At 34.0% G+C, this 122,529-nt stretch overlaps 8 protein-coding genes, 1 long non-coding RNA gene and 1 other non-coding gene across 11 annotated transcripts in view; 7 read left to right on the top strand and 3 right to left on the bottom strand.

The window, feature by feature from the left end:
• Window positions 1-17,495: 17,495 nt before the first annotated feature.
• Window positions 17,496-37,214, top strand: LOC133172223 (E3 ubiquitin-protein ligase MIB2-like). Of its 2 annotated transcripts, XM_061307071.1 has the most exons (20): window positions 17,496-17,720; window positions 17,838-18,009; window positions 19,215-19,321; window positions 19,408-19,608; window positions 19,686-19,846; window positions 19,923-20,027; window positions 20,659-20,763; window positions 20,918-21,092; window positions 21,181-21,362; window positions 21,465-21,613; window positions 21,766-21,922; window positions 22,337-22,491; window positions 22,563-22,689; window positions 23,383-23,485; window positions 29,684-29,775; window positions 29,919-30,103; window positions 30,338-30,361; window positions 34,896-35,107; window positions 35,283-36,345; window positions 37,186-37,214. In XM_061307071.1, exons 1-19 carry the CDS (start codon window positions 17,519-17,521, stop codon window positions 35,318-35,320), a joined length of 2,652 nt encoding a protein of 883 aa, XP_061163055.1. In that variant the 5' UTR covers window positions 17,496-17,518; the 3' UTR covers window positions 35,321-36,345; window positions 37,186-37,214. The 2 variants fall into 2 exon arrangements, with proteins under 2 accessions (XP_061163055.1, XP_061163056.1); XM_061307072.1 differs by lacking the exon at window positions 30,338-30,361.
• A 6,361-nt stretch (window positions 37,215-43,575) lies between these two features.
• On the top strand, window positions 43,576-46,756 carry LOC133172224 (G-protein coupled receptor 157-like). Its single transcript, XM_061307073.1, has 3 exons — window positions 43,576-44,053; window positions 45,870-46,078; window positions 46,230-46,756. Exons 1-3 carry the CDS (start codon window positions 43,582-43,584, stop codon window positions 46,578-46,580), a joined length of 1,032 nt encoding a protein of 343 aa, XP_061163057.1. The 5' UTR covers window positions 43,576-43,581; the 3' UTR covers window positions 46,581-46,756.
• Window positions 46,757-47,317: 561 nt separating this feature from the next.
• On the top strand, window positions 47,318-51,651 carry LOC133206168 (G-protein coupled receptor 157-like). Its single transcript, XM_061342095.1, has 3 exons — window positions 47,318-47,966; window positions 49,253-49,458; window positions 50,776-51,651. Exons 1-3 carry the CDS (start codon window positions 47,489-47,491, stop codon window positions 51,124-51,126), a joined length of 1,035 nt encoding a protein of 344 aa, XP_061198079.1. The 5' UTR covers window positions 47,318-47,488; the 3' UTR covers window positions 51,127-51,651.
• Window positions 51,652-55,534: 3,883 nt separating this feature from the next.
• On the bottom strand, window positions 55,535-61,410 carry LOC133205181 (G-protein coupled receptor 157-like). The gene is made up of 3 exons (XM_061340939.1): window positions 60,898-61,410; window positions 57,227-57,432; window positions 55,535-56,819 (listed from the first exon to the last, which is right to left on the bottom strand). Exons 1-3 carry the CDS (start codon window positions 61,385-61,387, stop codon window positions 56,469-56,471), a joined length of 1,047 nt encoding a protein of 348 aa, XP_061196923.1. The 5' UTR covers window positions 61,388-61,410; the 3' UTR covers window positions 55,535-56,468.
• Window positions 61,411-66,537: 5,127 nt separating this feature from the next.
• LOC133205050 (G-protein coupled receptor 157-like) lies at window positions 66,538-68,184 on the top strand. The gene is made up of 3 exons (XM_061340792.1): window positions 66,538-67,003; window positions 67,414-67,637; window positions 67,825-68,184. Exons 1-3 carry the CDS (start codon window positions 66,538-66,540, stop codon window positions 68,182-68,184), a joined length of 1,050 nt encoding a protein of 349 aa, XP_061196776.1.
• A 7,469-nt stretch (window positions 68,185-75,653) lies between these two features.
• LOC133172151 (uncharacterized) lies at window positions 75,654-77,612 on the top strand. Its single transcript, XR_009718907.1, has 3 exons — window positions 75,654-75,714; window positions 75,828-76,048; window positions 77,500-77,612. It is a non-coding gene; the product is annotated as an uncharacterized LOC133172151 (long non-coding RNA).
• A 2,550-nt stretch (window positions 77,613-80,162) lies between these two features.
• Window positions 80,163-84,764, bottom strand: LOC133172447 (zinc finger TRAF-type-containing protein 1-B-like). Its single transcript, XM_061307329.1, has 4 exons — window positions 84,475-84,764; window positions 82,928-83,166; window positions 80,858-81,069; window positions 80,163-80,670 (listed from the first exon to the last, which is right to left on the bottom strand). Exons 1-4 carry the CDS (start codon window positions 84,682-84,684, stop codon window positions 80,288-80,290), a joined length of 1,044 nt encoding a protein of 347 aa, XP_061163313.1. The 5' UTR covers window positions 84,685-84,764; the 3' UTR covers window positions 80,163-80,287.
• Window positions 84,765-90,383: 5,619 nt separating this feature from the next.
• LOC133171762 (uncharacterized) lies at window positions 90,384-97,238 on the bottom strand. The gene is made up of 2 exons (XM_061306561.1): window positions 97,220-97,238; window positions 90,384-91,005 (listed from the first exon to the last, which is right to left on the bottom strand). Exon 2 carries the CDS (start codon window positions 91,001-91,003, stop codon window positions 90,440-90,442), a length of 564 nt encoding a protein of 187 aa, XP_061162545.1. The 5' UTR covers window positions 91,004-91,005; window positions 97,220-97,238; the 3' UTR covers window positions 90,384-90,439.
• A 349-nt stretch (window positions 97,239-97,587) lies between these two features.
• LOC133171758 (piezo-type mechanosensitive ion channel component 2-like) overlaps window positions 97,588-122,529 on the top strand; it is a 75,999-nt gene continuing 51,057 nt past the window's right edge. The window contains exons 1-20 of the mRNA XM_061306557.1: window positions 97,588-97,660; window positions 98,314-98,389; window positions 98,522-98,617; window positions 104,590-104,712; window positions 106,293-106,335; window positions 107,923-108,381; window positions 108,616-108,775; window positions 109,311-109,388; window positions 110,930-111,157; window positions 111,995-112,252; window positions 112,494-112,629; window positions 114,840-114,911; window positions 115,714-115,770; window positions 117,326-117,465; window positions 118,688-118,836; window positions 119,994-120,140; window positions 120,962-121,053; window positions 121,256-121,407; window positions 121,598-121,771; window positions 121,951-122,118. Coding sequence (XP_061162541.1) covers window positions 98,317-98,389; window positions 98,522-98,617; window positions 104,590-104,712; window positions 106,293-106,335; window positions 107,923-108,381; window positions 108,616-108,775; window positions 109,311-109,388; window positions 110,930-111,157; window positions 111,995-112,252; window positions 112,494-112,629; window positions 114,840-114,911; window positions 115,714-115,770; window positions 117,326-117,465; window positions 118,688-118,836; window positions 119,994-120,140; window positions 120,962-121,053; window positions 121,256-121,407; window positions 121,598-121,771; window positions 121,951-122,118 — 2,805 coding nt within the window. The 5' untranslated portion in view covers window positions 97,588-97,660; window positions 98,314-98,316. The remainder of the gene's footprint in view (window positions 97,661-98,313; window positions 98,390-98,521; window positions 98,618-104,589; window positions 104,713-106,292; window positions 106,336-107,922; window positions 108,382-108,615; window positions 108,776-109,310; window positions 109,389-110,929; window positions 111,158-111,994; window positions 112,253-112,493; window positions 112,630-114,839; window positions 114,912-115,713; window positions 115,771-117,325; window positions 117,466-118,687; window positions 118,837-119,993; window positions 120,141-120,961; window positions 121,054-121,255; window positions 121,408-121,597; window positions 121,772-121,950; window positions 122,119-122,529) is intronic.
• On the top strand, window positions 105,999-106,162 carry LOC133172725 (U1 spliceosomal RNA). The gene has a single exon (XR_009718961.1). It is a non-coding gene; the product is annotated as a U1 spliceosomal RNA (small nuclear RNA).

Here is a 122,529-nt window from a genome sequence, read left to right on the forward strand (position 1 = left end):
TTTCTACTTACCGTTGGATCCATCAAACTTGTACTGTCTCCACAAATTGTCCACTTTCGTAGTGTTCGATGTGTGTCTCTCACTGCAGTTCGATTGTAATAACGTGTAAGTTATTAGTGTGTGTCAAAACATTATTTACTCAATCCTGATTTTATTTATTTTTTTACTAATTATTATTTTTACTCATTTCTGATTTACGATTAGTGTTACATTTTGTATTACTTGAATGAAATAGAAATCCCCATAGACAGTACAGGTTTGACATACCTATCAATGTATACACTAGGCCTTTTAGGTCAGTGTGCATCAGCCCGTGACGATGACCAAACGTCTTATATATGGAATTGAGATATTAGTAGAGAAGAGAAATAGTGCCGACACCGTATCGCATGTAATACGCATAACGCTTTATATTCTTGCGCGATAGCTTTAAGTATTTTAAAACCAATTTTATTGTAAAAATATAACCGCAAAAACCAAAATACACGTTAAACTGAACTTTTTGAAGCAACTTCCAATAATATTTTTTATTTTTTTCACAATCACTGTCGAAAAATTAAATAAAATCACTACAAAATATTTACGATGTAAGTTTCACTTAAGATTTTCGTATGACCTACTTTTACGTCAGACTGGTGTCTGTGACGTCAGATTTCAAACTTACTTGCTTCACAAACGATTGCATTCGATATTTGTTGTTAATAATGTTTGTTATGCTGACAAATGTTGAAAACTAAGTTTTATTTTTATTTTCACCCACTTAGTTAAGGATTATAAAGCATGTTTAAGTCGTTGCTAGGGATGAAGTCTGTCGTAAGTAAAATCTTAAGTTCAATCTGCTACGAATGCGTTCATGAAACGCACTTAAGATTTGTCGTAAGAGATTCTTAAGTTAAAATCTTACGCAAAAACTTAAGATTTTTTGTGAAAAGGGCTACAGTAGTGTATGCCATATTGTATAACAAACTTTCAAATCGGAATCATCACTTGTAATTATTTAAGACTTCTGAAGATACAACAACCAAAATGAGGATTTTGGTAATATAATATTATAATTTTGAGAATGGAGTAAGATACACTACTGTTCCATATTATGGAAAAACCATTTCACTCGACACTATACCTTACTGGACTATAATCAAAGATAAAATTCCTCAAAAGGTTTTGGATCCCCTGTATGGTTTTTCGAGAGAACAAAAAGTTCATGTAACACAAGAAAAAGAATACATGTTCTCATACCATGAATTGAAAGTATCAAACCCTTTACTTTGGACTGTCACATAAAATCAGAGACAGCACTCTTTTACAACCAAATTTTTAAGATGAACCCGAAGCGGATGAGTGGACAGTTTTTATTGTCTCCTGTATCATTGAAATGACATATAAATATTCCACAGTACAATGATGCAATTGTGACATTTCTATCATATTCATTTTTTTTTTTCAGATTGATTATGTTCTTTATGTACTTTCCTTCAATGTTAATGTATGCTAAAGTTTGAAATGTACATTGTATTTTTACATTTACAAATTTCCGATCGTATTTCACTCAAATAAAATGGGAATCTCAAAATGGTTTGAATTATTATTTCTAGTGTTTTAGGGTAATTACCTTTTGGTATCTCTACTTTTAATAAAAATTTCTATATAAATGCCTGTTTTAATAAGATGTTCAAAACGTCGGAAGTGCCACTTACGACCTACAACTAGTTGTTTTATTGCGTAATCTTTCAACAATAAGGTCGTAAGTGGCAGTTACGACAATTCATATCTGTATTGATATAAAATACTAAAAGGTCGTATCTGTAAAATATTTGCTTGTATTAACTATTTTCATGCATGAATTGGATTAAAAATGTGTTTTCTTGCATTATAAAAAGAAAATAAAACACCCTTCAACTTAAGGTCCACAGTCATGTAATATATTCTTTGAAAAACAATTTTTATTGCCTCCTGTAAAGTACCAAAATTCCACATAAGACCTTTCATTTCCACGGCGTCGTTGTATGCGAAACATTCACTATATACAAGTGAAAAATAGCACAATATTGATGGCATATTAAAGCCTTCTTTGTGCAGATTAGAAATGCAATAAAATAATGTGATTTTTGCCATAAGTCTTTAGAAAATTCGAGACCTTCCTTTCTAAAGTGCTTAAAATGAAAATATACTAGTATTCAGTGAACAGCTCAGTAGAAAGAAAAATCAGTTTTAGTTTTTGTTTGTTTTTTGGGGGGAGAGTGGGGGTTGGGGTGGGGACAATTGAACAAAAGTTCATTGACAAGCAAAAAGACCAAAGAAAGGTCAACAGAGTGACGTTCTTTAGCTTTGTTTCCGATTGTATACTATTTGATCGCATGTATTTAAGGAAACAGTCACCCCGTACCCCCTCCCCTCGCATGGTGAAATATAAATATATACATATGTTATAAATGTCATGACCCCTGGAGGTCAAATACAATGTACCTCAAAACAATTGAGTTTCAAATATAAATAATATAAAAGTAAATAAAAAAAATTATGTCAGGTTAATATTTTATGATTCTTTCCCATTCTGTACATATTACGCAAACGTACAAACACCTAAATCCGGATGAATAAAACGAAATAAAAATTATGACCAGTATCTGTTGAAAAAATTCTTTCGACCGCACCGATTTATGCGAGTCGGCCGGCAACGCCAAACAAAGCTAATTTTATTTTTGGCCTCATAAGCTTACATGTATATGATTGAATTGATTTCATCAAACATTTTTTGACTTTGATAAACTTGATGATGTTTTAATCCCTATCTTATTTTTGCATGATATTAAATTACATAATATATGTTTCCTATAATCTAATTGATTTATATATATATATATATATATAAAATAAAAATATTCAAAGGTTAAAAACTTATAAAGTTTGACAAACTCAAAATATTTTTGCTGAAATCAATTGCTTAAATAGATGTTCTGTGCTTCCTGATATACTTTATTTTAGCAAATAAAATATACATCAAGATAGTCATGTTGTGTATTTTATTTGCTATAATAAAGTATATCAGGAAGGACAGTTCTCTAAAACGCAGAGAGAGAGAGAGAGTTCGAAGAAAAGAAAGAAAAATAAATTCACTAAAATAAATTGTGATTTATTATTTCCATTTATATATTTAAAAAAGTAAGCATTGAGGAAGATATATTAATATATCAGAAGTTTATTTTAGTTTATTTATTTATTTATTTATTTATTTTAGAAATAAATTTTGGATACAGTTAATAAAAGTAAAATAAAACAAAACAAAACAAAACCACATTTTACAATTTGAGAGGAATCTATTTTCCCACCTTGACAACAGTCTCCCATATAGTGTGGATCACATTCGCACGACAAAGATGCAGGATGTAGTGTGCCACCATTTTCACATATTCGGCATGGTTGAGAAATGGTCATTGGAAGTTTTATACTTTTGTTACAGCTTGCTAGACACGTTTCTAGAGTGGCCGGGTTTAATGAGCAGCACATTCTACGGTTTTTGTACTGCGACTGTGAGCCACAAGTACCAGAGCACGGACTCCATGATAGCCAGTTAAATATATGACATTCCATGTCCAATGTACATTGTGCTCGATTTGCATAGATACATAGGGCACAGATATTTAGTAAAACATATACCACATTCATATTTCCAGCTGCAAAATTGTCCAGTAAATTATTTGTATTACCATGTGCATTATATATAAGCTGAATCCGTCAATAAACATTTACAGATAATGCTTATCTATTGATTAGAAAAAGGGGAAAATTTTTACTTTTGTAGCAAGGATAAGTCGATTTTGTTATTTTCCTTTGATGTTAAAATGACTATGGTAATACGTAAAATATTGTTTATCTCATTATAGGCCTAAAGATTTCAGTACATATATTTTATCATACTCATAGTAGATCAAGGTTCATGACTTTGTTCACTCACGTGAATACAGGAAATTCTTGATTCTATAGAAACATTAAAAAGACCTAATATTTCAATTATCGAGAACCTAAAATGTATGAGCATTTATCAAAACTCTAACTCTCCTAATTCAAATAATGAATTATCAAAACACTACCTCCCATAATTCAAAAGATATCAATTCATGGTTCAGAGTATCTAAAAATTGTTATGAAATGTGACAAACATTAGAAATTACTATAGCAAAATACTATACCCCAAAAGGGGGGACTGCCCCCTCCCCCCGCGTTCTACGGGCCTGTTTCACATGTTTATTCCTTGTGACAAGTCCTTTCTTTGGGTACCAATACATTTGAACTCTTGACCTTGGAGTTTGACCCATTTTTGCAAAGTTTTACAAAAATTTAACATTGGTCATAACTTCTGAACGATTGGTGCTAGGGCCTTCATACTTCACATGTACATTCCTTGTGAAAGGACCTTCCCTTGGATACCAACAATTCTGATCTTTTAACCTTGATCTTTCACCAAATTTTGATTTTTTTTTTTTTTACCTTGGCCTTAACTTTTGAACACATGGTGATAAGGCCTTCATATTTAACACGTGTATATTCCTTATGACAAGATCTTTCTTTCGGTACTAACATTTTTGACCCATGACCTTAATTAAAGGTTACCTACTTTTGAAAGACTGTCATACGGGGGCATTAATGTTTCTCAAACACATCTTGTTTTAACTGGCTTAAATAGCCTCTGCTCACAGAGGAGGGCAGGAGAGCCATTAGTATGGTGCAAAATGGTTGCAGCATAAAGGAGTTCGGTTTCGCAATATTCTCTGCTTTTATCGCTATTTCTATTACCATGAGAAATTTTAATTTTTGATTCCAAGTATTTTTGCATTAACTCACACACTTAAAAAAATTCCAGGTTGCTAGGCAATTGCATAGTCACCATTAGGGTTACATTAGGGTGTCAATGTGTTGTACCGGAAGTTTCAAGTGACTGGAAGTGATGCTGACTTGAATCGTCAACAGTTGGGTATCCACTGCTTTTCAAGATCGTTACATGATGATTTCGCATATGAGAAATCTCGATTTACAGCTGTCAAAAATTTATTTGCGGAATAAGGCTCTTCCATTAATATCATCATTAATTCAACCAAAATCAATTAACGATGTTAAAAATGAAATAAATCATAATAATGATAAAATGAAAATTACATGTTTTCAAACAATCTTTAGATGTGACTGCTAGTAACATAATGCAAGACTACATTGCTACATGTACATCTATATTGCTACATGTACATATAATGTGTGTGTGTGTGTGTGTGTATGTGTGTCCATGGTAAGCTTATAAAGTGAAAAAAATCCAAAGTTGACAAATAAGTTCACATTTAAGGGGAAGAAGGACATTGAGGTGAAACTTTTGTCATTCAATTTTTTTCTTCATATTTTGTTTATTTCTAATTTAGTATGTCCCATATATTTTCAAGCAGTTATATCATTAGGTTTAATTTCTTACCTTATTTTAGAGATAATGATTAACAAATACTCTGTCCTCCAGTGTCAGAGTTTTGATTCTCCACGTTTGCGGGCTCAGTATCTGTCCATAATGGGAGTTTTTAAAGCTTAGATAAAAAAAATATGTACGTGGACATGTATCTTTTAAAATATTTCGGGATATGAATAGGGTTTAAACTTTTAAAAAGCAAGTTTCTTTCACCACACATCTATAAAGGGGAAATTGCTTACTTTTTAAAGACAACATGAACAACAGAAAACTAAATTTGAAATAAATTCTATCATTCAATATTTGAAAATTTACATTAAAATCGAAGTCCTCCATTTTATTGGTAACTGTATTTTATTGATTAACTATAAAAATATCGAAAGGTGAAGCTTTCCTCCATATTGCACGGGACATCGTTAAACAAGACATAAGCATGATAAAACGAGTCATGTTAACATTTCTCGAGTACAGGAAAACTTACTACGACGTCACACGTAAGCTAAATTAGCAATATAAGATATACCTACATTGATTTAGATTTCTGGCATCAATCATGCAAAAATTAATTTTTGTCTTACAAATCATATACGGCGTCACCGACTTCTTGGACACATAGTGTAGGGTGTTAATGTTTACAAGAATGTTAAAACTTAAAAAAAAAAATTTATAAAATAAAACAAACATACTGTCAAAAAGTAATAATTTAATTCTGATTGTAACGCTGTATTTGATTGGATAAAAATTTTACTTTATATGGTATAAAATGGGTTGCCTACGGCACAATGACTTGCATTAACAAGAGGCCCAGGGGCCACATCGCTCACCTGAGCACTATGGCTAGGAAAAAGCAGAAATCACTTCAATCTTGAAAGGTTGAAAAGTTTAAATATAAAAGTGGTTGGGGGGGGGGTGTCATGAATTGAACAAATTTGAATCTACATTATCTGAGGATGCTTCCATTTAAATATGACCAATCATGACTTTGCTGTTCTTGAGTAGAAGATTTTTAAAGATTTAACCTATGTATTCCTATGTAAAACTTTGATCACCCATTGTGGCCCCACCAGACCCCCAGGGGTCATGTTTGAACAAACTTGAATGTACACTATCTAAGAATGCTTCCATATAAATATGACCAATCATGGCTTTGCTATTCTTAACAAATAGGTTTTTTTTTATAAAGATTTTTACTATGTGTTCCAATGTAAAACTTTGATCGCCCATTGTGGCCCCACCCGACCCCCGGGGGTCATGATTCAAACAAATTTGTATGTACACTATCTGAGGATGCTACCATATAAATATGACCAATCATGGCTTTGCTATTCTTAACAAATTGTTTTTTTTTTGTTTTTTTTTTAGAATTTTTACTATGTGTTCCTATGTAAAACTTTGATCGCCCATTGTGGCCCCACCCGACCCCCAGGGGTCATGATTTGAACAAATTTGAATGTACACTATCTGAGGATGCTACCATATAAATATGACCAATCATGGCTTTGCTGTTCTTGAGAAGAAGATTTTTACTATGTGTTCCTATGTAAAACTTTGATCGCCCATTGTGGCCCCATCCGACCCCCGGGGGTCATGAGTTGAATAAATTTGAATGTACACTATCTGAGGATGCTTCCATGTAAATATGACCAATCATGGCATTGCTGTTCTTGAGAAGAAGATTTTTAAAGATTTTTCCTATATATTCCTATGCAAAACTTTGATCGCCCATTGTGGCCCCACCCAACCCCCAGGGGTCATGATTTGAACAAACTTGAATCTACACTACCTGAGGATGCTTCCAGGTAAATATGACCAATTATGGCTTTGCTGTTCTTGAGAAGAAGATTTTTAAAGATTTTCCTATATATTCCTATGTAAAACTTTGATCGCCCATTGTGGCCCCACCCGACCCCCAGGGGTCATGATTTGAACAAATTTGAATCTACACTATCTGAGGATGCTACCATATAAATATGACCAATTATGGCTTTGCTGTTCTTGAGAAGAAGATTTTTTAAGATTTTTCCTGTATATTTCCTATGTAAATTGATCGCCCATTGCGGCCCCTTCCTACCCCCCGGGGTCATGATTTGAACAAACTACCTGAGGATGCTTCCACATACGTTTCATGTTTTCAAGCACAGTGGTTCTTGAGAAGAAGATTTTTTAATGCTGCCATTAATTTTTCACGAATTCTTAATTATCTCCCCTTGGAAGAAGGTGTGGCCCTTCATTTGAACAAACTTGAATCCCCTTTACCCAAGGATACTTTGTGGCAAGTTTGGTTGAAATTGGCCCAGTGGTTCTTGAGAAGAAGTCGAAAATGTGAAAAGTTTACAGACGGACAGACGGACTACAGACAAAATGTGATCAGAAAAGCTCACTTGAGCCTTCGGCTCAGGTGAGCTAAAAACGTATCGATCCGCCTGATGTTACATTCAAATTTTGTAGAAATTGAAGTCATTTTCTTAAGGACAGTCATCTTTTTTCTTACACCAAAAGAATGAAAATTAAATTATAAGGAATGAATTTAATAGCTACCCATTTTATACGATATAAACTGAGTTGGAACAGTTTACGCTTTTTTATAAACCGCTTCGCGGTTTATAAAGCGTAAACTACCCCAACCACTTGGAGCCTTCAGACCCTTGGAGCCAATGAGAAAACTGCTTTCATGTCGCTTAACGTCACTTCTTAATTTATCGGACGAAAAATCGTCTATAAATGTTTTGTTACTCCGTTTCCTTGTACACACGTATACATTATATTCTCACTTTATACCCATCTTCGTCCGCTGATAAATTTTACTTTCCTCATGTAGTTCTTCAGTCTCTGCTTTACCTGTTACGGTTGCCTAGTGGTAGGGCGTTCGCTTTGTAAACAGGAGACCCATGTTCGATTCTCCTTCGCTGCGTCGCGTCAAACATAAGACGTAAACTTAGGTAGTGACTGTTTCTTCGAGAAGCGCCCGGCATGAGTAGTGAAATTCTCAAGTCTTTCTGATGAGACATTAAAAACCGAGGCCCCGTGTCACGGTAAGTGTTTGCACGATAAAGATCCCTCACTGCTCAGTGGCCCTGAGTGCCGAGTATAGGTCAAAATTTACAGCTCTTCACAGACATACGGCATATGAGTGAAAATTCTCGAATGGAACATTAAACAACAACCAATCAATCTCTACTTTCGTGTACACTTTCATTTCTTGTTAACAGTGAATACCAAACTACAATTTGAAAACTGTTTGTTACCTGGTTGGCTGGAATCCAGAGTTAAAACATTGCGTCCAGAGGATGCCGCTTATGTCGGCCACAGATTTAGTGTTGTAATCTGCCAAGGGTTTGTGGGGAGCAAAGCGGATCGAAAACCCTTTGCGTCCGAGGATGGTTTTGGAGTCGTTATTAAAGTCTTTCGTCTCCAACGGACGACCTTATTGTTTTCATTCTGTTTTTTGCCCTAGTGTTCTTTTTCTTCTTACGTGCAAGTTCTTCGAAACGGTTCGGTCGATTTTTATAAAAATGTCAGATCTTATAGACATTAGTCCGAATCTTTTCGGAAATCAACGTCGTCAGTGACGTCACTTCCGATCGCATGATTTTCTGATTTTAAATGAAATTTTTCAGGCGCGTTTTCAAAAAAGGGCTAAAATTGACTCTTAAATTTTTTTTAGTTCTGATAGATTGTGAATTGTATAGATCAAATATGGAGATAACAAACAGCAATCAAGCTCAAAAGTCCATTGAAATACAAATCGGGAGCAGAGCAAACACGGACCTCTAAAAATCTCAGAGGTTGAATCAGGTACCATGGAGGAGTAAGTATCCCATGTCGACAAGTCACATCCACCGTGTGCTCCTTGATCGGGGAAAAGAAGAATCCGTAGACAATTCAGCGTGTAAATAATGGCCTAACAATTAGTATGAAAAAGGTCAGTCCGTTTTCGACTTAATGATAAATTGCATTTGCTGACAAGTCATTGTATCGACCATAAAACTTGCAAAATGATAACTTTAAACGAGATATCTTCGTTGATATCCCTGATTCATCAACTTGTTTGTCAATAGCTTGCCTCGCTTTAGAAATTGGTTGTACGTAGAGCATACTCTTGCATATCGAATCAACTGGGAGACATAAACCCAAAATTTAGGCGATAGGGTATATTGCTACTTAAGTAAGGGAAGTTGACGATAAAAAAGTTGAAGTCATCATAATTATTATCATTATTAGCATAAAGTTTTGTTCTTAGATTACCATTAACGCATTTTTTCTGGCAAAATATCCAAATATGAAACAGATGTATAGATGTGAAATAATGTTTCATTTTTGTTGCCATCTCTTCTGTTGTCCATCAAATGTATTTCAAAAAATGTGCATTTTCGATTTTATATATATTATATATATATATATATATATATATATATATATATATATATATATATATATATATATATATATATATATATATATATATATATATATATAATTTTGTTTGTATTCTAGCCTCTGATTGGTTAATATCCAAAAAGGAACACAAATTATTTCTGTATAACCTGGTTTGGTATGGGGACACCCCCCCCCCCTGACAACCAGCTGAATCGTCTGTATCCATGCAATCCTCTCATTTCCAGTCCTCGGGATTCATGGAAAATTCCAGATTTAATAAATGTACCTTTAACTTCAAACAGTAACTTGGATCTTACCACATGTAAACAAAACAACATGGCTGCTAGGACTATGTATCAGTTTTTACCTCCCCTCGCTTCCCATCACTTCCGTTACTAGGGTTGTATTATTGAGCGGCAAATTTGAACTAATAAAAAGCAACGAAATTTTACACCCACAGTTGTTTAATGATTTTAGAATTAAATTGTAAGGAATGACTCTAATTCTTGGCCAAATTATTCGAGTATAACCTGGTTTGGGTCAGTTTACGCTGTTTTATATATATATATATATATATACAAGTAGAACGTAAAGAGAATCGAGTGTAAAAACAATGTCTTTCGTCGTAGAAGTGAGTCATTATTCTAAATTAAATGTCATAGAATATTCGCAAAATGAAGTGTTGGGAGCCAAGTTGGATAGAAGATGCAAAGTTCTCTAGAGTGAATGAGCAATCATTTTGTTATTGAAGTGAGGTCGAAACGACATACAGATAAAGGTCTCAAGACACCAGAAATGTAAATAAATATTGGTATTAATGAGATGAAAGGAGCGTTGTTAGAGTTTTATACACTCATTGAAAAATTAATCCATCACATATGTAGAAAATACAGCGCTAGTAATATAACAATTGATAGTAATAAATCAATGCAATGTTTGAATCTTTGCATTCAATTATGTCAGGCTTTTTAAGCTTATGTTCCACAGAAGAAGAGAAGTTTTGGAGATATAACTGGCACCTCAATCATCAAATTCACATCTTTTCTTTTTACATTACACGCTGGTAATTATGAATTTAATCTTCATGCATTCTACATTAGCACACACTTTTCTTTACGAGATCATTTTTTTAATACAGGCCAGCCAAAAAAGTTGAAGATATTAATTTAGTTCTCATACGTTAGTGCGAAGACAAGGTCCATAAACCTTATTTAAAAAAACTGAAATTAATGACTTGATTCAATACATTGAAAAGTTTGAAAGAACGTTTTAAGTGCATATTCTGACATTTTAAGAAAAACATGAAGATTGTTTACGGCTGCGTTGTTTACCTAAGGTAGAAAGTGTCCTTATGAGAAACAGAGCAATGAAAACACAAACATTGTAAATATACTACATGTATTTGTATTACACAAAGAATAAATCGTAAACGTTTAATGTGAAGGAAGGATGCCATTTTGTTAAGATCTTTTTCTTTAACTTTTTCTTCCTAGTTTAAATCGTTTTAAATGTAAATAAACGAAAAACCATTTCTTTTCAACCTTTGAATCTTAAGTCAATTTACATCCACTGGATTAAATCACAAGAATTGCTGACTGGTTTATTGAGAGCATGAAGGAGCATTAATGGAACAACTGTAAATGACCTGTTTCCTTGCTGTCTTTATCACGCTGTTCCAATGTGATTGTGATGGTAAAATATCGACGCACATTCCATTTGAGATTTAAAGTGACCAGATTTAAAAATTTTAATGATAAATTTTCGTTATAGTGCTGACAGAATTTATCATTCATAATCATATTTACCTATTTCGATTCTGCTCACCTAATGAGTCCAAATAAAGACAAACATGTGATGTCTGTGCAGAATTTTTCTTAAACCTCTCTTTCACTTCATTCTAGGGATAACAACTATGGTTTCCATGTTTAAAACTGTAAACTGTAAAATGGCAACATGTTTATTTTGTAATACATCTGGATTAAAGATGCCATAAACATGAACTCAAAGCTCAAAGATCCTATTTGGGGTTTCTTTGATGAATGAGAAGAAGGTTTCAAGAAAATTGTGAAATGTAAAGAGTGTGGAGAGAATGACAGTGGAAAAAGTGATCGAATGAAAAATCACAAAGAAAAATGTGATAAATTAAATCCTACATGTAAGACTAACCAGCTTTGTGGACAATTGAGAGTGACAGTGAATCAATACCTGTGACTGTGTCACTTATCCCTGCGTGCAACACACCTAAGAAGAGGCCATTTAGCTACTCAAGGTCAAAATCTCCCCAAAACATGAGCACATAACTGTCAATAGTTAATTTGTTAAAACAACGCGTTTGATTTTTTGTTGTAATACCAACAGTGTTTATAGTTATATTTTGTGCTTTGAATAATTGAAAATCTGTAAAATCTTACAAAGTAAAAAAAAATTCAATTCTATTTGACAGATGAGAAAGAACTGACCAGCATCAATCTAGGTGTATGTTGTAGGTTTTGTTTTATCAACTTGTTGTAGGTCAGAATTATTTCAGGAAACATTTTTGCAAATACCAGCTAGCACTGCATCTATAAAGAAACAAAGTTGAGGTGGAAAAGCCTGGGAAACTTGTATTCTGCTGTAGGATGCTAAGGGGAAAAGAGCACATGGAATCACTGTGGTGAATTGGTGATGTAAACACATACAAAAGTCTATCTCGAGATAGGTGATTTATTCATGTGGCGAAACATTAAAAGCTGAAATAAGGGCATTTGTCACAGTAATGAAGGACAATAATACTAGACCAAGAAACTGTAACTGTTTCCGCTTCCAAGAGTCCTGGTGTTTAAGATAATCCGCCCGAAGCATGACCACTCTGGTCACCACCTGCAGGGTCATTGATACAATTATCAGACACACTAATGGCCAGTAGAATTCATATTTGGGATGCAGTAGAGCTGTCCGAAGCTGAGCAGCATTAGAGGTCAGAAGAGAGACGTCCATCATGCCTTGGGATACTGTCTTCATGGAAACTCTGGGCTTTTTACACTCGTTTGGAGTAACAACTGGGGCTTTATCCTACAATGAAATATGTGGAGATAACGAACAGTATTCGAGCTCAGAAGTCCATAAACATTAGAAAATAGGAGCAGAGCAAACACAGACCTCTAAGACATCAGAGGTGGGATCAGGAGCCATGGAGGAGTGAGCATCCCCTGCCGACCGGTCACACCCGCCGTATCTCAAGCTCACCGGGATATATCGTGTCGACATAAGAATGAAAATAACCATTGTTAATTGACAATACGTCGTCGATGTATCTAAATGTCGAGTTGAAGGCCACAGCAAGTGTTTTCTTCTTTTCACGTAAAAGATTTTAAACAAATTCTGCTTCATATGAATACAAAAATAGGTCTGCTAATAACGGGGTGCAATATTGGTATCGATGGGAATTACAATAGATTGTTGGAAGACCTGATCTCCAAAAACCACATAGATATAATTGTCAATCAGAAACTCGAGCATCTTTTTGATGTCAACTTCAGAGTACTTGTGTGTACAATCAGATTGTTTTTTAACAAAGTAATTTTGCAAATGACCAATGACAAGGTAAGTAAATTTACGAGTTCCATTTTTATTGAAAAAGCAGCTGTCAACGATGTCAGAAAGTATACAAAAATATTGAATTTTGACAACAATAGTAATTATATGGGTAATTAGTATGGCAGCTTTGTTTACTGATGAAGATACGATATGGAAAAACATTTTACTCATATCTCATTCCTTACCTCCACAATTTAGAAAAAAAAAATAAAGCAAAAAGATTATGATATACCTATTCCAAGTGATTATTATATGGAACGGGCCTTTAATATCTTGATCATGACAAAACTTCCTACTTTAGTTATGTGTATTGTCGTTGTGGCAGGGCACTTAATTATCAAATGCTCAAATTCAAAGCTTTTTAGAAAAAGTTTTTGCTTGAAAATATACATGTATTAAGGATACAAAACATTGAAGTTACATGTATCTCAAAGTAATTTTCTTGTTTATACTGAAAAAGTATTAATCAGCTTGTCCCCTTTATTTCATTGACAAGTATATTTCGTAGAGGGGAGAACGTAGGGAAAAAATCAAGAGGATTTTAATCTTCTTTTACGGTTAAATGCCCCGATAAACACGGAGGTTAAAGTTGAAACTTAAATTCGACTTACCTGTTCTGAATATGTAATGGCATGAAGAGTTCTATCACTGTCACTGTCAGAGATGTTTTCAGTGTTAACATTACTCTGTCGTGTTTTTCGTCGAAAAGCCATGTCGAAACTGTAATGTAGATGTAGTTGAACTTTCACGTTAGGATTCGATTATGTAAATTCATGATTTCTGCATATGTACTTGATACTGTATTTGATCACACTAGGACGTATACGGATAATTGTAATCTGGCTCGAGTATAAACAGCAGGGAAATGACTGTTCCGGAAATGTTTCCCGCTTTATCTTTCGAGTAGTTTAAATATGTCTTTATGAATAACAATTAATTATAGGCTGCCATGAGACAATGCTTTGACAAAAAAAGTTTTAATTGAATTTTTGTTTCTGAAGAGTTCTATGTGCGCAAACCAAATGGTTAAGTTGTACATGGGGGAAATGTTAAAGATCAAGAAAATGTGTCTATGTTCGATAAAAAAAGAAAAGAAATTTCAGGTAATTCATGATGTTTTGCAATTGTAAATGAAATTTTCCTACAAACATTGAAATGAAGAATACTCTTGACTTGTGAAAGAGTTTCTGGTTTGTTGTAAAAATTGAATCAGTTTATCTGTTCTCAATTTTATCAAATATACATACAATTATATGTTTAATTACATAAATTAATACTTAAAATGAATACAAACAACATGAATTATTTAAGGAATTTTTTTTAGCCAAGCTTAATTTTCAAAACGATTGGTAACAATAAGATAAACATATCATGTTGAAAATAATATTCATGATTTCTTGTACAAGTGGTGATTTTTTTTTTTTTTTTTTTTTTTTTTTTTTTTTTGAAAGTGATGATTCCTTGTTTTTGACAAATAAGAAACAAACTTTTTCTCATAGAGATTGAAAATATCATAAATTCAAAATTAGGCACACGAATATTATTAAACTAAAAAATGTCGCAATTGAGATTTAAAAATACTTTTAATTCAAATGACAAAAACTAATGTTATTTATAAAACTTAATAAGTAGAAATAGCCAAGTGAAATATATGCAATGCCCACTGTCAATATGAAGTTTTTGGAGAAAATATCATTCCACATAAGAATAAAAAATGCAAAGAAAAATCCCCCAAGCATCATAATATCTATGTACATACATGTAAAAAGTGCAATGATTCAAAATAGATATGTTACCTTGCAATTATATATATATTATATATTTTTTAGATTTCCCAATTCTGAGGTAAATTTCCTACATATTGCATTCAAAACTTGCAATAAAAACTTTTCCTGAAAAAAGAAAATTGACTAATATTACGTACAAAAGGAGAAATCTTCAAACTCTAAATTTTATTTTTTGGTGGGAGGGGGTGGTGGGTCCATTAACGTACATATAGGAGGGACATGACTAAGCTGCATCGCAAACAGCTAGTGGGGAGGGGGTCTGGTGCCAGCCTTTCGATGATCATTTTCATACCTAATTAACAGCAAAAATTTACCTTCAGAGAAAAGTGTGGGGAAGGGGAGGGGGGTGGGGGGAGGAGGAGTAGCCCCCTACCGATCCTATTTGATTAAATGTTATGTTCACCTTAGTAGAAGTCGGGTGCTTGTTAGCTTTTCAGAACTTATTGTATCCATAATTTGGAAGTTATCAATCTATATTTAGTCCGATGTAGAAAATTAAATCTTTATGTTCACTTGGAGGGTCACGTACTGGTGAACATAACATACATATACATGTAGTATTTTTTTCTACACTATTGGATCTCAGCCAATCAGAACTAGGAATATGATTCAATCATATAATAAAATGGAATATCGTCTAGAGTTTTGGAAATTGCGGTAAACATTCCCTTCAGAGTCCTGAAAAGATAAGATAAAAACTAAAATATTACGTGATAGTTAATTTATAGAGATTTTATGAATGCGTGATAACACTGAAGAAAGTTGTTGTAAATAAATTTTAAATGCATAATTTTCCTTAGGGAGTATGTGTTCACTCAAACCAAAGTAACATTTTTAAAAACAATCAGTAAATTACCAAACTTTAAGGAACATGTTTTTATTATCAAGCTGATATTGCATGAATAATAAGCAATTCACTTGTAACTTTTTTTCTAAACGCATATATAGTGCTTCTTGCTTCCTTCAACTAATTAAACTATTTTGAAAAATTAAACATTAATTTTCTAATTATATACAAGCAAAACGATACACCTTTTATTTTCCTTAACCGGAAGAAAATTTTTATCACCGACAACAATCTACATCCGTCTAAAAATAAACAAACGGTGGAAATTTTCAAAGTAAACAATCTAAAACGAAAGTAGATCAGATGGATCATTATTTAATACTTACCTAAATTTCCGCAGCGACAACTGGTAAGCGAATTAAATATGCACGAAATACTTTTCATGTATTTTTAAAAGCATTACATATTGGAAATACTTGAAAAATGTCATTTTCATTATTGATTTAAAATATATGTTTGAAAGAAGTTTACTAAAATCTGTCATAATTTCATAATTAGTTATAACATAGTATTCAAAACAATGATGTTTCATCAAAAGTATTTTTAAAAAAAATAGAGGCAATAAAAATCTCAGAGGCCATGCACATTTAATTCGAAAGTAAATTGATATGGTGAAGTACCATATGGCAGTGTGCCAGTGGGTAAATGCTAAATGTCAGCAGATTTTACAAAATATCTCCTGTTAACATGCACAGGATTTTACTACTATTAAGTACTGAACTGGTCCCGGTTTTAAAACTACTAAACATTCCATTTATAAAAAATTCCAAGTGTCGATACTAAAACGCTATTAGAAAGAGATGCTTATTATGGTGACCAAAATTGTTTAGTCCTATATTGGTAGTAGACACATATAATTCTGTCAAACACCATGTTTATCATTTATGAGGAAACCAATTGTTTGATGGATAGCCAATATCATTCACCAATAATACATGTATAATTAAAGTATGTTTGTCCACCTGTGATTCAAAAAATGATAAAAATATCCACTTTTAGTAATATTTCATTTTATGTGCATGCTGAAAATCAAATCAATATTGATGTAAACAAAGCATCTATTTTGTTTTCTTAATTATTTTAAAAGAAATCAATATCTTAATTTGATTTTAATCTTATGTTAAATGGTTCAGATTTGACCCTTACTTAATTTGGCCGACTTAACCATTACATGTATTTGTATTGATACAGGAGGTAACACTGCTCCCCCCCCCCCCCAAAAAAAAAAAGGAAGAAAAAGAAACAAGTTTGCTAAGGATTACTTTATAATGTAGATACATGTGCTTAATTTTACCTGATTACTTCAGGAAATTATACTTTGTTCATTAAAATATGTAATGTAAATAGCCTACATATAACAATATTTTCATAACAAATTTAAATATTGTGAAATATCCTAAAATCCCAACAAAATATCAATATTCTAAAAAGAATCGACACTATTATATAAATTGGAAATCGATTTATCAATTTAAATTGAGAGTTATGGCTGAGGGATTACGAGTAGTCCGTGGTCCAGATTGGAATCTCGGGAATGAAGATAAAGGAGAGGGTCACGTTGGCACTGTTGTCAAGGACAACGGAGATCAATCATATGACGTTGTTTGGGACATGGGAGGCAAATCTACCTGCAGAGTTGGTATAGGCGGGAAATTCGATCTCCGCATTTTGGACAATGCGCCTATAGGTAAATAATTTCAATCCATGTCTAAAATGTATACCTTTGATAATTTTTTAAAACCGTGTTATACCAATTACGTAATCTGCATTTTTTGTTCAAATACGTATTGAAATGCATTTAAAGGAGTGAAACATCTGTCTCGGAAGTGTGCGGGTTGTCAGAAAAATACCATCATAGGTGTATTGTGGAAGTGTGCCTCGTGTGATGATATCAACTTATGTACGCCATGCTACTACATGGACAAGCATGATCTGAATCATCCATTTCAGAGGATTGATAAAAGGGACGCCACAAGGTCAAATCTCTTATGCATAAGAACTAATTGTACTAAGCTTTGTTCCAGCCTAAGAAATGATTAATTTTGTCCTCCCATTTAGCTCTTCATACATAAGGATAAATACAGATTGTGCAAGAACAAATTAAGTTGTTTGAAAGGGTTCAGCCCAAGAAGGGGGGCAATGTATAGTTTTTGTTAAAAATAAACAACTAGGGTGAAAAGCAAATTTTAAGGAAATAGATATTTTATTACCATACTAATAAGATTTTAAAGTTTTAAAATGACACAAGGTTATCTAAATCAACAAGTTTATCGCAAAGAATTTAATATTGTTCCATGCATCATGTAATGTAAAATTAATATAAAATTATATGAAGTTTTAAAAAATCATCACAAAGAAGCCCACCTGTTTTCTCTCAGTTTTTGCTTATACATGTAGCGCATTACGACAGAATATGAAATAATGCATACCCAGATCTATATAATTGTTCATCTCACAAACTACTGGGCTTTTTTTTAGAGTTAAACTAACTATACATTCTTACCCATTTTAAATACCTATAGAAATTCATGACAGATGTGGGATTTTATTCCAGGAGTTAAGCAATCTACAACAACTATAACAACCAAAACTTTAAATGGTTATCAATTGTCTTTTATATAAATCTTGAGGTCCCCTATGCCATGTTGTATGAATGGGGTGTAAATGATAATTCATCATCAGAATCAGTTAATCTGTTTCAAAAATGTCTGTAAAGAGGCGCTGCGACTCGGAAGTGTAAAATTTTGATTAATAGGATGGTCCCTAAAACCCATGTCCGGGGAATATCCAACAAATAATGACACAAATTCCTGGATAGTATGTCATTAAAGTAAAATTTGCTTATTATTCAATGAACTATTATCTAATTATAAGTTCACTCATGATCTTCATGCTTTATGCTGAAACTATATGGAAAAAATATCAACAAATACTACTTCTCCTTGATAAAATCACTCCTATCGTCTTAATAATACGTTCCTTCCAACAGCGAAAATCAAACAATGGTCATGGACATTCAACTATAATATTATATATTGTTGATTATATCCTTGCCATTTTGTTGGCTGTGCATAAATTGTTCATCATCATCATTCAACGATGAAAATATTACATTTTTTAATTACTTGTGTTGTTGTAACGGATTGAATAGAAACCACATTCTTTATTTCATTCGTTTCAGTATCGATATTCCAAAAAGAGCTAACAGCGTTAAAATGAAAGCACTTGGAATATTTCCTGGGGCCAAAGTTATCAGAGGCCCTAACTGGGAATTTGGGACTCAAGACGGTATGTTACTCTGCAGCTCATTTAAATCAGAACCTGCATATTTAAGACAGAGGCAATGATTTTTTTTTATCAAAACATGATAACAGGTGGGACTGGAAAAAAAGGAAAAGTGGAAGATATCCGTGGATATGGATCTGATGCAGGTGGAAGGAACGCTGTGCGCGTGCGCTGGGAAACGTCAGGGGAGGCCAATGTGTACCGTGTCGGATGTCGGGGGAAGGTTGATCTTCAGTGTGTGGAGGAGGCTCCTGGGGGTTACTACTACAGGGAACACCTTCCAGTGGCCGGTGAGTGGAGAACTAATTTAATCTGTATTGATTCCATATAAAATTATTTATTTTCAATTTATCAGAAATGTATTTAGGAAAAATTGCATCGACACAACAGAAGAATGATAAAAATTCTTCCGGCCAATCGTCTGAATCTGTTTTGAAAAAGGGAGACAAATGTGTCATTGACATGCCGGAACAACCTTTGAAAGAACTACAAAGAGGACATGGAGGGTGGTCTGTTAGAATGTCAGAGGTGAGTGAAATACTCATTAGATTGAATCAATTTTGATTGTCATTGTAATGACTTATCAACTCAAACTCTTTCTCAGTGCATTGGTGAAGTAGCTGTAGTGAAAGACTTTCCAAGTGATACTACAGTGGAAGTGGAGTACAAAGATAGAACCTATCAGTTCCACGCAGGCGCAGTAAGAAAGGTTAGCATGCTATTCTTTCTAGCTCGTCTGAGTCATAGGTTTAAATGAGCTTTTCTGATCAAAATATATTTCGCATGTAACATGAGCCTGCATGTTGTTCTCTGTTTATATTTCAACCTCTCCCAGATTCAAGGTATTAATCAAAATCAAACGCGCAAGCCAAAATGTATTCTGGAGTAAAAGATGATTCAAGTTTATTCAAATAGAGGGCAACATCTCATATCAAGGGAAGTTTATTGAGAAATTATGAAATTAAGATGGGTTTATGTCCCCAGTCATACATGTACATGGGTTTATTGAAAGGAAAACAGTATTTTATTTTTTCCATTTTCACGGAGAACTAATGTGGTCCCACATAGTGTTCAAAATTCTACAAAGTAATACAAGTGCTCAAGAACAACAACGGACTGATCTCTGAAAATACAAGCTTTTCACTGGCAAAAACGGGACCTTAACTTAGATTGGCGTTAAAATAGACTTAGAGTTTATTAACCTACATACTCCTATGTCATATATATGAATATTAACACGGTGATTGTTGTGGGCCATGAGCCTTAAGTATTTATGTATAATACATGCTAAAAATTAGTTAATAGAAATTAGAAACACCTTGTCGATATCATTACACCAGGTTTACGACATTAAAGTTGGAGACATCGTCCAAGTTCTGAAGGATGAAACAAAAGCAATTTTGCTTCAACGAAACCATGGCGGCTGGAATGACGACATGAAAAAGGTTTTTTTTAAATTTACGGAAACAGGCATCTTATTATCTTATACATTATGGTTTTCATGAGTTTAATGTGTAAACATATACAGTTTTACCTTTAGGTTTGAAATGTATTAAGGTTTTAAAGTAATTTATATTAATCCCATTATTTTCCTTAAAGTCGCTTGGACTGGTAGGTAAGGTGGTGAAGATAGATTCTGATGGGGATGTGGCTGTTGCTTTTGGAAACCAGGCGTGGGTATATAACCCTGGCTTACTGGTTCCAGTCAGTGGAAGGAAAGTTGACGTTCTTGAGGATGAGGGAAACGATATGGACGAGCCGTCTCAATCCAGAGGTAATTTTATTTTCATAAACAGAGGCCAGACATTCTTGATCTTGTGTAATGTCAACGCTGATATAAATTTAATAAATACCTACTTCAGATTCCCCTGAATCTGATCAGAGATATGAGTTAGGAGGAAGTCTTGCGCAGCTGATGGCGCATCTGGTTCTACTAGAAGCTCTAGGAGCACGACAGACAATTGGCCCACAAGAAATGTTTAACGCATGCGCTAAAGGAAATATCAGTGCAGTACACCAAATGATTCAAAGAAGGAAAGATCTGGTATTCATTTCACTCATCAAATGGCAACATTGTAGGAATAGAAATATATTGATTGTTATTAGTTCTTCACATCTGCAAACGATGCAATTAAAATTACTGTAGGTTAATAGTTGGTTCAAATCCCTGACCCCTTTGATGGTTGCTGGACATGAGGGACACGTCGACATCATGAAGCTGTTGCTGCAGAATGGGGCCAATATCAACGCATCTAATGACGATGGCATGACACCTTTACTAGTATCCATCATAGGGTAAAGTATTTTACGGGAACTTATTGGATGAAAATGTAAATAAAGAATTCAAACACTTTTTAATATGTACTTAAATATTCATTTTTATACTTAGTCAAGTCAAGAAAATTACGATATCTGTATAAAATATGACGAAATGTTTTCTATATTAGGAAAGAGGAGGACACTTCGATTTGTTTGATCAGAAATAAGGCCGATGTTAACGTCTGCAACAAACACGGACGATGTGCAGCACATCTGGCCGTTGAGAAAGAACTATATTCTGTCCTGAAGGCCGTACTGGAAGCCGGAGCAAGCCCAAACAAACAGGTCATAATGATATTTAGGGTCTATAATAACCCCTTCCCCCATATTTTATATTGGAACATTTATTTATCTGGTAATAGTTTTTTTTTTTTTAACTTTATGGAAGTACATTTAAAAAGAGACATTTGTTGTGTGTCTTGAATTTCTTTGCCGCACACATGATCTTACAACTTAACTCTTTTAAAACATAGGGGGTTGATTTTATAATTCATTTTTGTTATTAACTGTAAATTTGAGGTATATGTCCCAGAACGTAAATTTGAAGTTTAATTCATAACACTTGACATCAAATGTAAATCAAATTTTTGTTGTACTAACTTTAAGGAGTCTGACAGCTTATTTCCTGTATTGCATTAATATACTTTTATGATATTTACTTTAACATTTAGCATAAGATTTATTTGTTTGCATTCTCAGGACGTGGAGGGAGACACTCCATTACATGATGCAATTGGCAAAAGAAGTGATAGGGCAGTCGCCATTTTGTTGAGTCACCCACAAATAAATCTGAAAATTCTCAATAAAAAAGGTCACATACCTCTGATGTGGGCTGCTTTTAAAGACCATGATTTGTGAGTATTTCCTCCTGAATTAAATCTTTTCCTGACTGAAAGTCATTTTACAAGTTGTCACACCATTTCAGCGCGGTTGAGCGGTTGGTTGCAAAGGATCCGAGTCTGGTGAATGCTAGAAAAAATGACGGATACACAGCTCTTCACATTGCCGCCATTAACGACCATTCAGACTCAGCCAATGTCTTAATACTGAAGGTAATTATGGCAACAAGATAAAGAAGTATAAATGTTAATAAAGTAGTTAAGGTAATATTATCAGAAATGCAGTTAAATTATTTATATCAGCAAAGAAGTAAGTGTGATTGTGTCAGCAAAGTAGCACGGGTAATATCAGCAAGAAAGTGAAGAATCGTTGACAGCAAGGAAACAAAGGTAAAATTGAAAAGAAAAATGTAATGGCAAAAATAACGTCAACAAAGTATTTTGTGTAGGCAAAAATCTAATACAATATATATAAAGCAAGGCAATAAATAAAACATTGTTAGTATGTACTAAATAAATAGTGAGGCATTAGGTGTAATGAAACTACATGTAACAAAATAAAACAAGGCAAGATATAAAACAGGTATTTATGTAATTAAACAGGCAAAATAAAAGATAAAGCGATTTCAGTGAACTACGAATCAAAATGAGCAAGTTTTTAAAACTTAACATTTTTGGGAAGTTCTAGAGCGCTTTATTGTCAATGAAATAATCAAAACCATCTAATAAACTTCTTGTAAAAAAAAAAAACCGTTACCTTTAATTTGCAGTTTTATTGCTTTTATTTTTCCAGAATTTTTAATTCGTTTTAGCTTCAGTACATGCAGTTTATAGCAGTAGTACTTCATTCGTCGATTCATTTTTTTCTTTAATAAAATTGAAAATCAAATGTAATTTCATTTACAGGGTAAAGCACAAGTTAATGCAAAGAATTCACAAGGCCTGACACCACTACATTTAGCTGCACACGAGGGATATGATGGCATGGCAAAAGTTTTGATAATGAATGGTATTAAACCCTTAATACATCTTTATGAATACATGTACTTGGTATTTTTCCCTTTTAAATGGAATATGTTCGTTTGGATACGTTTCTTTGGTGTAATTTCAAGCTTTCAAAGTTTTTTTTCTTATTTACAATGGACCATTCCCAACAATGAAACTACCTTACTTCCAGCAAGTAAAATATTTATTCTATTAAGATATGAATGCCAAATTCCTTAGATTTTTAGAGCTGATTTGAATCAATGACTTGAAAGAGATGTGATCAAGAAAAGCTAATTGTAGTATGGTACATGTGTAATGAAATTGAATAATCATAGTAGATTGAAAGGCATCTGGAATCATCCAATCAAATCATTTTATATTTAGCCAATCAATGTTTACATTTCAGCCAATCAGAGTTTTCAAATCATTAACCAATCAGTAGTATTTAGGCATAGGATAAAAGGTATAAATACAGAGACCCATCTAATTTCGTTTACTTGGTTGTTGCTCATTGCTGTAGTAACACCTATAGGGCTAGGTTCTTGGGCTGTGTCGCTCTGTGAGTTGTCTAATTGTTAGTTAGACAACTCAGCTCAGGGATCTAGTTTCTTAGTGTCTTGGTGACTTTAGATTGTGTCTTGGTGACTTTAGTTTGTGTCGTCTTGGTGACTTTAAATAATAGAGGTGTCTCAGTGACTCTCTAGGGTGTGTTTTAGGGTAGTTGCAGACTGTGTCGGGAAACAACAGAATTGTTGGTTAAACCACTCAGTCTGCAGCTACAAGGAAAACGTTATAGATTTGATTGTAGGTGATTCTCTTGTTATAGTTCGTTTTTGTTTAGTTACCAATCATTATCCAGATAGGACCAAGGAAAAAGTATATATAGTGGATTTCAGTCAGTTGTTCTTATAGTGTCATTAATATTATTGAAGTTTGTTTTGATTTTACATTGTAAGCGTGATTCTTAGGAAGGAATCCTAAGCGGACCCAATTATTAATCATTTGTATATAGTAAAAACCTTACAAATTTGGTGGCAGCAGTTTTAGGAATTTTTCACGTTTATAATTTGTATTATCTCTATTGTTTGTTTTCTTTGTGGGCATATTGTAAAACATGGATAAGACTGACATTCACGACATTGACAAAGAAATCACGTTTATAGAGCAAAAATTACAAGAATTGAAGAATGACAGTTTAAACATTCACAATACTAGTTTAGCATCAAGTAAGGATATTAGTGCTAATAAAACAAGTACTCCAGATGTTCGATCAGATACGAAATCAAGAGATTCGGGTTTTGCGTCATGGAGACTTTCAGATATAGACTTTCACGGTGATGTTAAGATGAAAAAGCATCCAATAGAAAAAGTTTCTTGGGAAGATGAAATGTTGTTTGGTACAGGTAAAGTTCCGCTCGATGAAAACAAGACCTGGTTATTTAATGTCAACACCAGTCTCTGGATGTGCAACAGATTCAAACATTACTCATCGCCGAAATTATCGTCGCTTTGGTAGACTGGATGAGGGGACCAATAACAAAACGACAGCCGAGAAGAAACCACAGATCCATATAAAATCTGCAACATTTGATGGTACCGGGTCCTGGTTAGATTATCGTTCCCATTTTGATGCATGTGCCATGTTAAATAAGTGGACAGAACAAGAAAAAGGTCTTTATTTAGCAGTTTTCTTAAGAGGACAGACTCAAGGTGTATTGGGGAATTTGCCTAACACACACAAGCATGACTATGCCTTGCTTGTAAATGCCTTAGAGGAGAGATTTGCACCCTCAAATCAAAATGACCTATAGAGAACTCAGTTGCGACAACGCCGACAACGAGCAATGGAAACTTTGCCAGAACTAGGAAATCCATACGAAGATTAACAAATTTGGCATCCCCTACGGCACCAAGGGATGTACAAGAAACACTGGCAAAAGAACAGTTTATCGATGCTCTATTAGATTCTGACATGAGATTGAGAATAAAACAATCGTAAAATCGTAAAATGTTAGAAACTCAAACCTATTTACGATCAGTGGGGTCAGAGAAAACTGAGGGAAACAAAAAAGTCATTTCAGAACCAATCAGCACAAGTATGTTAGTAGAGCTGAAGGATGAAATAAGAAAACTTCGAACTTCGTAAAGAAGTTAATGACATGAAAGCAAAGACCTCGCATGATACTCTCTACAAGAAGAAATCCGGGGCTAACAGCAATAGACGATGTTATTTGTGTGGATCCCCAAACCATTTTGGACAGGGTTTTAAAAGATCTTCACAAACCCCATCATCACGTATTCATCTAGTACAAAGAAGTATCCTGTACAAAACACACGTCCTACAAAGCTCAAGTTGGCGTAAACCAGAACGATCCAGAAGCTGGAATGTACGTGAAAGCTACCATTCAGGGGATTGAAGCAAATTTGCTTGTTGACACTGGAGCAACCTTGTCAGTACTGTCCAGTAGACTTTATGAAGCTATACAAAACAAACCAGTTTTGTACAAAACTGATCAAACAGTCTCTTCCGTGGGACCGACCTAACTGTAAAAGGAAAAACTTGTCTTTGTATTAATCTGGGTGATAGTTTTTATAGCCAAGACGTAATTGTAGCAGATTTCTCTCTTGGTGGCGTCATTGGACTTGACTTTATGAAGAGATATAATTGTACAATAGAGGTAGTGAACGGGTATTTTAAAGTAAATGACAAAGTTTACAAAGTTGATTTCTTTGGCAAAATCGGGTGTTTTAGGAATAACTCAAAAGATATGATTGTTCTTCCTGCCAGAAGTGAAATAGTGACTTATTGTAAAGTCTCAATGCCGTCAAAACCCCCACGATATAAAAGAAGTTTTGGGTATGATAGAACCATCAGAGAAGTTTCTCAAATCAGGAAAAGCTTTCGTAGCAAGATCACTTGGCTATATAAAAAATGGAGAAATACCAGTCCGAATGATGAATCCATCCCATGAACATCAAACATTGTATCCAGGAACATTTATTGCGAATTTGAGTTCAGTCGACAATGTCTATGAACCAACATCTACTGTAAATAAGCCATGCAAAGATCTGCCGCCTCATCTGCAGGATCTGTTTGAGAGATCTAACGTTAATCTAAATGCTGGTAAAATACCTAAATTACAGAATTCTTGACCAGGTATGCAGATATATTTGCAAGGTCAGAGAAAGATCTGGGCCGCACTTCACTAATCAAACACACGATTGATACCAAGGATGCTCGCCCACTAAAAGAACCTCCTAGAAGAATTCCACACCATTTACAGGACGAGATGAACAAGCAATTAGATGACATGCTTGACAGGAATATCATAGAGAAATCAAATAACCCATGGGCATCAGGAGTAGTTTTGGCCAAAAAGAAAGATGGTTCTTTGCGGTTCTGCGTGGACTGCAGGCGTTTAAATGCAGCTACAGTCAAAAACGCCTACCCGCTTCCACGCATCGACGACTCGTTAGACAGTCTTGCCGAAGCAAAATAGTTCTCAACCCTTGACTTGTGCTCCGGGTATTGGCAAGTTAGTATGGACGACTCAGACAAATTAAAAACAGCATTTGCAACGAAACATGGTTTATACCATTTTAATGTAATGCCGTTTGGCCTTTGTAATGCCCCGGCAACCTTCGAAAGGCTAATGGAAACTATACTGAGTGGCTTGCAATGGCAAATATGTTTGGTGTACCTAGACGACATCATTGTTATCGGAACGTCGTTTACCAACATGTTAGAAAACCTCACACAGGTATTTGATAGACTATCTTCTGCCAACCTGAAGCTGAAAGCAAGAAAGTGTCACCTGTTTCATAAGACTGTTGAATTTCTCGGAACATGTAGTATCAGAAGAAGGAGTAAGCACTGATCCTTCAAAAATTTCTGCAGTTCAAAATTGGTCCGTATTTACAAATCTAACAGAGGTAAAAAGTTTTTTAGGTCTTTGCAGCTACTACAGACGTTGCATACATAACTTCGCAGCAAAGGCAAAGCCACTGAACAAATTGACTGAGAAAGGAGCAAATTTCAAATGGACAGATAATTGTCAAGCATCTTTTGACTCGCTTAGTCATGTACTTATCTCTGCACAAATTCTGGCCCATCCTGATTTTACCCAGTCATTTATTTTGGATACAGATGCTAGCGACGTAGCTACAGGGGCAGTTCTTTCACAGATACAAAATGGAGTAGAGAGAGTTATTGCTTTTGGAAGCAGAACCTTATCTAAAGCCGAACTTAAATATTGCGTAACAAGAAAGGAGCTGTTAGCTGTTGTCTACTTTACAAAGTATTACAAACACTACTTGTATGGCAAACAGTTTTTAGTCAGAACAGATCACAGCTCTTTGAAATGGCTACTGAACATCAAAAATCCAGAAGGCCAGCTCGCTCGATGGTTTGAATCATTGAGCAATTTTCAAATGACCATTGAAGATAGACCAGGGAATAAACATGCAAATGCTGATGCCCTCAGCCGATTACCTTGCAGAAAACCATGTTGTACATCTGGAAGTATATTTAATACTACAAGTAATGTGGCATCTCAAGATAAGTTGTCTCTAAAAGCCAAAGAAAACGATGACAAAGACATAAATCAACTAATAAAATGGGTTGAAAAAGATGTAAAGCCAGAATCCTCAGAGATTTCTGGTCATGGCAACTTCATAAAGTCTCTATGTTCTCAGTGGGATACTCTGGTATTAGAAAATGGAATGCTCTTCCGAAAGAAAAAGCACGAAAATGGCAAAGTCCACGAATCAGCTGGTGCAACCCCAAACAAAATGATGTTAGGTAGAGAGGTCGCTACACATCTGGATATGAGGTCCATTCTGATATTAAGAGAATACCACAGAATAGATGGGTTTGGGATTTACAAGGAAAATTAGAAGAAGCCCATGCACTTGTCAGGGAAATGACAAAGGCTAGTATAGAACGACAGAAGTGGTACCATGATAGAAAATTAAACTGGCAGTCATTTAAGCCAGGTGATAAAGTTTCGGTTTACTTCGGTAAGACTGGTAATCTCCCAAATTCTCATCATATTGGCAAGGACCATTTGAAATTATTGAGAAATTTTCAAATGTTACCTATAAAGCAAATTGTGGACCAAGGGGAGCATATCAAGTCATTCATACTGACAGAGTAAGGCCAGTGAAAGACCAAATCCTAGCATCAGAACCATTGCAAGGGAAAGATATTGCAGAAAAAACAATATCTGATTCTTATGATTACGATGCTGAAGACACTGAAGCTGCAAATAAGAAAGATTGTTTCCAGGCAGAGAGCAAACGACACAGGAACCGACCAGCTTATCTAAGTGATTACGAATCTTTCTAAATATGTAAATAAGAAATTTTAAATCCTGGTTTGGTAGGAAATACCTTCCGCAGTTTATGAATGTCAGTGTCTTTAACCTTATAGTATTATTATTTACCTATGCGAGGACGCATATTTTTTTCGAAGGCGTGGGTAGTGTAATGAAATTGAATAATAATAGTGGATTGAAAGGCGCCTGGAATCATCCATTCAAATCATTTTCTATTTAGCCAATCAGTTTACATTTCAGCCAATCAGAGTTTTCAAATTATTAACCAATTAGTAGTAATTAGGTATAGGATAAAAGGTATAAATACGGAGACCCATCTAGTTTTCGTTTACTTGGTTGTTGCTCATTGCTGGAGTAACACCTCTAGGGCTAGGTTCTTGGGCTGTGTCGGGAAACAACAGAATTGTTAGTTAGACCACTCAGCTCAGGGATCTAGTTTCTTAGTGTCTTGGTGACTTTAGATTGTGTCTTGGTGACTTTAGTTTGTGTCGTCTTGGTGACTTTAAATAATAGAGGTGTCTCAGTGATCTTTTAGGGTGTGTTTTAGGGTAGTTGCAGACTGTGTCAGTATATATAGTGGATTTCAGTCAGTTGTTCTCTTAGTGTCATTGATATTATTTAAATTTTGTTTTGATTTTACATGATTGTAAGCGTGATTCTTAGGAAGGAAATCTAAGCGGACCCAATTATTAATCATTTGTATATAGTAAAAACGTTACAGGTACATGTATCAAAATTTATAAAAATTTTGGAAGTTAATATCAGGTGTTGATTACTTTCTAGACCTATAGGGCCTAATCATTTGTTTTTTAAGATTTCTTCAAAAACAAATATATGTGAATTGCACTCCATGTGATTAAAAGTTTCATATATTGACTGTTTAGGGGCAGATGTAAACATAAAAGACGGTGATGGTGACACACCTTTACACCTGGCGTTAGGAGGACAACGGCAAACGGCAGGAGGAAACGATCCGGTACATATAAAATATAAAGGCCTGAAATCCTACATAATACATTGTTATACCTTCTGGAACCATACATATTATTTTATTTTAAATAGTTTATTTTTTATAAAAATATGTACTGTTTGTTGGAATGATGTAGTTTTTGTCTTTAGTTTCTTCGGCTGCTTGGTCTCACTGTAAACCCAAACGCTCAAAATCAGGAAAGATACAATATGGCGGTATTGATGATTCAGAAAGGAGCGGATTACGAAGCTATGAACAACAGAGGCAACGCACCGCTAGAAGTTTGCAAGAACGCAGAACTCCGGAGAGCGGTTAACAACTTCATACAAAAAACGTGAGATTTCAGTTGTTAGACCCACTGCATCACTGAAATAGATTGATTTAATTGCAGTATTTTTTTTACTTCTGATATTCAATGAAATTATTTCCCATGGTGTTTCCTTTGATGTTCCCATAGTCATTTCATTGTTTAACTAAGGCGACAATTTATAGATGAATCTGGCATTGGCTGTTGTTATATTTGTTTGACTTTCTGCCATTTAATGTCTTACTTGATTCAATTTAACAGGCGAGCTAGCAGACCATCAACAGGGTAATTACACTATATCATTTTGACGGAAGTTGTTCATTTTGCACTCATTTTCAATCTGTTCACTCTGAATTGCTGTTGGTAATCTTGCTTTAAAATAATTATACATGGACTTTTTAGCACATTAGGGGTTAAATCAAACTTCTACTATGCCTTTATTTGACCTGCGAAAATATGCACTGATCATATTCATGTATTCTGACGTAAATAATTTATCCTGGTACATTGTACGCACCCCATCGATTGCACAAACTTGTACTATATATAGAATTATTCTCTTTAGAGAAGTGAACAGGCTTTCGCCTACATCCACTTCTCTTCGCAAGCCTTCATGTTTTGATTCTGGAAAACGTGTAAATCTCGAACCGGTGACGGTCTACACTTCAACCGACATTTTGTCTAAAATACGTCTGAATGTACGTAATAGATGTGTTATATTAACAATTTTAACATAAACACACACAAGTGTCACAAGAAAACTGACCTTTAAGTATTGTTAATCCATTTTCACAAGTTCTCCATCCCGGATTTAAATTATGTGCAAGTAACTTTTGAAGTATTCAAAAATCTCTAATTCGGATAAAAATGGAAACTATTTTTACAAAATAATAATGAAACGAGAGAAATCGTCTACTCTGTTTAAACTAACGAGACGGTATTTCCTCAAGTTTCGTTCAAATTCTTTTGATCTCTGTTTTAAATCTTTTTTCATTTCTCGGGAAAGGTAGAGTTAATATCGTTTAAAAATAAAAGAAAATATTTTTTAGTATTGTCAGTGAGGAAGTAATGAAGTATTTTTAAAGCTCAAATTTACATTTAAATTGTATTAAAATAGTAAAATTAAGTATAGGTAATAAAATTTATTTTGAATAATATGCTAAATCAAAAGTGAATTGTCAAAAACTTTTTTTGAACATTAAAATACGTCTTCGCCAATTTTTCCAAATTATCCGACTTAAAATTTTCAATTTTTTCTTATAAGCTGTGGTAAATAAACATTAGTTTAAATCCGGGATGGAGAACTTGTGAAAATGGAATAACAATACTTAAAGATCAGTTTTCTTGTGACAATTGTGTGTATTTATGTTAAAATTGTTAATATAACACGTCTATTACGTACATTCAGACGTATTTTAGACGAAATGTCAGTTGAAGTGTAGACCGTCACCGGTTCGAGATTTACACGTTTTCCAGAATCAAAACATGAAGGCTTGCGAAGAGAAGTGGATATAGGCGAAAGCCTGTCCACTTCTCTAAAGAGAATATATATAGAATATAATTTGATATCACATGGATTTGATGTAGCCACTAATTTAGTACGTTGCGGTTTGCAACAAAGTAAAGTTTCCAACGTATCATTTCTTCAAGCAGTATTTCCTTTCCTAAAATAATTTTACTTTGAATATTAAGCTACTACATTTTCAGGTCTATGTTAATTAATGTCTTTATAAAGCATCCTATTTTAAGGCGCCGTTGAAGGGCCAGATAAAAAAAAATATCTATTTGTTCGGACAAATTAGTTATTTGTTCAGACAAATAAGTTATTTGTTCGGACAAATAAGATATTTTTCCCTATTTGCATGCCTGAATTCTGTTTAGAGTATAAGAAAGGTGTACGTTTGAAAATTCTTGGAACATTGTATTTCTTATTTTTATTTGTTTGTCGATTTATCAGTTTCAAGTATATCATTTCTTTTTAATCGGAATATTTATAACTTCATGAGATTAAATTTGAATTTTGGTGTTAATTATGACTGACACTTGGACATTTTCGAGGAAGCACAGCTGGACGAGCAACTACAGCTGCTGACTTTCATTATTTATTTATTTATTTTGGCAGGTTCCGACAGTCATGTTATATATTTCATTGAATGAGGCAATGTTCTAAATGAAGTTTTTGGAACTGATATGTTGTTGCCGTTTTTTGTTTGTTTTTCGTGGGTTTTTAATTAATTTCTTACATGATTCAATTTAACAGGAGAGCTAGTAGATCATCACCAGCTGGGTAAACTAATGTTTGAATGAGAGTCTTGATTCTTATTCATATTGCACTCGTTGTCAATCCTGTTCACTGTGAATGCTTCTGGGAACCTTGTTTGAAAATAACCTACAAATATCGTGTTCTCTCAAACTCTGAGAGTCATATAGCATATAAATGGCTGAATAAACCCTCTATAATGTCTTTTTAGCTCACCTGAGCCGAAGGATCAAGTGAGCTTTTCTGATCAAAATTTGTCCGTTGTCTGTCGTTGTTGTTGTCGTCATTGTTGTAAACTTTTTACAATTTCATCTTCTTCTCCAGAACCAATTTCAACCAAACTTGTCACAAACTATCCTTGGCTTAAACGGATTCAAGTTTGTACAAATGAAGGGCCATGCCTTCTTCCAAGGGGAGATAATTACGAATTAGTGAAAGTTTAATGACATTGTTTAAAAATCTTCTTCTTAAAAACCAGTGGGCCAGAAAATATAAGATTTGTGAGGAAGCATCCTCAGGTAGTGTAGATTCAAATTTGTTCAAATCATGATCCCCTGGGGTAAGGCTGGGCTACAATGGGCAATCAAAGTTTTATAAAGGAATACAGTGGAAAAAATCTTTAAAAATCTTCTTCTCAAGAACATCATAGCCATGGTTGGTCATGTTAATATTGAAGCATAGTCAGGTAGTGTATATTCAAGTTTGTTCAAATCTGAATCCCTGGAGGCAGGGAGAGACCACAATGAGGAATCAAATTTTTACGTAGGAATATATAGGAAAGATCATTAAAATCTTTTTCTCGAGAACAGCCAAGCCATGATTAGTCATATTAATATAAATAGAAGCATCCTCAGATAGTGTAGTTTCAAGATTGTTCAAATCAATCAATAACCCCAAAGGGGGGGGGGGAGGGGGTAGGAGATAAAACTTACAGGAAAATAATTTTTAAAATTCTTTTAAAGCCATTAATAGTAAAAAATACTGAAGTACCCTCAGTTAGTGTAAATTTAAGTTTGTTCACATCATGCTCCGATTAATAGTTAATAGGTTGGGACCACTCAGATATTTTTAACTTTTTTATACTGAACTGATTTCTCCTCTTTCCTAGCCAAAGTGCTCAGGTGAGCGATGTGGCCAATGGGCCCCTCTTGTTTAAAAAATGATTTAAATTTAAGAGGGATTCTTGTCTGGTTTCTGACTAGATGAAATATTCAAAGTCTATTTGCTTATATGTTTTATATATTTAGATGTAAGTAGTTTAAAAGATCATATTTTTCTTTCCTCATCACAATTGTACAACGTTAAATAGAAATGGTAAACTGAGTTTGAAGTCTAGCAGGGACTATATTTTTGGCGGAATGGCGGCGTATGAAAATATCTTCTTTTCTGCCTCTCAAAATTATTGTAGAACAATGAATTTAGTTATAATTTTTACACAATCAAAGACTTGAAGAAATTTTTAAATGTAAGTTAAATTAATAGTAAGGGACTAAAGTTTTAAAATATGTCAAATAAATATGATTTTACAAAAAACTACAATTATGTTAGCTTTTAAAAGCTTCCAATCTAAGTACAGATTTAAGCAAAATCTACGTAAAAAGTATTTTTTCTCTCTTTTCTCTCTTTTTTCTCTCTTAGTAAACGATCGAAAGTTTTTGTTTTTATATATTTCTGCATCTTAATGTGACAACTTTACCATATGTGAAAATAAGAAAAATTTAAATATAGGAAGCATATAAAATAACTAAAAATTTTAGAAAAATAGAGAAAATTCGGATTAGCAAATATCCATTTTAGTAAAATTATTCATGTCAATTTGGTAATATCATCTTATAGACCCTATATGGTAATATTTCTTTATGCAAAAAGAAAAACATTTCATCTTTTGAAATAGAAGTAGGCATCGCATGATTGGCAACAGTATTTTTTTTTTATTCTTAATGTCCAGGGAAAAGGTAATGACCTTGACCTGACCTTGCCTCTAATATAAAACGGTCAAATTTAATCTTACTGATACCATCACTTAGTGATATTGTCTTCTTGATTCTGTGAAATTTCATTGATTTTTAAATACTAGAAATATGAGAAAAATTCTTCCTTAAACAATCTATCCAGGTATATTTTGCTCCTTTAAATACATAAAAAATATGTATTTATTTTAATTCATTCATTCACGTATCATTTCTTCAGGCAATAATAACTTCTTTGTTGTAACTAAAATGTATTTTGTATAATCGGTTTCAAATTTAGATTTATGTATTTAGATCCGTTTTGTAAATATACACTCTTGTGTCAATGTATTTATGAATTTTGATGTTCTCTTCATAAGAGAGCTTTGCGTTTGTAATTTTTCTTACTTCTTCATATCTAACATACATTGGTCTTTCAGTCTATCAGTTTACCATGTTTATATATACTTTCTTTCTTTAATCTATGTGTATTATATTGCATTTGATTTAATGAAAAAAATAAATTTTTGCTACTAAAATTTTCGGGATTTTTTTTGTTGTTTGTTTTTTTTATTGATTCAGATTATAATTTACACTTTAACATTTTCAGTCGAGGTGGTGCAGCCGGACGAGCACCCACGCCTGCAGAAGTTTTACAGGGACTGTTCGCGGAGCTGCCCATCCCCTGTGTCCGATGTAAGGACTCCACAGCCAACACACGGCTCCTCCCATGTAAACACAAGGTCCTCTGTACCGACTGCTGCTTCAGGGTCCAGCAGTGCCCCATGTGTCGTCAACCTGTCTCTAACAGATGTGACCTCCGTGAGTTAAAGTTTCCATGTCCTATACATTAAAAAATCACCATCCGTGGAATTCTGAATAAATGTGTTTATAAAAAATAATTATGTTCATCGAGTAACACTTTACTTAAAAATGTTTCTAAAAAGTTATTCCCCTACTGGAAATCTTATGTAATGCTTACCTATCTTTATTTCAGAGGGTCGTATCCTGGTAGACCCGTGCCGTTTACAGTAAGATAGGGAGGGATTACTGTGATATGACGTTTTATGTGAATATTGTCTCATTAAATAGTTGCCATTACCACTATATTCAATTATTGAGCATTAACGTTTTGAGTGGCTTAAAACTAATAACATCTTCGGACAAATATTTCAGCCAATTTGTTCAATCTTAGCTCTATATATTATAGACATTGTTTTATATAATTATGTGCATTGTTTATACATATAATTATGCAAATATTTGCAAGGAGACAAAATTTATTCAACATTTTAAGGTTACCTGAGTCACTTAGGTGACCTATCCTATCTGTTTATTGTCCGTTGTCGTAAGTCATCCGTAAACATTTGAACGTTTTCAGCTTCTTTTCTGGAACCGCTGAATCTATTTCAACCAATATTGATAATCTAGTCTCTATGGGCAAAGGGGAACAGAAGTTGTGGATTTCATGGTTTCTAGTTTCCCATGGGCTTGAAGGTTGGGAATGAGGGAATCGTCAAAATGAATGAAATCTTAAAAAATCTCTTATACATCTGGACGTCATACAGTCAAACTGTTCACATTATTATAATAAGCCAAAATTGTGAAATTCGTGTCAGGGTCAGGGATTCTGTCAGCGCGGGGCATTATTGATCATATAGTGAAAATTTAATTTGATTCTTTGAAAATCTTTCCTCCGGGTATTTAGCAGACAAACTAAGTGCATGGTTTTGATGAGCAAGGGTTTCTCTTCCAAGTTTACGAAATTCATAGTTCCTGGGTCAGGGGTTCTGGAGTTAGGATGGGACTCTTGATAATCATGTACGGATTTTTTTTCCTTTGCTCTAAGAGGTTATTCCCCCTTGTTATTCACCTAGGATTATGATTAATCATTGTAAATAATGTAATTTACAGGTAAATCGGATAAAAGGATTATACATAAACTTTTGATGATCGAATAGTCAAGTACTTATATAATTTTTGATGGTCAGGTAGACTTGTAAATAATATATGTAGTTGAATAAAAATGAGATAAAAATACCTTATATCTACGAGGGGTGGTCAAAAAGTTCGTGAACTATCTCAATATCTACAAAACCACAATTCAGATCAGAATGAAATTTGGCATACTTATAATTTTTCCAGATTATAGTGCCATCAAATGTTCGTAGACAAAAAATCAGCATGCATTACCAAGGGTTTTGAAAAGAATATCAATTGATGAAAATTCTTGTATATTTCAAAGAAAAATATACAAAAATTACTAAACATACATTCTAGATGTCTTGTTTATCCAAACTTGTTTTAGAGGAAGTGTACAATAGCATACATAGGCATTAAAATGTCTACACAGTTCCTTAAGTATTGGAACTCTTCATCTCCAGAGAAAAAGACAATAAAGTTCAAACTACGTTGCGTATGTCCTTAACTATATTATAATTATTAAATCCCTTAAATATCATTTACTTTAGACTTTAAACATATTAGATATGATAAAAAGAAGGTGCCCATTCTTTATCTTAAACGGCGCTCCAAAGACAGAGGACTCGGGTTGTGATGGTCACCATGCTAAATCTGGGAAAGGATATCCTTATCCATCCATCCTATTGCCGAGATTTCACCATTTCCGACAAATGGACTGTTCTTATTATAAAAAAAAAACTTGCATGGTAAGAAATATAAGACTCTGAAAAATCTTTTAGCTCCTTGAACAGAACACTACGGAGCATGTCACTTGACCGCCAATATCACATGATTCGCGCATGGGCAGAACAGTGACATGTGCATTTAAATCGGATGAACACTGAAACCTAATGCCATTTCTTTTATGGAAGTAATTCAATTAGTTCGCGAACTTTTTGATCACCCCTCGTAATATTAAATGTTATTCAAAGACCAAGTGTTATTCAAAGACCAAGAGAGTGTACAATGTATGTTAAGATGTATTTCAATTTTGGTTTTAGCTGTTACATTTTATTAAAGTATTTGAAAAAATATACGTTCTTTGTTTTTAATTTGGTAGGAAAGAGAAATCGTGCATCATTCATCCCAAATTTGATATGAATGAAACATAATAAACAATGAAGAGTCCTTTTAATGGAGGCAATTATTGTGACAGACTGTGGGGAAAACACAAAAAGGGGGGGGGGGCTGATAATGTGGTGGTATGAAATTTAGTAGATCGGAATATACATTATTAGAATTATTTTATATGAAACTTGTTTACTTATTGATATTTGAATAATAGAACCTTGTGATTCTTTTTTTCTTCTTTTTTCATTCACCTGACCAATAATAAATGGAAAATTATAGAATGTAAATGGAAAATTATGCAATACAAATGGAAAACCATACAATACAAATGGAAAATTATAGAATGCAAATGGAAAATTATACAATTCAAATGAAAAATTATGGAATACAATAGGAAAATTAATTATAGAATACAAATTGAAAATTATAAAATACAAAGGGAAAATTATAGAATACAAATGGAAATAATAAAATACAAAGGGAAAATTATAGAATACAAATGGAAATAATAAAATACAAAGGGAAAATTATAGAATACAAATGGAATATAATTATAGAATTTAAATAGAAAAGTATAAAGTGCAAATGTAAAATCATACAATATAAATAGAAAATTATGCAATACAAATGGAAAATCATACAATATATATATATTGAAAAATATATGTAAAGGGGAAAATTTTACAATACAAATGGAAAATTATAGAATTTAAATAGTAAATTATAGAATGAAAATGGAAAATCATACAATATAAATTGAAAATTATACAATTCAAATGGAAAATTGTGGAATACAAAGGAAAAATAATAGAAAACAAATAGAAAATTAAAAAATACAAATGAAAAATCATACAATAGAAATTGATACATGTAGATACGAGAATACATATGAAAAATTATTATAAATTATATGGAAAATTATAGAATGCAAAGGGGAAAATCATACAATGCAAACTGAAATTTATATGATTTTAATGGAGAAATATGGAATATAAATAAAAAGTATAGAATACAAAAAATATAAATACAAGTAGAAAACTATAGAATACAAATAGAAAATTATAGAATAAAAATGGAAAATTATTCAATACAAATAAAAATTATACAATACAAAAGGAAGAGATCGAATATAGCAATGTTTAACATGCCATACAATCTACGCTTACATTGCAAATTCAATTCAATTTCCGCCAATTATCATATACTCTAAGAATAATACATGAAAGTAAATTTTCTCCAATTTTGACCAAAGTCACGAGAATTGAATACAAATTCCAAGGTTTACGTTTTATAGTTTTTACATCTGCAGATGTAAGTTTCTCTCTCTCTCTCTCTCTCTCTCTCTCTCATCCGTTTTCTTGCAACACTCGCAACGAACAAACATTAATTTTCTTGCAGTCCAGTGTATACTGTATTTTTGCTGTGCATTTATTTCAGGAGTTGCCTTGTCATCTTCTGCCACTTGAACATATCGCTGGATTTCATTATCTTGTCTTTATTAGGATTTATCCGGATTTATGTGCAATTCTAATATATTGAACAACTGCACTAATTAATACATGGATGGCTTATTCAAGCTTTTAAAAAAAAAAAAATAATTCTTCTACCATAATCTGCATTTACATACAGGACATACTAACATAAAACAACGTTGACATTAAAATTAATTCCTGTGGACTTTGATGGTTTTGTTGTACCTTCCAGTTTCAATGCTTAAAACGTGTGAAGATAATTTAGATTTACATTTTTGAAACTTAGCAGGAATTGATATTCTTAGATAATACTGTATATAAAATTCATCAATTAGATATGAAAAGAAGAATTCTACTTTGAACTTTCAAGTTTAGCAAATATTTCTTGTTTAGCCTGATATGAAATCCTTTATCAATGACTTTCAAAGAATTGAATTGACTTTCAAGGTAGCTGCATTAATTGTTGTTCATTCCAAACTTCATTAAACGAAATTCACTTAAGGTCAAGATCTAGTAAATGACTTTAGACTAACATTTTGGTGCTAGATCCATTATGACATCATAATCCATTTCATCTTTCTTTTTCCCGTACTTTACGGCTCTAATAGAATTATGAGGAAAATAAAGTATTTCATGGAATTCAATTTGAAATCATATGAAAAGTAATCCCGATACCTATATTAAATTTGATATTATTTCAAAGAAGAGGCCAAGAACAAACAAATTACCGTTTTCTGAGAGACTGTAGGCAATATGAATACATTTCCTTTGTCTGATAATCAAAAAACTTCCATATTCATGACTGGTTTTCTTAATTTCATATTGAAAATGACAGTTTAAAATATGATTTTTCATCTTGTTTACCTACAAATTATGTCCCGAAACACACTATTTGACAAAGCTTAAGTTATAAAACATCAATAAAGGAATTTATTGCTCAAATTTGAGAAATCTGTAGGCACCTTTCATTTTCTAGATCTTGACCTTAAGCATTTCTTCTCTGATAAGCCAATTTCTTCTGTTAATGACCTTGAAATTATTTATGCATGAATAATGTTAACAATTGTAATTGCAAGCTTGTTGTTTGCTCTCCAATTTTCATTAATTTCATTTATTCTGATGCATCGAAAATAGACCGTTGTGTGGTCAAGATAAATATTCACTTTTAGGGGATTTGCACTAATTTTCCATACGCCGCGCGTGAAATTCAAATGATCAAGGGGGAAAATGCAGTTTAATTTCCTTTTTAGTGTAGATACGCAAGAAAACCTTTAGACTTCATTTTTTAACGTAAATTTTGATTTCTACTTCACGTTGCATAAAAGTATCATTTTTCTCTATATATTCTACCTGAACATGTACAACTTTCGGCAAGAGTAAACTGTAATTGATTCAAAACAAAACTTGGAAAAGGGGTACGGGGGCTTTTCGATTTTGCACCGTGACGGTCATTGATAGTCTATAGAAAAACAGAATAAAAATACATTATGCTTGAGAGCCTCATAGTAAAATAATCCAAATTCTTTCAATCAGGTATAATTATTCAAACTATTTTCCTATCGTTGTGTTCCTTTTCATTTCCTGAATTAGTAACATTCAATGTTTTCTATGTATGTATTGTTTTCCTGTCCTTCTTGGACTAATTTTTAGACGGTGGCTATTTATAGGCACGGGCTATTGCTGCTGCTTTTGGCCTATAAATAACAACAGTGTAAAATCACGGGGACCCTAGCGGCGATTTTTGCAGAGTCAAAATAATGAAAATAGGGTTGATTCAGTGTTTGAAAATAAAATGCACATAGTTAACAAATACTCTCAAGTTATTTCAATGACATTTTGTTGATGGGCACAAAGCTTAATTCCTGACATTTGCCGTTATCGATATTTCTCGCTTCATGACTATTCATTAAATTACGCCGACCTACACAGACTGACTCGTGCATTCGTATGCAAACTACAGAAGTCACATGCCTCTTTTTAACGTTGTGTTAATGTAAAATTTAAATAATATTAATTAATAATCAGAATGTGTAAGGGAAAAATATTTGAGAATAATGGTTTCACAATTTGAGAATAATGGTTTCACATTTTAACTTTGAAATCAAATAATTATAATTGCTAAACAAACGTACGGTGGTTTCTTAGTTACATGTTTGCGACAAACGGTAATTACGAGACGTTCCCAATTTGATACTCCCTTATTATGAGATACTCCATGCTAGGAAAGCGTCGATCTTCAAATTCCTCCAATTCCAAAAGTACAATATGATTCGAGGACTGCACATTCCTTGTTCCGGAATTGCGTTTTTATAAATGTTTTATTTGAGACGTTTTGTATAATTTTTAAACAATAAAACTTTTAAAGTTAACAGTAATTTTACGATGTCTTTTAATTGTTTGAATTTCTAATATCTGTTGACGATAATATATTAGAAATATATATATTTTTCGGAAAGAGAAAAAAGATCACGACATCTTATCGATAATCAGTTAATAAAAGAGTTGTTAGAGGCAGATACGATGCCATAAAATTTGCAAAGTTTATTACGGTTCTATCTAAAAAATAATAATAATAATAAGCCATTGCCTAATTATCTCGGACACAAAAACTACTGAACGAATGCTAATTTATCAAAGTTATAATTAAAAAGACTGTGACAGACAAAAGTTAACAATATATTTCATTTGTATTTGAAAATTCTATCGTGCCTCGAATAAAATTTACCCTTTAAAAAGTGTAAGAAAAAAGGTACTAAAATGCACGTGCATTAAATATTAGGATTTTCTTGCAAATTCAGTGGGCTTAATTTAGGTCGGTCTTCTCCTGCGTGTGTTCACAAATTAAATTTCGCATTGCGCAATGACTAGCAGCAATAAGCAGGGTCAGTGCATATTAAGATTCCGTATGAGAAATAGCATCGTCATAAACCACGGCCAAAATATACGATCTTCTCCCCATTCTGAAGAGAGCTATATGCGGACTCCCGCACCGTGGCTTGAGACGATGGAGAAATAGAGGCTGACAAATATTTTGTTTTTCTGTTCTTCTTTTTTTTTTCTTTTCGAACAGTATATATCAGACAAAGAAGTACGACTTCTGTACAATTCCTGAAGTCTTTCAAACTTTTAGAAATAAGTTAATTACAGCCAGGGAATTTGGCAAAGATGGGAATCCAAGGATAAAGTCTATTTCATTATCTTTCTGCATATGATTTATGTCGCACAATCTACAGTACATGGCCGAAAGTGATTTATCATTTCCCTTTTTACCATATACTTTATGAAAAGTAAGTTTTTATTTAAAAATATTGTGGGTTCAATTCTACTCAAAATTTCAAAAACTTCTCCAATAAGTTGCGAAAAAATTTTCATATTTTCTTTTTTTGGGCGGGGGGGGGGGTGCAAAATTTGATTATTGATCACTGAGTAAAGATTTGAAATTATAAAGTCAAAATTTCTAACTTCAAAACATCACGATTTCATTAAACATTTTTGTAAAACATGCATCTTAGAATAAAAATGTTCGGTCACTACATGAGTATATTAGGAACCTTGATTCCCTTATGATTTAACATTTAGGGTAAACTGGTTTTGACAATTTAAGCATTAATTTATGGGAAAAAATACTAAAACATCCCAAAATCCATTATTTGAATATATAATTTCAATCTGTCCATCATCCAAAAATATGTTTTCGTTTTTAAATTTGCCGTTATGACTGTACACCACAATAGTACATATAGGAAAAAAACCCTGAAATGATCGAAGTTTCGTTTCTGGCATTTCAGGATAGTTTTTTTTTTTATTCAATTCTTATTTTATATTAGATATAATGTAGAAAATTTCATGCAATACATTTACAACTTCAATTAATACATGCCCTCATTATACTACGGAAATATAAATTTACTTATTAAATTTGCTTATTAAAAAAACATGTATCGTGAAAAATTGCAATAAACTTTTTATAATTTCCCTCATATCATTTTACAGATTCTTATAATATTTTATCTCATTCAATGCCAGTCGCCGTGTGGCGCAGTGGTTAGCATTTGCTCTAGAGGAGTCGATCCTTACGTAGCGGGTTCGAATCCCACTGCGGGACGTGGAGACAGTTAAACCGAGGTGCCGTGTCGCAGTAAGTGCTGGTCAGATAAAGATCCCTCACTACTCAATGGCCCGGAGTGCTGAATATAGACCTAAATTCGTAGCCCACCAACGGCAATAGTGATGTCTCAATATGAGTGAAAAATTCTCGAGAGGGACGTTAAACAAAACAAAACAAAATCATTCATTCCACCGTCTATCAGTGTTTACAGTACTTTGATTAGTTACCAATATTGCAACAAAGTACAGTTAAACTTTGGTATCTCGATCACCAATATCTCAAATACCATGGATATGTAAAAGTGATTTTGAAGTCCCAACCACTTATTCTTTAAATGTTTTACACTCAATACCTCGAATTCTCGGATATCTCCGGTCCTATCGAGTTCGAGATAACGAGGTTTGACTAGCGAGGTTTAAAAGACTTCGCGCATTTATAATATAAGACACCAGCATTGATATCACATGTACACTCTTGCTGTCTATACAATAGGTTTTCGGTGAATACAAAAGGGTTTGTTTTCCTTATTATGGATATTTCCTTCTCAATACGCGTCTTTTGTAAAGCACTGATACCTTAACCACCTTGAAACGCGAAAGGGTTATCATACAAGCAATTACTTAAAACGAAAGTAGGACTTTTCAAAACAATATTTAGTTGAGAACTTTTCATATACTATAAGAATGTCGACCGACAGCCCTTACGTGATAAGCAATATCACAGCACCGGACAGTCTTCCTTCAGCTGTGGTTGTTTTAACGATGGTCAGCTGCCTCTTCTCTGTGGCTGGAGCGGTGGTGATTTTCGTGGCGTATTACGCGGTGGAGGAAGCAAGAAATCAGACCCGGCGACTACTGGTGTACATAACCATAGCTGACCTGTTAACGTGTCTTGGGAATCTAATCGGCTCCATCCGATATTTTCATCGAGACGAGGATGATTACGTGAACAGAGCAGAGAATATGGCGCTGGACTGTAGTAACACGGATAGTGTTTGTGTGATACAGAGTTTTGTTACCACATTCTCTACATTGGCATCTTTCTTTTGGACATGCATTATCATGCTGCATATTCTAATGACACTCTACACAAGAACGGAGTGGACAGGGTTCTACAAACGAGTCATTTTCCACATAATATCGTGGGGTGTACCTAGTAAGTTTATACTTATTTTAATTAATCACAGAAGTGGTAGTCAGGAAATATATTTATTTAAAAAAATCAAATTAGCTTTAGATAAAAAAAATTTCAAATAAAATATTAATTCATGCAAAATTTACTTTGTAATAAAAAGAATATGTTTATATAGTAAAAAGAATCCAAAGACAAAATAATGTTTTTTTTGTTTTGAAAAAGAAGATATATGCAACATCTAATTGATTTCAAAAAATGTAAAATTTAATTTTGAATGTGGTATGCTTTCTTTTCAGTCAACAATAGAAAAGTATTGTTATTGGGTTTTTTTTTTTAATGTAATCGGTAAACACACTTCTTGAATAGTTTTATTTCCTTCATTGCTTTGAAAATATATAAAGTTAACATAAAATGTTTCGTAGACTTAAAATTTTTGAATAAATTAAGTATAACAAATCAAAACATGTTAAACAATGCACCTTCTTTTGAGGTAAAGTTATAAAACACAGCACATGTAAATTAAATGCAAAAAAATATTGAAAAATTGTTTTGAACATATTTTATTGAGTACATCAAAAGGATTGGAAACAAGTTTTATACAACTTACTAAGTTCCTCTCTTTATATATTACAATATGTCATGCAAATTAAAAGAAAAATACATTTATAACAATTAATACAAGTGAAAAAAAGCAATTAAATAACATATCAACTAGAGAATCTACATGTTTCCTCAATAAATTTATGAACAGCAGCAAAAATACTGCTATTTATCTATAAAGGCAAATTAACATCACCACATAATAATAGATTTGTATCAATATTAACCAGTTCAAGAGAGAACAAGCGATTAAAAAGAGTACTTCTTGCATTAGAATAATTTTTGCATTTGAAAAATTCAAATGGCTACTATAATTTCTTAGGTATATTCTTGTACATTTATATAAAGTACTTTTAAAGCAACACTGTGACGCACAAACGGGAAAATTGACAAACATAGAATTTTTGTTTAACCCATGCAAATTTTGTTCAATTACTGAAAGTATAAGGTTTCAGAAAATTACAGATTTCGAAACCTAAAAAAAATCTACTTTTATGGAGAAAAAAATAAATTTTTGTAGGCCCAATACGAAAATGTTGTCTTACTTCTTCCTCCTTATTGTACGCGTGCGCAGAAAAGTTGAAGAAGTTACCAAAGTCTCAAGTACCAAAAAAATTAATGTAGGTAGACCAAGAATTTTGATACAGTCTTTAAAAAAAGATTATTAGAACAAATTTCTCACCTTTGCATCCTCCAATTGAATGCTGTCTACAAGTTTACGCTAAAAAGAAAAGTGGCGTGACCTTGACATGTAGGACAACAGCGGTAGATACAACCTTTGTTTTCCTGGCACTTACATGTATATCGTACAGTCGTTTCTTGCTTTACAGTACAGTTTATTTGTCATATCTTCGCTATACTCATAATTTTCATAAATCTCTCGTTTTATGATACAGCTATCTTAAAAGAAACACATGGTTTTGACTCATTATGTAGCTGTAATATTATTTGTACTGTTTGTATTGTATACCAGAAGTAAAATTTAAAAAAAGAAATACACATATAAAAGGCCTTTAGCAATTGGTCATTCTTATATCTATTAAATGAAATAAATTGGACAAGAAAATAAAATAATCAATAAAATCCTTGTTTAATCAATGAGTTATTTCTTATTAATTGTACTGCAATTAAGGTGATTCCATCTTGTAATTATATTTTAGGGTAAATTTGGAAAAGGTCTCTAGACGAGGACTAGGTTTGTTACTAGCCTATTTAATTTTTAAATCTTATTTTCCAGTGATAATAACATTAACGGCAGCTTTCTGCGGTGCTCTGGGAGAAGATTTTTCTATTAGTACAGGACCCTGGTGCTGGATCAAAGGTTGTCTCCCCCCATCAGAAGTGGTCACATGGATGTTTGTGACTGCCAAATTCTGGGAACTCTCTACTTACATTCTGACAACAGCATTCTATCTGTTGATTAAATTTGTACTTTGGCGGAGACAGGTAAAGCTCATATAGAGATTTTTTTCTGTGCTTAGGATGTTTTTGAAACAAACTTTTCAACCAACATTTCCTTTAAGTTTACAACTAATGTAGTGCTTATAGAGTAACAATAGAAATGGGTGGAATGTTTTGAATATATGTTTTGTTTCAGATTCTTTCCTTCAGACAGAGAAGCAATGACAATCTTCGTGAGGAGGATCAGCTATACACCATGATTTTCCTCGTCCTTATTCCTCTAAGGATCTTCGGAACTGGTCGCTTCTTCATCGCTTACCACAAAACTCTAACCAACAACTCACTTGTCACATTTAGCACTATCGACAAAGTTTTGCTTTACCTTCAGAGTATCGGCGATAGTGGACAAGCTTTCTGTAACTGTATCCTCTTTTGTGTCAGAGACGGAGTTGTTCGCAGTGGTCTAGTTAACAGTATCAGACATGCATGTCAATGTCGACAGAATGATGAGACTGAAAGACTACTGCCAACTTCGCCCCTTAATTAGACACCTATATTTGTCAATGTCGACAGAATGGCGAAACTGTAAGACTACTATTAACTTCACCACTTTAATAGACACCTACATGTCGACAGAATGTTAGTACTGCAAGACTACTGCCAAATACATCCCTTAATTTTCACCTACATTAATCAAAGTCATGACTTGAAAAAGTTCATAGTTGTATATATATATATATACATATGTACTTGTATTAAATATACTGATCCTATACAAAGTTTGATAATGCTATATGAATGCGATTACCCTTATATATTGTATTACCAACAGTGATCCCAAGAAGTTTAGGACATGAATTCCAGCTAAATTTGCATAATCTTTTAACGAAGATGATCTGTGGCATATTTGTTTGAAATTTAAAGCTAAGGCTCTGGAGAGAAGGATGAACATGTTAAAATGTGACAAACAAAAAGACAGACATACATCGTACAAAGTCTATTTGGCTAAGTATTTGTAGAAAAAGTCGTAGTGAGTTTTGCCAAGGTTAAGGACCTTTACATATGAAAGATATATATATATAGAGGCTTCTATACATCCGGGCTTTTATAAATAATATCAAATATCAAAGTCTACCTTAAGTACCTAGAAGACCACATGGAAATGTAATATTATGTTATTCTTCGTCAAGGACAAACAGTTTTAAAAGCTAGACCTGGAGCCTGACCTAAATTCTAATTTAACTTGAGTGTTCAGATTTAGTCAATGAAATCCAAACATATCAGTATGTCGGCATTTCTTTCCAAAAAAATCATGCGGCTCGGTTTACAAATTATCTCCATAAATTACAAGTGCTTTGAGTGACAGGAGTATAAACCCTTAAAGCGTCAGTGCGTGACTAAACTTACATGTAACTGTCGTTTTTAAATCGAAAGTACGTTTTACATCTCGGAAGTATGTCTGCAAACAACAGTTCCCAATGGAGTAACGAGACGAACCCCGATCCGGTCAGTCTCCCGGCTTCTGTCTTGGTCTGTACTATTGTGAGTAGTTCCTTGTCCATATTCGGAGCAGTGGTCATCTTTGTGACTTATTGTATAGTTACCGTGGCCAAAAACCAGACGCGGCGGCTCCTTGTGTATCTTACAATAGCTGACCTACTGACGGCCGTGGGGAATCTCATGGGGGCCGTCAGGTACACCTTAAGAGATGAATCGGAATACATCAACAAACGTGATCAAATGGCTGTGAACTGCACCCATACGGACCAGATCTGTGTCATACAGAGTTCCATCACTACTTTCTCGTCGCTGGCCTCTTTCTTCTGGACCAATATCATTATGGTTCATATTCTCATGACTTTAATTTCACAAAGAGAATGGTCAAGATTTTTCATTAAAGTTATATATCATCTTGTGTCGTGGGGAGTACCATGTAAGTATTTATATCTATCAATAGTAAACTGTATTTTGGTGTGTAATGGACCACGCCTCTTCATATTCAAGGTCAAAAGTGAGGTTAAAAATTTCACACAGATTTCTTTTCATCGAATCAGTCGTTTAAATATTTGCTCTCTATCTGAGCAAACAGGAATAAAACTGACGTCAGGGAAACATCTGTTTATAAATCAAATAAAAATAAACTTCACAAAATGTACTAAAACTCGTGCATAAAATGTAAAGCTTTATCTGTAATAATGCTAATAAAAATGCACAAAGGTTTTAAAATAAAAAAAGATGACCTGCAACTTCTTCTCGATGAAAAAAAGCCTCTCTTATTTCTAAAAATACCACTGTTGACAGGTATGATCATCATCAGGCGAGGATCCAGGATTTGAAGTTGGGGGGGGGGCGCCAAAAGTAGGCAGGGGGCCGCCCTGAGGCCCCCAGTGGGTCCAGGGCGAAACCCTGGTGGGGGTACTGGGAGCGAAGCCCCCGGAAGCTCCTGGATTCTAGAGATTTTTTAGGGTAAAAATGAGGTCTACCAAGTAGAAATTTTTACATTTTCTCGACGAAACTATGATTTACGCTAACTTTGACAATTTTAGGGGGGCGCGCGCCGGGGGCGCCCCCCCCCCTTAAATCCGCCACTGATCATGTATCAATTGATCAGTTTGTTTATCAGGCATATCGATGTCTTCCTCGTTGTGTCCTGTTTAGCTTTGATAAAAACAATTTTAAATTAAAATGAAAACGATAAAGACAATTTTAAATTAAGGCCATTCCAAGTTTTTTCTATGTTTAGCGTCCGCGTGCGCTTTGGTTTTCACACTCCATATCAGAAAAAAAAAACAAACAAAAATCAGGAGTCCTGAAATTGATTTTTCTTGTCGAAATCTTTGAATTGTCCCAATTTCTCTAAATATTTGTCTACAATATGTCATATTAGGTATATTTTAAGCATTTAATACATTGATTTTGCTGAAGAATAGATCTTCCTACAAGAAAAATAAATTAATGAAATCAAATCCCTTGAATGACGTCATTTTTATGACTACTAAGTCTGTGTTTTATTTTTTGTCTCGTGCGTTTTTAGCGAATAGGTAGGTAGGTTTTTGAAAAATGGGTGGATGCTAAACAGAGAAAAAACTTGGAATGGCCCAATATGAAAACGATAAAGACAATTTTAAAATTAATATGAAAACGGCATTAATTACTCAAATAAAATTATAATATTCATTAAACACCAAAATAATGATACCAATTTTGATATTCTTTCAGTGGTTATAACTTTCCTGGCTGCCTCTATGCAGGCTCTGGGTGAAGACTTCTCCATCAGCAGCGGACCGTGGTGTTGGATCAAGGGATGTCTAAAACCCGGAGAGGTCATCTTCTGGATGACATTTACCGGAAAAGGCTGGGAAATCCTCACTTACTTTCTCACCATGGCTTTCTACATCCTTATGAAGTTCTACATGATTAAAAGGGTAGATTTAATGTACTTTGGCAATTATGATAACATTCATAAATCATATCATATATAAAATGTTAAAGATATATATATATATATATATATATATGCAACATAACTCATTATCAAGAAGATATCAGTACTAGGTGACTGGATAATATCATTATATGAATGAAAAAGTTGAAGATAAGGAACAGTGATCTATCTTGGAAAAAAACCTACATAATTACAAACTATACGAATCTGTGAAATACTGCATGAAACGCGAACCCCTGGAAATTCCAGAGGTGGGATCGGGGCCTAGGAGGAGTAAGCATCCATGGTCGACCGGTCACCATCGCCATGAACCAATGCATAGCTGCAGATCTGTAGCTCGCTGGTCTTAAAAAAATAGGACATGGACTTCCAGAGAGCTACAGTGCCACCTAGCTGCAGAACTGTAGCTCTCTGCTTGAGAAAATTCGGACAAACAAAGCATCTCTGCTTTGTCTGTCCGAATTTTCTCAAGCAGAGAGCTACAGTTTTGCAGCTACAGTGCCACCCATAGAAAAAAATGTATATTTATTGCGCACAAAAAAAAATGCGCTACATCTCGATTATCGTAGACAATTAGGCCTTTGCCAAAATTGTAAAACTCAGGGCCCCCGGTGCATGGCTCAGGCCTTGCATCGGCGCTAAAATGGTCATATTGAAAAACTATTGTGTCTTTGTAATTATTTATAGTCTTTGTGGACATCCAACAGGAAAACGTTTACAATGAGCATTTACCCCTCTACCAGACTTCTAAAATCCAAAGGTCCCTAGCTCGGGTACCACGTTAAGCCAAAGTCGGACATACATGTACATTGCAAAATTGATTTAGTCTTATGACGAAACTACATGTACTTACGATCTTTGAAAATCTCAGTATTTTCTAATGAGCATTTGGTAGGCAAACTTTAGCATCTTTTAATGAACAACTAACCCTCTATTAAAATGATGAAATTCAAGTCCCCTCAACCTAGAGCTCATGCCCATTAAAACTACCTCAAATGTAAAACGTTAAGACAACGAATATTGTTTAACGATCCCTTAAATCCAGTAAAGAATGGAATCGTAAACAGGACAAAAACACGAATAATAGAACAGTGCTATATTAGTAAGGGCCGCGGTACACACGGTAAGGCTTGCCTTGTAAGTCTTGAAGCTTAACACTGTATTGACTTTTGTCAAGTCACAGATTTGTTGCACATTACCTTAACGCCAGTGACATTTCGTTTAGTCTTGTTTATCAAGTTCTATACACTCAATCAATAAATCACTTGAATGAAAAAATGCCTTTTTCTAACTGCAGAAAATGCGATTCAAAGACCGCAGTCTAAACCATTTACGAGAAGAGGACGAGCTCTACATCATGATATTCTTTGTCATTGTCATTCTCCGAGTGGTAGGAACTGCCCGTTATTTCATGGCCGTCACGAAGGCGATTGACCATGACTTGCTTCACAGCTTTGGTCAGACAGACATGGTTCTTCTACACATCCAGAGTGTTGGTGATAGTGCGCAGGCCTTTTGTAACTGCATCTTGTTCTGTATTAGGGACACTGACGTCAGGCGGGAATTATGGAAGCGAATCCGCGCCTGTTGTCAGTCACGTGATGAAAGAAAACCTTTGATTACCGAGATTAATACAGAAGTTAATTAAAATATGATAATCTTTTATAAGAGCTTACAGAATTCAACGTGGGAAAAGCACACTCTGGAGATAATAAGATTATGTTCTCCCAAAGGTTCAGGTTTCATTGTTTTTTTTTTTTTAACAGACAAGGTAAATTAGTCCTGTAAGACCAATGCGAGTAAAGCATAGTCGGAAAATGAACTCTGACGCAACCTTTCAATACCCAGTGGAAGTTTACGTAACATCTTTTGTTTATTGTTGATTTCAATTATGATGGGAACATTTATTTTCAATGGTTTAACATGATGTCACACCATAGAGGCGTAATTATTCAAGATTACGATACTTTATGTGATCTAGCAGCCACAGGTAGGAGGGAACTAATTTACATGTATTCGCGGACTCCGGACCGTGGCTTGAGACTGTGATTCCAAACCGTACATTTAACATTTACATAAGTACTAAACACAACGAAGTACGCTTTATTTTAAATGTAGATTGCAGCTTTTTTTTCAGAGTTTGTTCAAATAAAAAGCTGAACATAAAATTGTATACAGTGTTTGGTTTTTTTTTCTCCATTTTTGGCTCTCATGCTCTGAGAATGTGTTCCCTTTTCAATGGAGGCTGTAGATTATATGCTGCAAAATCATGACATATATTGTCTTTCCTTAGTATCTGTGTCTTGTGCCCCACAGTAGTAGCAAACTGGAGGAAATTCACCTGAACTGTAATACAGTATCTCAAAAGGAGAACCACAGGAAAAATTTGATTTAACATACTTTTTCCAACAGAGCACTGATTCGAGAAGCTCTATCACGGTCCTCTGGCTTAAATTCTTGAAGCTTAGCATCACAAGAAAATTGACAGAGTCCAATAATCCTTGTCAGAATTGCAATTTCCTATCCATTGAGTGTATTACCACAGTGACTATATGACTAGGTTTCTTACAATCTATGCAAGTTATTTTCTTCACCGTTTTGGAAGCTTGTGCAGATGGAGTAAATGGAATTCCATGACTACTAGCAACAGTTTGCCTTCGCTTTGCTAACAAAGAAGGTTAGTGATCATTTGTTGTATCTATTCCACAAACCTTACTGAACTTATAGTGCCCTCCTCATGAAATAAAAATCATATGACATGAGATAATGATAGAACAAAGAGAACATTACCTCACAGTAAAAAAAATATGTCCTGGATACACAGCATTGTTCAATAAAATCCACAAGCTAAAATTGCATTTATTTGAATTAATTTAGATTGAATACACACAGATATGACCATCATTCTCAATATGTTTTAGTCATTCTAGATGGTGCATGTTGAAGAAGAGATAAAGAAAATGCAAAACAGCAGTGCAGGTTTCAATAAACATGTACAGTATATACAATTTTATAATTATACCTGTTAATATGGTAATCCAGCATGTCAGTTTCAATGACATTTTAATTAAATGGGATTAGAACTAGACAGATTTAATAAACAAGAGATCAAGATTGACGAAATTTTATAATGTTCACTGTCCTGATGCAAACGCTCTACTTATATATAAAGTTACACAGAGTGCATGGAATAAATAACACGCAAAAGCAATGACTACAATGTACACACATCCATAACTTATAGCACTGGTGTCCTATTTTAAATAAAAAAGGGAAAACATTGTATACAGGACATTTCCACTTGAGGGAAGATCTCGTATAATAATACTCTTTTTTTTTCTTGGACCTGTTGAAAGGTGAATAATGCCTGAACATACCAATTCTTCAAACTATTTTTAATGTCACGTTTTCGTTTTCCTACAAGTGGGTTTCCAAATTAGACAATTCTTCCTAAAGGTTATCAAGAGCTGATTTAAACAACCTGAATTGGTTTTTTTCCCTTCAGTTTAAGACAACCAAAGAGCCCGGAAATAGGACCCTATATATAAAACACAATCCATTCATCAAAATTTAACATCCACCTTTTTAAACACGTAATCAAGAAGATTTTTAATAACCTATGTACGTTGTATCTGTTAGTTACCTTCACTGGTTCAATTGAGTCCACCATCTACTGGCGATGTGTGGGATCCTTTCCTTAGCTGAAACAGTCCATTTGCTGATTTAAGCCTCTGCTCACTTTCTGCTGAGGTTTCCTTTCTCATCAATCCAACTGCTTGTAGAGCCAAATGAAGAATTGACATAATCCGCTCTGGTGGGTTTTTCCAGGATGCCATTGGAGGAGTCCTCACTGCTCCAATTATATCATAATTTCCACTGAGAAATATGCATATAGTGGAGAGCTGAACAGAAAGAAATGTGAGTCTATGATCAGGACCACCGTCTGTACAGATACACAGAAAAGGCTTTGCAAATACTTTTCAGTTCTGTAATGTGACGCAATGGACTAGATGGTTCCAAAGCTAAATCCCTCACACCAACATAGACTACTTGGCCTTACGTATAAAAACTCTGTGAGGAGATAAGAGTTCCAGCAGCAGTTGGAGGCTGAGTAACGAATATCTAACGTCTAGACAGGTTATTTTCCTAGTGTCGTTTACAGTAATAAAAAAGTCGGAAAATGTAAACTCGCCTTCTGACCATGACATTCTATATATTTACGAAGATATTCATGATTAAAAAATAGTTATATTTGGTTTACCTTGAAAAAACGTGCTTTTAAATCTTTTGGTTTTCGGTTGGCAGTATTTTATTTGAAAACCTATTAGACTCAAATAATTATCCTTCAAGATAATAATAACATATTACTTGTACCAGTGGCATAAATTTGACCATTAATATTTAGTAGCATATAGTAAGAGTAAGCATATGCTGTATAAATGTGTAATGAACAAAGAGCTTATGGATTTCATCGAATGATATTTGAAAATGTACTTGTCCATGAGATTCAAAAATGAAGAAGTCACAGCTAACTCCTTGAGGAGGATGAAATCAAATCATGATCTTTATTATATTGATTGGTGCGTCCGTCTATACCCGTTACACTTAAGGGTACCCATCTCTTATATGCAACTCCTCCTGTACCACCGAATAAAATTTAATGAAACTATCAAAAAATCTTTATTACATAGTGCCATTGTGCCCCTCTTATTTTTAATTTCGATTGGACTGTTACTTGGGATTCCAATAGCAAAACATTGATATTGCCATTCTTTCTATAGTTTTGGGGGTACCCATCTCTTATCCGCAACACATCCTATACCGCTGAACAAAAATTAATGAGACTTTCGAAGAATCGTCATATAAAGTGCCATTGTGCACCACCTATTTTACGTTTTGTTCGGACAGATATTTGGGGTTTCTCAAAGCAAAATATATACTTTGCCATTATATTCATTTGGGAGAAGGAGGTATCTTTTTGTGAACTCAGTGTTTACAGTACCTGTAGTTTTTATTCTCCGAATAGCAGGAAAGTGTATGGCCATAATCTAAGGAATGATTCAATTTGTTATTAAAAAGTTATGATTTTATTAATAGGACTTTTGTTCATGTTGGACAGTGCACAAGATATCTTGCTTTGCATCCTTGACACCGATGTTAGCTGGGAATTGTACAAGTGGCAGCAAATTTGCTCGAGTCAAAGATCACTTGCTGATAGACCGTTATTGATTGCTGAGGTTTAGAAATTTAAGCTGGAGTTGATAGCCTGCAACAGTGCTTAAATAGTGAGGAAAGAAAATAAATCATTAATAAAACATAAAATATTTTCTGTGTAAAAAAAAGGCACAATTCCTGACTCTTATAGTTCTATTTAAAACATCTCCAAAAAAGCTTTGTCTACACTCTCATGACTCAGGATAGAAATAAATTGGGTGGGTAGGGTGGGGGGAAATTCCGGCTATTTTTCAACATCATTGCTTAATTTTCAAAATTTATTGAAACTGAAGGTGTTTATAAAATTAAAATAAATATAGTTGTTGACGGGATGAGAAAAAATAATCATTTCACTGATATTAAAAAGTTTTGAGTCGGGCCATGTTATAGTCAGTCTGTCGAAAGAGGACAAACAGGCAATTTTTAAGGTAGATGATTTATAATTGGGGTTTGCTACCAAAAAAAAGTATTCTATAGTGTTGAAATTTTCTTTTGTCAGATTAAAGTACCTCTTTACAGTCAATTGTTCATGTTCAAAGAGATGATATGCCACGTGTACCAGCCTTTCTTTTGCCATAAAAAATGTACAAAAAAATGTAAATGGTGTGTCGAAAATTATTATTGCTCTTTGTCATGAAAAATAAATTATATATAGAAAACAAGACAAAATGGCAAATCTATATTTTTTTTATATTTATTTTAGTAACTTTTCATACTTAAAAAACACATTATAAATTAGAACATTTAAAATTTTCGAGATGAAATCAATTTTATGGAACATCTTTTCAAAGACATTGAGTGATGATGAATATAAATTTAGTCCATTGTTGATCTTGAGTATAATGTATAACAGAGATAAAAATACTGAAAGGTATTTCAAAGAAAAAAAACCCACGAACAAAACATAATGACACAAAATTGCTTACAATGAAAAGGGTGACGAAAATGAACAATGATGAATCTAATAAATCCGATATACAATACAAATCAAGAACAGGGCCTAATCACCACTGAAAACATCAGAGCTATAGGTGGGATGAGATGCCTAGGAGAAAGCATCCCCTCTACACGTCACATCCGCCATGAGCCCTCTAAAAATAATCCAGGAATTCCAGTACAAACACTTCTCACTCTCTTTCAACCTGAATTCCCATGAATCATTGCTGTACATAAGTCAGCATCATTAAATAATTCTAATATGTAGTACGCTTCAGGTAACTTTATGCTAAGACAAGTAAATTCATTCAAGCCAGACTTTGCATCAGCTCATGAAGCGTAATTTTTATCTCTTAATTGTGTATACATAAAAAAATATTTCGAAGTAACTATGTTTTAAATAGGATCACAGTCATGTAAAACGTAATCGTTAGAAGATTGATAAACAGAAGTGGACAGTAGGCACTATCACTTCCTTAACAACCTGTTTCTTTAATATTTTTTTAATAAGAAAATACACAAAATATGAATACACATGAATGACACAATGGATGCTTCTGACAATAATACAATGCAAAGCAGTGCTCTGTATCTTCCATTTATACTTTGAAATCACTTTCTTGCCGGTGGAGGAATTTTCGTTGTTTTTCGTGGAATGAAGAGAACTACGAATTCATGTCTTCTACTAAATGTAGAAAATTCAAACTGCACTATTATGTTCACTTCACCCCGCGAATCAATATTTTTTCCTCAATCCACGAACATTTGACAGAACAAAAAGAAAAGATTTCAGTTTTTTCCTTGTATAACTTTTTTCTTACTTTCATAAAATGTCACGTGCTATAGCCGGGTATAATCATTAAGTTGTCGGTCCTCATCTCTCCGACAGAGCATCCTTAAAAGTCCATGTCTGACGGCAGTATCTTTGACACAAAACAGCAGACAATTGAAAAACGCCTGCGCACTGTCTCCCACACTCTGAATGTGCATCAACACATAATCCACGTTGTTTAAATGGTACACCGTCTTCACGCCCGTTTCGACCCTGTACACAAGTATACCGTATCTGACGGTTCCCCAAATCCTAAGAATATACAGAACGAGCCAAAGCAGCACGTAGTTTTCGTCGTCATCACGGAGGCTGACTGAGATTTGACTGTAGCGAAGGTTAGGCCTGCGCTCTTGTCGACGCTGTAAATATTAGAAGAGTTCAATTCGTATGTGGAAAAAAGCCCAAACTTGTAAAATAAAATCAATAGAAAGTGTTTTTTTCTCCTGTAAAATGCAACAAAAATGAAGAAATTTCTATTTATGTCATTCAATTTTACATCGAGATCCTTGTAACGTATCTAATTCATTATAAAATGATGTGACAAGTTTATGTTTAAAGAAAGATTTCACAACTCAGGCCTTTAAATTATATTTATAATTTTATAAGAAACTTTTCCTTTTTTTAAATGATGAATAAATAGATGGTACGAATTCCAGAACGTTTCTCTTCAAGGAAACTGGTACAACAGTGAAGTACAAATTTTTCCTATAAATCATGGTAGATACAAGACATAGTCGGTAATCTGGAAATTCAGTCTTCCACCTACCTTTCTTATCATGTAATACTTGAGATAAATGTAGAGGAATGCTGTGACTATGTAGGTCATGACCTCCCACCCCTTTCCAGTTAATGTCATCCACAAGACGAGGTCCCTGTTATGCATACAGCCCTTTATCCAGCACCAAGGTCCACTACCAATGTACTGATCTTCCCCAAGGACATTCTTAAAGGCCGCAACCAATGTAATCACCACTAAAATATCGTACAGTATCAAATGATTGGTTGTTGAAAATGTAATCACTACTGAAATATCGTAAAGCATCAAATGATTGGTAGATGTAAATGTAATCACCACTGAACTATCGTAAAGTATCAAATGATTGGTCGACGGAAATGTAATCACCATTGAAATATCGTAAAGAATCAAATGGTTGGTTAATGAAAAAATAATCACCACTGAAATCTCGTACAGTATCAAATGATTAGTCGATGTAAATGTAATAACCACTGAAACATCGTAAGAATCAAATGGTTGGTTAATGAAAATATAATCACCACTGAACTATCGTAAAGTATCAAATGATTAGTCGATGTAAATGTAATCACCACTGAAATATCGTAAAGAATCAAATGGTTGGTTAATGAAAATATAATCACCACTGAAATCTCGTACAGTATCAAATGATTAGTCGATGTAAATGTAATCACCACTGAAATATCGTAAAGAATCAAATGGTTGGTTAATGAAAATATAATCACCACTGAATTCTCGTTCAGTATCAAATGATTAGTCGATGTAAATGTATTGATTGATTGATTGTATATTGTTTTACGTCCCATTCGAGAATTTTTCACTCATATAGAGACGTCACCATATACCGGTGAAGGGCTTCAAATTTTGACCTTTACTCGGCACTCAGGGCCATTGAGCAGTGAGGGATCTTTATCGTGCCAACGCCTGCCGTGACACGGGGCCTCGGTTCTTAAGGTCTCATCTGAAGGACCCGCAACTTTCACTTCAAAGTGCCGAGCGCATGGCGAAGGAACAGTTGCTACCTATTTTTTATCGACTTAGGTCTGTCGCGGCCGAGATTCGAACTCACGACCTCCCGATCACGGAGCGAGCGCTCTACCGACGGTCGATGTAAATGTAATCACCACTGAAATATCGTAAAGAATCAAATGGTTGGTTAAGGAAAATATAATCACCACTGAAATATCGTACAGTATCAAATGATTTGTCGACGGAAATGTAATTACCACTTAAATATCGTCGTACAGTATCAAATGATTGGTCGACGGAAATGTGATCAACTGAGATATCGTAAAATATCAATCTATTGGTCGATGTAAATGTGATCAACACTGATATTGAAAAGTATTGTAACGTGTATCTGAGGGTTATTTTTTAAGGAATAAAGGTTCTCATAAACGCATATAAATGTTATTTTCTTTTGGTTCTACTTAAGTTAATCATAAATGGGAATCAATATTATTTAATGCGACTGAATTTCTGGAGTTACTGTACTTTTCTCAGATTTTATTATTTTTGTTCAGGACACAAGCCGAGGTTTTTTTCCCTAATTAAAAACATTTTAAAAAGCAATTAAAGCGTAATGCCATCAATGAACCAGAAGTCTCTGACGAGACTGTAGCTCTACTGGTTTGTACTTAAAAGTAGCACTTGGACTTGAAACTTTGCAACAGCAATACATAGAATAATGATCCTTGGTGTAGTCTCTTTTTGTTTTATTGAGATTTTTGTATAATTAAGATTTATTGTAATCAGACTAAATCTGTAGGAGGAGTAGCCTTTTAAAAGAATTCTACAGAAATCTCAATTTTAGTAACAATGACAACATCATTCAACAAAATCATAAAACAATAAAGACAATTTTCTAACTGAGTGTAGTCTACTTGTGTGCCAGGTTATACTGAAATCATATCAAAACTGTAGGAGGAGTAGCATTTTGAAAGTATTTCAAGGAAATTTCTATTTTTAGTAACCATGGCAACACCGTTCATCGAAATCAAAAATCGATATACAGAATTATGTATCATAGTCTAGTCTACTTGTGTGCTAAGTTATATTGAAATTAGACCAAAACTGTAGGAGGAGTAGCGTTTTGAAAGTACTTCCCAGAAATCTTTATTTCTAGTAACCATGGCAACACCGTTCATCAAAATTAAAACTGATACACAGAATTACATCGAACGGAGATCAAAGTATGACCAGAAATCAAGGTACAAGCCCTAGTGATGATTTAAATGGTTGATCATCTTATCCACACTTCACTCAAAATCTGCGTGGTTTAATAACTATATCCTCCTTCCTTATTATCATTAAGCAAATTTGTAGGCATAGCAGACTCTGTATGTCATTTCATGCATTCTGCCTAGCAAAACTCTGTTTAGTAACTTTGGTTTTCTTTGCCTTTCAAAACTAAATTATCAGGGTTCAAATATGAATTCCTCTTTTCGTTATTGTACATATATTATTTTTCTCTTGTTATAAACCTAACCACTAGTTTCCATGTTCATCTTTTATTTGCATTGTTGTCTTCTTTTTTGTTATATATTATTTCTATTTTTTAGTTATAAAAACTAAATGTGATTGTCAACCTATTATTACAGGGAAAGGATTCTCTAAGTTGAAAGAACTTGTAACCAAGCCCTTGTATTTATTATACAATAAAATATATTCAAAACAAAACAATAATTAAATTCTTAAACGGACATGAATATTATAACTTTAGATGCTCATCATAATAATGCATATAATTTGCAGCTAAATCATAAATGCCCATGAATAATGAAAATAAAAAAAAGGTATATGTTTAAATGAATTGCCAATGTATATGTCCAACTTAGCTCTACCCTGGGGCATAACGTTAGGCTTGGGACAGTGAATTTACAATTTTGGTAGAAGGCTTATTGTTTATTATAATCAAGCGAACTTTTTGTGCTAAATAACAACGGCTAGAGAGAAAAAAATTCAAAGATGTAGTAATATAAGATTTTACAATGCACTCAAATTATTGAAGCCCGGCTTTCAGTACTTTCAGTACTTTGATATTACTTATTTATCATTACAGATGTACATTCACTGGTCGATGTAAATGTGATCACCACTGAAATATCGTAATCAAGGAACTAGTATCATTTTCAAAAATGTGAAATGAATAGAATCTGGTCGTCTGGATGAAATGTGTGTCTACCGATTCCTAAAAATACTTTATTTTTACAAAGAAATGCCATTTTCTTCTGCTACCGATACTTCGATCCTTGAAATAAAACAATCTCAATGTGGCTGGAATTTCAATTAAAAAGTAAAAACAAATTTAAAAAACATATTTCAAAAACAGGGGAAAAATTCGTAAGATGTGCTCTCCACTACTTAGAAACAAATTCATTACTGCGTATGTAAAACTGGAGTTAAAATTAAATAATGTTTTGTTTTAATGAGTAACAAGTCCCATTAATAACTTCCTTATCCTTCCTAACAAATCAGACAAAAACTCAATGTTGAATTAACAGGAAAAAAATGTTCAAGTTACTTTAATACTGATCAATTTGTTTTCAAAAACATTTTTTTTTAATTCAAATGACGTTTAGTTAATAACTGTAAGAAAAATTATGAAATACTAGATGTATGAGTAAAATTAACAAACAGAAACATTTAAACACAGTTTTAAAAATCATTATTTTTTAACTCACGTGGTATACCCCAGGAAGCCGAGTGGGTCAACACCCTTGCGATGGTAGTGAAGCACCATCGTGTCTGATAAACAAGAGTTAGAAGGATATGTAACCCAATGATAATAGTCCACGAAAACGAGGCCAGTGAGGAGAAGGTTGTTACCATACTCTGTATGGCGCACAGGTCATCAGGGTGTTCACAATGTCGTCTGAGTTCTATATCTGTAAAGTTATGCAGCCTGTGGTGCTTGTCGTTGTAAGCATAACGCAAGGCTCCGAGTAGATTTCCTGATGACGTCAGAAAGTCAGCAATCGTCAGATAGATGAGCAGGCGGCGGGTTTGATTCTTAGCTTCTGGAACTGTACAATATGTCACAAAAATGATGATTGCTCCTAAGATCGATAGAGAACAACTCACGTAGGTACAAATAAGCACCGAATTGGGTAAATACATGACCTTTATATGGTTTTGGGTGACTGTGGTATGTATTGGAGTGGTTAATTCCATAGCAGTACACCCCGTGGTCGTCATTGCTGCAGTGGTAGATCCTGATATCGACATGACTATACTAAACGTATATACAACATAATACAGGCTCTGAGGCTCTGAGGTTCAGTATATTTACATCCAATCTGAATGGTTCTTTTCCGCTTCATAAACTTGGGAAATTTAAAATTCATTTCCTAAATTCCTTTTTTACTTTATCTACACGACCTTTCATTTCAATTACATAAATTCCAAGGGTTTATTTCCTTCCGTGTTTTCAGGAAGTAATCACAGAGGGCAGACGCGCTATTAGATATATATGTACCCCTTCACCTCTATAATGAACACATAAGAAAATGACCAATGTTGAAATATGTTTACCAAGATATGGCAAGCTTAAATACTTGGCCGAAAACTTTACCGCAGTATATATGTTTTGCGACAAGGAACTTTAAGAAAATTTGAAATCACAAAATTTTAACAAAATCAGTAACATCAAAACACCCGACTTTTCAACACCTTATACAACCAAACCCTCGATAAATTAAAGTCCAGGCTTTTTGACATCATAGACAGCTGTTTTTTGTTTTTTTTTTTCAATAAAAATGGGACTCGTAAATATACTTAACTTGTTACTGGTCATTTCCAAAATTATTTTGTTAAAAATCATTCTGATTGTACACAAAGTACTCTGAAGTTGATATTTATAAGATCCTTGAGTTTCTAATTGACAATATCTATATGTAGCTTTTGGAGATCAGGTCTTTCAACAATCTGTTGGAATCACCATAGGTACCAAATGGGTTTTTTGTCTCCCAGTTGATTCGATACGCAAGAGCTTGCTCTATGTATGAACAATTTCTAAAACAAGGCAAGTTATTGACAAACAAATATATGAAACAAGGATATCAAAATTCTCGTTTAAAGTCATCATTTCGTAAGTTCTATGGTCGATACAATAACCTTGTCAGCAAATACAATTTATCATCAAGTCAAATGCTGACAGATGTTTTTCATACTTATTGTTAGGCCATTATTACACACTGCATTGTCGATGGATTTTTTTTTCCGTTTTCCCGATCATGACAAAGAGCACACGGCGGGTGCGGCCAGTCGGCAGGGGATGCTCACTCCTCCATGGCACCTCCCACCTCTGAATTTTTTGGAGGTCCGTGTTTTCTCTGCTCCCGGTATGTATTGTCTAAATGGACTTTGAGTCTGAATACTGTTCGTTATCTCCACATTTCATGCTATACCATGTTCTCGACTTGTGTATATTTAAAGTTCTTTTTGCAGTTACGTTTTTAATTGAGATTTTGACATTATGCTTGCTTTTGGACACAAAATAAGAATTCTGGACATAATTAATTTCCCCTACTTCTACCGATATGAGCCTAAATTTCGCCAAACATCGTCAAGCGATACGTAACACACCAAGATAGACTCACATAACAAAAATCAGCTCAATATATGCAAGCGTATAGAAAATTTTTCAGAAAACTCAACTTTGATAAACATACCTTTTTTGTATTTTGACTGTTGCATAGAAAATTCATTCAGATATGTAATATACTTTTTTGAAATATAACGAAAAACACAACTTCAGGTAATGTCTATCGCCACACGATACTTGCGACTTTACTATTTAGGTGTTCCATAATTCATTTACAATTTTCCGGTTGCTCGTTTCTCAAAAAGGCCTACGACCGCGGGCGTAAGCTTAGTCCGGACTAAGTCAGTGACTAAACCCAAAAATCAGACTAAGCAGCGTTTCACAAAAAGGCGCAGACTTAGTCGAGATTAAATTTAAGCTTAAATCTACGCCTGCTCATGAGTAGGCGTAAGTTCTTAGTCTGTTCACAACTTGAAAAAAGTGGCAAGTGTTTTGATCATAAAAAGATAAAAGAATAATTATTTTGTACGTATACGATATAATACCTAATATACCTATTCATGTACATATATGATATGCGAAAAATATGTGAAATTTTCAATATTATGTAGGTAAATAGAAATAAGTAAAAATCCAGCGAGGATGCAGACTTTTTTCCGTAAAAAAGGTTTGATGAGCTGGAAATTTGTAAGTAAGAATTTTGAATTGTGAAACTGGGTAAGATATTAAGAAGTGTCCGAGTTTTAACAAAAAAAAGCAGGCACGCGTAGTTTAGGGGTGGGGGCTGCAACCCTCCCGGTTTTTCAGTAATGGTGTTTTCTGTTAAAAATTAAGTTGTAATTTAGGCTGACCTACACTTTCAGTATTTGTTTTCTCATACTGTCAAAGTTTGCTGAATATTTTGGCTAATCAATTACCTACCCCCTTCCCCATCTCCCACACACTAATAATTTTTAATTTTTGAAATGGATGTTTTTGAAAAAAAAATCCTCAAACAATATACATTTAATATATTTTCGATAATAAGAAATATTCGGTAATTATGCCATCAATTAAGTTAATGCACCTTTTACCTTAATTTCCCCATTAAATAAATATAAAATTTATAGAACAGAAAATATGAATTTGTAAAATGTTCCAGTAATTAATTATCTTGAACTGTCATGGCGTTTAAGATGTGCAGATGGGTCTTTTTTTTAAAAATAGGTACTTGTTTTTAATTAATGTACAATCAATCGTACTTTTCTCAGAGGATTTTTTTTGAGAGTGTCTTTTAATCGATTTATGAACAGATAAACACTTTACATTACATGCATTTGAAAAGAAAGTGGTCAATAACGTGTTAAAAATGTTTTTATATCGTAAATGAGAAACAGTTTCAAATTTGCTGTCATTTACTGCATTTTATAAATCCTCTTTTCCCATAAATCGCATATATACTCATAAAACATATCAAGAAGAAGAAATTTTGCTTATCTAAAATATTTATAAATATGAAAATCATGACTTGTTAATATCTTTAAATCTAGATAAAATCTTCAGCCAGAATAATCAATTCAAACTGAATTAGATTTCTTGGCATTCAAGCTGCAACATGTACTAAATACATTTATTACACTTTGGACATACATGTACAGTATAACATTGATATCGATATGATAATTTACACAGTCCATGTAAAAATACGCATATACAACATTTCCATTAACACATGCATTCTCAATAAAGTTTTGCAAAAGCTTAATTAGTTTTTAATCAATTTCTTGTAATTCAAATTACAGGCAAGCAATCTAATATTTTTATATTTTTCTGAAATATTTTCATTTAATATATTTCCAGTCTGGATCAGATTTATTTAGATCGGGAAAGGTACAAATTTCAACATCGCCGTCTTTTTCTTTTAAGAGATTAATTCAATATTTAATAAACATTTTACAGGTGATTGAAAATTTGACTTATAAGTCTAAGTAGTTTGTTTCGTGATCCTGAGGCCTGTTATGAAATTATAAATTCAATACAACTGATAAATTTTCAAAAATCTCTTATCCATGTTTTAATAATATATGATTTCATAATTTATAAATTTTCCACAGATCCGTAGAACGCGGTGGGGCCAGGGGGCCCCAGCCCTCCACTTTTTCTGAGTGTAGTAGTTTGCTATATTAAATTTTCCTTCAGATGCTGGTTGCCCCCCCCCTCCTCCCCCACACACTGTAAAGTCGAGCACTGGCAAATTCCATAATTCTATGACTTGGACAGTTGATTACATGTAGCTTTTGACTTGGCAAATTCCATGACTTGGAGAGTTAATTAGATTTTTTGACTTGGACAGTTAATGAAGTTTTTTGTCACATTAATTTGGGAGATCCCCCTACCCCCGCAACCCCCACCTTTTGGTAGTTTAGGATTTTTGGTGGGCTTGTCAGATTTTTGGGGGAGGGGGTCCTCCCCTCACTTTTGAAACCGTTGCTACGAACCTGTTCCAGGCCTTTCCCACTATATTTATTTTAATGTAAACATAAGTGAAAAGACAATATGGCTTATTTCAAAGGAAAATTACTTCAGTAAAATTCTTCACGCTTATTGAATTCCAATTTTTTGCAAGTACATGTGCTATGTACATCGTTTGGGTTTTAATGTACGATTGTATATCGAAATATAACGATCGAGTACATGCACGTTAATGTTTTTCTATTGTAATTTGTACCTATATAGATTTTTTGAAATTTATCTGACCATACAAAGATATTTATTTAATTTTAATGCTTTGACCTTGAAAATACGGATAGGTTTGCGTAATATATCTGTTTGAAAGATGTTGAAGAGCTAAAACATGCACGCGCGCTCATGCTTCCCGTGCCTTACTTCTGCATTTAGGTTTAAGTTTGATATTACTTTGAAAAATTTTGGCGTAACTTACTTAGACGACTAACTTAGGCCCAAATCTACGTAAGTGATGGTGAATTTGGCTGGTCCTCTTAGCACGTTCTTCTTCGCATCTCTCTATCTTTTGACTTCTATAAAAACTATTTTATTCATTATTTATCACTATAAAATTTATTTTCCTTATTTAAAATGAAAAAAAAATATGCACAAAGGAATTCATTAATATGGAAATAAACTCTGAACAGTTTAGATAATTTTGATATTACAACTCAAAGCGAGTAGCTTGTAACAAGATGACAAAGTAAAAATTGCCACGTATTTAGGAGATTCGTGGGCTGAACTGAAAATGACTGTCAAAAAACGTCTTGAAGATGTTTGTAAAATTTTTATCGTGCGGCGATACACGTTACCTAAATTTGTATTTTTCTCTATAAATTAAAACGTATTAAACAAATCTGAATGAAAATTTACGGCAACATCTAAAATGAATAGGGGTAATAGTATCTCAGATTTTGTTGACGAATTCCTATTATTTAAGATTTTTAGCACTTGTGTCATATTTTTTTTTTTTTATCAACTCTCGTAGTTTTAAGGAGTATCGCAAAACAGCAAGTTTGTGTTGCTGATCAGGTTTTAAATCGTATTTTAGACTGATTGAAATCAGATATTCGTTGTCAATGTAGCTTTTCATTTATGAAAATAATTATGTCATTCTCCCGAAAATTCCTCCATGTGTGTAACATAGAGAGAGACCGTCAATGGTTTTTCCTAAATATTTATTTATTGAGTATGTATTAAATTTAGATCTAATCGATAAAATGTAAGGCTTACGAAGAAACAATGTTATCAAGAGGTGATAACAATCCCAGGTATGAAACACAAGAGGTGAACCATGTCAACTGAGTTAACATTTAATGGGGGATGTTTAGACGCATCCGTGAATCAGACGGAGTACACCATTAATTACGTCCCCTTTTTGGTTCTGACAGGTGTGAGTAGTTCCTTGTCGTTACTGGGATCCGTCTTTATATTTCTCAGTTACTATAGAAACAATGAGAGGAGCTTCAATTTTCGTCTACTGGTATTTCTAACAATTGCAGACTTCTTCAACGCTTTTGGAAATCTGCTCGGAGTTATTCGGTATTCTGTTGTTGATCCTGTGATCACTAACGATAATACTTGTGATTCAGACAATCTTTGTGTCAGTCAGAGTTTCATTACCGTCTTTTCTAGTCTAGCCTCATTCTGGTGGACTGTCTTTATAGCTCTAAACCATTTCCTGCACCAACGAGAAAGCAGGTGTCTAGAAAAACCTCCGATTCAAGTTTTCTGTCATTTATGTGGATGGATATGCCCTGGTGAGAAATTTTAGAACTTTGTATTAAAAAAAAAAAAAAAAAAAAAAAAAAAAAAAAAAAAAAAAAAAACACCTTTAATTTTCATTGTGTAGAGTCATATAAGCTACTACACTTCTAAATTTTATTTGTATCTTGCTTAATACTGTACGAGCGTGTATTGTTTGTTTGTTTTTTTTATTTAATTTTTAAAGAGATACTAAGGAATCTTTTTGCGATAAAACATAGTGAATATAAAGTTCAATAAATGAGAAATGCTACCTATACGTAAACCGAGAGGTCTAGTGAGCGAGATCTTGGTTCTTAAGGTCGTATTGTTGACAAATTTGCAACTAATGAATGCATTTTGTATTTTCTTTCAAAATGTGTTCTGTGTAAACGTTTAATAATTTGAAATTATTGTGTCTTCATAGTTACCATAGCTATTGTTTCCTTACACTACGATGTTCTGGGAGAAGGTTTATCGGCCAGTAGCGGCCCCTGGTGTTGGATCAAGGACTGTAACCTCACCTCAGCAAGTTCTTCCGTCTGGATGGCGATAACGGGGAAAGGCTGGGAAATAACCACTTATTGCGTTACTTTTGCTTTCTACATGCTGCTGAAATTTCAAAAATGCCGTTCTCATAACATGCAGAAGGCATTAGTTACTTTTTGTTTTATTGAAAACTTTAATCACAGTCTTCTTCAGCAATTGATAATACAAAATTATATCATATATGAAACATATAAACAAGAAATTTACTTATACATAAAAATGATAATTTTTCAAAAAAATTGAAAAATGTGTGAATTCCATTTTGATATTGAATGAACGTATTTTGCAGAAAGAACTACTTGTACGAAAGTCAAGTTCCATTTTATCTTACCAGTCAATATCGCCAGAGGATACAAACAGATATTCCATAAACCAAGAAACACAAGAGGAAGAAGAGTTTGGTTTATTATGGGTTTTCCTCTATATGTACCTCACAAGACTTTGGGGAACTGTTAGATACTTTATATTTGTCGGCCACAATGGATCTACATATATATCTTTCTTCGACAAAGCTGATGATGGCTTAATGTATCTGCAAAGCATAGGAGACAGCGCACAGGCGTTTGTGAATTTCTTGGGGTTTGTTGTGTGGCCCAAGTTGAAGAGAAAAAAACGAGACAATAGTGATTCGACTACGATTATGCTGTGATATATAGTAAAAATGTACATGTGAAATTGAAATACTTTTATTTACTTGTGATGAGGTTAATTCTTGGAGTGATGACGTACAATTTCAGCATAGTATATTACTACTGAAAAATATGAGCTGTTCTGCACAACAATTTAATATGGAGATAGAGAACAGAAATCAAGATCAAAAGTTCATTGAAACAACACAAATCGGGAGCAGAGCAAAACATCAGAGGTGGGATCAGGTGCCATGGAGGAGTAAGCATACCCTGTCGACCGGTCACACCCGCCATGTGCTCATTGTCATGATCGGGTAAACGGAAAATGGACCGCTAATCCAGGAGATATTTGTAGGATAAATATTTGTTTCCATATTCTTAATTAAAAAAAAAAATAATGTACGGAGATATTGTATGAATGACAATATTTTGAAATTCACAGATAGGCACATAAATTCTTTGAATTATATTAGCTTGCTTTTTGAAAAGTTTTCAATCAATACATTTGGTATTTTTATAAAATTAAGTGTAGAATCATATGTGTGGTAAAATAGTGGAAGCGTTTTCATTGAATAATAACGAGTGCATTAAGCTGAAATTTTCAGCAAATGTTTATTTAATATATTTTAGTACATGTTAATTTTTTGGATAAAATATAGACAAAAATAAAGATTATATTATGCTTGAATGTGCACTTGGTACGGTCCTACGGACGGCGCACGATCAAAACGTCAGGGTTTCATTAGAGAATACATAAGTATTATTTCGAAATTAAAGTATTAAAAGGTAAGGTTGGCGTAAAATTATCTTTTTTTTAATTCACTGTCTATTATGTCGTCTTTTGGAAAATTTCAAGGCATTTGCTTAATTTTTGACAGTTTCCGGAGTATTTGAAATGAAAAGTTGTAAATACGACACGAAAGATTGCGACGTTTGATGACGTTGCGGCGCACCAGAGAGCAGTTCAGCTTCATTTAAACCTCTGTCACACCAGGACTGCGTCCTCACGGCGATCGCACGGCGTCCATAAAAAATGCAAAACGCCGAGGTGAGCGCAGTAGAGTCTCCTACAGCGCCGTGACAACGCGGCGAGATCTCCACTGAACGCGGTAGGGTCGCGTAAAGTCTCTAGAACACCAGGGGACGGCGCGCACTTTGGGCATGCACAAAGTACGCGCCGTGTGATCGCCGTCTGATAAGAACGCAGTAGAAACGTAGTATGATCGCCGTAGCAGCGCGGTGAGATCTCCAACAACGCAGTGGGAGCTCCGTACGCACGCCGTGAAGACGCACATGATCGCAGCATGAACGCAGTAATAGGAGACTGCGCTTCCATGGAGACCTCGCCGAGTCCTTGGAGATGTCGCAGCGTTTCTATCGCGCTTTTACGGCGCTTCTAATGAGATTAATTGTCTTGTGATTTTTTTTACTGCGACTACACAGCGACAACAAGGAGTTGTCACTGCGATCATTGCGCTCCCTTGGCGTTTCTACCGCGTACGTTGGCGATCACAATGCGCTTTCACGGCGTTTATTAGAGCGTTGTCAACCAGCTTACAAAACAAGAGCAATGGCCTCATATTTGATCAGCAATAATTCTAACGTATTTGTTGCACTCCTGGCAGGAGCATGGGAGTAGAATTGGGAAGTGAAAATTACACCAGAACCTGTTCTGTTGTTTCAGTGGAGTTGCGATGGAATTACTTAAATTTTAAAACAACTTTTCAGTGTGTTTATTTTTTACATTTATAATAAAATCAAAGAAAAAACACATCTGAATTGATATAATTGAAAAAAGAAGGGTTTAGTTAAAAAACTAACAGTAATTTAGTACTAAATTATTCAAATATATCATTTTTGAAGTCTTTTCGTTATGTGACTCGAATCTTTAAAAAAAGTAAGTTACACTCCTTCTGAATATATATCCATAGTGAAGAACGCATCATGGACGTATTGTGAACGCAGCAAGCGCAGTGAGAACGCCGTGAACGCGAGGCGACAACTCCTAACACGCCGTACAAGCTCCGCGGAAGCACAGTCAATCGCGAAGAGATCTCCGTTGGGAACGCAGTAGCACGCCGCGAGAACGCCGTAGAAACGCGTGGGTCGCCGTAGGGACGCCGTGACATCTTCACATTGTAAAAATTTTACAGAAAGTTGTGCAATTTCCCTGCGATTGCACTGCGATTTTAACATTTTTACAACGCCGTAATGACTCCGTGTGGACGCAGCTTGGTGTGACAGGGCCCTATTATAGATGCAGTAATTAAGCCCTAAGAGACTAACATAAATGTTTAAATTTTAGAGGCCTGGTCTAGACATCTTGTCTACGATTTTACCGGACAGCCCGCGTATTTTTGAAGCTGGAGCTACAGCATTCTGTTTTTGTTCACCCCTTTCACTGAAAGTGGGGGGGGGGGTATTTTGGGACTGTCTGTCCGTCTATCTTTGTGTAACGTTAACACTTTCGTTTCCGGACGATATCTCACAAAAGCTTTAAGGTTTTTGTAGTGGAATTTTATACCACACCTCTCTATAGCCTAACGATGACCTTTTCATTTTGAGTTGAAAAAGTTAAAAGTTAAGGTCAGAAATTCATATATTGCAAAAAATGGTTTCCAACCATAATTCTCCTTGAGCTTTTTCAATGAAGTTATATATCATAACTCCTACTGACGTAAAGAAGACTTCTTTTGATTTTAGGCCAAAATGTTAAAGTCAGAAACTCATCCAAAAAATGGTTTCTACATGATGACTTTCGTTTTCCTTGACCTTTTATGAGAGTTTATATATTAACACCAATGATTTAAAGAAGACGTCCCATTAAGATTTTTATGTCAAAAAGTCCTATTTTGCAGAAAATAATTTCTTCTTAATTAATTTAGACAAGAGGCCCAAGGGCCTTAACGGTCACCTGAGTATAATACAACAATTTAGAAGATCCATAGAGTATAAAATAAACTGACAGATGAAGCTTTGTTGCCCAAAAGCAAGAGAAATAGGATAATCAGAACCAAAGAAATAATTAGTCTAGTATTCAGTAACAACTCATACATTCAATTCTAATTTATCCCCATTTAGCACTATCACCATGCAGATTATTAACAAACTAATAGTTCCTCTGTACTACTTTTAACCCCACGTTGTGACCTCTCACATTGGCCTCTCTTGGTCTTTGAAGAACATTTAATAAGTTATTTTTGTCTCATTTTTATCTATTTATTATTTGTCTATCTGATCATTAAAACTATGAAAGTACTTTTTGTATTATTCAATAATTTTTTTTGCATAATTCTCTTATTCTATTAACTTTCAAATACATTATTTACAGTGATTAATTATCAAAAGTAAATGGCCAAGGGAATAACTTCTCTCAGTTGAATACAAATTAATAGAGCCCTGACTAGGACCAGAAAACTTGACCAAATGGTCCTGATGTTCAAAAATCTGGTAAAAATATCCTTGCTTATATAATTAATTCTATTTGCCTTCGATATGCCAAGGAGCAGAGAAGATTTTCAAAGAAATAATGCATTTTCACTACAGATTCAACACACCCCTGCCCTAACACTAAAACGCATGTCCCAGGGTCATGAAATTCATAAATTTGGTAGAGGTACCCTCATCATCATAACTATGCACTTAGTTGAAGATTTTCAAAGAATTAACAGATTTTCATTTTATTAATAAATATAGCCCCCCAAACACCAAAACCTGAAGACCACAAGTTTTAAAATTTTGTAAGAAGCACAATTATTCATCATAACTATGCACTTTATTTATCTGCTCAACACTAGGGAGCAGAGAGGATTATTTAACAGAATTAATGCATTTTCACTATATTATCAATAGAGTCCCATCCTTACATCAGAACATCTGACTTAGAGGTCATGATTCATGAAGAAGCACTCTTGTTCATCATAACTACACAACTTAGTTTACTTTATAACCAGGAGCAGAAAAGAAGATTTTCAAAGAATTAATGCTTTTTCACTATATAATCAATAGAGCCCCCCCCCAACCCCCCAACCCTGGGGCCATGAATTTCACAATTTTGGAAAAAGCATCCTTGTGCATCATAACCATGCACTTAGTTTGTTTAAATAATATCCAGGAGCAGAGAAGAAGATTTTCAAAGAATTAATGCATTTCACTATATGATCAATAGAGCCCCACCCTAACACCAGAACCCCTGACCCAGGGGCCATGAATTTCACAATTTTGGAAAAAGCATCCAGGAGTAAAGAAGAAGATTTTTAAAGATTGCATCAATTTTGGTGGTTTTAGCCCCAGGGGGCAGGGACCATGAAATTCACAATTTGTGTTCCCCTTCACCCAAAGAAGCTATATGCCAAAATTGGTTGAAATTGGTTGTAAGGTTCTAGAGAAGAAGTTGAAAATGTTCAAAAGTTAATGCAACACGGACGACGGACGACGACGGACAAAAACGGATAGCAATAGGTCACCTGAGTGACTCAGGTGACCTAAAAAGACTTTTATTGACTTTAAGGCCAAAGTTGATAGGTCAAGGCTGACCTTTTTTCTTTCTTTATATGCATATGTTTTTCACTTCCTCTACCTTTTCTTTTTCATAAGGGGACACACAATTTCTCTGAATTTGATTCTTATTTTTGGTTTTTCTTACCTACTATTCAATGACAATTTTTTAAATTTTGGAATGAAATTTATCTTTTGTTTTAAAATTATATTTCTTTTCGTTTTAAAGATATTTAATAGTGTATCTCATTTTTCTCTGATTTATGAGTGACCTGAAAGCCTTAACTGACTTTCAGTTAATAAAGTCCCTATCACTATGGGCGATTCATGGATTTATACATGCAAAGAAATTAGCCTGTAATAGGTGAATGTATTATTATTGCAAGTTCCTTGACATTACGAAAATTTAACATGAAAGTTTGAGCAAATGCTAGTACTTGCAATCAATATGACCACTTAAAATCATAAAACTTAAAAGCATAGCTAATAGATCAGAAGAGTCATCCCACAAAATTCTTCATCGGCGAGAACAAGAGTAACAGACAGACAAACAGATAGAAATAACAGGAGAATCTTTCTTTATAGTTTCTTTCATTCAGAAATTGCTTCAAGAATACCAAGAAGATTTCTAGAAAACTAGGCTTGTGATTTTGTTATAAAATGATTCGATGGCGGACAGCCAATCCCTATGGTGGCAAATTACTGCCCCCTACGTGCAAGATAAGGATTAGATTTACCACCTCCTCTGACTGTGATTTGTTGGTAGTTTTTTTTCCTCCTCTGACTGCACTGGTGATTTGTTGGTATATAGTTTTACCTCCTCTGTCTGTACTGTGAATTCTTGGTAGTTTTAAATCCTCCTGTGTCACTACTTGTAATTTGTTGGTAGTTTTACCTTTCCTCTGACTGTACGTGTAATTTGTGTAGTTTTACCTCCTCCTTATCTGTACTTGTCATTTGTTGGTAGTTTTACCTCCTCTTCTGTCAGTACTTTTGATATATTGGTAGTTTTACCTTTCCTCTGACTGTACTTGTGATTTGTTGGTAGTTTTACCACCTCCTTATCTGTACCTGTGATTTGTTGGTAGTTTACCTCTTCCTCTTTCTGTACTTGTGATTTGACCGAAGTTTTACCTCCTCCTCTGACTTTACTTGTGATTTAGTGGTAGTGTTACCTCGTCCTCTGACTTTACTGGTGATTTGTTGGTATATAGTTTTACCTCCTCCTCTGTCAGTACTTGTGATGTGTTGGTAGTATTACCTCCTCCTCTGTCAAAACGTGTGATTTTTTGATAGTTTTACCTCCTCCTCTGTCAGTACTTGTGGTTTGTTGGTAGTTTTACCTCCTCCTCTGTCAGTACTTGTGATGTGTTGGTAGTTTTACCTACTCCTCTTTCTCTTCTTGTGATTTGTTGGTAGTTTTACCTCCTCCTCAGACTGTACTTTGGATTTGTTGGTAGTTTTTCTTCCTCCTCTGACTGCACTGGTGATTTGTTGGTATATAGTTTTACCTCCTCTGTGTGTACTGTGATTTATTTGTAGTGTTACCTCGTCCTCTTACTTTACTTGTGATTTGTTGGTAGTTTTACCCCCTCCTCTGACTGTCCTTGTGATTTGATGGTAGTTTTACCTCCTCCCCTGTCTGTACTGGTAATTTGTTGGTAGCTTTACCTCCTCTGTCAATACGTGTGATTTGTTGGTATACAGTTTTACCTCCTCTGTCTGTACTGTGATTTGTTGGCAGTGTTACCTCCTGTGACTACTGGTGATTTGTTGGTAGTTTTACCTCCTCCTTACCTGTACATGTGGTTTGTTGGTAGTTTTACCACCTCCTTACCTGTACCTGTGATTTGTTGGTAGTTTTACCTCCACCTCTGGCTGTAATTGTGATTTTTTTGGTAGTTTTTTCCTCCTCTGACTGCACTGGTGAGTTGTTGGTACATAGTTTTACCTCCTCTGTCTGTACTGGTGAATTATTGGTAGTTTTACCTCCTCCTGACTTGTGATTTATTTGTAGATTTATCTCCTCTGTCTGTACTTGTGATTTGTTGGTAGTTTTACCTCCTCCTCTGACTGTACTGGTGAATTGTTGGTAGTTGTACCTCCTCCTCTGACTGTACTGGTGAATTGTTGGTAGTTGTACCTGCTCTGACTGTCCTTGTGAATTGTTGGTAGTTTTACCTCCTCCTCTGTCAGTACTTGTGATTTGTTTGTAGTTTACCTCCTCCTCTGACTGCACTGGTGATTTGTTGGTAGTTTTACCTGTTCTGACTGTGTTCGTGATTTGTTGGTAGTTTTACCTGCTCTGACTGCATGTGTTTGTGATTTGTTGGTAGTTTTACCTGCTCTGACTGTGTTTGTGATTTGTTGGTAGTTTTATCTCCTCCTCTGACTGTGTTTGTGATTTGTTGCAGTTGATCTGATGTTGTTTGTATCTGTAATGGTGTATAACTGTGACTGTACATATATCTGTAATGGTGCAATGAAAGCACCCATTGTGTAAATCTTTTTAAGGAGAAATTCATAAAAGGGGTTGGGAACAGTCAGTTATTTCTCCCCACCATCTTAGTAGAAAATCTTAAAAGTGCATGTCTTTTAAATAAGAACATCGTATTATAATGAATTTTATCATCCCAGGATTCAACATTTAATAACGAAAATGAGTAAATACAAATTGTCTCCGCTGGTGACAGCTCATTTGTTTAAGCCGTTAATTTTTTCGGAGTGGTATTGTTTCCCTTTCTTTTGTGGTATTTTGACTGTGGGATATTAATCATGTGCAGCAACAGATGCGGTGTTTGATGATGAAGTCACTTTTATCATTTTACTGTTTACCTATCCCTCCCTCTTCAACTGAGTAAACATTATTTATGTGTAATGAATGGTACAAATCACTGAGATGATATGGTAACACATTGCATTTTTATGGATTTGAAAGGGAAAATTTAAGAACTTAAAAACACCTTTTGAGGATTTGGCATAAAACTTTTCGCGTGTACAGCCGCTGTACCAGACACTAAACTTTTATCTCGAGTTTGTTAGGTCTTTGTAAGGTATGAGTTGAATTTCTGATTTTAATATGAAATTGTATTTGTTTCTTCTGCTGTAGCAGGTATTTTGATGGCGTAAAGTCATTACTAAACGAAAATTAAATGTATATTTGTAGTGTTTCAGATAAGAATTATGGCCGGGACGCTGGTTCGAGTCCTCCTTGTGACTCTGCTGTTGGTGAGTGACGCTTTCTGCAGACAGGCGTTTTGGAGGAAGCGAAGAAGCCCGACCAATAAAATGGCAGACCCAGGGCGTCTGACAAAGCTTACTTCTGGAGGAGATCAAACGGAAAACTCTGCCCGAGGAAAGCGGGATCTAACATATCGATATAATTCGGTAAGATTCTCATTTATAAATAAATATAAAATTAATTATGTTCTCGATGTGTACCCGGTTAACCGTCGAACAAACTGCTACTTGGTTGTTCGGATTTGATGCATTTATTAGGAACATAATTAATTATTATTTTCTTTCATCAAGGACCTTGATCTGTACTGGTTCGTGGTTTTATTTGCTTTTAAATTGAAAAAAAGTTAAGATGACAAATAGTGATCAATTTCATAAATCTGGTAAACAATACAAATCGTAAACAGAAAAAAGAGACACTGGAGGTGTGATCAAGTGCAGAGGAGGAGTAAGCATCAGTTTAAATTTTGCTCGTACTTAGAACATGCACTTGCGTACCGAATCAGTTGGGAGATATAAACTCTATATGCATGTGAGTGTGGAATATTACTAGATAAATAGGGAAAGTTGACGATGCAAAAGCTGCTATTGTCAACTTATTCATAATCAGTTAGATCTCCATTTTCTTCTATAGTCAGTAAAACATCCAAATATGAAACAGATTTGTCAGACTTGAGGTATCTTTCTATTGCAAATTCACTAGGATATATCAACTCGACATATGAATGAAAATAATTATTCTGTTAATTGAAAAAAAGGTCGTAGATATATCTAAACGTTGAATCGAAGGCCGAGCTAAAGTTTTCTTCTCATGTTGTAGTTTTTGGATACTAGTAGATTCTGCTTCATAAGAACATAATAATAGGTTGGTGGGAAAGTAGCACGATCAGTGTTCATCGTAATTATAGAGTTCAGAATATTTATCTCCATTCCTACATAGATATAGTCAATGAGAAATTCCAGCATCATTATAATACCAACTTGAGTACTTGTGTGTAGAATCAGACTGATTTTTGACAAAGTCATTTTGTAATTGACCAATCACAAGACATGATAATTTCCTAGTTCCATTTTTATTGAAGGAATCTTCAATGTCAAAAGAAAAAAAAGAAAGAAAAAAGAAGAAAAAAATCCTGGTCTTGAATTTTTGTGAGGGATTTCTGTATAAAATGTATAAAGTCAGACGTTTTGATGCTGTTGGTTTTGGAAAATTTGACGCTTTCAATTTCTAGTTGTTCTTTGGGGTGTTGACAATGCACTTTTAATATTCATGTTTGCCAGGCCCAAGATAAGGAGTACATGTACTTAGAGAAAAAAAACCAATCCAAGTAACCGGGTACTTGATCGGAAAAATAAGCATTTAATCTTCTGATTTTGACAACAGTTTTATGAACTATAAATACATATTATATAATTTGACTGATGAAGACAATAGCTAATTATTTATAATTCTTTCTTAATAAGAGTAGAATGTAATTTCAGTTATTTAGTAAAGGGATAGGTTTTTTTAAAGAAGATTTTTAAATATCGTTCTAACATTTTTTTTAAAAATTTCCGTCTTAATTGTTTAAGACACGATACAGCTTTGTTTGGTTTTACAGAAAGGCGAGGTGTACCACAATTATTACTACAGAAGAACAGATGCTCCACCTCCAGTCATTCCATAAGCATTGAACAAATTCTAAATACATTTATAAATATACTGTTAAAATTTTGTCCGAGTTATTTTTACTTATGGTACTAGGATTTCTCCTATTTTTAAATCTATGTCAAATATAAATCTCTAATAAGAAAGCAATACACAGAAGGTGTGCTTGAAATAATAAATTTGTGGTGAAAAGAAAACTATGAGCGTTTCCTTGCTGTGAATAACAAAGAAAAAAGACTAGATGTGTCGTAACGCCACGAATGCCCCAAAATTTCAAATTGTAAATTGCACATTTGTAGTCGAGATAATGATTAGAAATTGTGAATATTTAAATCTTCTCCGAGTCAAGGAGTATAATTGTCAAAAATCATCGAACTTGACCTGTCTTTTCTGGTGAAATACCTGCAGCTGCAATTTCAACCATAAAGATACATCCCTATACAAAAGTTCAAGTTAGAGACCGGAAACTGAAAATTTCTGATTTTTTCCAAGTTCAAGAGGGATAATTCTGTCAAAAATCATCGGACCAGGACCAAATTCGAACTTGACCAGTATTTTCTGGTAAAATATCTGCATCTGCAATTTCAACCTTATACGTATACATCCCTACAAAAGTTAGAGAGCAGAAGCTGAAATTTTCTTCTTTTTTTTTTCTAAGTTCAAGAACGTAAAACAACAAACAATCAATCAATCCAAGTTCAAGAGGGATTACTCTGTCAAAAATCATCGGACCTTGACCAAATTCGAACTTGACCTGCGTATTCCTATGACGTATCCATATGTCAAATAGTTGAATGTGTGCAAGTGTTGTCGAGATAACCATCATAATGAACGGAAAATCAATGACGACGGTATGACGGAAAAGGGTAACACTGTATGCCCCCGGCCATTTTATGGCAGGGGCATAAAAAAGTAATGTCAGACTGTAGCAGCTAGAATTGAGGCCTGGTGATGAGCAGCTATTCCAGAGAAAAGCTTTTCAGCCAAAGGAAGCCAAATTACTCATTGCTCATTGAGAAGCTCCTGATGAATCCTTTGGATGATATTCCGTGCCAATTTCTTGGCATTTTTTATATAGTGTATATGATCTTCAAATAACTCTCTTTTAAAGGAATTCTTTAAATTCTTACGAAATTCCCAGTTAGTGAAACTTCTTCACAATCTAGACGATAATTAATCTGTTACAATACTGCATACTTTGATATACACTGGTCCTTCATAACAATTTCACTTTTAATTCTGTGGAAATCTACGTAAATCAACAACAATCTATTAATTCTTCTATTCCTTTAATGTGAACTGCTTTTGCTAGCTACAAACGACTGGGGAAACATAAAAAATTATAGACACTACAAAAAGGACAATTTTCTTTCAACAATGTACAAATAATTTAAGACATATACTTAATCTGCAATGATTTGCATGTTCAATATCAGTTATTCCGAGTTGACATAAAATATAGAGGATTGAATTCCATGCTCTGATGTAATTTTTATAATCAATTCTTGGAGAGAAAAGAATCACCTTGTAATACAGTGTAAAAGCAGGGACCTATGGTAAAAGGAATGTAGAGGAAAAAAATAAGTCTTAGTGTACAATAGAAATGTCTCTAAAATTAACAGTTATCTACGCAACATATATAAATTAATATGGATACATGATACATAATGCTGTACATTCTCTCATATTGTAATTTTTAATATTTTGTTCAATTTTGTGACTTGTGTATATTCCAGGTCTAAAACATTTTTGTGGAGGTTACTTTATATAAGTTTATAATTTTATAAAACAATCTATTCCCATTTTGAATTGCATTATTAAATGACTTTAAGATTACAGCACTAAGAATAATGAATTACACCACAACAACTATCTTGAGACTACAGAATATTGTTACTAAACAGGCAAGTCAAAGCTCAAACAATGGAATTTCCTTTAACAGTGTCACAGATATATGTACAGATATATACAGGTATATAAACATTATGGTCAACTTCCACCTATGAACAATTAAAAATAAGACATAAAGACAATAAAGGCAGAAATCTGCTGTCTACTTTTACATCATTTGACATTCACTTTTAAGCATCTAATTTGACAATCATTATCTTTTACATTAAGCCATACTCCTTAACTCTGGAATAAATTATAAGAATTTTCTTAGTTGGAAAGAGAGAATGTACAATGGAGGAAAAATTAACCAGTAGACTATTTACAAGTACAAAATGCATGTTTGTTAACACCACAGAAACACAACAAAATTGACCCGTTTTTTACCTTTTGCAAAGTATTTACAGCTGTACAAAAATGTCAGTAACAAAATCAGTCAAAATTGAACCATTATTTTTTTTTACATCTTTTTCTGTACTTTTCACATTTGTACTATTTTGAAATTTTAGGCCCTTACCAATTAATGGATAAAAACTAACAAAATTTTTATAAACTTTTTAGTCAAAAAAAAAAAAAAAAAAAAAAGATTTAAAAAATGCTTTAACAGTAAAATTCTACTTAAAATAGGAAAAAAAACAATTAGGATGACTAGAGAATCATGAGGAATAATATATATATATATATATATATATATATATATATATATATATATATTTCAAAACCATATAAGTACATTTATAATGATTTAAAACATGATTAGAATGCCATTGTTACAGAATAATTACAGAGATTCCAAAAAAAAAGGTCTAGCAATTCATTACATGTTGAACGCTAACGTAAAGACTGGCTGGTTACTGCAGATGAACCATAATTACTCTAACATTTATTGTCTTGGAAGCTAATACTTTGTTACACTCTAAGGAATTCACAATAGGAAGGTCGAAGTATTCTGTCTCCACGTTTTCTGGTGAGAACTCAAACATGTTTATTGCGGGGTTGACTTTCATGTCCCCATATGGTCCCTTCAGGGCAATAAACTTGACCTGTATTGGGTTTGTGATCTTGCCTTTGAGAACCAGTTGATACGACATCGACCTTGAGACAGACTGAGTCGGTTTGTCATTGTTGATTCGGGCTTTGATGACCCATTGATGATTAAAGGCCGAGAATCTACTGGTCTCGTAGTACAGTTTGGTGATAAAGTCATCAGTTCTGTAGGGCTTCAGCTGCAAATCTACAGAGACAGAGTTTTGTGACGACTTAAGATTAAAACTTTAAAACAATATTATGTATTTCTTTATCTGTACTTTTTGATGTTCCAGCTTTAATACATTACAACAGAAATCTTCTTGCTATAATTTTTTTTAAGTGAAAGATGTCTAAAAAAAATTTTACTGAATGCTTCATCAAATCAAGTATACCATTAAAGGTGACTTTCTCATATGACAGTAGATTGTAGAGATTGCTGTAGACTCTAAGCTCCTCCTCTCTCTGCTTATCAACCAATGACAGAGCATCCATGATGTCATCAGCGGGCTTGTTCGGATGGATACAGCTCTGCTCGTGTCCTGCCAACTCATGAAAGGGTCCTTGCCAAGGACAACCAATTCTAGAGTATTTACAACATGTGGACCTAGAAATATAGCAACTTTAAGATGAGCAAGAGGAATCCAAAGCCAAATAACTTTGTATTGTCTGTAAAAGAAAGGGGGTGTTCGATTAGTATACGTACCTGTCCTCTGTGTGTTTAACTCCACAGTCTTAACAAATAATTAAAAACACCTGAAATAGCATTGCTTTTAACATGAGGTTAACTTGCTGAAAAAATAACATATACATCCATCTCTAGAATAACAAATTCACCATACAGGTTTCATAAATTAAACAGTGAATGTAAATCCAATGTAAGAATAGCATGTCTAATTTCACTGTATTCCAATGGTAAATCCACTTCTTAATCTTCCACAGTCTCATGCATATTTCATCTCCAGGTCATCACTATGGAAATTTTCATATTTCATCTCCAGGTCATCACTATGGAAATTTTCTTCAGACTATCTCCTTTGACACTTATATCACACAAGATGATTTGGAATGAGTGTTTTCCATGATTTTCAAAGGATCCTTGCTTAAGTTCACAGTATGTATTAACATACATGTAATACCTTACTTGAGTGAGTGGTCCTGGAATTGTCCTTGGTTTAAAACTACATCATTTAAAAAACAAAACTAAGATAGGAAGGACAGAGAGAAAAAGACAAAAACACAATTTACTGTACATTAATGGGGCTACCTTACTTAACTTCTTACACAATTTATGGTACATTAACGGGCTAAAGTTCCTTACTTAACTTCTACAATTAAATGAACATAAACGGGGCTACCTTACTAAACATCTTACACACCCAGAAGGCCAATAAGCAAGGGTTTCTTGAAGCAGCATTGAAAATTATTTCACCTGCCCCAGAATTTAAAACAAACCCCAATTTAGTTTTACCTGGCCATGTCAAAAGGTCCCTTGCTTCAAATATTGTCCTTTTTTTTAAATATTAGGTCTAAAATCCACACAGCTCACCAAAATTCTGAACAGAGATAGTGCAGAAATGCTGCAATTCCTTATTTGAGATATATCCTTTGCAAGTTTGGGAATTAAATCATTAGATTTGAGAGTAAAAGATTTTAGGAATCTTTGCCAATCTGGAACATGACAGCCATCCTGAGTGGTTGACTAATCTTATGTATACTAGTCTTATATTTGAGCATGTCCACAAGGCAGATAATACTCTTCTCGTTGAAGACTCAAATGTCTTTCTTTAAAAAGAACATTTCTTGCAAGTTTGATGACAGCCTCTACTTTATCTTCTGGAAATTCTAACCCCCCTTTTTTTTTGGCTGGAAAAAGGGGAAAATTTGCTTTTCAGGCAGTTAAAACATAGTACACAAAGTACATAAATTGTTTAATCAAATTCTACAACCTTTATATATCTGGTTCTAGTCAGAAGCTGAAAACATTTTTTAAAAAAATAGATCTTGGACAAATTTTGAAAAGCTTGTCTGACTCTAAGGAATATAAAATTTCTTTTTGAAGCTTAATTTACAGAGAGAGAAAATTATCTATATCCTGTTAACCTAATCATGAGCATGCAATTTAAGATCTTGGCCTTGGAAAGATCTAGATGGTTAAGATACTTGCCGCTATAATTACGTTGAGTGACTGTGGTCAACATAATTTCTCCAACGCTGAACTCCAAAGACACTGTGAACCAATGATCTCCAAGCACGCCTGGACAGGAACAAAAGATAAAAGTGTTTTGTCCAATTAATTAAACATCAGAGAAAAAAGTGAGCAAAAATCACCCGCTCAGGTGCCGTCTGTCTGCTAGACGAGTCCCGCTCGAGTGGTTTCTCTCAGGGCCCCTAACAACCTTAACTAAGGTGTATGTATGCTGAACATACGCCAGAAGCTACGCTAAGCATACATGTGGACTCACCGCTCTAGACAGAGCTCCCTCTGGTGGTGATCTACTTGATTACGAGGTAACTGACAGTTACAGAACTGGCACACGCTTGGGAGCTCGGACACTGCCTTCTCCACAGCTAGATTGCGGGTACACAGATTTTTGTTGATCTCACAGCGACAGTTAGGGCAGGTTGCTGTCTCATCTTTAAGCCTTCCATCAGCCAGCAAGTGATTGTAACATCCTGCACACATAAGATGTCCATTGGTACACTGAAGAAAATAAATTTACATTGGTTAAAATATATGAAGTTTGAATATACATATTTTGTTTCTTTTTCTAAACACTTTTGATGTCACCAGAATTACATTAACTCAAAGCTTAGTGAAATTTTGTTCCCTGCTACACAATATTATAAAGTATGTCATAATTCTATACATTTTGTATGGAAATGTATGCTCTTATTTTAAAGTCCCAATTAAATAACTAGATATAGTTCCATGTTCACAATATTTCTTTCTTTTCATTAATGAAATGTTATCTTAAGTTCAAGAATTAAATGGGTAAAATTTGGGTAGCCTTGCATTGCTACATATAAATACAGTTGAACTTCGGTATCTCAAACACGGATTGATATCTCGATTACCATGGATACGTTGAAGTGATTGGGAAGATCTAACCAGATATTTCTTAAGTATTTTACCCTTGATATCTCAAACTTTTTTTTCTAGAACACACCGAGTGCAAGATAATGAGGTTTGGCTGTATATTATATAATTATCTGTTTTCTAATTATTATAAGTCATGTAATAATTAATATCTCTTTATTAATTTAAAAAATGTCTTTTGTCACAGCTTGCATCCCTTCACATTTTATAAACAAGTATAACCTTGAAAAACAAAATTTTATCAAATCTGATAAAAAATGTATATATGCAGGGCAGTTTGCAGAATCAACCTGATCCCAAAGGTGCCTCAATGTGCTAATTAATATAACATATCTCCTTTTCTTCAAAACTACACCAGTTTCACTACAGTTTTATAGACACTAAATAAGTTATGAACTCCCATACTTAATGAGCACGATAGCATTTTTCCAATATACAATTATTATTATTTTTTCTTTTTATTTATTTATTTGCATTGACACTGCAACATGGCAAGTTGCCAAGCACGACTGATCAGCTGACCCTGCTCACGTGATTCAACACCCTCTGACAGCTGAAGGTCATAAACAGGTCACCAGCTGTTTTTGACAGTTGGTCAATATTGCAGCATATAAGATAAAATATGCCTTTATGAATTTTTTTTCAGAGGCTGAATAATAAATTAAAAGCTTCTTAAATATATGCAACTCATGCACAATACCGTGTAAAAAAAATATGTGCATATTAAATGTATTATATTTTGCAATAATCAATTCACTTCCGAAATGGGAGGTTTTGCACCTAAATCGTTAAGTTCAGAAAATGTGCGTTGCAATGCATCTTTCAACGCAGGACATGCCTTGTCTGTAGCTGGTAGCGTATTTTCTAATTGTGTTCTATTTAACAATATGATGCAATCTGATAGGGCAGTACCTGAAAGCAAGTCCTGGGCAAGTCAAGGCAAACTGCGCAGCAAAGGATTCCACTCAGTCGATCTTCCAATTTATTTTCCTTTTCCTTTTCTTTTTGGTTATATTCTGTCTTCATTTTCTTTCTCTCGGGCTCAAAATTGGTGTCAAGATTTTCTTTGTTGCAATTTTCATCTTGTAAAACGAGAGTCGAAGGACCTGGTATATCTGCCATCTCGTTTGTTTACGTTTTTGCTTTGTTGACGTTTCGACCAGGAACCCCGAATATCGCTGACGTCATAGACAACCAATCGCTGTGTGTGTCACGAAGGTCATTGCATACTATTACGATGCCATATTCGGCAATTTCCGGGAAAACGCCGTTACTTATAAAGGGTGCGGATCCAACTAAAATAAGCAATCGTATAATAATTTGAGAGGCTCTCCGAGGCACAAACACTTCGTTTTTATGTTTACTTTTATAAAAAAAAAATCTCCATACTTTAATAATAACGTATATTTTTTTTAAGAGTGAGCACTGAACGAGAGGGAGATAGGGATGATGAAGTGTCTCTAACAGTCTAATGGTCCCTTAAAATGAATATCTTACTTTTACTTATATATATATAGATTTACTTTGTACAGCTAAAAACATGATGTTACCTTGTGATTTTCAATTTGATCAAAATGTTATTGATTTAGAATGTCGTTATAACCACTTTAATTTGCTTAAATTTATCTTTCTTCAAGGTAGAGAAATGCAGCAAGATTTTAAATCTTAATACATGTGATGATTTTTTAATTAGACGAGAGTTTTGTCCATTTTCTATAGTGATTTTCATAAAAAAATTTATGTAGCTCAAAATAAATTGCTTTCTTCTCATCCAATTTTGTTCGATTTTTTAAAACCTTATTTAATTATCATGCGCATTCTAGAGTTTATTCATAACCCCAAAAAATCTGTTGCAATTAGGTTGATTTTTAATGATAAATTAATTGAAACTACAATTGCAGCCCAATCCTTATCCCAAGGGCCAAATTTTTCTTAATTATCTCCCATTTGTGGCAAGTTTGGCTGAAAATGGCCAAGTGTTTCTGTAGAAGAGATTTATAATTTGAAAAGTTAAGAGACAATTAACACACAGCATAAAACACTATAGACAGACTCTCTTCCAGTAGTAAAGCTCATTGGTGCCTTTGGCTCAGAAGAGCTAAAATGTGAAAAATAGTGATGTGGTGTCAGTCCCTCTGTCTAGCTGTACGTCCGTCTGTTCATCTAGTGTTAAGCTTAGGGGTACCTACTTCTTATCTGCAGCTCCTCTTATACCATTGAATAAAATTTGATGACACTTTCACAGAATCTTTTTCCTACAAAGTGCCATTGTGCACCTCCTATTTTACTTTTTGATTGGGCATATATTACAGGTTTCCCATAGCAAAACATGGACACTGCCATTCTTTTTATAAAATCAAGGGGTTCCCATCTCTCATCTTCAACTCCTTCTAATAACCACTGAGTAAAATTTAATGATACTTCACAGAAACTTTATTACACAGTGCCATTGTGCACCTGCTATTTTACTTTTTGATTTGACACATATTTCAGGTTTCCCAAAACAAAACATAGACACTGCCATTCTTTCTATAATATCAGGAGTACTAATTTCTTATCCGCAAGTCCTCCTATACCACTGACTAAAATTTAAAGATACTTTCACTGAATATTACATAGTGCCACTGTGCACCTCCTACTACATGTTTTGATTGGACAGACATTTGGACTTTCTCATAGCAAAACATAGGTAATCAAAGATTACAAAGCTCACCTCGACGAATGTTATCTATAAGTAAGGCAAATTTCACATCTTTTTTCTTCTAGTTAGGGTACATCCCAAGATCAGTATCCATGCAAGTTTGGTTTAAGTAGGACTTGTAGTTACTTGGAAATAGACCTGCTCAATAAACTTTTAACCTGTTTAGTAATCAAGAAAATTGTGGTCAGTTCTAACATCCAAAGCAAGTCTGGAAGTTTTCATCCTTAGATGCACCATATATGCAAGTTTAATCATAACAGGCCACAACATCATTTGCAAAATGTAGGTCAGATTCAGAATCCAAAGCAAGTCTGGAAGTGTCCATCCCTAGATACATCATCCATGCTAATTTGGTTTAAAAATGGCTAAAATTCACTCATGTAGAAAATCTAGGTCAGATCCAGCATCCGAAGCAGGTTGGTTAATGTACATCCCTAGATGCATCATCCATGCAAGTTTGGTCCAGGTAGGGCTTATAATTACTTCAGAACGGGACTGCTTCAAAATCTAAACCTGGTCTCACATGTGGAAAATCTAGCTCAATTCCAGCATCCGAAGCAAGCGTAGTATCCACCCCTGGATGCATCATCCATCCGCTTTTGGTCCAGGTAGGGCTTATAGTTATTTGGGAATGGACCTGCTCCAAAAACTTTAACCTGGTCACTCATCTGGAAAATCTAGGTCAAATCCAGCATCCAAGCAAGTGTGGTAGTGTCCATCCCTAGATGCATCACACATGCAAGTTTGGTCAAGGTAGGGCTTATAGTTACTTGGGAATGGACCTGCTCCAAAAACTTTAACCTGGTCATTCATCTGGAAAATCTAGGTCAAATCCAGCATCCGAAGCAAGTGTGGTAGTGTCCATCCCTATATGTATTACCCATGCAAGTTTGGTTCAGGTAGGGCTTATAATTACTTGGGAATGGACCTGCTCCAAAAACTTTAACCTGGTCATTCATCTGGAAAATCTAGGTCAGATCCAGCATCCGAAGCAAGTGTGGTAGTGTCCATCCCTAGATGCATCATCCATGCAAGTTTGGTCAAGGTAGGGCTTATAGTTACTTGGGAATGGACCTGCTCCAAAAACTTTAACCTGCAGTGGTCATTCATCTGGAAAATCTAGGTCAGATCCAGCATCCGAAGCAAGTGTGGTAGTGTCCATCCCTATATGTATTACCCATGCAAGTTTGGTTCAGGTAGGGCTTATAATTACTTGGGAATGGACCTGCTCCAAAAACTTTAACCTGGTCATTCATCTGGAAAATCTACGTCAGATCCAGCATCCAAAGCAAGTGTGGTAATGTCCATCCCTAGATGCATTATCCATGCAAGTTTGGTCCAGGCAGGGCTTATAGTTACTTGGGAATGGACCTGCTCCAAAAACTTTAACCTGGTCATTCATCTGGAAAATCTAGGTCAAATCCAGCATCCGAAGCAAGTGTGGTAGTGTCCATCCCTAGATGCATCATACATGCAAGTTTGGTCCAGGTAGGGGTTATAGTTACTTGGGAATGGGACTTGCTCCTAAAACTTTAACTGGGACGCCAACGCTAACGCCGACACCGACGCCGGGGGTATAGCATAAGCTTATCTTGACTTCATCGAGGTGAGCTAAAAATGGACTCCTATGGGAGTGGGGGGGATCGATTTGTGAGCTCAGTGGTCACAGTACCTCTAGTAATTTCTGTCTTGATATACAAAATTTGTTCTATCTTTAATTTGTCATGATAAACAAAATACAATAGCATTCCCAAGATTTCTATTTTCCTTGTCACTGAAAATTTTCATGTCTCCTTTTTCATGTCACAATCAGTGGAATTGGGTGAATATGTATTTGTCATTGCAAAAATGTACATAAAAATACATTTTAATTTTTAATATGAACATTGGCTAATTCCCTTTCTTTTGCAGAAGTAAACAAAATATACTGTGTGCAACAAAAATTCGCCAATGGTTGCCTAGATATCATAAGGACAAATTTGACCTTGACAGACCAAATGACCTTTCTTCAGGTTTACAACATATTTTCTGTTCTCGTACATGTGTACCTGTGTCATTGTTTCTTTATGACAAAGTGAACAAAGAATTATTACATTTCAATTCTTTACCTTCCAATTCTTTACTTTGTTCAAGCAGGAAACCTCCAAGTTGCCATGAATAAATGTTACAGTTATAGACAAGAGGCCCATGGGCCACAATGCTTCTGTGACCTGAGACATTTTGGCCCTGCTGGTCTGCATCAGTTTTTTTCCCAAAGAATATATTCTTCTGTTGTTTTGATTGACTTTTGTGGCCCCATCCTATACATCAGGGCTGTGATTTGAACAAAAATGGATCTACACTACCAGAGGATGCTTCCACTTTAAGGTAAGTCAAAATGTTCCTTTATAATATATATTTTTCCCAAATATTTGTATTGCTTCTTTAACAAGTTTCCTCACAAAAAATTGAGGTACCAGGCATTTCTGCAAGATGGTTTTCCTATATAATCCTATTAGAATCACTTGTATTGCCAATAACACAATTTCTGGTGTACATATTTTTCAAGACATTTCGAAAACAGTTTAGAAATAACATGAAAATGACAACTGATTTTTGAGATATCTCGAAGAGATACAAAATCAATATTTGAGGAACGTGTGTGTCATCAGGCCTTAATATGGTTCATCATTCATATTTGCTCTTGATTGATTGTATGCTGTTGTCCCATTTCAAGAATTTTTCACTCATATAGAGACATCATCATATACCGGTGAATGGCTTCAAATTTAGATCTTTACTCGGCACTTAGGGCCATCGAGCAGTGAGGGATCTTTATCATGCAAATGCCTACTGTGACACTGGGCCTCGGTTTTTAAGGTCTCATCCGAAACACCCACAACTTTCACTTCAAAATGCCGAGCATTTGGTGAAAGAACAGTTGCTACCTATTTTTTATCGACTTAGGTCAGTCATGGCCTTGATTTGAACACACAACCTTTCAATCACGGAGCAAGCGCTCTACCGACTGAGCTACCGTGACGGTGATTTGCTCTTGAGAAGTTTTAAAGATTTCCTTCTATATGATCACTATTATGACACAGGTTTCATTATGGTTTACTGTGTAAAAATAAATGAATAACATTCAGATACCAGCAAAATTAGGCTATTGTTGAGAATAAAACTGCAGTAAAGCACACTTATAGTGAACACGCTTATAATGAATTGACACTTACAGCAAAGTGATTTTCATTCCCCGTGGCTTTAAACTGTATTGTGATAATAAAGTATATAACGAATTATGTTTATTACGAATCATAAATTATAAGCGTGTTTTACTGTATAAATGTTTTTTACCATATATACTCGACTTTAGCTGAGTTAAAGGATATTTTAGAGGGATTTGCAATTAACCCTCTTATTTCTTTTAGGTTAATACTTTTTGCCAGAATCAGTTGACAATTTCATATCAATGCCCTAATATTTGTGACTTGGTATCAGATAGAAACTTATTAAAATTAGAAATATTTTAAAAGTAACTATAAACTTTGAAATAGTTTTGACAAGAATTGTACATTTGTGTAAGTTTGTACATAAAAAGGTCTTGCATTTTCTGTGCGATTATTGTAGTGATTTGTTTTTCCCTTTCTTGCATAATCTTGTCATGAGTAGCTTTTATTGTTAACACTGTCATAAAGTGTGAAACATGATAAAACTAACCTGTTTTTGCATTTTCTTTCAAAAAATAAATATATATATAACACAGGAACAAAAACAATTTGTACAAAGGAATATTTACTGATCAGAATATAACTTTAGCAAAAAGATTGAAAATGATACAAAATTTATGATGAAGGGCAGGGAACAGGAAAACAAGTTAACAAGTACATGTATTACTATCTAGTATTCATGAATGTACTTTGAGAATTGTTATACCATGATTCCCTGAATTAAACTACCTGTGATATGTGACTATTTTAGGATTCCCCTTGATGGGTCGCTTAATACAAGGTTTGACTGTATAAAAATGGAATCAAATGATTTTCCTGAAACAAGTATAAATGTGTACAGTCCTTTACTCTATTGCACTTTCCCACCTTGCAACATGAATTAAATACAATATACAAAACAACACAAAATATAAAATGGACTATTTCTCACTTTACATTCAATATATAAAAAGAACAGTGAGACAATTTAAATAGACCTAAGGAAAAGATAATTCCCCAGGATCAAAGCATAATGCAGCCAGTCAACTTTGGGAAATCCCAGCAAGGATCCATCAGAACCAAACACAAGTCCTGCAATAACATAGGTAATCCCTGCTCCAAGTCCAAAGTAATTCTTGTTTACAAAGCTTAGCATCAAGATCACCAGCATTGAAAATCCACTAGCTGCCTGTGTTGCCACTTCTTTGGTTTTGGGTGGAAGAAATGCAGCAACAACAACCACTGCTAAAAGGAAAATAGCTATTTTGTTTGCTAGCAGTGCTGATCCATACCTAGCACAGAATTCCATAGCAATCAGTGGTATGCCGGCTCCAGCAGCTAACCATGACATGAATTTGTGACACTTGAAAATAATCCCACCCTCAGGGTATGCCATCGCAAAACGGAAGATTCCAAAAAAAGCGGCAATGGCCTGAATGGAGAGTCCGGCGGATGCCTTAACTTTGTTTAATTTGTACCACTCCAAAGCAACATAGGAAGCCGCCAAACACAGGAGGAGATCAGAAAAAGAGGTACTCAGCTGCCGGGCCATATCTTTAAAATGATGGATAGAAAAATAATGTAGAAAGTTTTGTCATCTGTTAATCAAATGGTAGTTATTGAAAGACAGAGCAACATTTACTTAACAAATCGACTGAACATGGCAAAGGAATGGCTATTCTTTTTCACAAAAATACACAGGTATTGCATACATCCTGGGATGTAGGCTATGACTGTCCACTTCTTTACAGAAAAATAAAATGAGAATTCAATTGTACTTAAAATCACTTATTTTCAAGGGGTAAGATTTTTGTGGATTGAGAAAAACAGGTAATCAGAGATTACAGAGCTCACCACAATGAATGTTGTTTTTAACATATTTAAATAAGGCAAACTCCCACACTGAACTAATAATCTAATAGTGTGCATCCCTAGATGCAAATTTATGCAATTTTGGTCTGATAGGGCTTGCAGTTACTTCGCAATGGACTTATCTAAATACTTTAAAGTAGTCACTCATCTTCCAGAAAATGTAAGTCAAATCCATCATCTGTAGCAAGTTTGAGAGTGTTCATCCCCTGAGGCATCATACATGCAAATTTGGTTCAGATAGGCCTTAGTTTCTTGGAAATGGACCTGCTCCCAAACCTTTAAACTGGTCACTCATCTGGAAAAAAAGGTCAAATTCAGCATCTGAAGCAACTCTGATAATGTGCATCCCTTGATGCATCTTCCATGCAAGTAGTTCAGACACATCTTATAGTTTCTTGGTAATTGACCTGCTCCAAAACATTTAACCTGGTTGCTCATCTGGAAAGTGTAGGTTAAATTCAGCATCCGGAGCAATTCTGGTAGTGTATATCCCTTGATGCATCACCACTGCAAGTTTGGTCTAGGTAGGGCAAATAGTTACTTTAGAATGAACCTGCTCAAAAAACTTTACCCTGGTCACTAATCTTGAAAATTTTGATCAGATCCAGCATCCAAAGCAAGTCCTGTAGTTCATCCTTAGATGTATCATCGATGCAAGTATGGTCAACATAGGGCTAATAGTTATTTTAGAATTAATCTGCTCCAAAAACTTTTACCTGGTCACTCATCCAGAAATTGTAGGTCAGATCCAGAAGTCCAGTAGTGTGCATCCTTAATTGTATCATCCATGCAAGTTTGGTCAACATAGGGCTTACAGTTACTTTAGAATGAACCTGCTTCAAAACCTTTAACCTCATCACTCTAGTAGGTCAGATCCAGCTTCTGAAGCAAGTCAAGTAGTTGTGCATCCTTAGATGTACCAGTATCATCCATGCAAGTTTGGTCAACATGTAGGTCAGATCCAGCATCCAAAGAAAGCCTGGTAGTGTGCATCCTTAGATGTATAATCCATGCAAGTTTGGTCGATATAGGGCTTATAGTTACTTGGAAATGAGACCTGCTCCAAAATCTTTAACCTGCTCCAAATAAACAATAAGCGGGTCATTCTTTAGCTGAACTTGACTTGACTGGTACAATGAAACATACTAAAAGCATCTTCCATACATCTCTGATTAATATAGGGCATAGAAGTACTTAAAAAGAAATCTGTTCCAAAAACTTTAACCTGGGACGCTGACGCTGAGGGTATTACTTAAGCTTCCCCTAACTTCATTGAGTTGAGCTAAATATGTTGGTTTGAGGGGTTTTGATTTCGTGGTTAAAGAAGAAACATGATGCTGATGTGTAAAATTTTAGCATTTCATGGGGGGGGGGGGGGAGTTTATGGGTCCTATTTACCACAAAATTTATGAAAATTAACCCCCTTGAAAATTAGTGATTTCACAGTACATGCAATATGATCAGATCAATAGACATTAAGATCTTTAAACATACTGTGGTTTATCATTACAAATCAATCAAATTAACATCTAAATCAAATCACATCAGTAATTTAACTATTTTCTATCCTTGTACTCTCAACTTCAAGTTCATAACTGCTTAATTGTTAGTTTATGGCATAGTATGGATCATCCTCACAATGTCAGGGGCCTTTTTCCACTCATGGTTATGGGACCCCTGACAACTTTTTTTTCCTTCAGGTCAGCTTGTTTCATTGAGAAGTACCTTTCAAACTGGGGCTTTTGTAAATTGACATAAAATGGAAACAGAAAGTATGTTCCGTGTTCAATAAATATGTAGAATGGATGTTTGTGTATTGAGTTTAGAACAACCACTAAAGAAAACACAAGAAATAAATACCACGATTCGTTTACTGTGAAAAAATAGTGATGTTCAGTTGACACCTTAATATACATGTTACAGGTTGGTTGACACTAAAAGATAATGCATAAGGCTTAATGTTATTGGTTGAGAGATAAAACAATCAGGATTTTTACTCTCCCTGAAAGACATTGCAGCAGTCAGCCCATTAATAAATGAATGAAGTTGTTCAAGGGTCAAACAGCCACAAGTGAACTCAGGACCCTTAATAACAGCCTCATCACTATGGGCTCCTAAAGGAAAACCTTGGCAAAGAGAAAATTTGGACTGTGCACATTGATCCAAACAATTTTTTTCCAAAGTAAACTCAGTACCCATAATGCTCCATATTATTGCATTTGGCACCCAAACAAATTCTTGTAATAACCAAACAAAAGTTTATGAATAAAAAATAAATTAACCTTTTAAAATTTAATGGATATTGTAGATAGATGGTAGATTTAGCATTTTTTGGACCACATTTTAGACTTTGTTATGAAAATAAGCAACTACATATGATGTCATACGATGTCACAGTTTGACCTTCCAAAAGTCTTGTGCACTTTGAAGAAGCAGGTTCAAGTTAGAAGTAAAAAGGTAGGCTATCCAATTACTATCCAACAGCTGCGCCCAAACCAGTGGTTGCACCATCAAAATATTATTGCAGGAATGGCTAACATTATGGATCTTCATTTGCATATGTTAATTGGGTATCAAAAACAGAGGTGAAAGATGTATTTATTACTATTCATTTTTAACCTCTTTGAACTGCAGGAGACATTTAAAAATACCAGGCTGTGATGGGTTTTGAATGTACATAACGGAGTTTTAAAAGTACACTTTCTAATAAAGAGCATTTACATGTAATCTAGCTACTATCTATCTGCAATTTCCATAACATAACACAAGGTGACTTTCTTCTAGTGAACTTTTGTTTGGTTATCGCGAGAACGACAACGTAGTTAGGCAGTTGTATGCAGATGTATGCAGTTTAAGAAGGATTGTGGGCACTGTACGGACACTACGATTTTAATGCGGAAAATGTTCTATTGGATCATAAAAATGTGTATTGTTCCGAATTTTCTCTTCATTCACACGTTGTCGAAAGAGGTCACAGTAGTACTACCACGCTGCGCCCGCTATAAATGTAAAAGGCACATTTAACAGTATACTTAACCTGTATATGTGTTGAGTGCGGAGCACTGACACAGTATTGACAGTACCGTGAGTACGGTGACTTCGGATTCAATCCAAGTAAACAAACTTGCTCCCAACACCACTTCCGGTAATCAATATCTTTCCGGTGAATGTTAAGTTGTACTATGGAAAATGGGTTCTGTCAGAAGCGCGCGGATCTAGAGTGAGGGGGGGGGGTGGGGGGGGGGTCGGACCCCTGGAATTTGCAGAGTTATTAAATGTATATACTGAAGCAAAAAAAAAAAAGACTTTGGACCCCCCTCCTAGAAAACGTTGACACCACCACGAAATAGTTTTTTTCCCCCGAATGGAATGGGAATGGAAATTACAGTTTGTTTGGGTTCTTTTTTTTTTTTTTAAATTTTTATTTATTTATTTTTGTTTTGTTTTGTTTTGTTTTGTTTTGTTTTGTTTTGTTTTTTTTTTTTTGGTTTTTTTGTTGTTGTTTTTGTTTTTTTTATTTTGGTTTGTTTGTTTTTGTTTTTGTTTTGTTTGTTTTTTTTGTTGCTCAGTTGCTATTTGCTAGGAAATTTTTGGGTAAGAAACTTATTGAATCCGCGCTTGACAACTCTCAAAAAAAAAAAGGAATGAGAATTTTTAACCACATTTTTTAAATAACCTTCGTTGTATATTACATCCATAAAGTTCAAGCGACACAATAATTATTTAATACAAAGAAGGGAGTGACTAGAAAACAAAATTGCATAATAGACGCAAGTTATTTACTCCAAATGTTACAATGACGTGGACTTTTATTTCTTAATTATGGTGATTGTTTGATAAATGATAACACAGCCGATATAGTTTCAAGTGTTGGACTCAGTCAATCTGAATAAAAAAATAGATCCTTTGACCCTCTCCACTCGATTGATATCTATCTATAGATATTGATCTGATCATATTGCATGTGCACAGCCACAGGCGATAACGGGTGTTTCACAGGTGTAGACAACGACACGCTAATTACCGTATGCATATTTTATATTTTTTGATAAGTTTTTGATAAAAATATGTACTTTGAAATAAGAAAAAAATACACTTCCGAGTAACCGAGTACCATTTTTAGTATTCGATACTCGGACGTTCGATCGAGTACCCGGTTAACCGGGTACTCGTTGACATCCCTACTACATATAGCAAAGCAATCTAGTGGAACAGAATGAGATCAATGGCTATAATTTTAATTAGACTGGGACTCGGTCACCTACGCTAGTCAACAGTGGCCAGGGGTTTACGATTCGCTCCCCTCCTCTCCGAGATGGCCGGGGACTTGTTATACTGTTATAGTTCAAATTTTCTTTGTGGGTGACTTGAGATATCTTAAATTGTAGTTCCATCAGTTAATCATGAAAAAAATGTATCAAATAATGGATCATCAACAACATACAAAGTCGAAATGCAAATGAAATGTACGTGGCAGACTTGGGGTAATGCTAAATGTAATGGTAATACATTGCAATGCATTACTTGAACTCGAAGTAATGCTAGTAATGTGTAATGCCAAAATATTTGCATTACATGTAATGGTAATGTAATGAATTACTTTCTCAAATCCAGAGTAATGCTGGCATTACATAGCGTTACAAAGCATTATTTTGTATATAACTATTTTAAATTTTAAAGTGGACATGGAAATTATTGTCTAGATTAAATAATTTTTTAAATGATAGAAATGAATGAAAATTAAAAGTTAACCTGTATAAATAAAATCTCTTTATCTATTTCCACTATCTACTACTACACTTTATATTCTGTTGAAAGTACAATTAGCACACATATTAAATTTTCATACTTATTTTAGATAATATTTAATTTCAGAGAATATTTAAAAGGGTTTTAAGAAAATACTTTTAAAAAATAATTCCAGTAAGTATGAGGCACACTAATTAATGTACACTGTAAACTGATAATCTTTTGAATATAGTGTCATCAAAACACACAATGCCTCTAAGGTAATGTAACAATTAAAACAATGTATTGTTTTGAGAAGTGCTCAAAAATCAGTCCCTTTCTCCCGACTGTGTTTATAAAATATTAAAAGAGGTGGTCCAGTTTGAGCAGACCATGAAAATCCAAAAGGAATAGAAGACAGGCATTCTACTTTTAGCAGAGGAAAATGTACATACTGTCAAACCCTTTTTTCAAGTTTGTCAGTGCATTTAATTTTCCTTTTTCATAAGGTACTAGATCTAAACAATCGATGTCTTATTTATTTAGATAGTTTTGGAAAGGAGTTAAAGTGCCCTAAAAGTTAAATTGCTTTATGACATCAATAATCACACAGAAAGCGCATATTGTACATGTTTTTATCTTACTGGCAATTGAAAAGATTGAACTTCTTATGAATAATAAAAAGATATATAAGTTATTTACAGTGTAATAAATACAAGTACTTGAAGTCTGTTTTAAATATCATATCTTTTAATTAAGAATGTTAAATTTGAATCAATTAATTAACGTTCATCAAGTTTAGTTTTGAAGGGGTGTGCATATTTATGAAAAGCACAAGTTTTGTATTTCTATTTTTGAAAAACCCCAAAAGTAATGATAATGCATTACTTTCCTAAAGTAATGGTAATGTAATGTATTACTTTAAGAAATTAGAGGTAATGGTAATTTAATGCCCAAATTCTTGAAGTAATGGTAATGTAATGCATTACTTTACAATGTAATTCGCCCCAAACCTGGACTACGTGGGATATAATATATTAGCGTGCGCAGTTCTTGATTATCTATATATGTTAGTATATAGGTCCCTGCTATAACTCAACAATGTATACCATATTGCATGTATTGTAAAGTTTGGATTTACATTGTCAAATTTATCATGATAACTTACTGGAGAATCTGGTTTCGAACCATATTAATTTTCTGTAAAATCACATGATGATCATCAGGGAAGAGTCTACCGATCATCAGTGATACGAGTTCTTTTTTAGAAAGACATGAACCATTCATATAATCAGTGATGAATGTTGTGAATTTAAAAAAGTATGTTTCAGTTTTTAAAGAACTCGAATGTGGTTACTGTTACATGTATCCCTAAGAAATCGATGGTATATATACGTCCCTGCTTAGAGTTATTTTTCGCGGTGTACGACTTCTCTCGAGTACGAGTTCTCCTGACACCTCTTCGGAAAGGCTCGGAAATGTCCGAGATGTTGCGATTGAAAAGAGAAGGCTGAGAAAGCAGATGATGCGAAAACCAAACACGTAAACGCGAAGACAGAGAAAAAAATCTCACAATGTGACATTTATGTGGATTTTCTTTGCATAAGAGGTAATATTTGTACAATGTTGTTGAATAAGTTAGTGTTTCATGCTCGCAGCCTTGAGAAAAATTGAGTCACATGAGGGATGTCTGGAGTGACGTTATTCAGTAATTCACACAAATCACTGTTTCACCAGGTTACCGCCTTTACAGAAGAGACGTATATATTTATTTATTGCTAATTAATCACATCAAGATGTTAATGTTTTATTATGCCCTGAACTGTGACAGGGTTTTATGTTATTCTCAAATGTTAATGTACACAGTTAAATCGTTATGTAAATTTGAGTGTTCAATCCCTGAAATCTGAACACATAGATCGATGTGAAAAGTTATTTTATATACATATATATATATATATATAGAGAGAGAGAGAGAGAGAGAGAGAGAGAGAGAAAGACTTTTAATTTTTTTCACTTGGATTCAAGGTTCACAGTGCAATTTAGTGTGGAATTTGTCGATCATTTGCAGATATGAAATGACTCTACTGACATTGGTTTTTTCTGAATATTCAAATATAATTTACTAGAGGCTGCAGGCACTTTTAATATGTGCTTCTTCTTTTTTTCGTTAGAACTGGAATTTAATTTCAACAATGAAGTAGGTTTTATTTATGTGCAGTTATATATTAGTAAGTGTAAATCTGACATTGTACCCTACAGATAATGTCTTCAAAAGTAACAAGATACATTGGGTACCTGCTGTTTAGACTCCTGCTGCCATTGGTTCTTCTTGCAGGTAATTCACAATAGCCATAAAATGACTATAAAATTCATTGTCAGCTACCAAAATAAACATGATCAATTGGTCAGTTATAATGCACGATCTATCATGTTTGTCTCTTTTTAATTGTTTACTTTTCTATTCCAGGATGTGCTCTAAGATACAACATTATTTCATTCCTGTATTTATTATTCTTACTGGGGCTTCCACTAATTCCAACTCCAAGTACCACAACAGTGAAAGGTGAGCCATTCAGACAGAGTTCAATCCTGTCAAAGCCTTTGCATGAATTTTTTTTTCAAACTTGCATGTGTATGATCTTTCCGGATTACCTTATAATTATTACCCTTGATTCAAGGTCATCTGGATCAAGTCATGGTCAGGAGAAATGACCTTGGATATTTTATGGGTTAGGAGAAAAACATTATATATATATATGTACATGGGGTTTTGAAAAAGTGTATTTGTCATTGAACTTAAGTTACTGTGCAGTGGCAGATACTGTATACAGGGTTATTTTCGCCACATTATTTTCGCCATTTCGCACTTGCAAACAACTTTGCCCCATTTTAAATTTTCCCAGTCAAAATTCTGCATAAGAAATTATACTTTTTTTTAAATTCCACCTGTTTTAAATTCGTCCACCTGTGAGAAGGGCGAAAGGGGCCAAAATTAAACAGGGATGGAAATTTCCCTGTATATGGTATAATGGTACTATATGTTTAACATACTATGGTTATCTAATGGTTAAAATATGGTTTATCAGTAAAACATATTTTAAGGAAATTAATATTTACATTCTACAGTTGTTTCCCTTCTAAATTCCTAGAATAAACTGCTTGTGTTTCCTGTGTCAGTGACATCATAGTCATTAAACTGCTCGAGTAAAAATTATTAAGATTTAAAAAAAAAGACCTTTTGGCTCAAGTTGTAAAGGAATCGGCATCATAAGCATTTATTGATTTTTTTTTTGTGCTTTTTAAGCCAGGCAAGTTACACAGATAGGCATATGAATTTTCATTATGCAATATGGTATTCATCATGTTCATTGTAGTGCATGAAAAATTTAGCACAAACATAGCCATAGAACTGACTAATTAGTATTTGATGCCTTCATGAATGGGTTTTCTAATATGCTTCTTTACTCTGATACTAAACCTTGGCTTTTCACAGGGATAGAAATTTGGAAAGTTGAGCTACCTGAAAATATTTTAATGCTACGTTTGTACGTAAATGTATACCACTGTCCTTGTCAATTTAATCTGTAAACATGCACTGCAATGCAGAAATAACCCTCTGTTTCTTTTATAATAAAGTTCATATTTTTAAGAATTATTTTTGGTAGGTCAGGATCCTTTTGCAGTGTTTTGTGAATTTTGATTTTCAGAGATAACTGTGAAGCAAAGCTAACAAAGATATACTGCTGCTAAACATGCTTATTTTGATCAGGATAGGTTGTCTTACTTATACACATATTCTCATGAATAAACAATCTAATTTCCTAAAACATGTAAGTAGGTAACAAAGTTGTTAATCGTAATTACCATAAAAGAAAACAGAAAACGATTGAATTAATGGTTGAATGAGACTACGTATAATCTAGAAACATGACCATGGGATTTCAAATGCAAAAACAATGTACTTGGCTGAAATCAAGTGTTCAGTTTATTGTTTTATTTATAAATTTATGTAAACTAGATGACAATATACATAGATCTACATCTGATGATACTAGAAATGAACATCTGATGCTACAAGAAGTGAGCATCTGATGATTCCAAAGAAATGAACTGATGATTCCAGAGAAGTGAATATCTGATGATCTTTCTTCTTAGGGTTGTTGTACATATTTGAAGGATCATTGATTGCCAGATTCTCATGGCTGCAGAACTTGTTTCTGAAGCTAATTTAAAAACTTAAGCCTCCTGTAGAGGTTCATAGCTGTTGGGTCTTTGATGTTGGTAATTTTCCAACTCTTTCCATCCTATGATACTTAATATTTAAATGCTGTTGCCTCAGAAATAATCCTCAGGCATAATTCTTGCTCTGTCCCAGGGTACTTTCTGCTCCAACAAATTATTGACTGAGGACTTTTTTTCCAAGTCTGTTAGACATACAGTCAAACCTTGTTATTTCGAACTGACAGGGACCGAGAAAATACTTCGAGATAACTGAGGATTCCAGATATTCAGGGTAAAATACTTAAGGAATAAGCAGTTGGGACTTCAAAATTAATTCGACATATCCATAGTATTTGAGATATTCGTGTTCGAGATACTGTATTTTTATAAATAGTGATTTATTGCAATGCAATAGAATGTCATACTCAGTAATTGGTTGGTATCACAACTCAATTAATAGTCAAATATTTTCAAAGTTTAATACCATTCATCTGAAAGATTTGAATACAACAAATAAACTTTTCTGCACTAAAAAACATAGTGTCAATAAACACCACAGTATGTTTTTTTTATAAAATCTATTTTGTCTTATTTAACATGTTGACCCTTTTCTCCAGTGGATGTCATTCATTACGGTAGATATTTTTTTTTCCATATTTTACACTATGCATTTATATGTCGCAAGGTGTTATATGAAATCAGTGTATTAAATATACATGGGAGATTAAATGATGTAATACAGCAGGGTTCGACACTAACGGTGGACCGGCGGCCCGAGTCCACCAAAAAATTGGAAGGTCCACCAAATGTTCTGGACTAGGTGGACCGGCGGTCCACTTAAAATTTAAACACCGTATAAAAAAAACCCAGTAAAATTCGGTTTTCTTTTTCTCTAAATCTACATCCGTAAATCAAACGATTAATTCATCCATACTTGTATTTTACAAGAAATAAATATGAAATTTGTTTTAGGTATTAAAGCAGGGGAAACTAGCGACTTTATATATTTTACATGTAATATTGATGACTACAATAACATTGAGGTGCAAGAACATTCAACACGGACCTTGAAAAAGAAGCATGTAAAATTCGTGCCAAGTTAGCCAGTCTGTCCTTTCTTTACTTAACGAGGTTGGATCCTGATATTTAAAGTCTTAAACTTTTTTTGTCAAGTATATTTTTAGTTTCTACACACATAGCTTAATTAAAAATCAAAACAAAAAATGGGGGTCAATATGCTTATTTTGGCGCTACAGTACATTTGATATGACCTTTTTGCACTGAAAATTGTGTCTTAATCAAAAATCACATCTTTGACGTTTTCCCTCCAAATTTTTTATACAGATAAATCATGGGACAAAGTAAACAATTAGACTATTTAAAAAAAGACACATTAAAGAAAAACAAAAGTGGGGGTCTATGATCTAAATTTTTAGATATTACTAGTGCTGGGACGATACAACTTTTTCTATATCGATACGTATCCCGATATTTGAGCCACGATATGATATGTATCACGATATGTTTAATTGGTTATAAATTTTTTTTTTGTATTGAAATGAACAAAACATTTCTTCACAAATAAGAATATTTTATTCAAAGAAGTTGTATATCTGTTGTAAAACTTAATTATTTTACACAAGTGGTGTTAATTATTATGTATTTCATATTCATATTTATATTCAGCATATTTGTTTTAAATATTAAACCCAAAATGTAAAGTAAACAAAGAAAAACATAAGTAAGAATTTTTTGGGCGATATTTCGATATTTTTTAATATGTATCGATATGCGTATCATCCTCACATTGAATCGATATTATCGATATCTCGATATATCGTCCCAGCCCTAGATATTACTAAAAAAGTGTTCATTTTATGTTAAAATTGGCTCAATTTTTTCCTGGACTTTCAGAATATATTTACTATATTTGTCACAATATAATGAAAGAATTCATAAGAAATAATTTAATGGATATTTCAGAACCAGCATAAAACATTTCACTGCAAAAAACAGCTCTGTTTGCAACCAGCATGGAAAAATAGGAATCTAAACTTAACAGTACTGTATATAGAATTGATCATTTTCTTCTAAAAAAAAACCTTCCGCCACAAAATATAGTTCTTTGCTGAATCCTACTTGAATGGAATTTAATCGCGGTTTTTTCATTGGATAAAGTTTAATTTGCGTTGTAGAATCCAGATTTAATGTTAGAACTTAAAAATGATGCAGAATTTTAGAAATAAAGGTCCAGACCAAAATCTGCTCAAAAGCTCAGGATCGAACCTCCTTAATGCACAGAAAGGTGTGAAAATGTACACTAGGTAACAGGAAATCACTTCACGCCTGAACGCACACTGATGGCCATGGCCAAGTTTGGAGATAATTAGAATTGATTGACAGCTGCATTTATGCATTGTTTATTTTTTCAAACTGGCGTGATTTATATTTTATGAATATCTGGGGGGGTTTTCTGCTATACTTTATATCACATATGAAAAGAATCCTATGATCACAGTTTATTTGAATAAATAATAAAAAAAAATTAATGAATACATATACTTTTGTCATTTTTGCATCATGGTAAATAAAAAAATGTTCTAGCCATTGATACATGAAAAATTCACTTGATTATAGATATTTGTTTATTCACCAATCAAGGGCTCTCAGGGGGCATATACAATTATTTCAGAATGATCACATATAAATAATATTAAGGTATATTGTAATATGAAAGAATATTAATCATATCTTAGTTAATTTATTAGGATTTTAAATTTTACCTACCTTTAGAAGCGAATTAAATGCAAGTTTTTACCATTGTAAATAAATGATATTAAAATAAAATTCGTCTGAAGATGTAGATTGCGTTCTTTTTTTTTTTTTTTTTTTTTAAATATTGGAAATATATTTAACAACAATGCTGAAAAACTCCTAATTGATTTGTTTCTGTTGATTGGTTAAACTAATACTTTATTAGTCTGACTGGACTGGGTACATAAGTTAGTGTCAAGCCTTGTACAATGAATTCATTCATTAATTCAAACATTTATGAAGGTCCACCAGAATTTGAGAAGGTCCACCAATTATTTTTGACAAGTGGACCTGCGGTCCACCAAGGTAAAAAAGTTAGTGTCGAACCCTGATTATACATTGACATATATGAGAAAAATGAATTATTGGGCAATAAACTGTTAAACTCTCAAAATGCATGATCACTTTCTGATTTTTTTTTTTAATTTTGTGTCATAGATTAAGAACTAATTTGCCAATTTCCTGCATGCACTTATATAACACTTGATGTATTTTAACATTATACACTACAATACTTCCTCAAAGAACCATAGAAATAGAAATCAGCTTTTAACAAATTAGATAATGCATCTTTTGTAAAATAGACTCTAACAATGTGCTCTCAGATTTTATATTATTCTTCCTGGGAAATCATAGCTAGTTAGCTACTATGTCTGAACTCATTAACAGGCAAATCAGGAATGTGACTTGTTTTCCGGTCCTAGTGACTTTAATGGTAGCAGCTGCTTGTGACTGCACAAGTGATTTCATAACAACAGATGTGTATAACTGTTCATAACTGTGAGATGCATTTGTTTATCATTACAAATAGGTTTTTACCTAACACACATGCATATTGTTGTTCTAGAAAGTGCAAGTAACCTTGGTTTCATGCACCATAAAACTGAGTAATCTGAAATAAAAATATGAAGGATCACCAGTTTTAAAGCAGCTTTCAATAAAGCTATGAAAGAATTAATAATATGAATACAAACACAGCAGGGATGGATAAAATTAGAAATGCATTATCAGCCTAATCTAGGTTTGGCCCCTGGTTAATTAGAGGACTGTCCACCACAGTTTATAGAATGTGTTCATTAGGCCATTCAGAGAAAGCAGAGGGATTTCATAGCTGAAGCTGTGCCAGACCACTTATCTAATTTGTCTTTAATAATTCAGTTACATTTCTTTTCTGCATGAACAGACATATATGTAGTCCTTTACACTTTCATTATGGAAAACAGATTTGACTTAGTACATCTACTATAAAGGATATAACATATATTTAATATTTTTGATAGTATTTAGTCGTTTAAGTGGCATATATGATTATCATAGGTCGGTAATTATATATTCACTGTTTGAAAAGGTCTCTGTTATTAACTGATGGTATTATTTGTACACCAAATTTGCTATATAAAAGTTGGTAATAGTTTATTAAATGTATCTAATTATATATGCTACAAATCAAATGTAAATGAAATAAATTATTGCTATATTCTATACATATATTTGTTTCAGGAGTCACTGGTATCTACTTAATATTGCTAATCGTGTTGGGTGGCTTGGCAACCCTAGCTCAGGGTGTTTTCCACATTGTCCTTGCAGCCATCCCTGGGACATATGGTGAAAGTTTTCCAAACTGTGAGTAGACTAAGTGAAGGTTCAATTCTACACAGATTCAAGACATGCAAATATGACAAATGTATCTTTAAGCATAGTGTAAGATTTATGGATGATTGGAAAGGTAGTCCTGCATTAACAACTGAGATTAAATCAATGGGTCATACAGATTACCCAGGTGTCTTTAACTGAGACTCTGATTATATATGTACAGTATAAACATCCCTCACTTAATCCTTTAATACATACAGCTTACCATGTCTATAACAGTGTAACTTTAAAGTAATTAATGTGTAAACATCCCCCCCCCCCCCCCCCCATACACACACACAGAGCATAATGGGACGTCAGGTGAACATTGTAAAACAAATTAATGTATAACCCCCCCCCCCCCCCCCCCCCCCCCCCACACACACACACACACAGAGCATAATGGGTTAGGTGAACTTCATAATGGATTGCACAGCTTACCATGCCTTTAACAGTGACTATAAACTAAACTCATTAATGTGTACATGTATAAGCAATAATGCACCCCACCCAAACAAACAGAGCATATTAATGGGACATCCACTTGTAAAGGAGGGATTAAACATGCATTTGAAATGTAAACATATTTTTATTTACATGATTATAAGAGTAACGTACAGTGTATACATGTATATTTAAAAAAAAAATCAATATGCAAAGACAGAGCAGCATTTTTATAGAGCAGTGTATTTATATGTACATGTGTAAATTAATCACCTTAGTTCATATGCAATCAAATAAAAACCTCTTTTAGCTGGCTAAATTATAGCCATCAATTTAGGAGATATACTGTATATTACATTTACAAGTATATACATGTATATGTATATATGCCCATCAGATTCAGTGGGAAATTTAAAGAGTATACTTTATAGGTTCTGAATCTTTTGTTATTTGTTTAGTGTTTATCACAAGGCCCCTATAACCTGTTATCTTAATGCAAACAGCTTGAGGCATTTCCACAAAGCCGATAATAACAAGTAATGCTTCACCGCACAGACACGGGAGATAAGTCATACTTACCTTAGCTGGCTTACAATTTTGGGCATGTTAAATAAAATATTTGATTAAAGAAATAATATTAGGTTTTTAAAAAAAATTTATATTCAACTATTAAAATTAAACATTGTTCCCTTAGTATAGCAATTTATTAAACCTAAAAATTATACGGTAATGAAATATTTTTTGAAAGTATGTGTTTACCATGCTAATTGCCTTTACTAGCAGTAAAGTGTGGGTATCAAACTATAAGAGGTTTTCCTAGACCTTGAGAAATCATACTTACCTGGTGCAGGGGATACCATGATCAGCAAGGTGGTTCCCCCAGATCGAGGCCTTACCATTGCACTCCGGTTTGGCTGAAGTCTGCGATAACCCCAAATGCGGGTTACTCGGGCACGTAATTTTTTAGTGTAGGGGTCTGCGTTCGCGCTAACCCCTGAGAATCAAATTGAAAAGTAGACAAAAATTCACTTCAAGCTCTCTACTCTGTGCATTCATTTATTTATATATTTTCAATTAACATACGGGGTATTATTGTTTGATATATTCGTGTTTTATTTTGTTTCCAGGTTCAAGTAATGAAAAAATTGCTCGACTGATAGCAGTTGAAAGGTAGGTACTCTGTAACAGGATAGTTACTAGTTAGTTGCTATGACTATCTCACTTCTGACACCATAATTGTAAGTTAAATGGTTGACTGCATGAGTATAGGGAAGGGAATATTAAACCCAACCCTTTCAATTTGTCACGAAGGCAGACATTGAAATAATACATGTTCATACCGTTACCATGCAGACAAAGATCACCTTTTCTTCTGTATATTCAACAAACCTCTTTCAATGCAGGTTGAAAGTTATTGCAAAAATGAATTTGCACACACATGTGAGAGAAATGGAGATTCAGTGTTTCTTGAATCACTGGTTAATATGTTAAAAATGTAACTTCTGTTTTAAAAAGATTGTTTGCATTATTAAAAGCATTGGTAGAAAATTTTATTAAAATTCATAACATGTAAAGGTGCCAATTAGTGTCCTTTTCTATACCCACCATATGACTTGCGCTTTAAATAGCAAGCATGTTATTTGATGAAATCGAGGATAATTACGTCTGAAATTATAGCGGAATCTCACTATAATAGTGAAATGCCACTATTATAGCGGAATTTACGTTTCCCCCCAACCTGAAGCTGGTTAATGGCAAATTCTTCTAAAATAAGCTGAAAAAATAAAAGATATGTATGAGCCAACTTGTATGAGAGTATATACATTAACTTTCCTGAGTTAAAATTAATACCAAAATTATGCTAGATAAATATTAGAATTAATTGCTAATAATAATTTGATGGATAATTGATTATAATATGAGAATTCAAAGAAAAAAAATCACGCCAGAAATAGACCTATGTCTGATCTTAAAAAGAGAAAAGGGCTGGAATCCCTATTTTACAGTGGAACTCACTTTTTATACCAACAGGGAACAAATTATTCCATTCCAATCTAACTGAATCTGGTGAAAAACAATGGTATACAGTGTACCAGTTCAAAGAAAATGGGTAAACTTAACAGAAATTATTCTACGACAGTAAAACTACAGTATCACTGAATTAAAAATCAAATACAACATTAGTTTAATTTACTTGCAATTATAAAAGTAAGTTATTTACCTAAACAACATAACTTCTTAATATTCTAAGAGTCAAAGCAGTGAAAAAAGAATTGCTTGGTGGATCCAATAAAATTGCCGGAAGTATACATTAATGGACCACCAAAATAGAAAAATAAAATAGATCAAAACATGTTAAATCTCAGTTTCAACACAAAAATTGTTAGAAACGATGGCACACAAAACTAATTCAGATACTCTTTGTATTTAAAAATACAAGTACAGGTATTTTAATTATTTCTCAATTAAAAAAACAAAAATATAATACCTCAAAATGCATTTTTACACAATCATGTTGTGAAAGTAAGAGGTCAAGTCAAAAGAAAAAACATTATAACTCCATAACATAAGTACTGTGAAAATGTTTGTCTTGAAAAAAAATCTCTGATTTGAAACCATTCTATTTAAGAGTTGTATGTTCTAGTCTTCTATGTTCTGGTTTGCAGTAAAAGGAAGGTAAATGAAGTAAAGTGGACAACAGAATTAAATTTGATTAATATTGCTGAATACTGTATAATCAGTGTCACTATTTTTCAGACTGGACGGAGTCCCCTTTATCCATGTCCTGCGATTGGTCGTTCTGGATGTGGTCATTCTGGTGGTAGCCATTATTGTGTTTGTTTTTTGTTATAAAGTGTTCGCTTCCTCCAGAGACACGCTATCTACCAGGGACCTGCCATCTATACAGTCTGGTTCCCATAGAAGAAGATCTCAGAGACTCCATAACTTCTTATTGTTTGTCGGGAAGTTCATTGATGTTCTATTTTTAGCAGCCTGTGGTATTATTGTGCCATCAGTTGCCAGTGCTGTGTACTTTTTATCATTTTTGTATATCGCCACCTGGTGGTCATTTTATCGGGGTCTTGGACAGAAATTTACAATTTTCCGAATATGTGTTCTGATATGGAGTGGATTACATTTAGCTTTTCTTCATTTATATCAAATGCAACTTTTCCAAGAGGACTGGCTTCCATCAAGAACATCTCTTTTGGCCAGGTATGTAGAGCAAAAAAATGTCTCTCAGAGAGGCCATTGTAATAAAAGTAGAAAAAAGAATTTTAAATGCAGCATATGATAATTCATTGCTTAATGGAATGATAATATCCTGTGCCGAAAAAGTTTATGTGGTTTGAAATTCTAGGTACCGGTAGGTTTGTAAAGGAAAGTTTTATGCTATATGCAAAGAAATCATTTTTCGTAAAACAATTCATGAATTTTGCTCCCTTTAAGACTGCTTGGATTAACAGCTGTAATCAAAACGGATTGTGACAAACCCTGGTCTGTTGAATTTCATGAGCCATCGAACTGGCCTTTGTTTGTCAACCCAGCCCTTCTTCTTGCCCTTTACTTCAGTGTGGCCACAGAAACCAGGATCTGGAAAGGTCCCAAGGTACGTATATATACACCTCATGGCTGAAAACTGGCTCATTCTCTTAAGAACAATCTCAATATTTAAGGCAATTCATTTCATAATTTTTATCATCATGCTTAATGGTTTTTCAGTGTTTAATTTTTAAAATAAAATCTGTGCTGTCTTCTTTTAACACAGTTTTGTGCATGATATTTTTTGTTAGAAATGTGTTTTGTACTGTAAACATTGAAATCCTTGTGACTACTAGTATTCTTTTCAAATTTTGTGATTATAGAAATTTTTCTTCATTATTTATTAATTCACATGCAACATGCTTTTGTAAAAAAAATTATTATGATATCTATAATATAATGTATTATCAATTTCATCCTTTTTGTTCTCACAAAAATAATTTACAAAAGTAAAAATTCTAGATATCAGAAATCGCCGAAAATTACCATAATTCTCACAAAATTTTCCATATTTACAGTGATTTTTCATTTGTCCTAGAAAAGCTTTTTGATGTTCCTCCTATTCTCATATGTGCATGGCTTTGCGTGTTGTTTATTTGTAGAGGGATGATGTTGTTGATGCAGAGATAGGTTCTCCAAACAAGAGAAGGCATAGACGTACAAAGTCGTCCGAGCGGGAGGTATTGCCGCATCTCGAAGGTCAAAACGAGGTTTGGTGGAATTTAATGAAAAATCAATGTTGTGTTTTGTTAAGTTTTTGTTTTGGCTTGTTTCATTAATATTTCAAAAATACAACCCAATTATTATTGATAATGACGAGCAAAAAGCAATGAGAAAACAATGATTTTTACTTCCATGGAAAACAATCCATTTATAAAGTAATGCATCTTTATGTCGAGATATAAGAGAATTGGTGCTGTTTGTCGTGCTTGAGCTTGTAAAGCTGTTTGCCTTTTTTTGCACATATTGACATTTTTTGTAAAGCATGGGTAGGGATATCATATGTGCAGAAACAGTTCTTGAAAGTTATAGCAACTTCAGTTTTTGCAAGCAATACCAAATTACTAACATCCTTAGTATGATTGTCACTGTGAACATCATCTACATGTATATTGCTTTGTATTTATTTACACCTAGAATATAAATATATTTGCAAATATGCAGTACATAATTTGAAGGGTAATTAAAAGCTTTTTGCACTGTTATCATCAATAATGTATGTGGTATTATGAACTTATTTATTTGCTGTTATAATTTATAGGAAAAAAGCTTTTAATTTTATTTTTTGCATGGCAAAGTATTCAGAAACATACAAGAAATTCCAACTAAAAACAAAAAATTACACACTCAGAATGAAATTCCACCAAAACTGTTCAGTATAACTTGAATAATAAGATAACTTTTTTGCATTCTTTGGTCTATATAAATTTCACAACTTTTGAAATAAATACTGGTATGTATGATGTGGTTTTTCTCAGGGGATATCTCAGAACTCTGCTGTTCATAGAAAGTTATGTTTCTTTTTGTTTCTTCTCTATTTGAAAAAAAAATTGTTGTATTTGGATGTTGTTTTGTTTCATTGCATGAGAGTATTTATGTGTATTTAATTTTAAGGCAAATTCCTTTGCCAGGTTAATGGAGAAAATGCAAGTTAATTTTATTTTCTTCTTTGCACTCTTTAAAAGCATGCCTGCACTTAGCAATTTGTCTCAGTTAAACATGTAAGTTATTTTCTTAAGTATTTTATTTCTTACTATATTTTTCTGTAACGAAAATGCATGATATAGATTTAATTGTATCAAAAAATTTTCCAAAATGCTTCCAGAAATAGGTATTTTGGTGTATTATAAAAAGTGCAAATCATTAAGGTCATGGAAACATCGACTGCTATTTATAGCTTGAACTGGGCACTAGAGTCTTTAATAATCACAGAGTGAAGTTGTGCATGCAACATTCCAAATGGCCACTGTTGCCATAGAAATGGAGATAAGAATCTTCATGTTCTTTACATCTGTATTGATGAATGAAATGTACAGAACTTAAAAAACCTACAATATATCTACTGAATTTTAAAGAAGGACAGTCATTTTGAGGTTAAAACATCAATTTCCTAGTAGACTTTTGTAGTTTTTGATTAATGTTTTAAATAAATATTTTATTTTGCTTGAATTCAGTGGAAACTCTCAATTCCAACCTCTTTAATTCTTTGATTTGTTTATAGAGCCTGGTTGTGGCAGGAGAGAACCAGTCTTACGAGACATTCTCCTCGGCCTCACAGCCTCGGGACAAGGCAGACTCACCCACCATGTTGGATTCTGATGAGGAAGATGGTGGATCAGCTAAATCTAAACCAAGAAAAAAGAAAGCTAACTTAAAGAGGAGTCCTGTAGCTTCCCTGTTTGTGTTTATTATGAAGCAGAGTTATGTCTTATCCCTGATTGCAATGATGGTAGGTATTAATTACCTTGAATAAAATCACTTTCAAACAGAGAAGACTCTGCTTACAATAAAATCCCTAAGAATTGAAAAAATACCATTACAACAGCATATACATATAGTATCAATAGCCATATGGGGAAATTATACAAGTACACTGTAAATTTTCTACTGAGTATAGAGAGTGTTGTATTATCCATTGATTTAAACCACATATATACAGAGTGTACCGGGTTTTCATTGTAAGCAGGGCTAGAAATAATTTTTTTTTTCACTGGTCACTCAGGCTATCACCTTAAATTTTTACTGGTCAATTTGGTACTTACACTGTCCCACTGGGACAGTAGATTAAGAAAAAGGCTGACCCAATACCATAATAGTAATATTTTGTTTACACTGTGTTACTTAATAATACATCTTAACAAAACAAGAAACGACAGATCCCACAACCTTCTCAAGATAATTAGCACGACCAGGAATAAATTTGTTTTACAAAAAAAAAAAGGGCCCAAAGGGCACATGCCCTCTACAATGTACTAGAAAAGATTAAAAATTCACTGGCCCCAGACAGATCAATTATTTCGAGTCCTGTGTAAAATGACTTCCATCAAGCTGTTGGCAAACATTTGCTTATGATTTATCTTAAAAGTTAATAAAAAGGGTAATTGTTTAGATACGCAGTAAGGTCCTTTTTTTGACTGCTGAAAGAACTATTGCTTTTTATGTCACTCCAGATATTTCACACACCTAGGTTATAAACATATGTTTGAGTAATTTTTACAATGACAGATCCTAGCTTGGCAAATATTTTTTTACGTTTAGTGATAATAGAAGTCCTTGTGCTTTTTAGGCGTGGAGTATCACATATCACAGCTGGATGACCTTTGTCCTGCTGTTGGCGGCTTGCTTTATCTGGATGGTTCCCCAGTCCAGGAAGGCGTGTCTCCTCTGTTCTCCCCTCATTGTTTTCTATGGAGAGGCCCTTCTCATCATTCAGTTTGTGTATGGCATGAATCTCAAAGAACTACCAGAGGAAAGCAATGGAATACAGCTGGCAGAAATCGGACTGAAGAAATTCAAATATCCCTGTCTACAACTGGCGTTACAAGTATATAGATAAATAAATGTTTGGAAAGTTATATTTTATGTTACCTGAATATCATATTTTTGAAAGCAATATGTGATTGTGCTTTTGGCAAATCACTTCAATATAAAGGAATATCTTGGAGAAATCTTACAGATATGAAATACATGATAAAATTTTGAAAATCAATTGATAGAATTGACCATGCATATTTTGAGTGATAATTTATGCACTGACAATATAATCTAGTTTTGAATTTGTTCAGATCCTATTCACCAGTATGTTTTGGCTTACAATGAGACAGTTTATTCGAGAGAGACGGGCCTTGAAGAAACAGGACAGAACTCAGGTACCTCTAGACACCATCAACTCCGAGGAAGCAACACGGGGATCATGGTTCCGTAAGTATCAAATCCTTGTAGAAATATTAGTATTGATGTTGTAGATGTGGTAAAGTTCCTCTTTTATTCTGTAATTATTTATGGTTTTAGAGAGGCTGACCCGTAGTATGTATCTTAGTTTATTTAACTCTGTGTTCTGATAGTAGAACAGAGGCTTTGTAAACTGAGGGCTATAATGGTAAAATTATCCAAGGGAGGTAATTATCACTAAATTTTTGTCATCTACCTTCAACCCAGAAGAATATACAAATATTGACTGAGGTTGAGGGCAACATTATATTAATCCCCTACAGATGAAATACTGCCTGATGTAGAGAGGAGGGCAATATTTTCGTCCTGAGGAGGCTAACATAATCAATGTTGCCCGAAAACACAGTCAATAATTGTTTTGTCATATAAAAAAAAACAACAAATCAATAAAATAGTATTTTGATTTCAATTATTAAAATTCAGCAACTTATTTGTATCCAGTGGATGACCAACACTTTGACTGTAGAGCTAGCGAATCTTCAAGTTCCCATGATTTTGTTTTTTTTAGCTCACCTGAGCCGAAGGCTCAAGTGAGCTTTTCTGATCAAAATTTGTCCGTTGTCTGTCGTCGTCGTCGGCGTCGGCGTCGGCGTTGTTGTCGTAAACTTTTCACATTTTCATCTTCTTCTCCAGAACTACTGGGCCAATTTCAATCAAACTTGGCACAAAGTATCCTTGGGTGAAGGGGTTTCAAGTTTGTTCAAATGAAGGGCCACGCCCTCCTCCAAGGGGAGATAATTACGAAATAGCAAAAAATTAATGGCATTATTGAAAAATCTTCTTCTCAAGAACCAGTGGGCCAGGAAAGATGAAACTTATGTGGAAGCATCCTCAGGTAGTGTAGATTCAAGTTTGTTCAGATCATGACCCCCGGGGGTCGGGTGGGGCCACAATGGGGGATCAAAGTTTTACATAGGAATATATAGGGAAAATCTTTAAAAATCTTCTTCTCAAGAACAGCAAAGCCATGATTGGTCATATTTACATGGAAGCATCCTCAGATACTGTACATTCAAATTTGTTCAACTCATGACCCCCGGGGGTTGGGTGGGGCCACAATGGGGGATCAAAGTTTTTACATAGGAATATATAGGAAAAATCTTTAAAAATCTTCTTCTCAAGAACAGCAAAGCCATGATTGGTCATATTTATATGGTAGCATCCTCAGATAGTGTAGATTCAAGTTTGTTCAAATCATGACCCCCTGGGGTCGGGTGGGGCCACAATGGGGGATCAAAGTTTTACATAGGAATATATAGGAAAAATCTTTAAAAATCTTCTTCTCAAGAACAGCAAAGCCATGATTAGTCATATTTACATGGAAGCATCCTCAGATAGTGTAGATTCAAATTTGTCAACTCATGACCCCCAGGGGTTGGGTGGGGCCACAATGGGCGATCAAAGTTTTACATAGGAATATATAGATAAAATCTTTAAAAATCTTCTTCTCAAGAACAGCAAAGCCATGATTGGTCATATTTATATGGTAGCATCCTCAGATAGTGTAGATTCAAGTTTGTTCAAATCATGACCCCCGGGGGTCGGGTGGGGCCACAATGGGGGATCAAAGTTTTACATAGGAATGTATAGGAAAAATCTTTAAAAATCTTCTTCTCAAGAACAGCAAAGCCATGATTGGTCATATTTAAATGGAAGCATCCTCAGATAATGTAGATTCAAATTTGTTCAATTCATGACCCCCCCCCCCCCCCCCCCCCCCCTCCAAACCACTTTTATATTAAACTTTTCAACCTTTCAAGACTGAACTGATTTCTGCTTTTTCCTAGCCATAGTGCTCAGGTGAGCGATGTGGCCCCTGGGCCTCTTGTTTTATTTGACATTATGTTTTTTGGAGTTCACAACGGTATCATTATCAACATTTTTTGGGGAGGAGCTTATATCAATTACATGTATGTTGACTGTTTCTCTATGTAGAATATACAGAGATTTTTCTTTTACTGGATATAACAAAAAGAAATATCAACAGCTCTCAAAAATACAACAAAAAAGCTTTTCCATTCCCTTGGACAATATTTACTTGAAAAGCCCTGCAAGATTTTGGTGATTGGAAATTCGATTTAACAGGTTGTGGGGTGAAATGTGTAATCTAATATAACTGAGAATTAGTTGTATACAACAGTTGTGAGAGTGTATTGTTAACATTAAGAATTGTTACACAGAAGGATGGATAAGGCTCAGGGATTTCTCCGATCACGAGGAGGGTGTAAGGGACATAACTCAGTCAGGAACGTGTAAGACACTAACAAATAAAATGGTGTTGGAAAGTGGATCTGGAAGTTTTTATATAACAAAAACAACAACTGCATGATTTTTGTATTGTACATGTATGTGTTGAACCACACATTTGATTTGTGTTGTACGTGCATTTGTTGAACCACACATTTGAAATTCTGCACGTGAATTCAGGATCTTTAGTGTGTCAGAATTAAAAAAAAAAACAACAACAACATAAACCTATTAATAAATTATGTACATTTCAATATATATAGTAATATGAAGAATAAACATCAGAAATTGGACTTATACATAATTAAAATTTTAATACAAACCAGCTATATTTATCAAACAAAAAAAAGAGAAAATATGAATCAAAGAAAGATACACTGTAGCAGTATTTTTTGTATACTTTAATCATTGAATTGATATTTATACTTTAAACATTGAATTGTTGTTAATACTTAAATCATTGAATTGCACACTTCTTTAATATTAATGCCTTTTGTGGGTTTTTTTCTCTCTCTCTATTGCATGGCGGTATTAGATCATATTTGACAGTTGTCAGTTTATGTCAGATTTTCAATGTCGAACCTTTATTTTTATTTTCAATGACATATTTTTTTGAATTTTGCTTTGCTACTTTTATTTTAAATTGATTATTTCTGCTGTTATTTTATTGCATGGACTAGAACATCATAAAGAAATTAATATTAGCTGGATTATTCATACTCATGTCTTTGTTTCTTTTTTTTTTTTTTTTTTTTTTTTTAATTTTTTCCCTGGGCTTTGATGTTGTACCACTTTTTTTGCATGTAGACATTCCAAATTTGGATCAGGTTGATGGATATGACAGTCAGACAGTCAAACAGACAGGTATGCCTAGAAAGCAGTGATATTGCATCAGCATTATATATAGTTCTGAAGCATATAAGACAGCTTTCAAAATAACACAGTTTTTGGTCTTGTTCTCTCATGAAGAATGGTCACTGCTCAGAAGTTCTCTATAGCCACAGCAGCAAATCTTTTAGTTGATGTAGTAATTGAACTATCATTGCCAGTTTTAACTCTAAAAAAAATGTACACTTCAAATGCTTCGGAATTAAAAGTTAACTAACTACTGGGATAATATTTAAGGAGACATAGTCATTCATTAATAACCAATAATTTTAGTATCTACTTAAGCTTTTGTTACAAAACTATGACACACCTAGAGATGACAAAACTAAATTTTGCATCAGATTTAGAAAAACCACTCGTCATTTATATTTCCTTCTCTAGGTCATTCTGATGCTGTTAAAACAATTGGTAAAAACTGCAGCTTTATATTCTGCCTATACTAACACAGTTTCCCTAAATGACCGTATGGCTGTAAATAGAAATTACATAGAATAATTATAATACTATGACAGGGGCTAACAAAACACTCTTAATATATTTATTGCTTTTAAGTGAAGGTTGATATTTAACTATTCTGCAGTGGTGCACATTTATTTGGTGGATTGATTTCAATGAGAAGCTTTTTAAAAAATTCTCTAGGGCACACAAAATGCAATTCAGATATATAAATAGCTCTAATATTTTTATCTTTATGTAAATTTTTTTTATATTTGTTCAAAATAATGGATATGTAATTGTTGTATACTTGTCATCAATTTAAGTGAGAGATTTTAACACATTAATATTTATCACTGGTGAGAGTGATTATTTTGTGTATACGAGGGTTGATCCAAAAGTAATGTCACAACTGCTATAAAATCTTTAAAAATTGGAAGTTTTCAACAAAATTTTATATATTAATACCTCTATCTATTTGACTTTTGCCCTAAAATTTCATTCAGATGTATACGATACTTTATAAAATATTAAAGTAAACACAACATTGGGTAGCGTCTATCGCCACATGGCAAGAATATACCAACGTCATCATGACATTTCTCTTTGACACTCATTTTGTATATGATGATAAATTTAAAGATTACCATAGAAAGGACTGAAGTTAGAAATAACATTTGGACAAAATTCAAATAATTCTAATACCACAACTCAACACAAGACAGTTTATAGCAAAATGGCAGTTAAGATTATTAAAAAGAAGCATGTGAGATGGTTAAAAAGATATATGGATGAACTGTAATTGAGTACCGAAAAGTAACGTCATAACAACATTGGTAACATTCTTGCCATGTGGCAATAGACAAAGCCTAACATCATGTTTATCTTAAGATTTTAAAGAATATTTTACATAATCAAAAGGAATTTTAAGGCAAAAATCAAATAGATAGGGATATAAATATGTCAAATTTTGTTGATAACATTTGATTATTAAAGATTTTATAGAAGTTGTGACATTGCTTTAAGATCAACCCTCATAGCTGCTGCTTACGTGTATTGTAGCTGTTGTATACTCCTACCTGTATGTATTTTATAGGTCAGTACCTGTGGAATCTCCTCTCTAAGTACTGGATCTTTGTGTGTACTGGAATGATGTTACTAATCTCTATTTATGAAGTGGTCGTCTTCAGAATCATCTACCTTCTTCTCTTTCTTCTCTTTATGCTGACCTTCCAGGTATGTATCAAATAATACAAGTCAAACAGATCAGAAAGCAAATCTCCTCTTTGTCCTGACCTTCCAGGTATGTATCAAATAATACAAGTCAGACAGATCAGGAAGCAAATCTTCTCTTTGTCCTGATCTTCCAGGTATGTATCAAATAATATAAGTCAATCAGATCAGAAAGCAAATCTTTTTGTCCTGATCTTCCAGGCATGCATCAAATACTGTATACAGGGAAATTTTCGCCCCATTTTATTTTCACCCCTTTCGCCCCACTCACAGGTGGGCGAATTAAAAATGGGGCGAATTCAAAAAACACAGTATAGTTTCCTAAACAGAACTGTAATTGGGCGAATTTAAAACGGAGCAAATTATTTGCAAATGTGAAAGTGCAAAAATAAGACGGGGCGAAAATAACCCTGTATACAGTAATACAAGTCAGACAGATCAGGGAAGCAAATCTTCTCTTAATGCTGACCTTCCAGGTACATATCAAATAATACAAGTCAGTTAGATCAGGGAAGCAAATCTTATTCCAGTTCTTGATAGCATTTGCAGATTATTGAAAGTTTCTAGTTATTGCAATCAAGTCAAACTACAAGGTACTGCAAACCAGCTATTATTCACATTATTGGTTGTTAGTTTGAAATTCATTTTTGTGCTTAACACTCATACACAATTAGATGAAAGAAGGTTGCAAAATGAGGATATGTTTGCATGTGAATAAAAGTTAGTTCTCATTATTTTGAACATTTAAGTACATAATGTGATTAATAACAATTTTAGTGAAAGAACCACAAAACCATCTAACAAATGGCAAGAGTCATGACCATGTCACCAATATTCAAAACAACAAATTTGAGGCTACAAAATTTTTCAATTTGGTGAAAAATTTATTCATTATGCTGAATATGAAGTGCTAGATAGTAGACAACAATAAAAGAATTAAAGGAAATATGATTTGTTGTTTTAGATGAAATCAAAACTTTTTAATCATAGGAGTTATCTTTATTTTATAGTTTATGGTGGGGCAAGTAAAAACTGAAGTAGGGCAAGTGAATTATGAAAAATCTATTTGTCAGCCCCTGAAATTTCTGTTATAATTGTGTTTTGCTTTTTCTCAAGTGGAAAATGCAAAACGAAACATATTTTTTAAACTTAAGCAGATATTGATTTCTGATATATTCTGTTTTTAAATGAACAGTGTACTTAACAGCTGTTATTTTTTCCCTAGATGAGCTACACCCTGTGGCGGGCCTCTATGTATGTGTTCTGGTGGGTCCTCATTGTCTACTCTATGATAATCCTTGTGATACTCTACACTTACCAGTTTAAAGACTTCCCAGAATACTGGCACAACAACACAGGACTGTCATACCAAGTGTAAGTACACACAGTCAAAAGTTGTACAGCACACAACAAGACAGGACTGTCATACCAAGTGTAAGTACACACAGTCTAAAGTTGTACAGCAGAACAACACAGGACTGTCATACCAAGTGTAAGTACACACAGTCTTAAGTTGTACAGCACACAACACAGGACTGTCATACCAAGTGTAGGTACACACAGTTTAAGGTTGTACAGCACAACAACACAGGACTATCATACCAAGTGTAAGTACACACAGTCTAAAGTTGTACAACAACAACACAGGACTGTCATACCAAGTGTAAGTACACACAGTCTAAAGTTGTACAGCACAACAACACAGGACTGTTATACCAAGTGTAAGTATACACGCAGTCTAAAGTCATACAGCACAACAACACAGGACTGTCATACCAAGTGTAGGTACACACAGTTTAAGGTTGTACAGTACAACAACACAGGACTGTCATAACAGGTGTAAGTACACACAGTCTAAAGTTGTACAGCATAGTGACACAGGACTGTCATACCAACCTACCCGGTTTGTTGGTGACTCTTAATAGACTGATCCTAATGACCATCCTCACAATGTCAAGGTTTTGTGATTTCAGAACTCCACACAATCCCTTGACAGAAGTCACTATTTAAAAGTTGGGCTTGTGGTTACACATGACGTAGTGGTTAATTATAAACTAACCAATGAGAATATATTTTTCAAATCCGTCATTTTCAAATGGCCCAACCCCACAGCATATCTTTTGTGATTGTTAGGAGGGCGATCTTCCAAAAAGTTATCCCCGATGTTTCATTTAATGTAACTAGTCACAAATTCTACAATATCGACACTTTCCAAATTCAAGACGAGTCATATTTGTTTACAAAACTTACCTACAATAAAAACTGTTTTCTGATTGGTTCCAGTCCTAGACCAAGAACAATTGAAATAGTAGCTTTTAAGCCCAACTTTTAAATAGCGACTTATGTCAAGGGTTTGTGTGGAGTTCTGAAATCACAAAACCTTGACATTGTGAGGATGTCTAATGACCTGTCAATCTATTTTCAGTTTATCAGATATCGGCCTGGAGTAGTTTGACACAGCTACCGTATTTGTGGCTGACTCTCAATACATGTAGCTTACTGATCCTAATGACCTGTCACTCTATTTTCAGTTTATCAGACATCGGTCTGGAGCAGTTTGACACAGCTACCCTGTTTGTCAAGCTACTGACACCCACCAGTTTCCTGATCCTCATCATTCTACAAGTCCATTACTTCCACAGCACCTTCCTCAAACTCAGCGACATCAAAAATGTCAAGTTAGTATCTCATTGCTGAAACTTATGGGACAAGTTAGTATCTGACTGCTGTAACTTATAAGTCAAGTTAGTATCTCACTGCTGTAATTAACTTACATGACAAGTTAGTATCTCACTGCTGTAACTTATAAGTCAAGTTAGTATCTCACGGCTGTAATTAACTTACATGACAAGTTAGTATCTCACTGCTGTATCTTATAAGTCAAGTTAGTATCTCACAGCTCTAATCTATGAGTCAAGTTAGTATCTCACTGCTGTAACTTATAAGTCAAGTTAGTATCTCTTTGCTGTAACTTTCATGTACAATAAAGGTATCTCACTTCTGTAACCAAGAGTCAAATTAGTATCTCACTTCCATAACTTATGAGTCAAGTTAGTATCCCACTGCTGTAACTTTCAAGTCAATTTAATATCTCACTCCTATATTGTACAAGTCAAGCTAGTATTTCACTGCTGTAACTTGAAAATCAAGTTAGTTTCTCACTGCTTACAAACTATATCAAAAAATGTGAACTTGGAACCACACTGTAATTTCAGAAAAAGGTCTACTCTGGACCAAATTGCTATAGATCTTTTCAGATATTAGTATCTCACAAAAAACAATCCAAATAAATATCCCACATGGTATATTGTACAAAGTCAAATAAGAACATCTGTATAAACCTAGTTGGCAAGTTGAAAATTAGACCACACATTGATTTTAAGTGAATCATATCATTTGACAATTAAAACACAATAACTCATTCACATATTGAGACATTTATGAAAGTAGTTAGCTACAATCTTTGATATGTATATAAGATTTGTTGTTTATTTTACAGAAAAGAGGATAATGATGATAAACCATCAACTGCCATGACAACAGACACTGCAGGGGAGACAACTGACTCGGAACCTTCAATCATTAAAAAAGGTCAGTATGACTGTCAGTCTTCAGTATTCATGTTGGACTTTAAAATCTCTGAAATCAACAAACAAGATTTTTATCAGTAAAAGTAAATGCTACAGTTATATCTTTATCAAACATAGATTCAGTTGTGTGCTATCTACGATATATCCTTAGTATCAAACTTGTAGATCTATATCCTTCAACCCAGGATTGGTTTTTTTTTCAGGGTTAAAAGAGAAATTGAAAGCCTATACAATCACGGTGTGGACTAAGTGTAGTGAGGTGTGGGCGGAGGTGTCTACAATACTGTGGAGGGCCCTCGAGGTCCACTTTGTTAAACTGGTTCTCTTCACCATCTTTATGGTCAGCGTGAGTGAGGTAACATCTCAGTTAATCTCAGTTTTATAGAAAAACAAGAAATATAAGGTGTGATAGCTTTTAATTCAGGCATCACTGTAGTCTCTGTAAAATTTTAAGATTTGTAATTTTTAGGCCCAAGTTTACTTAGAACAATTGTTTTACATATGTACCTGTTGGAAGGAAAGCTAAGTGAGTGGTGTGTTTGTAGGTATCTGCGATTGGAGGAGTGTTTGTCATTCTCCTGGGGGTCTTAATGCCAATAATCCGAGGATGGACTCTGATGTTACATTTGTGCAGACTTTGGACAGCGATTGCAATGGTTGCTAAGATGATTTATCAGCTGAGCATCATAGATAAGGAGTACTGGAACTCAAACTGCACAGTAATCCTAGAGTCTTACTACAGTGAATTCACAAATAGAAATGATATTGTCATAATCAAGTTAACTGATCTTTACATAAGATTGTTTTGAATCACCAATTGATAATTTTTATTTTTGTGAATTGTGTTATTCTGATACATTTATGTTGTGTGTTGAAGTTTTAACTCTTTGATTTGTAGATCATTAATGATAGCATTAATACAACAGTAGCTCCTGGGACCAATACAAGTAACACATCTATATATGAACTAGGGCCATCTAGTGTTGATCCATTTGGGAATGGAACAGTAAACAATGCTGTATGGGTCGGTCTGGATAAAGCTGGAGAATTCTCGACCTATCTCAAGGTAAGGCCATAACTGTCAAGATCTTTACCTATCTCAAGGTAAGGCCATACATGTAACTGTCCAGATTTGTACTTTTGAGTTATCCTTATTTACCATTATGAACATACATTTACCATGTACATCCAAAAATACTTATTCAGAAGAGGTAAATTTGAGTTTGATCTAAATTTTTCACTAATTTTACCTTAATATAATTGTAATTGGGATTTTAGGTTGAATTCATTATGTTTTTTTCCCACAGTAGTATAAAGGGGAAGGCTATTTACATTAAGGTTTTGACAGTAATTCATATCATTTTACATGAAGTTGAGCATTATTTCTTGTTAGAGAAAACATTTACCCCTTATATTGCCTCTGCATCACACTATATGATAATAATTATATGTCATCGTAGGCTGACATGGTAATTGT

The sequence above is a fragment of the Saccostrea echinata genome, unplaced genomic scaffold (assembly GCF_033153115.1).
Source record: "Saccostrea echinata isolate AGI-Se365-2 ecotype Australia unplaced genomic scaffold, CSIRO_AGI_Sech_v1 ptg000054l, whole genome shotgun sequence".
Taxonomy (NCBI): Eukaryota; Metazoa; Mollusca; class Bivalvia; order Ostreida; family Ostreidae; genus Saccostrea; species Saccostrea echinata.

Bases quoted from the DNA above. Each gene is read 5' to 3' on its own strand.
- LOC133205050 (XM_061340792.1), top strand. From the start codon at position 66,538: ATGTCAACTGAGTTAACATTTAATGGGGGATGTTTAGACGCATCCGTG. The intron at 67,004-67,413 runs GTGAGAAATTTT...GTGTCTTCATAG, and splicing joins ATGTGGATGGATATGCCCTG to TTACCATAGCTATTGTTTCC. The intron at 67,638-67,824 runs GCATTAGTTACT...CGTATTTTGCAG, and splicing joins GTTCTCATAACATGCAGAAG to AAAGAACTACTTGTACGAAA.
- LOC133206168 (XM_061342095.1), top strand. From the start codon at position 47,489: ATGTCTGCAAACAACAGTTCCCAATGGAGTAACGAGACGAACCCCGAT. The intron at 47,967-49,252 runs GTAAGTATTTAT...ATATTCTTTCAG, and splicing joins TGTGTCGTGGGGAGTACCAT to TGGTTATAACTTTCCTGGCT. The intron at 49,459-50,775 runs GTAGATTTAATG...TTCTAACTGCAG, and splicing joins AGTTCTACATGATTAAAAGG to AAAATGCGATTCAAAGACCG.
- LOC133172223 (XM_061307071.1), top strand. From the start codon at position 17,519: ATGGCTGAGGGATTACGAGTAGTCCGTGGTCCAGATTGGAATCTCGGG. The intron at 18,010-19,214 runs GTCAAATCTCTT...CATTCGTTTCAG, and splicing joins GATAAAAGGGACGCCACAAG to TATCGATATTCCAAAAAGAG. The intron at 22,690-23,382 runs GTAATTATGGCA...TTTCATTTACAG, and splicing joins CCAATGTCTTAATACTGAAG to GGTAAAGCACAAGTTAATGC.
- LOC133172224 (XM_061307073.1), top strand. From the start codon at position 43,582: ATGTCGACCGACAGCCCTTACGTGATAAGCAATATCACAGCACCGGAC. The intron at 44,054-45,869 runs GTAAGTTTATAC...CTTATTTTCCAG, and splicing joins AATATCGTGGGGTGTACCTA to TGATAATAACATTAACGGCA. The intron at 46,079-46,229 runs GTAAAGCTCATA...GTTTTGTTTCAG, and splicing joins TTGTACTTTGGCGGAGACAG to ATTCTTTCCTTCAGACAGAG.
- LOC133172447 (XM_061307329.1), bottom strand. From the start codon at position 84,684: ATGGCAGATATACCAGGTCCTTCGACTCTCGTTTTACAAGATGAAAAT. The intron at 81,070-82,927 runs GTGAGTCCACAT...CTATATTTCTAG, and splicing joins AGGGAGCTCTGTCTAGAGCG to GTCCACATGTTGTAAATACT. The intron at 80,671-80,857 runs GTATACTTGATT...CTGTCTCTGTAG, and splicing joins TGAGAAAGTCACCTTTAATG to ATTTGCAGCTGAAGCCCTAC.
- LOC133205181 (XM_061340939.1), bottom strand. From the start codon at position 61,387: ATGGAATTAACCACTCCAATACATACCACAGTCACCCAAAACCATATA. The intron at 57,433-60,897 runs GTGAGTTAAAAA...ACGATATTTTAG, and splicing joins GGCTTCCTGGGGTATACCAC to TGGTGATTACATTGGTTGCG. The intron at 56,820-57,226 runs GTAGGTGGAAGA...TAATATTTACAG, and splicing joins AGTATTACATGATAAGAAAG to CGTCGACAAGAGCGCAGGCC.
- LOC133171762 (XM_061306561.1), bottom strand. From the start codon at position 91,003: ATGGCCCGGCAGCTGAGTACCTCTTTTTCTGATCTCCTCCTGTGTTTG.